General features: G+C 36.1%; 1 long non-coding RNA gene and 1 pseudogene across 1 annotated transcript; one reads left to right on the top strand and one right to left on the bottom strand.

The window, feature by feature from the left end:
* The first annotated feature begins 38292 nt into the window (after nucleotides 1-38292).
* Nucleotides 38293-115185, top strand: LOC124986268 (uncharacterized). The gene is made up of 4 exons (XR_007109003.1): nucleotides 38293-38414; nucleotides 49485-49567; nucleotides 53610-53651; nucleotides 113753-115185. It is a non-coding gene; the product is annotated as an uncharacterized LOC124986268 (long non-coding RNA).
* Nucleotides 48049-48386, bottom strand: LOC124986267 (eukaryotic translation initiation factor 1-like; annotated as a pseudogene).
* Nucleotides 115186-144179: the final 28994 nt, after the last annotated feature.

Raw genomic sequence — 144179 nt, 5'->3', positions numbered from 1 at the left:
ATAGAGATACTACCTTGTATTCTATCAGATCATAATGGATTGAAATTAGAAATAAATGACAATAAAAAACTACTACAACACCTGCAGATTAAATAATACGCTATTGTATGATGAATGGATAACAGAAGACATCAGGAGAGAAATAAAAAAATTCTTAGAGGTAAACGAGAACAAAGATACATCAGATCAAAATCTCTGGGACACTATGAAAGCAGTACTTAGAGAAAAATTTATTTCATGGAGCGCATTCAATAAAAGAAGAAAAAAATCAACAAATAAACAACCTAATACTATAGTTCAAAGTCCTAGAAAAAAAAGAACAGAGCAACACCAAAAGTAGTAGAAGACAGAAAATAGTTAAAATCAGAGCTGAAATAAATGAAATTGAAACAAAAGAAACAATTGAAAAAATTGACAAAATAAGTAGTTGGTTCTTTCTCTCTTTTTTTTTTTCTTTTGCGGTACTGGGGATCGAACTCAGGACCTTGTGCTTGCAAGGCAAGCACTCTACCAGCTGAGCTATCTTCCCAGCCCAATAGTTCGTTCTTTGAAAAAATAAACAAAATTGATGAACCCTTAGCCACACTAACAAAGAGAAGGAGAGAAAAATTACTAAAATTTGGAATGAACAAAGAAATATCAGACAGACACGAGTGAAATACAAAACATAATTAGAAGCTATTTTGAAAATCTATACTCCAACAAAATAGAAAATCTTGAAGACATCAACAGGTTTCTAGAGACATTTGAATTACCTAAACTGAACCAGGAGGACATATACAATTTAAATAGATCGATTTCAAGTAATGAAATAGAAGAGGTCATCAAAAGCCTACCAACAAAGAAAAGTCCGGGACCCGATGGGTTCTCAGCCGAGTTCTACAAAACCTTTAAAGAAGAGCTCATTCCAATACTCCTCAAAGTATTCCATGAAGTAGAAGAGGAGGGAACCCTCCCAAACTCATTCTATGAAGCCGATATCACCCTGATACCTAAACCAGACAGAGACACATGGAGGAAAGAAAATTTCAGACCTTTTTGTTTTTTATTACCTAATCAACTCACTGATCAAGTACAAGTTTGGGGCACTTGTATCATTGAAGGAAGTTGTTAAGCTACTAGATCTTCCAAAGGGCTTTAAAAGGCCAGCACCAAAAAAGCATGTTTGTCAAATGTGGTCATAGACAGTGATGCATTCCTGTGATCTAATTCCATCCCAAAGACCATGTGAATAAAGAGGTTTCAATTTATATTTTTAGAAAAAATTTTAAATGCATTTGTTGTTCTTAATAAAAATGAAACAATTTCAATAGTAGGAAAATAAGAATCTCCAAAATCATAGGAAAGCTTATAATATTCATGGATATACATAATCATAAACATTTTTACCTTTGTCCCCCAAAGGTGACATTTCTACCTGGTGTTTGAACTAGAAAAGTATTACTTAGGAAGATGTTATTTTGTATGTTTATGCTACAGATGGTGTTAATAGTATTCTCATTATAAGTCATGCTGTGGATTCATTTTCATGCTTTTTAAAAATAATTTTAGATTTTTTTCCTGCATGTGATTTTAGATTCTTCCAAACTGAGAAAGTTCTTTTTTTACAAATTTCTATTCAGCCATACACATGTAGACTAGATACAAATGTAATAAATTATTTTCTCAGGCAAGCATTTGATATTTTAAAATTGCATATTTTGTGAGACAGTATTATTTAGGGAAAATAAAAAAAATTGATCATTTAAAAGTTGTACTATGCACCAACATTCTAATCTGCTTTATTTTTCATTTTTCATTTTTTACTTATTTGTTTCCAACATTCTAATTTCAGCAAGTGCATTATTTTAAGTCAAATTGAATATGTTCAAATTATGATATTAGGTCTCTAAAACTAATCAGGAGGTAAGAATAAAAGGAAAGATTACACTTTTCAGTGGTTCATAAATATGACTAAAGCATTTTTTTCAAAGGAAGAAGAATCTTGATTCATAAATGTTTGCTCTCCAAAAGGTATTGTCATCAATTGCCTTCTGGTCCAGTTATCTCTATTGCTCCAAGACAACAACAACAAACATACTTGACAACTTAGTGACTTAAAACCACTGTTTTTTATGTCTTGATTTTGTGAACTAGTAATTCAGGTAGGATACGATTATGTGATTCATCTGCTCCAGATGGTATAGACAGATTACTCAGTGGTATTCAATTGGGCTGGGTTGGGCTGGAAAGTCCAAGGTGAGGACCCTACCTGGTAACTTTGTGGAGATGGTGGGAAGCGGGGCTTAGCCTCCCCTCCCAATCCATTTCTCAAAACCTTTTCCTGTTCTCACTCCAGTTAGGGGAATTGGGTGATACAGATCCCCCCAAGACACAGGTAGGAATCTGCCAGTTCTTTTAGAAATAGGGCTGAATTTGGCGTTGTACTAGAATGGTCAATGTAGTCAAAGACTAGCCTAGGTAAAAAGACCCAGAGAAACAGACCCCATCACTTACTAAAGAAGTTTCAGAGTTGGTACTCATCTTTAGTTACCCACACCTCAACACTGCTTTATAAGAAAACTGGGTGCATTCATACTATAAAATGGAAACCCCTTACTAAGAGGTATTTATGTATCTTTTAAAATGTTACTATATTAAACTGGTTTTTTTTTTTAGAACTTTTCAACTTCAAGAAAGTTCTTCTAGATAGTGTTTTCTATATTTATAAATATCTGCAAAGTATTGGTGGTCCTTTCTCCAAAAAATGAAACCACAGTTTTAGAATATAAATATTTTAATACCATAAATAAGGAATCATTGTACTCCTTAAAGATCTATTTGCTAATTATTATGAGCTTATTTTTTACCAGTTTTACTTGTATGCAGCTTGACCAGTTGAGCATAATTTGGCACTTGTATTTTTTTAAATATATTTTTTAAAGTGGGTGGACATAGTATCTTTATTTTTATTTACTTATTTTTATGTGGTGCTGAGAATCAAACCCAATGCCTTACACATGCTAGGCAAGTGCTGTACCAAGCTACAACCCCAGCCCTGGCACTTATATTTTAAAAAGCAAAAAAAGAATCGAAAATATTCTATTTTATTTGGTTAGTATATATTGTAATAACTGGTATACCCAAAAATGAAAGTAAATTTAAAATTAGCTTAACTCAGCAAAATATGCAGAATATTTGTAAAAGAATTTAAAATTTTAAGATAAACCCTTAATAATAGAATAGGTCTTCTGAAGTAAAGTATGTCCTACCCCAAGGTATTGGCTTCAAACCCTGAGATGAATGCCTATGTTTATCTATTTTAGTATTGTCTGCATTAAGCAACAGTGAAATGGTTCTCACACTGTTACTATTCACAAATTTAGAAATAAGCCTTTATCAAGGAAGTATCTTTTTTTTTTTTTTTTTTTTTTTTGGTGCTGGGGATTGAACCCAGGGCCTTGTGCATGCGAGGCAAGAATTCTACCAACTGAGCTTTATCCCCAGCCCCAAGGAAGTATCTTTTGATACTCTGACTCAGACAAAAAAGCGAGCTATGAACTTGAAACCACTGTTAACATTACCTGTTGAAAATTTTAGTTTCTCACTAACCCTAGTTTAAACAAAAGGTATCAACATTACTAAGAGAAAAAAACAGTGAAGTTCAGTGTTTTGGTTCTTTTATTATAATGTGTCTGTCTGCATGTTTGTTACAATGCAGATGGCATACCAAAGATGTACAATTAGGGAACTCAGTTCAAAATTTTAAATGAGCAAAGATTTTTCCCCCCAGTTTTCAATTTTAAGGTATGTTTCTTAAATTTTTATTTTGAAATATGTAACATAATTCAAAAGACAAGATTATACTGAGTTCAGTACAGACTGAGGGAACATTCTTCAAAGAATTCTTCAATGTGTTATAATTGTTTTACTATACATATGTGTGATGTGCACTAATAATAGGATGGTGGAAATACAGTTAATTCACTGCTTCTTATCTTATTACTCTAAATTTATTTAGCTTAAAGAAAACTAATGGTGAGCCTTCCAGATAGAATGTATTTTGGATGTGGCAAACTATTGACCTCATTGCAACAACAAATGGTGATTTCAGTTACCAAAAAGAAAAAAAGAACTTGAAACATAAGAGAAGCAAGAGGGACTAGATGAACAAAAGTATGTCAGGTCTTACCATTGCTCCGATTTGGAGAAGATAGAAATCAGACCTTTAGACAGCCCCTAAAAAGTCCAAACATTGGACACAGGCTTAGTTCTTCTTTTACTAGTTCCCTTCCTCCAGGGAGAGGCCACTGAGTTATACTGACTGACCCCTTGGCTGTGCTGCAGGTCCTCTGGAGCAGCAGCAAACCACCAGCTTTTGTTTTTGGCAGACTCTGGGCTTCTAGAATGTGCCAGGTCCTGTCAACTCTCCCAAGACTGAGACATAAACCTGTCCTTTATCATCCCTTGGCGAAGCTGGCACACTGGATACACACTTCAACTTTAGGGGTTTTTTCCTCTTCATTCTGGCTGAGCAAGGGAGAGGGACAACAGTAAGCACTGCAAACCATTGATTTATTTTGTGTCCCTGCTGCCTTCTGTTTTTTCTTAAGGCATCAAATCATTTTATTCTGTGTCTTTTCCCCAGGTCCTTCTACTAGCCAAAATGTTCTTAGTGGCAAAATAGAGTTTCTCACAAAAACTTTAAGAGGTAGGAAGAGCTCTCAATGACTAAATAATTAGGATGGAAAGTGAAGTGTACTTGTGTACACATATGAATACACAACCAGTCAAACCACATCATGTACAATCACAAAAATGGGATCCTAATTTAGAATAAGTTATACTCCATGTATGTGTAATATGTCAAAATACACTCCACTGTTATGTATCTAAAAACAAATTTTATAAAAGTGTAGGTCACATGCAGACAATAAAAACAAAATAATTTGTAGACGATTGGTCTGTAATTCTAGAGTCAACATTTGGAACATATTTCTGCTTTGGTAAATTTAGAAATCAGACCAAATGGCTATTTGCCTACAAATTTAGCCCCTACATAAAGCATCTCCAAAAAAGGGAAAAGCAGATCATGTATGTGTTAAAACCCGATTCTATGTAGTCCTCAGAAAATGCAGGCCAGCTATAGCTGAACAGTAAAATCCTTTAAGCACACAGAAACCAGGCCCCCATGACCACCACCTTCTGCCCAAAAGTTCTGCACATTGGTTGGATGTTGCAGTCTTGTCTTTTCCTCCCTAGAGAGAACCTGGGTGTTAGTTTTCTCCCAGTCACTCCTAAATGAGCAGTAGGGAGGGATGAGTGCATGCCACAAACTTTCCTGTCTGCTTCAGTGCAGCTGGTTTCCTGTTCACCTGGTTTGCAAAAGCCTCAACTGATTTCTGTTATTTCTTGTGGAGATCAGTGACTTGGATCATGATCTCTGACTGCCTCATGGCTGCATTTGCACTGGGAACTTCCTGTGCCAAGGTGCAGGTCAAGATGGACCAGTGGCTATGGTAATGCCTGGCCTGATAAATCTGCAAAGGCACGAAGTTCTATCAGTCTGGACCTTGAGCTCAGGCACCAGCTCCCTGGAATTGAGAATTCTGAGCATAACAAGACAACTAACGTCTCACCAGTGCAGTGTCCTTCGGATTGCTTTCTTTGCAGAGACTTTCCCACCAATAACCTTTTGATGATAAAACCTGTATAATAAACACGCTGTTCTAGCTCTGAATCATTGTTCCTCCATCAGAGGAGAGTATCCCACCTGGATCCAGTTTTCGTTCTCTATGTCTTTGTCTTTTCTTAATCCCTCATTACCCCTCACCAGTTTCTGAATTAAGGAATTAATGACCATGGCAGAGTAGGCCACGACAATTTCTCACATAGGGAATCAGTTGAGTGTTGTTAAGTTTATATGTCTGTGGGGGAGAGAGGGTCTGGGACTTCCTGTTCTGCTTTGAAGTTGGTGTCACTCCATTTTGAAATTACATCTAAATATGTTAAAAGAAAGTAACTGCCACCATAGAATTTTGTGCCCTTCAGTTGTAAGACTTTTTTTTTTAAAGAATTTATTGTTAACAGGTACATACTGAAATAGATAACAAAGGAGTTATGCAGGGTAAAGGAAAATAAGCCCAGATGAAAACATGGAAATGCAAAAGGGTACACAATAAATATGTGAGCAAAAAAAAAAACTGTACAAAAATGATAATTAAATGTCATGTTATTTTAAAAATCAGTAGGTCTAAAGTTCACATTAACAATGGAAAAGGAAGATGGGTAAACAATGTTAATATTTTTAGCAGTATTATGCAGTGAAAGTAATTTGTATTTGTGATAATAAAGGATATACATTATGTCTAAGATAATCAGTGAAAGAATCTAAAACAAGTAAATAGAAGAGGGAAATGGAATTATGTTAATTCAAAAGATGGAAAAATAAACATGAACCAAATCAGACAGTGTGAAATCAAATTGAGAATGTACTCATCAGTAATTAGATTAAACGTAAATGGACCAAATAACCCAAATAAAAGTATGTTTAGATTACTTAATGAAAACAAAAGTATGTAGCTATGTGTTGCTTTTAAGAGGCAAACGGAAAATAAAAAAGACATGAAAGGTTGTAAGTAAAATGATGAAAAAAAGGGTGAAACACTGAAAGAAAACTAGTTCGGTTATACTGTTAGAACAAAGTTACAGTAAGCCTGGAGAGAGAGATTTAATCATCTAGAAAGGTCATCCAACAGGAGCATATCACATCCTAAATTCATATGTACCCAAACTATCCTCCAAGAAGTGTGATAAAAATCTTAATAAATTAGAGAAAGCCATAATCATACTTAATTGTACAATTCAATAGTGGAAAGAACAGAGTTGTAAGACCAGAAATTCTGAACAATAAATTAATATGTATAGATCACTGCATCAAATAATGACATTCTCATTACTTTCAAAACTACTTGAAACTTTATCAACATGACCATATTCTGAGCCATTAAAGAGAAAGAAAAAATAAAAAGTTCAGTTGAATATTGAGGCATACAGGCAGCTATAATCTCAGCAACTCCAGAGGCTGAGACAGGAGGAGAGCAAATTCAAGTTCAGCCTTAGCAACTTAGCATGACCCTTTCTCAAAATAAAAAATAAAAAGGGCCAAGGATATAGCTCAGTGGTAAAGTATTCATGTTCATTCCTCAGTACTATAATAAATATTTTTTAACTCAAGAAATATAAAAATGTTGAAATCATTCATGTTTTCTGATCACAGTGGAATTAAGCTAGAAATTAGCAAAAAGACAAAGTATTTTCAACTGCCTTGAATTTAGGTATTATATTTCTATATAATTCATAGGTTAAAGAAACTAGGAAAGTATTTTGTATTGAAAGACAAAGAATATATGACATCAAATTTTGTTACTGCTTAATCTATGATTAGAAAAAGCCTTATAGCCTCAAATCAATATATTAGGAAAGGTTACAATGACTAATAATTTAATTTCCATTGAAGATACAAAAGTTCCAATCAAACCTATAAAAGGAGAATAAAAGGAATAATAAAGCAGAAACCAATAAAATACTACCCAAATATATAACACAGAATGTTAATAAAACTGAAAATTATTCTTCCAAAAGATGAATGCAAATTGATTAATGCATTTCCAAAACTGATTCAGGAAAAAAAATAAAACCAATATCAAACTTAAAAAATATTAAATGACTATAGGCCTATCTATAGACGTATGAAAGATGTTAAGAATACATCTATGGATGAATAAAAATTCCAGTTAAAAATTCCACTTACAGCCATGCACAAGCCTGTGGTCCCAGCTATTTGGGAAACTGAGACAGGAGAATTCACAAGTTCAAGTTCAGCCTGGGCAACTTATTAAGCCTCTGACTCAAAACTATTTTTCAAAAGGAACTGGTGATGTAACTCAGTGGTAGAGTGCTGGCCCAGCAGGCATGAGACTATTGAAATGTACCAAAAATTAAGATGGTTTACTAGAACTATGAGTGATAAGTTGATGACTATATACATAATAAAATAACATCAATAGTGGAATCTAATGGAAGGTACATGTGTGTTTATTGAAAATTCAACCTTAGAAGAATTTTTTTATTGAAGTATTTATAATAAAATGTTAAAACAATAAGAGTATATTGTGAACGACCCTATGTCAGTAAATTTGATAATTTAGGTGAAATGAACACATTTATTGAGAAAGGCAACGTAGCTGGGCTCAGTGGTGCACATTATAATCACAGCCACTCAGGTGCTTGAGGCAGGAGAATCTCAAGTTTGAGGCCAGCCTCAACAGCTTAGCAAGGCCCTGTTTCAGAATAAATAAAAAGGGCTGGGGATATAGTGCAGTGGTGGAGTACCCTCGGGGTCTAATCTCTAATACCATAAAAATAAATAAATAAATAGAAAAGCCTGCCTATCAAAACAAAAGAAGAAACAAAAGATCTTAATGGTCTGCTAGCTGTTGAAGAAAATGCACTACTAAAAACCTTCCTCAGAAAGAAAACTTCCAGTCCAGTTGGCCTCAACAGTAAATTTTGCCTAATAGTTGAGGAAGGAACAATGCCAATACCACTCACAAACTTTGAGAGAATAAAAGAATGACTCTTGCCTTACTCTTTTTATAAGGCAGAATGATGTTGACTTGAACCTGATAAAGATATATATAAAAAAAGAAATCCTGAAAATCAATCACTCACATGATTATAGATGTAAATATCTTTAGTAAAAATAGCAAATCAAAGGCTGCAGTTGTGGCTCAGGAGTAGAATGCTCGCCATGTACATGTGAAGCACTGTGTTCGAGCCTCAGCACCACATAAAAATAAAAATAAAAGGTATTGTGTACATCTATAACTAAAAAAATTTTTTTAAAAAGTACTAGCAAATCAAATTCAGTGATAAGTAAAATTGCATCACAGCCCAAAGGGAGTTTGACATTTGAAAGCCAATTAACAACTTATCAAATTAGGACACAAAAATATGAGGGGCTAAATCTTATAATTCAGGAAACATTTGAAAAAATGTAATAGCAATTTGTTATAAAGTCTAATAGAAAATTAGGAATAGAGAAAAGTGTCCTCAATTGAAGGAGAAATATCTGTCAAAATCTAACAGTGTACATCAATTGTAAAGTGTGTTATAAAAGACTTTATACTTGTGCAAAGAAATGAGACAAGGTTTCTGCTATGACCACTTTCATTCAAACTTTTCCTGGAGGTTCTGATTAGTAGAGTAAGGCAAGACCCGACCCCCATTGACACCCCCCAAAAGTATTGATTGGATAAGTTAGACTATATGAAAATTAAAAATCTCTTCACAAAAAATCAAAATGGTAAAATGACAACCTTCAAAATGTTATATATATTTGGAATATATATGTCTATATATATATATATAGACATATATATATATATTTGGATTCATGCCCCAAATCTGTGAAGTATCTTTCAATTTTACAGTTATGCTTGTGTATTTTAGAGAAACACCAGAAAACAGAAAAATGGCACTCTGCAAAAGAGGATATCCAAATGAAAACATGCACAACTTTATTAATCATCAGTAAAATTAAAATTTAAAGTATAATGTGATACAACCACAAATCAACAAAAACAAAAGGCTAAAATTTGAAGTGGAAAATGTCAAGCAATGGCAAGAAAGTATGAGAACTCTCATGTAATGCAAATGAGAATGTAAGTTGGTACAACCATTTTGAAAAATATCTCATTTCAGAGCACAAGTGAAAGTCTTCAATAACATGTTTTATGATTGATGTATGCTGTTAGATTTTGACACATATTCCTCTTTTGACACGTATTCTGCCTTCAACCAATGATGTTTCTCTTTATTTCTAATTTTCCATTAGTTTCTACTAAGGTTTAGCAAATATTTTCTTATGACAGTGATTTCAAAAGTAGGTAATAACCTTCAAAATTCCATGCATATGTTCATTAAAAGACATGCACCATACCATACATATAGCAGTCTAATAGTCCCAAGGTGAGAAATAGGCATATGTTCTTTAGCCTGAGAATGAATAAATAAATTGTGACACATTCATAACACATACTGTGCAACAGTAGGGATAAGTGACCCTAAAATGGATAAATTGTGGAGAATCACAATGAAACTTTGAATAACATTATGTAGTGTATGGCAATGGGAAAATGAGTAGTCTACACCTACATGCTACAAGGTGGATAAATTTCACAAATATTAAAACTAACAAAACTGCTTTGTTTTTTTTTTTTTGCAGTCCCATTTGTATGTGGTACTGAAGCAGACAAACCAAATATGCTGTTGGGAGTCTGCATGAAGTTATGACTGCAAAGTTGCTTAAAGGAGACATCCGAGGTGCTGCTTTATCTAGATGCAAACTAGAGGATTGTGTTCTATTTCTGTAAACTGGAGCTATACAATTACATGTTTTCTATATGACTATTACTCTTCAGAATAAAAGCTAAAAATGAATGATGGTACTGAAAAATATCTGATAAACTGTTTACATAGTCAGGTCCACCCCAATCCCAGGTCATTATTATGAAATTGTATGTGAAAATATTTTACTGCCAATATATCTTAAAATCTTAATTTTACCTCTATCCACTTCTAAAAGAAAAATCAAAGCTAATCTAATTGTTTAATATGAGTCTTCAAAGTGACAACAATTGAACTTTCAGTATTTGAAATCTCAATCACACTGTTTGGGATTACCAAATAGTTACCATGGAATGAAATTGTGAATATAAAAAATGATGTTTCAATGAGGATTTAAAGAATTCTTTGTTTTCAGCATTATTACTCAGTTTAAACTTTGAAATTTATGCTGCTTGGTCTTGAATGTGATAGACAATAACTTTGATTTTTTCAGAGATGCCACCTAAATCATAAATCAATAATCATGTATAACCTTTTAATTGGATGGCTACTTATATCTGTCCTCTAAAATATTATTTAACTTGGTTCTTTTTAATTCCTTATATATCATGGACCTAAAGCAATACCTTATAATGTTTCAAAGCATGGTATTCAATCCTTGACTGATTACTTGAATTAGGGGAATGTATAAGTTATTTTTAATAATAAAGAAGATAAATAGTTCCTTTTATTACTAATTCATTACATCCTAAACAACATTTTTATTAGGCTACCATTCACGCCAATATTTAGTTACAGAATCAGTTATTATTTGTCCTACATTTTTGGATCAGATATTTAATAATTTCAAGTTCATGTATTTGTTGTTACTATAAATAATATATATGTAAATGTGAAATATTTTGATCTATTATTGCTCTTGGAAAATTAAGAAATTTTAGTTGCTGTGTCTGACAATGTAGAAGTAGTCTGTTACTCTCTGTTGTGTTGCTATGCCTTAATCCTGAAACTTCCCTAATGGAGTCAGGAATTAGGAATAGCATGTAGGCTACTGCTACCTCTTCTTATGTACCATGATCTTACTACACATGATGACTCATTCGCTCCCTGGTCATGCATCTGTCTATGGAGTACATAAACTGAATATATATATAGCATAGCAATAAGGCACCCCTACATACCTATTAGAAGGGCTAAAATCCCCAAACCCAACCATATCATTCACTGGTAAGGATGTGAAGCAGGAACTGTCATTCACTACTGGTGGGAATGGAAAATGGTACAGTCACTTTGGAAGACAGTCGAGCACTTCCTTCCTTCCTTCCTTCCTTCCTTCCTTCCTTCCTTCCTTCATTCATTCCTTCCTTCTTTTGTTTTTGTTTTAATATGGTACTAGGAATTGAACCCAGGGATACTCTACCACTGAGTTACATCCCCAACTCTTTTTATTTTTGAGACAGGCTTTTGCTAAATTTTTGAGGTTGGCCTCAAACTTTTGATACTTCTGCATCAACCTCATGTGTCACTGAGATTACTGGCGAGATCCCCATACCTGGCATAATTCTTATGATTCTTTGACTTGAGATCCAAACTACAGCAAGTTCCAAATAATTTATATGGATGTTCCAATATCAAGGAGGGGAAGTATATCTCCCCAATCTTCAAATGTGGAAAATGTATAGACACTTCCTTATAATCTAGAGCAATCTAGAAAAGGGGGGAGAGGAGTAACTTTATAGTGGTCACACCTAAAAAACCTCACCTTAACTAAGCAATCAAGATTAACATCAATGATAAGTTATGATAATGATGAGTACCTTGACACATGGCATTGAGAGTGCCATTTGCCTCTGTGGTCCACCTCCCACACCCCATCATGCTAGTTTTCATGAGAAAAACATCAGATAATGCCAACTGAGGGCCAGTTTAGAAAATACCTGACCAGTGTGTCTCAGAACTTTTAAGAATCAAGAACCAAGGAAATTCACAGAAACACAGCCAAGAGAAGACTAAGAAGGCATGATGACTAAATATAGTGTGGTATCCTAGATGTGACCTTGGAACAGAACTAGAGGATATTAGGTAAAAATTAAGGGAATCTGAATGAAATACAGACTTTAGGTAGTAAAACTGTATCAGTGCAGTTGGGCGCCGTGGCCATGCCTGTAAAACCAGCGGCTGGGGAGACTGAGCCAGGAGGATCAAAGGAGGTTCGAAGCCAGCCTCAGCAACTTAGTGAGACCCTAAACAACTCAGTGAGACCCTGTTTCTAAATAAAATACAAAAAAGGGGCTGGGGATGTGGCTCTGTGGTTAACTGCCCCTGGGTTCAATACTTGGTACCAAAAGAAAAGTATCAGTGCAGTCATTAGGTGAGATAAATACACCATCCTAATATAAGATGTTACTAAAATAGGGACAACTGGGTTTGGAGCAAATGGAATTCTCTACTATCTTTACAATTTCTTGGCAATTATAAAATAAAAAGCTTATTTTGAAACATATATGGAATTTATCCAAATGTTCAGTAAAATTTTACATAAATAGTAGACTCCAGAAATGCAGAGTAAAAGCAGAGCTCACAGATTTCTAATTGTAATGGAGTGTTTTCTCTTCTATAACTAGATAAGGAGAAAAGAATAATAAACTTTTCATGAAGTTAAACTGATATAGTTTAAAGTACCATTCCTTGTTCTGAGATTGTTTCTAGACTCTGTGATGTTAATATTCCTTTTGCTATAAAATAATCTACTAGTAGATTTGATGTATAACTATACTACTACTATAAAAAGTGAATTAATGGTCCCTGAATATAGCATCAGATCCACATCATTTGGCAATGTAATTCTTGAAAACTTTTTCAGAAATTAGCTATTCCTGCCAGGTAGAACCAAAATACTACTGCTTCATGATGTTTTTCCTACACACAAATCTACATATATTCAAGAATCTGGATTGACAGGCTTTACTTCTGGCATCCTTGAGCAGAAGAAAAACAAGTAAAAGTAAAGATTTCCACAATTTCAACTAGGATCTAGTGATAGAAGGAAGTGCTAGATTCTCCTAAAGTCCAGAGCCCAAGAAAAAAACTCCTTTATCAACTCTTACCCACAAAAAAGAAAATGAAGACTCATTGAGTATGGCACCCCAGGGTTAGAGTGATGGATTCACAAGGCGAGGAATAGAAATATGTCCATAATGGAACCCAAGACGGTAGTAATTTTCAGGGTGTAGTGAGCTGGAAACTTTTCTTCCTAGATTACAAGAGTTGGCTGACTAACCTCTTGAGAAAATATTTTCTGAAAATAATTAAAGCCTCCATCAGTTTCTATGACTGTTATTGCTTTGCATGGACACTTAAATTTAAAAAGCAAGGCAAAGTTCCAAGTGTTCTCATTGATAGTCATACCTCTCTAAAGAACCTGTGTGTTTTAATGATGTCTGTCCTTCATTCAAATGTTCATTAGTTTGGCCAGCAAACACTTAGTGGTTACTGTTTGCCAGTATAATTTGTACTGTTCATGTAGATGTGAGCAAGAGCCTTGGCCCTGAAGTGGCTTATACTCTAGTTGAGAGACATAGTTGCCATACAGTAAGGTAACTGCTTCATTTAGGATTAATACAAATTTGATTTTTAGGGAAAGTTTCGTGAGAGACAATATCTTGAAAGTTGAAATTTGTTTTGTGAATGGCTGAATGTTAAGAAAAGACAGAATATGCAGGCAGAAACTACAAAGTTAACAGAACAATAGTGGAAGGAATAAACATAATGTTTAAATTATGTTTCATACAGAGTGGCAGTATGAAACATAATTTACAATACTATTTTAGAAGTCTGGGATTCTGAATTATCTGCTTTGGGCAGTATATCTTATCCATAAGATGAGAAAAAAAAAAAAAGAAAATAGTGTATCTCAAACTTACTTTCCTTAATCTTTTTATCCTTTTAGCTGTTCGTGAAATACAACATGCAGCAGTAAACGCTATGTATATAGAGCACATAATTATTCAGACATAAATCTAGAGAAGCTTTGAGGTGATGTTCAAATTAGAAAAAGTAGAGAATGTCTGAGTGGAGTCAGCCATCTTAAACAACTACGGAGAGGAGAGAGAAAAGCCTGCAGTGGTGTTTCCACATTTGATGCCATGGCAAAGACCACATGCCAGTCTCAGAAGAAGACAACATTTACTATGAGACAAAATGAATAAAAGGTTGTACCTGCTGTTTCCCTGGGTATCTTTCAATTTTAATGTTATCTCTTAACTTTATAGTTGTTTAAGTTGACTGACTCCACTCAGACATTTCTCCTGGTTACTGTGCTCCTGAGGTTGGGTCATGTTGGAATGTGTGATCATCCAGCCAAAGGGAAGTTGAATTGTGGTTACATGTCATTCAGGCTTAATGAAATATGTTTATGTGGTGTTCTACTGGCCATCTAAATATACTGATTCATTTAGTACTAATTTCTAGAATATTCCTAACTTTCTGTAGACTACTGATCCAACATTACATCATTAGATGCTGAGTCAGATGTGGGTTACCTAAAGACAGTATTATATTATCTTCCTGGATTTTGTGACATTTGTTTTATTTTAAATGTTTAATAATTGTGATTTGCTGTGATTCTCCCCTACCCCCAGGGATTGAACCCAGGTACACTTCACCACTGAGCCACATCCCCAACCCTTCTTTGCATTTTATTTAGAAAAAGGATCTTCTTGAGTTGTTTATTGCCTCCCTAAGTTGCTGAGGCTGACTTTGAACTTTCGACTCTCCTGCCTCAGCCTCCCGAATTGCTGGAATTACAGGCATGCACACAGTGCCCAGCTCTGCTGTGATCTTTAATTTTTAGTGCACATTCACCTTTTGACCTAATTGTTTTGTATACATAATTATATTTTTCTCACAGACAGTCCTCCAAGTTGTTTATGCTTTAGGCTTCACAAAACCTGAATCTGCCCAGGCTTAATTCCTCGAGTGGATTTAAACTCTTTCTCCCTCTTGCTCTAATAATCAGCCAAATAAGCAAACAACAATAATAAACTTGTCCATCTCCCTTCTGATGCATAGAAGTACAACAGAGTGAAAATTTTTAATTTCACGTTTAGACATACAAATCCAAAAAATGGGGTTGATCTAGTGTTTTCACCTTCCTGAATTTCAATTATTTATAACCAGTTATTCCAAAAGATCTCTGCGACTACACTATATTTCTTTGTTTAATACTGAGGGAGGATAAAATCCACAGAAACAGTCTATTGATGAGGATGCATTGCCACTGAGAAGTAAACAAGAAAGAAGGACATTGAGAACTTAAAAGTCAAGCCCAACAACATCTTAGTTTATTATCAGCCTAATAGTTACAACCAAAGCTCTGGACAAAGGAATCACTCCTTCCAGTGATTTTAGAAGCTACATTGGTTCTGTATTAGAGTTTGTTTCAGGAAACTGCCTCCAGAGACCAGGTAACAATACAAATTAGCTATTGAATAATGATTCTGGCCAGGCCTGGTGGCACACTCCTGTAATCCTAGTGGCTCTAGAGGATGAGACAGGAGAATTCAGAGTTCAAAGCCAGCATCAGCAAAATCAAGGCACTAAGCAACTCAGTGAGAACCTATCTCTAAATAAAATACAAAATAGGGCTGGGGATGTGGCTCAATGGTCCAGTGCCCCTGAGTTCAATCTCTGATACCAAATAATAATAATAATAATAATAATAATAATAATAATAATAATATTTCTGTGAGCATTCTGAGGCATTGGCAGCTTTCCTAGACTTTTTTTTTTTTTGTAATCAGATGGGTGGAAAAATGGTTAGATAATTTGGCACATGGAGGAAGCTGACTGAAGATAGGAAACCAAAGTCGTAAGACTCTAGGTTTAGGGAGAGGAGCTTTGAGGGCTACTTCGTTTATAAGAATGTGTGGGCCAAAGCATTTATGGGAGACTAGACACACTGACTCAAGTTCTAGCTATGCTATTTGATATGGCCTGGTTTCTTCCACTGTATCACGAGGACACCAGTACCTTCTACACAGGTTATCAAATAAAATTAGAGAATTCACGGTTGGTACACAGATCAGGGGGATGGTAACCTAGGGTACATTGAGAAAGGAAGTTACTCACCAAACTCCTTGAAATTTTAAGTAGTTATTTTTATATGTAAAAACTTGAAGATTAAAAGGTTCACACCTTTTACAAAATTCGCAAAGGGATATGTGACTGAAAATAAGAAGTAATGAAGTAGGAGTTTATTTATGTTTGAGAATGAATGGGAAAGGTCTGAAACTGTCTAGACTAGTCATTAAAAAATAAAAGACTAAGAAGAGAAATAGAGTGAGGTTACAGTGGGAAAATATTTAAGTTGGCATTGATCAGATGTAGTAATACGATATTTGTTCTGAGTACTCAGTAATGTTCTTGATTTGTAAGTTCTATTTTTGTATTTATGCTAAAAGAAATACAAAATATTTTCCTTTTCTTCATGTCATGAGTCTATGAACATGACTGATATGTTTTCAATTTAAGTAATTTTTAAAACATTACAATGGGATTTTAGAAATTATGAATGTAATCCAGGGTCTACACCTAAATAATTATGCAAATTTGTACAAGTCATTACTTCTGTTTCCCCAGGTATAAAATAGTAGTGATAAACCACTTCTCCTTGGTGTGTGTGTGAGTGTGGTGCTGGGGATGAAACCCAGGACCTCTCACATTTTAAGTAAGAACTCTATCACTGAGCCATACCTCCAGTCCCCTGCCCAGTTTTCCTTATTAATAATGTTTGAAAAATTCAACATCAAAATATGTTGAATTTCTTTTATTTTAAGGACTTATTTAAAATCAAGAAGTCATAGCATATTTTCCTTTCAAACTTTAATTTACTTTTTATCCCAAAATAATTCATTCTAATAACTTATTGAGAAGATTAAACTGTCTATTGAAATCCATACTTTAATGTCCTTTAGGATTGACAAAGGACATCATACACAATCAGTTTCTGTGTGTTTCTACCATTTTTTACACAGTTATTTCATTACCATCATTACCAGTGATTTCTTACTGCCAAAATCTCCCTGTCCCACCACACATAGACCCACACACTCATTCACCCTTTCCCAGATGAGCCTGTGCATCTTTGCATCTTACTAAAGATGACCTCTCAGGGTGGCTTTCTTGATCTCTACAGTTAAATAACTCTCTTGCACATATAATTACTTTTTCAGTTCTTATTTTCCCTGCAGACTATAATAACCAGGTGGTGAAAACTGAGGTTTGTTTTCCTCTATTACTATAGTTTTTAGTTCAGTAAACAGCCTGATTTATAATAAGACCAGAAAAAAAAGAGTATCATTCTCAGTTATTCTGAAATGATCTTAAACATACAGTAGAGTTACAACTTTAGTAAAAATGGCATTTTTTTTAAAGTCACTTGACTTATTACCTACAAGCTGCCACTTTAACCACTAATATATTAATGTGTTTTCCTGATAAACAAGAGCATCCCCCTATGTAATCACAATATAATCATCAGAATAAGGGATTTATATTAATACCTGATTTTCATGTAAACTTTAGGTCACAGTGAATTTTCACCAATTATCCAAATAATATCTGTCATGGTGATCTGGTGCAAAATTGAATTTAATTGTCATGTCTCTTTAGTCTAGAATAACTCCTTAATTTTTTCTGGCTTTCATGACTTTTATCATTTTGAAGACAATATGCCTATTATTCTGTAGGACAATCCTAAGTTTAGAACTGCCTGATGTTTTCTTATGTGGAATTCAAGCTTTCAACTTTGGAAGGACTATTACACAAGTCACAGTGTGCTTTTTCATTGTATCTTATTAGCAGGCACATAATTGCTGATGGTGTTCACCCTAATCTGTTGATGAAGGCAGTGTTGCTTCTGTAAAGATGTGCTTTATCCCTTTGTAATTAATAAGTATTTTGTAGAGAGGTAACTTGAAAAAATATAAGTACCTTGGTTCTTTAGATAAATAGGTTTATTTCTATCATGTGGACTCATGTTGATAATATGGGTTATTCTCTCTTACTATCGTTATTTATTTTGATGCTCAAATTATCCCAGATTTAGCTAGTGGATGTTTTTTCAAGTTGATGCCTACAACCTTTGACTTGTTCAACTTCTGGCTTGCATCATAGAGGTGCAGGGCATACCTGATGCTTTTAGAACTCTGTGATGTTCAGAAAGAGGAACAGGTCTAAGATTCCTGTTTAAAAATCTGAAGAAAAACTAGCATGTCTGATTTGTTTCAAGTTCCTTCTGCTAAATGTGTTATATATCTCTTTTTTTAGACTAATCTGTATTTCTCTTAGTATATGAGGGGGAGAATTCTGCCTCATCAGAGGAAGCACTTCATTACTTTTATTGTAAACATTTGAATTTGTTCAGCTTTGTATTTCTCAACTGGAGCACTGTGTGGTATTTTTGACAGAGATTCTTCATTGTAGGACTGTCCCAATATTAACATATTTTGTACCTCTGACTCCCCACTCACTATTGTTGTTATGGACCCTTCTGCCCGCACCTAAAAAAACTGTCATAACTAAAAAACAAAGACAACCATAAAGCACTCCTGCACAGTTCCAACTGCCTCTGAGGAAGGCAACTCTCCCTGAGTTGAGAAAACCCTAGGGTTTTTTGCAGTTTGTTTAATAGTGGTTTCCTAATACATTCTTGGGTTCACACCAATTCACAGGGAACTGCATGGAGCAGTTTACTACCAAACTTTTCTTCTACATCAAGCTTTTTAACTTGGTAAAATTAGTGCTCGCTTTTGATTAAGATATCACACATCCTTCTTGGCTTGGTGAACATTCCCTGTTGATCTTATTTGGGGTTCAGAGGTCCAAAACTAAAAGCTACTTTGTCAAGAGGTTTTCTTCTATTACTAAAATATCCATTAAATTAATTGAAGCATGCAGGCCTTAAATACAAAGCTGTCTGAAGCAACTGGATTATAAACATTTAAATTAAGGTCCTAATGCCACATATGGAATATAAGTATGCTATTGGATGATTAGCTATATATTTTCATAGGAATGGTAAGTTGTTTGTGTTTACACAAGGCAGATGCTAGTTCAGAGTCAGGTTGCATTCAGCATCCTCTCACATGAACAGCCTGAGCCTGTCACATCTGCTTATGTGCTGACACAATGCCACTCTTCCTTGCTGGACAAGGAAGACCATGTTCTCTCTGGGAACCACAGACTGTAGGAGCAATCTCATCTCCCTTCCTTGCCATGAGTGTGCACAACAGTCTCCCTGCAATGTGAAGAAGTCATAACTGCTAGAAATCTGTCTCTTTCCTACTAGGTCTTAAGAGAATGAGAACTGGCTTGTATTTTGCACTTATTGTGTGACTCTAAGTCCTCCTTTAGAGGAAAAAGATCTGTTCCTTATTTATTCCACAACTGAATATAGAAAGGAGAATTAACCATGCTATGTTTGGGGGGTTTTATATCTATATCTATATCTATATCTATATATATATATATATTTAATTATATAATATATATATAATTTCAGACCTTAGACCTAAAAAGAAGCTCTGTATGAACACATGGCATAATTTTTAAAAATCACTGTGGTGCATCAGCTGATTTGGGTATAACATGTGGCAGAGATATTTATTGCTTCCCAAATACACAGGGGTTCTCTCACACTTCCCAGTCATCTTGCAGTTAGGTTGGTAGAACCTTGTGAATGGTAGAGCCAATTAGTATGAGCTAGAGCTATGGACGGAAGTGATGTCTACATAGCCTCAAATTTGTAAAGATATGTTCATTTTTATGCATGCTTTCAGATTAATTTGAGTTATGCTAAAATTAGAATAGAATATTGGATATATCTCTATCAAGATAATTTCAGATGGGGCATGGTAATGCAGGCCTGTAATCTCAGATACTAAGGAGGTTGAGTCGGAGAATCACAAATTTGAAGCTGGCCCTGGCAACTTAGTGACACTATATCTCAAAATGAAAAATAAAAAGAACTGGGTTGTAGCTCAGTGGTAGAGTACTTGCCTAGCATGCATGAGGCCAGGCCCTGGATTTAATCCCCAATACCACAAAAGAAAGATGGAAGGAAAGATAGATCATTTCAGCCAGCCTAAGAAATGGAAGACATTATTGAATGAGTCTGGTGTGACACCTCATGGAGAAACCAGTGTTTGATTTTATTTGGTTTGGCTGTGAAGTTTGAACCAGAGTTGATATGAACCATTAGCTAGAAGGACCTTAACTGAATGAAATCCATTCAACAATTTAAAGACTAAAGAAAACTAGGAAAGTCTGTTAACATGATAGTGTTTCAATGCTCCCTGGTCAATGGTATAAGCTGTAGGAAATTTATTTAAACTTACAAAGAAACTTGGGCTCCTTTAATTGCATAATCCATTTTCTTCATCCCTTCTTTTACTTCCCCTGACAACATGACACATATTATTTCAAGGGCATTCTCCAAAACTTGCATCAGCAGAGTCTTCTTTATAGTTTTAAATGGTTTCTTTCAGTTCACTTAGGATCCTGGACAGATGTTTTATACACACACAAACACACACACACACACACACACACACACACACACACATATCTCTTAGGATATCTTACCTAAAATAAAATATTTAAAATATTCATCTAAGAAATTTTTAGAATTTGATTATTTGGCGCTATTGAAAAATGGAGATTTTGTGTATTGTGTCCTTATGACCATTTTTTTTTTTTTTTTGCTGTTGGTGAACAACAAAAACAAGAAGAAAAAAAAAAAATAGAACAATTTCATACCTAAAATTGAAGGAGTTGATTACTGTCATTTTGATGATGTGCCTTTTATACATTTGCAGTGGTTAAGAAAGACTTTATGGTTTGGAGCATGAGCACTTTAAAGTGATTCAAAATTATTGAAGAGCTACAAATTTTATAAAGTGCTTCAATTTGTTACTGACTAGAGCAGCAGTGGAACGATTCGGCAGAGCTTTTAGTACTATGTACAGCCTGCAAATGCTCTCATAATCTTCCCAGGTGTCTCTCCTTTACAAGTGGGGGCTCAGAATGTTCCTGCTCAGAGACTCTCCATCACTGACAGCAGCAGAGCTGTTCTGGAGGCCTGCATGCCACCAAAGCAGTTCTCCTACACCAGTATGGTTTTGGTAATGTTGTAAACTTCAAAACAAACTTCTATTGTTATTTGATTTTGCCAGAATAAAAAAAAATAACAATTGGTCTAAAAAACCTACTGGATGATTAAATACTTAGTTTGGTGTTAGATGGGCATAGGCATGTGGGAAGTGGAAAATAAGTGGGATAAGAATGGGAAAGGCTGGGTAGGCACTGCAAAATGAGCAAACGTCTTTTCAGTGCTATTAGGAAACACTACAGAATAACATTTAAAAAATTGAAGCTTTTGAGAGAGGTTGAAACTTTGTAAAGCAGGGTTTTTTGTTTCTGTACAGAGTATTGAACCCAGGGACACCTAAGCACTGAGCCATAGCCCTAGCCCTTTAATTTTTAAAAAATTTTTTGTTATTGTAGATGGACACAATACCTTTTTTAAAAATTTATTGTGGGTGCTGAGGATTGAACCCAGTGTTCCACGTACATTTGAGGCAAGTGCTGTGCCACTGAGCCACAAACCAATCTCATCCCTAGCCCTTGTTATTTTTTATTTTAAGACAGGGTCTCATTAAGTTATTGAGGGTCTCTCTCAGTTACTGAGGTTGGCTTTGAACTTGCGATCCTCCTGCCTCAGCCTCCTGGGATTATAGGCATATACCTCTGCCTGCCCAGCTTAAAAGCAGCTATTAAAAATTTCTTTCTGCTTTGCCATTGGTTTGCATTATATTTCTGGCCTTTGATTTACATGTTTTAGAGCAATAATAAGCCCTGATTCTGACAAGAAAAATAAGGCATACACTTTGAAATTTAAAATGACTAGGCAGTTTGGATATTGCCTTGTAATAGGGGGTTCCACTAGAGCATTTATATGGATTTACACAGCTGAGATGCATCCTGAATGGTATGTGGCTTCTCCATGTGACAGCTGTAAATGACACATTTTATTTCTTTAGGACTAGAGTTGTAGAACTAAGCTAGGTCATTAAATGAGAGGGCAATATTAAATTAGAACAAAGCCAAAAGGCATAAAAACTCAAAGGCATAACCAATTATGGGAGGGATTTACCAGGTCTCTATTATGTATCTGGCAACATGAAAGCTGTCTGGAAAACTCTGGTCTGTGTTGTTCCCACACAGATGATTCTTGCCAGACCACATTTCCAATGTGCTTTTTGCTACCATGATGTTGATGATTCATTCCACTAAAGGGCATGATGTACCATTTTAGGAGATGGCTTACCATGTTATAACTTATAAATCATTTGAAAGACAATGTAGCATCTTAGTTATATGCATTAGAAATATAGCATTTGCACTAATATTTTGAGTGTTCAACACCCAAACATTTAAAGGCCCGAAGCTTTTCTCCTCATCTAACTGCCCTTGTGGAATTTCCACTCCTTACCTCAGTGTACTCCTCTATTATTCCTAGTTGAAGCAAGACTGATTTCTGACTTCAGAGTCACAGATGGTAAAGCAGAGAGCCCAGTTCATCACATTTCCTCATAAACAATATAGGGAAGATGGTAGGTCATTTTAAGATCAGAACTTTCTAAGAAAATAAAATTTCCCCTTCTCTGCTTTCATTCTTCTGTTTTTGTTCTTGTAGGTAAATTAATGCATGAATCTAGAGTACTTGACCATTATTAACATTTATCTTTTTAAATATTATTTACTCCCTTTCTTTGCCTGCTTACGTTCCTTCTTCAAACAACTATGAATATCTCTGACATCATTTAGATGTTGTTTTCTCTTGTAAGAAAGATTGGAATTAATGGTGACTCCCATATCTCTGCTCTGAAGGAGGTCAAGGATAATACCATTGCAAGTGCCCACCTACCCAATCTGACCGAGGCATCTCAGTTAAGGAATTTCAGTCTAGTTAATTTACCTCTGCCTGATCTACTTCATTATTCATTTGATTTAAATGCAAACACCTGGATGTTTGTAAACAATACAAAAATATCCAGGTATTCTGTTTTCATTAAGAAAATCTAAGAACTATCAGTCAAAATTGCCAAAACAGTAAAATAATCAGTAATGAGAGGTATTTGTCCTGACTTCCAACAAAGACAATCAACCACAATAAAGAATTTTTGCATATTGAATTACTGTTAAATTTCAATTCAGTTCCAAAGTCAAGCAGATCTGATAAGAAACTTTTTGCCTTGCCACAATAATACAGTTATAAAACCACTATAATGATTATGTCTAAAATGTCTGTTCAGGATGCCTTCTATAGAGCTGATCTAAGAAAGCAAAACCTGATCTGCTTTCACTGGTTCCTTAGGAAACAATTATTCTTCAAACCTGTAATTTGGATTCTTGTTTTTAAGTTAAATATATTGACTTAAGTCAAAATAAGATCCAGCTTATAAAATATTTGCACTAAGTCCTTTATGCCATGTAAAGCTCTTCCCTTCTCATTTCTACCTATCAAAATCTTATCCCTTATTTTCTGCTGGATATTCCAATCATCTTGGCTTAAAGCAATCTTTCCCTCCTTTGAATGCCTATTATTGCACTCGCTTAGGGGACCCATATGACACTTATCACATGCTGCAGACCCTTATTCCTAATACATCCAAATACATCTAATTTCCCAAACCTGATTACCAAGTTCAAAACTCTGTTGGGACACATATTCACTCAACATTTACTAGATATATGTTTATCAACTGACCACAATATACAAAAGTTATGCTAGGCACTGGAAATGCAATGTTGAAAAATAGATGTGACCACTGGCCCTGTGGAGCTGATCTGTAATGTGAATCCATAAGTTAGGGTCAAAGAACATGCGTCATTTGTAGTATAAAGTATAATTCTTTGATCATTGTGAGGGCATTAAAGATACTTTTGAGGAAGGATGTAAGATTCTTTTTTTTTGATAAACATATAATGGAGCACTAATTGTTGGTGTGTATTCTTCTGCTAAAAATAAGATTTTCTAGTTTCTTCGTTATTTTTTTAAAAGATGTGTGGTATAAATAAATTTCAATAAAACCAAAGTTGCATTTGCTAGGCTTTTAACATTAAACATATGACCTCAGAAATAAATTTTTCACATTTTCACATTCATTTCACATTATGAAACATAAATTTATTAAAGAGTTATAGTAGGTCAGCCAAACAATCACTGACTATCTTAGAATGAAAGGAAACTTATACTTTATCCATAAGTTAAACTCAGGTTCATTACTGATGAAAAATTACCAAAAACAAAAAGCAGTTAATCAGTTTTAATATTAAATAAGTAAAGTAAAAGGAATATTAAAAGGTTTTTAAGTTTTTGGAACATAAGTGGTTCATTCAAAATAGCAGTCTGACTCCCCTAAAATATCAACAAACTATGGTAAGCCACATATAAAGGTATAAAACAAAAATTCAGAAAAAGAATAATAGCAAAAGAGAAATTTTGAAAAGTTCTATAAGTTGGAAAAGGGATGAAGGAGTGGCAACTGATGAACCAGGGGTGAAGCAGAAACTACTTAGAACATATGCAAAGGTGAATGCATCCAGAGGGGTCAACGTGCTTAATGGAAGCCTGGAGGGCTTGCAAGTCAGAAATGTCAGGGGTGAGGGAGTGTAGAAGTAACAAGCATCACTAAAATCAGGTATCAATTAGTTGCTTATGAAATTATCAGTGCCTCCATGCCAGTATATAGTGTGTAGGCAACTGTACCACTTCCCATGCAAATATAATGAAGATCCTTCCCTGGATTGTCAGAATGGGTACAGGGAAGCTGGCACTGATGCTCCAGAGTGAATATCTGATTCTCAATACATAACTAGCTTCCCAATCATACTTCATTAATTGAATTATCAGTAAATAAGACTTCATCCCTATTCAGAGAGTTACTAGTTAGCCATTTTACTAGTTTCCAATTATAAACAGAAATCAATTATCTCTAGTCATTTGAGGAATGTCAGAAATATGAATAGGAAAGGTCAAGAGCACAAATCATATAGAGAATCAGACTGAAAGATAGCAACCCCCTGGAGGAAACAGATAACTCAGGAATAACAACAATAATTACTACTGCAAAACTTTAAGTATATGCTAGTAAATGCTAGTTCATACTATAAAGAAGTAAGACAACAAAATGTGTCAACAAATCAAGGGCAGGATGCATATATATACATATATATATTTATATGCATATATGTGTATTTATATGCATATATGTATATTGGTATAAAATTTTAGACCAAGAAAATGCTCTTGGTATTTAAAAATGTGGTTATCAGACTTAAAAACATTAATTGAAAGGATGAGCAACAAGATTAGGTAAATTGAAAGAAGGTAAAAAAAATTTTAAAAAGGAAAATATGGAAATGCAAGAGAGAAAGAACATTAATTTTATAGTCCAACTTCAACTAATTGGAATTTCAGAAAGAGAGAAAGAAAAGATAGCTAACAAGAGAAATAAGATGAATAGAAATAGAGCTGAAGGATGTGTAATTAGATTGAAATTACCTATAGAATTTTCATAGCAATGAAAATATACAGACTCACATTAGGTATATTATTTGAAATTACAGAATGCTACAGATAATGAGAAGGACCTATAAACTTGCAGAGGTAATGAAAGCCTGAACTTTTACAAAGGAATGAGAATCAGAATGGATCAGTCTTCTCATCAAGTATTGTAAAATATAGTGGGTCCTATCTTTAAATATCCAGAGGAAAACTATTTTAAACGTAGAATTCTATACCCAGCCAAATTGTCAATAAAGTTTTAAGACTGAATAAAGAACATTTTTAGGCAAGAAAAAAATGAGAAAAATTGCCTCCTGCACACTCAACTTTGGAACAAAACAGGGGGAGAAATAAGGGGTGATCCAAGAAAGAATGATATGATTGAATACAGAAACATTGGCTATAACCCAAGAAAGTAAAGAAAGGATGCGTGGCCTATATGTTGTGTGGAAAGTTTGGAGAGAAGTATGTTAAGACTGAAGAAGAAAAGAAGGCTCATAAAGTGAGGAATTTAGATAAATAATAGATTTTGAGCATTCGATGTCATCCGAAGAATATGAAAAACTTATGGAGGCAAAAATGACATAATTCAAGAAAACAGAAAAGTAATAAGAAACTCCAGGAAAGACAAAACTCTTGCACAAGAGGAAATGTAATCATGGTCCTATAAAATTTACTTTGTCATCACAATTTTAAAACTTTATTTTCAGTTTTATATAGAACTTATAAAAAGCACAGAAAACAATTTTATGAATTAAAAAACAATGATATGTCACCAATTTTTATAAGGTAAATATAAAAAAATACTATTTGTGTTTCAAATGGGAGAAGAGTTAAAGTATGGAATCAACAGATATTATTTGGCCAGCCTGGGCAACATAATAGGACCGCATTGCAAAGAAGAGAGACAGAGAGATTACCTGTGCTTGATAGATCAAGAAATACCAATGAAAATGTATTATTTATAATTAAAAGCTGGACATGGTGGTACAGACCCATAATCCAAGCTACTCTGGAGGCTGAGGCAAGAGGGTCAGAAGTTTGAGGGCAGCCTGGACAATTTAGTGAGAACTTGTCCCAAAATAAGATTCAAAAAAAATTTTTTTTAGTTGTCAATGGACCTTTATTTAATTTATTTATTTATATGTGGTGCTGAGAATCAAACCCAGTGCCTCACTGAGTCACAACTCCAGGCCCCAAAATAAGATTTTAAAAGATCTGGGCTATAAGTCAGTGGTAGAGGTCTTGCCTAACATATGTGAGGACCTGGGTTCAAATCCCAGTACCTAAAAAAATACAAAAAATTTAAAAAATGAAAACAATATAGAAAGTAAAAATAATGGTGTAACTATATTGGGTAAAAGGTAGAAAGTGGTACAGGTAAGAGATAAATCTGCATTTTTTTAATTGCTAAACATACTATTTAGCAATATGGTGCCAAACACCAGAAGAAAAACATAAACAGATTAAACAAAGTAATTTTTTTTAATGAAGAGTGAGAGAAAGTTGAGACAAGAGACTTTATTTTTCTTCCCTCCCTTCACCCTTTTCCTCTTTGTTTTGTTTGAGACAGGATCTTGACCTCATGAGCTCAAGTGATCTTCCTACCTCAGCTGGGACGATAGGTGAGTACTACCACATCTGCTAAGAGACTTTAGCTTTTCATTGTAAGTCAGTCCATACTATTTTAAAAACCATTTATATACTTTACTTGATAAAAAGAGTAAAAATTAAATGTTAAATAAAGGGAAAGCATTATATAACTCCTCTTGCAGAAACACTAATAACTTGGTGAGTCTTTCTAGCCTCACTTCAAAATCCCTCATATGACTAGTGTTCTCTTATTCCAGGTCTTCTCCAGATGAGACTTTCTTAATTCCTCCGTGATAGTACTTTCTGTGAGAGCAGGAAGATCGTTCCTAAGTTTAGCTCTGTACAACAAAAAGAATGTAATTGATTTCATATTAAAAGTAATAGAAAATTCTCTGAAAATATCAGAATGGGAAAATTCGAAATGGGGTTGTTATAGAAGCAGCTAAGGAGAGCCTAAGCTAACTGAATATTGAACTTTCAATTTTCAAAATAGAATCATTTTGTCTCAAGTAGCACTTAGGATGCAATTTAGTGTTATAACCTATGTTCCATATAACAATAACTCATATTTTAATTTATTTATATGTCAATTACTTTACTTTGTATTCATTATATTTAAGAGTTATAATTCCATATAATTCCAATGTGTAAGAATTGAGGGTCAGAGAGGTCAGGTAACTTGCCTGAAGTCTCCCAGTCAGAAAGTGCAGAGTTAAGGATGTGAACCCAGCTCAACTGACTCCACAACCAAGTTACCTTTGTTTTTTTTTTTTTTTTCCTGTAGCCACTAGCAATACAAGTATACACTTTGGATTCTTGGAAGCACTTACTAATTTCCTGAATTATTCTTTTTTATTAGTCTAGTTTATTACAGTATAATTTATATATAATAAAATCTAACCTTTTTAGTATACAGATGGCTTAATTTGGCACTCCTAATTTTTTTACCTACATTCTTCCTTTAGAGTAAGATAATTAATTTCTTCAGTTCCCCTTAGTAATTTGGTACAGTTTCAAAAATTTTTGATTTCCTTTTAACTTGCAATTGCTTTGGAAGTTTTGAATGCTGTCAACATTGTTCTTATTAATTCTGAATCTTCTTTATGAAGTGGGGTTTGTTCATAGAGTGAGAAGTTAAGTCTGTGGTTAGAGTCAGAACTCATAGATTTTCTCCCATTAGATCTTTCCCATTAATATCCAAAACCAAATAAAATGTATTTTAAAAGTTATTTTCTTTATCTTTATCCAATTCACTTATAGAATGTTTAATACATATATTGTTATGTAGACATTAAAAATATACCTTCTTAAATGATAGCTGAATGCAATTCCAAATGTGATCACAGGGGAAAAGACAGGCCAGCAATTCAATTTTCCGGAACACACCTTTCTGCTAGACCTATGCAAATAATTTGTTAATTTCTTAATTGAACAAACATTTATTGAGCACCTACTATGTGAACTATTATGAAAATTTCCATTAAACATGTCCATCTAATAGATATTCTGATTGATTAATTTTATATGCAATGGGTAAAAAAAAGTCCCAGGGTGATATTCACTTTAATGAGAGTTGATGGCCAAGTTAATTAAATGTTGAAGTCACCAAAAGAGTAGAGAAGACTTTATGTTTTTTGCTTTCAGTAATAACTAGCAAGATAATATCTAACATACTTTTGAAGTTCAGTAACAATGAAATAACAATAATTAGGAGGACAAGACTTGAAGCCAAAAGTGGTTTTAAAACTTTACTTGTACTAGGTCAATCAGTGGGTCAGAATTTAGAGGACTAGTTTTCATCTGAATTATTCTTTAATTTCATATTCTTATACTTGCCACAAATTCATGGGCATAAATTTAATGCTGCTCTGTGTGAAGTACTACCTAATGGTGAAGAGCTCTGTTTCTGGAAACAAGCTGCCTCCATTTGAATCTTGCTTCCACCGTATACCAGTCATCAGCATCATACAATACTGAGCAAGGAATTGACCTCTCTGGGCATTGGTGCCTTTACCTGTAAAATGGTCATTATAGCCCACACCTCAGAAGGTTTTCCTGGGGTATTGAATGAAATAATAATCCATACAAAGCAATAAAAACAGCACCTGACACTTAACCTCCTGGCCTCCAAAGTAAGTTTGATTTTTATTTCCTCCAATTCCCTCAGTCAGAAGACTTTGAAAAAAAAGATTTTATAATAATGAGCTGCTTAGGAATTTTATTTCAGATTTGCTGCATGTTTTTAGTATTTTATCGTGCTTATTTTATGTTTTGTATTTAAGAGTATGTATTATAGGGAACCCATGCTAATACTCGCTAAAAAACTACCATTTCTCCCTCAGTTCCAAATAGTCAAATAGATGTTGAATACCTTGTATGTCTATTCATTCATTTGTTAATTCACTCATTTTATCAGCCATGTGCCAGGTATGCTTATTGGAATACAATGATGACCCACCAGTCTTCCAGTACATCTGCAAAAAGTAGGCAAAATATGGTGCCCAAATTGTTGTTTGATCTTTTTTCTTGTGTGACTGTTAGCTATGGTAGATATTAAGATAATGGCATCTGAAATTCTGAATGTGTCTCTGTTAAGTCACTTGTACTTTGCTAGCATTCAATAATTAAATGGGCTCAAAATCCTATCAATGAATGCAAGAGGATCTTAAGCAGCTTGCTGAAATAATAATAATAATAAAAGGTAAAGTTTTGAAACTGGTATTCAGCTTTCATTCTGTGATGGGAAGAAAAATGCTAGTGCTTTAATTGCAAACATGATTTCCTAAAGCATTCCAAGTTCTCCTTAGAGACTTTCGGGGCCAGGGATTGACTATCTTGTGCCTACTTGGATAGAAAAGGTCTTCATAAAAGTGCTATGTCTGCTGGCACAGTTTAATCACTTAATACCTTGTTCCAATTGAAAACATAACCCAACCCCATTCAGATGATGGAGCACCTACACTTGATCAGTCTATGGCTTGTGCAGTCACTGGTATTTCCAAGGGAAGTCTTGTGATTATTGAAATGGAAATTAATTTCGATAGATTTGGACTGAACTGAAAAAAGAAAATGTTCATTGTAATCTGCTGCTGATTGTAATCTACTACTGAAACTGTTGCTCAGAGTAAATAAGCTTAGGATCAGACTGGAAGAATGGGCCCTAGGTGAGGCCTGGGTATTGGGAATATAGTAGGTTGGTGGGTGTGAGGGGGTGAGAAAAGATTCTTTGTTATTGGAGAAAAAGACAACTTCAAGGACACTATCTGACCAAGTATTTTCTGCATAGTTCTTGAGTCTTAAAATTGCTGAAATGAACCAGCTGTCTTCAGAGAAAGTTATAAAATTACCGAAGGTATTAATTCACCAACTTCAATAGCTGCAGGAAAAATTTAAACTCTTTATAGGGGCATAAAATTCTTATAGATAACACCATTCCTGAGAAACCCATTTCTTACAACTAAAACCAGTGCTATGCTTTTGGCACTGGAGAAATTCATATAAGATTTGGTGCCCCTAATTTACTTGAAGAATCAACCTTTTTATCCATGCAAAGGAAAAACTATAGTAAGGTGCAAAAAAAGATCACAAAGAAGTGAAGCTGAGGTTTAGGATTCTTGCCTGAATTATGGGCTTTTGATGTTTGCTTTGAAAAAACACTAAATAAACACAGACCCAGTGGCACTGCACAGTATGCAAAACTTCATGGACTCCTAGGATCAGATGGACTTCCAGAGCTCAATTTCTTTATTGTATGAGTGAATTGAGGCCCAGAGAAATAAGGTATCTTTCTCAAAGTCACTAATTATTTAGGGGAAAACTCAGGATAAGAATCTCTTTACTTTCAGCTTAGTGATCTTTCAAATATTGTGCATGCCAAGGTATCTAGAAAAATTATTACTTTTATCCAAAGTGCAAGTGCATTGATGGCTGTGGTGGTAGTTGGGTTCTTTCTTGTGAATTTTTCAAATATAGAACAATGGTTCTTAAATGTTTTTAGTTGAGAATCTCATTGGGAATCTAGTGAAAGATAGGACCTCCTTCACATAAAAGGAGATGTGTACACAGAGGCATAATACTCTTTTTAATATTTAATGTATATTCATGGACTCAAAGTCTATTTGGGATGATGGGTCTGATTAGGGAATCCTTGTAGACAGCTAAAATACAGAATATTATTGTTGTTAATTATATAAAATAATACAAAAGTCTTTATTTTATATTATTATTGCCTTTTAATTTTTATGTAACTGCAAAATACATTGAAATAAAATGCTCCAAAAACTCTTTAACTTTGAACTATAGAATACTTAGTGCAAGTTCTTACATTGACAAAACTGAGACCTATGAAGGATAAAAAGCTTAAGTTTCCGTGGCCAATTAGTAACAAAGTGAAGACATATTATGTTATATGAATGTACATATGTATACTGAACTTTGGAACTTCTGCATGACAGATACAAATTTAAAGGACAAATTTAAATTTCAGAAGGGTACATAGCTTGTCAATATCTATTCTGATTTGTTTTCCATTGTACTAGGACATTATGAAATAAAAAAGATTAAATTCAGAAATGTTTATATTTATTAAATCAGAAAACCTCATTAAATATTCTTAATATATATTTCAAAATGTCACCTATTTCTAACTCAATTGTGTAAAAATAGAACATTTACTTTTTCAAAAAATTTTGGAAGCCAGTTTTTATGAAGCATTAAATTCAAGAAGATATTTCAATATTACAGGGAGGATTACTTAAAAATAGAAATATTTTTGAATTGATAAATTTGTTAATAACCAAATGGTTTTAGTTCATAAATCAGATACAAACAAGCAGAACACATGGGTAATAAATCAGGTGCTATGAAAAAGGATTTGAATCTTGCACTAGGAGAAACTTCGGTGAAGAGCACCTGGGGATGGAGTGGGCTCCCACACTCTTAGAAACACAGACACAGGTCCTTAACTTGTCCCGTTGAGGCACTGCTGCCTCCTCTGGAACCTCTTTTGTTTTAAAAGAGCAGTGGCACATCTTAGACACGTCCCCACTTCTTCACTCATCCTCGATCGTTAGAAGCTTTGGGAAGGGAATTTTATTTTGACCTTAAACTCCGTCAGGAAGACTGGGTTCTGGAAAAGGGTTACTGCCAAGTGATTAATTTCCACCCTGGAGCTTTTCAGCACCCATGAGACTGCAGGTTCGCTGGTGGAGCGCGGGGGCGGCTTCCTGCCTGCCTGGGTGCACTCTGCCACTCTGGGCCCAGAATTCGGCTCAGTTTACGACTCCTCTCCGCTCCGCAATCCCCAGCCAGGAATTTCAGGGTTCAGGGTATAGGCACTTGACTTTGAGCAAAACTTACACGCAGAGTACTTGGACCTACAGCCAAAGGGATCAAAGGCTCGGGACCCGGCTCCGGCTCCCGCTCCCGCGCCAGCAGAAAGCGCAGGCACTGGCCCTGCACTTCCGGAAGTTCTGCCAACTTCACTCGTGTTAGTTTCCCGACCCGCTCTCTTCAGCTCTCTTTGCGAGTTCAGGAGAATAAAATCGCCTCTCAAAACCTCAGTGCTGGGAGAGACCGGTGGTGTGAAGGAGAAAAGGAGATGAAGTTGGCTACTCTGCCACATGTCCGAGTCTCGACCCACCTGGAGATCACCTCGTGAGAAGGAAGAAAATGGGTGACAAGTGACATGCCCGAGTTCTGCATTCTCACTTCTGCTATACTCTGAGTCCATATTTTGTTTTGATTTGTACTTTCCCCATTCCGTTTGGAAACCTGTTCCTTCTTTTATTTACCCCCTTTCCCCAGTACATCCTCCTCGCTCTTTTTGTGCATCTCTAACCTCCCAAATGAACTCGTATGCCTGTAGTCATCCTGACTTGCCTGCGGGCCCCGGGGTCATACGACTGGATTCCAGTGATGGAGTCTCTCCCTCTCTGGGATCTACTCTTGGGACTTTAGTGTCTACTGCGAATGAAAGTCAGATAATCACTGTCAGGGACAGCGAGAAGCCGAGTTAAGGCTATCCCAAGTCCTACTCAAATCCTCATTTTTTGTTTTTTTGCCTCAGACTTCTTAACGACCTTAGTCCCTTTTTTAATGTGAGCTTTACACTTCTCTTCTATTATGAATTCCCAAAAGGCAGACAGGCAATAGGGGAAGAACCATGGAGAAAAAAAGAGCGAACAGGAGACTCTCATTATATATTTATTTTACATAAAGAAACGAAACGTATGTAATTTTAGATGTTCTTCCGAATTAGAGTTCTGAGGCTATAGAAAACCTATTTTTAACATTCCCTTCTCTCATACGGTCTTGATTGCCTAAATTGCTTCTAATTGGGTGGCACACATTACTGGAAACGAAGGACGCATGACAAGCAGCCTTCATTCTTCCGCAGTTTAGATAATGTCTCTGGATGAATACCATTTCTGATCAGGAAAAACTAGAAAACTCATAAACTGTCCTCAGTTTTCTTAGGAGGTTTGTACAATGGGAGGTGTGTGTGGGGGTGTCCTGACAATCATTCAGTCATACAAATGGATGGTATTTTAGAGAATACACCTCATAATAATCCAGCGCCAATGTTTTTCTCCCAGATCTACCAGGACACAAAAACTAAACATACTTTTTCTTTGGGCGTGGTGGGGGGGGCGGCTCTTTGTTTTGAAACTCACTTAGCCTTCTTCCTTCTCATATCTGGCAACTGTAAAAGTTTTCAGTAAACTTCCCTTAAAACATATCCATTACCTCCTTCCCCTAACCCTAAATTCGGGCGGCCCTTAGCTCCCCTGGTGAGCGATGCCAGCCTCTGACAGCAGCAATGAGCACAGGTCATCATCACGCAAACGGGTGTGTTACAGCAACTCCGAGGAGAGTCAGCGACTGGCAGATACGGTGAGGTCAGGACTCTTGGACTACTGAGAGATGCAACCCCAAATTGAGTTTGTTGAGGGCAAGCGTCCGAGGTGTGAACTGTTTCTTCAAGGTGCATTCTGTCTGCTCCAGGGCCGGGTACCTCAGAGAGTTTGAAAGTGAAGGCTGAAATATGTGAACGACTGAACTAATTGTCTTGTCAAACTACAGTTTCACTTTTTTTCCACTATCCAAAAATAAACCAACAAATGCATAAATATTATTTTAGGCCAGAAGAAACCTGCCAACTTTAAGGACATCAGATTTTTTTTTTTTTTTTTTTTTTTGTAATTCTTTCATTACAAAAAGAAAATTCCAGAGTGACATGGAAAGCCCCTTCAGGTCACTTTAAACTCTGTCAGAGCAGATTGAGTGACTTGGGAGTGCCCAAACCCACCCAGAGTAACTACCTTCAGGGTAGGGCATGGACAGTGTCTTTGGAGGTAGAGGGTCAACAGCACCTTTTGCAGTGCCTAGGCACTTTTATTTTCCCCTTTATGCATCAAATAAGGACACCTCAAGTCTTGAGAAATCTAACATTTCTGCTTGAGTAAAGGTCCATTGCTATAGAGCTTCATATTTTACACAAAATGCCACAAATATTTGGGCAGTAAGAAGTTCACAGTGATTGCATTCCAAATTGGTCCCTGTAATAGACATGTGCCTCACTGCTGGCCTTGGTTGGGTTGCCAAACACTGCTGAAACTCTCTTTGGAAGCTTCCATCCCATGAATTTGTTCCTCTACTAGTCCCTTGATGAGCAGGAGGTGCAATACAGATCACTTATTCGAGGGACTAGCAACTTCTAAAGGAAAATCCCTCTGCCTCAGTGGATGCTTTGCCGCAGCAGTTTAAAAACTGAGGAGGCAACACCAAATCTACTTTTAAAAAGTAGCTCTGGTGATTCAAACTCCATTCTTGAGTTGGGGTGGGGGGGAGGGGAAGCAATTGCCTGGAAACGAAATTGACATTCGAATGGAGCCAGGTAAAGCCCAACGCCCCTGGCCACATTTCGGATTCCAGAATGGCACTTCCCATCCCTACTGTTTTAGAAGGAGAAAGGAATCGGAGGGGAGAGAGGGCCAAAGGGGTGGGGGGAGAGGGGAGACCGCAAGAGAGAAGGAAAGAAGAGGGGGATATTTAGCAAGTTAAGAGGTTAAATATTTGAACAGATCTGTAAATATATAGACAGCCCTCCTTATTTGGGATGTGTAATAATGCCTTTTGTGGCCCTGTCTGGCTGGGAGGCTGCGAAGAGGTCTGCTTCCTGGCACCTTCTTCCCTGGGAAATCAACTGGAAAGCTTATGGATCCGCAAAACAAAAACAGTTATCCTCCTTTGGAGAAAGAGGAATTCTCCCTCTATTATGTCTTAAAATATGAGAAGGAAAGAAAAAAAGAAAAAGAAAAGATAGAAAAAGCAGAATAAATGAAAAGGTTTTCATTTTCTCAGGGGTTTCCCCCCCCCTCCCCAGGAGGGTCTCAGAAAGCTATCTTCAGGCTGAAGTAATTTCAAAGTATTGTTTAAGCTGATAACATATTCTAGCACTCAGTTAACTATTGTGCATCTGTTATTTCCTTGAACTCAGCTCTCTAACAACGGTGTGTGCGTGCTTGCGTGCGTGTGTGTGTGTGTGTGTGTGTGTTTAGAAAACCTGGGTTCTATAGCGTTGCTTTCATAGCTGAATAGGGTGCTTTTCTTTTCTTTTTTCTTCCCACCACATTACCGTTTTCTGGACAACCGTACTGAGCGCTGTTCTGAGCACTGTTGATGGCATCTGTCCTCAGCCTGTGCCCGTGGGCGGAGGACACAGGCTGTGGGTGTGTCCCGCCCGCAGGCGCGCGTGCGTGCGTGTATGCTGTATACACGCATTCTCTGGTGTGCCTCAAATGGAACCATTTTTTTTTGCCCGTGCGACGTCTTGCGCATATTAGTATTATGCAAATAGAATCATTCCGCTTGAATATTTTTGGAGGGGGAGGGGATGAATCATTTTAATTCTGCTCTAATATTTTCTCCGCACCCTTTTCATCGAGTGTGAATTCATTTGGATGCCTTTCTGAGGTCCTTGTGTATGTGTGTATGTATGTGTTGGCGGAGAGTGCGGGTCAGTGGGTGTGTGCCTCAGTGTGTGGGAGACGTGCATGGTCTGTGAGGACCTTGAGTGATATGTGTTCTCTTCAGGTGTCCCGTCTGTCTGCCCTTCGTGTTTTGTGTTCCCTGGGTGATTATGTGCGTATTTACGTATGTGTGCCTATTCTATTGCCTTCATGTGTTGTCTTTCTGCACAATCCACACATTTCATATATATTCTCTTATCTTTTGGCAAAGTGCCTTCTTTATTCCTCGAAGAATATTTATTGATGTGATAATCTGAAATGAAAAGTGGTCTCCCATGAAGGAGATAGAAGAAAAAGGAGTGTTCATCTTTCTTAATAGACGGGGCAGTGCCAGTTGACTGGATCACAGGGTTTCTCTGCACTTTCTGCGTGTGTGTCTGTGGGAGGGGATGTGGGGGCGGGGACAGAGGGGGGAAGAGAAAAGGAGCTTTTAACTAGAACAAAGATAGGGTATTGCGCCTCCTGGCGGCCAGATTTCATATTGCGCCGATCAGGCCCGTGCCCGCTTTCTTAAACCCAATGAATACTGTAATTTCCTTCGTTAAACCATTCAGAGACCGCCTCTCAGACCCAGCCTCCGGCCATCAGCCAATCACCAGGCTCCATGCAAATCACCTCTTCCTTTCTCCAAACCATACTCTGCTTTAGAGGCTGTTCTTGTTACCCCGCCCCCTCCCTATTTCCTCCCTTCCCCTCCTCCCTTCCTCCTCTGCCTCCACCCGAGCAGCTGCAGGGGAAGAGGGCAGTGCTGGGTTCCTCATGCATATGCAGACATATCCTCCTCCTCCCTCCACCTTCTCAGGCCCGCTCCTGCAGTCTTCTCCCCTCCCCCACCTGGTCGCCGCCGCAACCACCGCCTCGGGTTTCCCCGCGCGTCCGCGCGCCTCGACGTGCGGTTCCCCGAGCTCTGGTCCAGGGCAGCTATTTCCCAGAAGGCGGCCTACTAGCGCTCTAGGAGCGGGCTAGAGAAAGGGAGGAAGCCTGTCTCCTTGAAATCCTCTCGAAGGTCAAGTTTGAGGCTTGCTGTACAGGAGTGAAAGGCGTCGAAAATGCTGCTACAGGGTCTGCGGGAAGGTTCTACACGCAGACTGATTTTGTAATGGCTTTCTTTCCCTTAAACACTAGATTAATTTCTCTGAAACACACAATGTACTGGCCACGTCCAGAGGCAGGATGATGATAGATGGTTTTGTATGCCCAGAGCTACGGTGTGCATTTGTCTTCTACATCAAGGCTACAATAGTTCCTTAAGTCATAAAGCTTTGGGGAGGAGATCAGGCAGCGTTAGATCTACTTAGTGGTAGCAAAGAGAGTGAGAAGTGCGGACAAGGGGACAGGGGCGAGTGGTGGCGCAAGACCTGTTAAAGGTGGGCAGTTAAATGTCAGCTCCTCCAACCTACAGGTAAGCTAAGAGCAAGAAGGAGAATCCATGAAAAGAAAAACCGATTCCTTGAGAAAAAAAAAAAAATCAAGATCCGGGGATATTTTGTTACTGTTATTTACATTCAGAATTTGGGTTCTTGGCCCTTTACAGACAACAGTAAAACATACGCATGCTTTGAATACTGCTCTGAACTGCCCTTGAAGCACACTATGGGAAAAATGTCACAGGAGAAAATCGCGGTTTGTTTAGTGCTTTGAGATCCTCTAATGGGAAAGCAGGAGAATTGCGAAGTGACCTTGTTTCATAGATCTCTACTGTGACACTGGAACAGGACTTTCTACTGAGAATTGAGGAAATTCCCACTCAACACTTACACCATGAAGAAGTGAGTAGAGAGCAGAAAAATTTAAATAATATTTTGCCAACATTTATTAATTGAGCACATTTTTATGGAGTGCTTGTTATGTACCTGGTAGACAGCATCATATTCCATGCAAAGCAAGGTATGGGCATAGTGATTCTCAGGTGTGCTGGAAATTAGGGAAAGCAACAGGAATTCTAAATGGTTTCTTTCCTGGAATTGCTCATCATCTTGCCAGACAAAAAGATACAGATAAATGTAATACAGTGTAACATGGAGCATGAAAACAGCTTAAATATCTGTTAGGAGTGCATTCCAACAGTGAATATTCTACAGTAATTAATAATGAATAGACCGGCTTGAAAACAATATTGGATGAAAAAGCAAATTGCAAAAGAATACATGTGATGTTAATATAATATTTTTTTATCTGCTAATATAAATACCAAAAAAAAAAAAAGTTGTTGGGCATATATCCTTGTAGTAAAAGTATAAGAACGTGGTGAGGAAGGATGCATGTCAATTCCAGAATGGAAGTTTTCCCTGGAAAAGAGGAATTTTTCAACCATATGAGTTTTAGCTATGTAAGTAATGTTTATTTCCTAAAAGAAGAGAAATGAAAAGAAAAATGAGGAAAAAGAAGTTTGGGATGGCTTTGTAGGAAAGCTGACATTGAAGCTAAGGCTAAGCTCTTGAAAATGATAAACAGGAGTTTAGTATGAGTATTCAAAAGATAGTTTTCCTGAGAAAGAAAAGTATGTACAGTGTGAAATGTTTACACTTTTTAATTTAACTTTTAATTTGTGTACAGTAATATTCACTTTTTAAAGGGGTATACAATTCTTTGAGTTTTATAAATGCATGGGGTCAAGAAACAACTGCCACAAGCAGGAAACAGAATAGTTCCCTCATCACTCTAAATTCCTTTATATTCCTTTGTAGTCAATCCTTTTCCATACCCTTATACCTGAGACCACTGATCTCTTATCCATCCCTGCACTTTTGCCTTTATCAGAAGTCATATAAATGGAATCAGGCTGTATACTGTCACCCTGCCCACCTCTGACTTCTTTCACTTAGCATAATAAATTTGATCTTCATCTGTGTTGTAGATGCTTTGATAATTTGTTCCTTTTGATTGTTGTATAGTATTTCATTGTTCACATACACCACAGATTATTTATCCTTTTACCAACTGAAGGCCATTTGAGTTGTTTCTGATATATAGCTTCTTGAATCCAGGGACTGGTTAATTGTTGTTCAAGGTATTATCATGCATAATGTGAATCTTCTGTGACATGGCTATTGTATTATATAGGATAAATATGTTCAGTTATTTCTCCCCAGAGTCTAAATCTATAATCTGTTGTGAAATACTATGTAGTGTTGAACTACAACTATGTACAGTCAAACAATGGAAGAACACAGATTTATAGTCTTTTGGAAATTGTCCCTCACCTAACTTAGTTGCAGTGAGTTCAATGGTTGATGATCTTCATGCTTGGACTTTCACATATGTGGCTGAGGATATTTGGGTATCCATCATTTCCTTGTGTAAGATTGTGCCTTTGTTTCCAAATATTTCCTAAATCCTTATTGAAAGCTTGATGTTTGCTTTTTAAACTCCCAAGTGAACTTCATTAGCAGACAGAGCTTTCACACATTTGATACTGGATGACAACTTTCCATCACCAGTGCAGGGTTCTAAATACTTGGAATGATTCACTGAAATTCTAGATACTGGTCTATACCTTCAACTCTTGTTTCCTCTTTTACGTTTCTCACCGTACCTTGAGAAGCTGACAGCTGGGCTGTACAGATTGGGTGCTGAGTTTGGGCACAAAGTAAGTCCATGGCTATATAAGTATTTTTTAATATAGCCATCAGAATTTCAAAATCAGATATCAACTGCTTATGAACTACTTGCTATGTAGAGCCTTTATTTACTTAAAAATCACTAGTTGTCTCATGACTATTTGAAAGTTCTGTTTGTTAAAGGCAGCTGTCCCAGTAATAACATGCAAGATGGCAATAAAAGAAGTAAACAAATTTTCACAGACAGATTACCTTCTGGGTGGTTCAGAGTGGAGAAGCTGTAAAGAGTGATAACACTGAGATCAAAGGAGTGTTGTTGTCTAATCCTAGTTCTCTTTCTAGAACAGGCTGGTTTTTTTTTTTTAAATTTAAAATTGTATCCTTTTCCTGTACATGAGTTTTGACTATCATTCCTATTTTTTGTTCTAATAATCAACATCGTCCTCTAGCAAATAACTATAGAAACAGAGACATTTAGTCATTCCTTTAGTTCAACTAAAGGAATAGTTAGTAAAAGGAGCACTAGAAATTTACTTTGGATAAATTCTTAGGTAGAAGTTATAAAGGTTTTAAATCAAGGGTTATAAATGCTACATTTCAACTTAGTTAAGATTCTGTGCCATCCTAGAAAAAAAGTCTACTTTATGTGTACTACAATTTTAGTATTTACGAGAGGACAGAGGAGTAAATATGTTGCTATTTATGATTTTAAGATCCCCCCTGAAAAAATACTTTGTAAACCTTGGGCTTTGCTGTTACAGACTTTATCTGTTAATCATGCCAAACTGAGTATTGATTGAGTCATTTACCATTTACCTAGTAAATTACAACATACCCAAGCTTCTTGTTTCCCAGTGAACTTTGAAGATTTTGAGAAAATGGTAATTTCCCACAAGCTAATTTATAACTCTTTATTCAAGTAAAATAATTTAGAAGCATGCACTTTTAACTTTTGTCATTGTGGCTGCAATTGTATTTAGTAAACATGTCCAAGCTAAGAAGTGTCAGCCAGTTAGGTAACTTACTGGTAGTTCTTCCATTAAGATCACCTGCACACTCTATGTTTCAAATAATTGTGCTGTCTTAGTGCCAATCAGTGATTTCTAATGAAAGTGAAAGTACTGATGGTAAAGAAAAGAAACATGTTTCAAAGGACCACCAATTCCATGATCATGGAGTAATTCAGTAAAACCTTTTCTTTTCTAGGCACTATCTTTTAAAATGAGATTCTGCTCAAGAGTGTTACAGTAGCATAATATAAATTGGTGCTCTGGCTTTTTAAACTCTGATTCTTTCCCTGTAAAGCAGCATAAGCGAGTGCCTTATCATAACTTTGGAATAATGACATCTCAAGGCCTGTGCACTGCATTCACAAGCAAGGAAAGTCCCAGAATGGGGTTGACTCAGCAGTACCTGACCAGGCTGCTTGATGCACTGAATACCATTGCCCCTAGGAATTAATATAGAGGTGCCTGGAGCTTGTGTAAAGTTCTCTGTGCCATTTGAAAAAGGAACTCGGAGGAAAGATAGGCTGATTTTTAATTTTAATGTTTTACTCATCGGTTTAAGTACATTTATGGTTTGCTTTGCAAAATGTCAACAGACATCCCAAGTGGATAACATTTAAAAAAGATTGAATTTCCTGTATTTACTCTAGTATCATCTAAAAAATGTGGTCATCAAGGCCCATAGGTTCATTGGCTAAGAAAACTCATTCAAATAATTATTAAAAAGGACTAACTATACTTTTAGTTATTTCCGTCATTGTCCCAAATTCTCATTGATTAGAACTCCAGCAAGACAAAGCTAAAGGTTTCACTGTGGTTTTGGTACATTTAGGAAGGACTAAATGTAAATGTAGTTCCCATCTACAAGATGGCTAAAGGACCTCTGAGAAGGAATTGTCTGTCATCTACTGGTATAAGTGTTCATTTATGTATTATAAACAACAGTACATATTAGTATATTATATACTCAACAATCGACTTTCACATAAATTATTTCATGTAGCTTATCTCACAACAATTTTATAAGATACAGTGGTGATGACAATTACTATCCTCATTTTGTAGTGAAGGATACTGATGTTCAGAAATATTTCAAATATCTAACATTTTATGGACTGTTTATTTAGTGCCAGGCAGTGTTTTAAGACTTGACATGTTCTGATTCATTTGGTCTATATAGCACATGTAGGAAATGGATGCTATTATTGTCCTCATCATTTTATTAATTAAATCTTGGAGATGTAGAGAAGTAAAGTTATCTGTCCAATGCTAACAGTGAGCAAATGGTGGAATCAGGTGAGAATCCTCTTTCTAGTTCCAGATAAGTACCAGGAAACTTGGGTAAGTGTTGGGTTGTAAATTAGAACCATCGAAGTGCTTTTCCCTTACATATTTGCTTGTAACTTCTCTCATTGGTTTTTTACTTTATTCCACACCATATTTTACTATATTGTATACTTCTCATCTTTCCCCTAATAGAATGTGAATGTGAATATCCTTAGCACAGGAGAGATTGCATGATTCCTTCTATACAGAGATTATACCCTACTATCTCTGGACATTCTCCTATGGTAAGAGGAAGCTATTAAAATACATTGAATCAAAATTGCAGAACTCTGCAGTTTTTGTAAACCTAAAGACTTACAACTGGAAATTTTGGTGAATTTTGGTAGAAATAGTTGGCAAAGTAAAGGAGACAATGATTAAGCCAAAAGGGAAAAGAATTGATAAAATAGGAAAGAACAAGATAACAAAACAGTAACGTTTATATTGCCCTTTCCACTTGCCAGACCATTTTTCATGGGTCATGTCATTATTATTATCTTCATTTTATGAATGGGCAGACTGGGAGTCAGTTATATGACCTTCCTATAGATACATATGTTTATAGATACATATGTTTATAGATGCATGTATACAAAAGAGGAAGAAAGACAGTGACCTCCCAACCTGAGGATCCTCTGTGGCTTTCTCAGGATGTGTATTGCTTTATTTTCATCAGCTATTTCCTGTTCTATACACCCTGTCCTACTAACTTGTCTATTCCCAGTTCAGTCCAGTATGGTACCACCAAAAATCTTTCTAAAATCCTGCTCCTATGCTATATTTCAGTGTCCCTTAAGGGCAAAATGACATGATACCTGAAAAGTGTCTGGCAAATAGAAAGGGCTATAACTTTCATGTGTTGGAATTTAATCCCCATTGTGAGGTACTGGGAGGTGGAAACTTAATATGACTATGTTATTTAGAAATGTGGCCTTTGGGACCTGATTAGGATTAGGTAAGTTCATTACAATGGAGTCCCCATGACTGCCTCTTGGTGACTTTATAAGAAGAGAAACCAGAAGACACACACACACATACACACACACACACACACACTCACTCTGTTTTTTGCCATGCTATGTCCTGGGTCACCTAAGCACTTGTCCACAAAAAGGCCATTACCAGATGAAGCCCACAACCTTGCACCTCTGGAACTCTAAGCCAAAGTAAATTTTTTTCTTCATAAAGTAGTCTTCCTCAGGAATTTTGACATAGCGACAAAAGGACTATTATATCCTCTTTGGTTTAAAACATTCGATCATTCCTCATTGCTTATAGGTTATGTGGCCGGCTACACCCACAGCCCTGCTTTACATTTTCATCTTCATTTCAGCCACCTTCTCCAGATCTTTCAACATGATTGTTTTTACATTCCTTTCATTCCAAGATGAAATACTAACTCTTTTGTGACTTTATCCATGATGTTCTGTCTGCCTGGGATGTTATACTTTTCTTTTCTTTTCTTTTTTACCTGGAGAATTACACTCATCTTGTAGGACAAAATTCAAATGTATTCCTTGCTGAAGGTTTTTATGGCCCTATGGGTGAAATTACTATATCACCTCATTAATATTTACTTCAATTTTAACAACAGCAGCTGCTAGCATCTACTGAATGCTTAAGTGCTCCAATTCTATTGCTTCTGAAGAGATTAGATTCAGTGATGTTTTAGTCAGCTTCTTTTTGTTGTTGTTGTTGTTGCTGTTATAAAAAGATCAGAAAAGAACAATTTTAGAGGAGGAAAAGTTTATTTGGTGCTAACAGTTTTAGAGATCTAAGTCCATAGATAGCCAGCTTGATTCCTCAGGGTTCAAGGTAAGACAGAACATCATGGTGGAAGAGTGTGGTGGAGGAAAGCAGCTTGTGGTTACTAAGAAGGAGTGGGGGGGAGCGCTCTTCTCACAACGGACAAAATTTAAACCCCAAAGTCATGGCCCCTCCGACTCACCTCCTCTCAACATTACCCTACCTTGCCTACGGTTATTACACTATTAATCCCTATCAGCAGATTAATACACTGATTAGGTTAAAGCTCTCATAGCCCAATCATTTCACCTCTAAACGTTATTGCATTGTCTCACACATGAGCTTTTGGGGGATACTTCATAACTAAACCCTAATAAGGGACTTCATGTAACTTCTCAAGATGACTTGGGTGGCAAATTTTCAGACAGATCTACTACCCAAGCCATAAACTTAATCACTTTCTTTGTTTATTCCTCTGATACCACATATTAGATTGCATGTTTATTTATCTCTTACTTCATTAGTAAGAATTTCAGAAAAGTAGTTATTGGTTTGCTTTTGTATTCTTTATGCAAATGGAGCCGAAAGAGCTCTTTATGCATGGTTCAGAAGGAGTTCTAAACACAGTTAAAAGACATTGGATAGGATGCATTTCCCATTCCTTGGGCTACATTTCCCTCACTTGGACCATTTTATTTCAGGCCACAGATCAGTATTGTACTACTTCACTCTGTTCTCCCACTTTATTTATTTCTGAAGTCACTATTCATAAAATTGACCAGCTTGACAACTGTTTACCTATGTATATTTTGAACTGAATCAGAAATGGCTTGAATCTTTTTTTTTTTTTTGATAGGCACAAACTTCAATATCACATTGTCAGAACGTTCCCCTCCCTTTTTGAATTATCCAAGAATTCTGCAGATTTTCAGAGTCCTCAAAGAAGTCACCTGACTACTGTTTACATGTAAGAACTTGGTTTCTTGTGTCTTCTGAGGCCTCGTGACATTGTTTTCTATTAGCATGTTCCACTGCACAGAACTCTAGGCCAGGATGATCCTTTGAATGAGGGTGATCTCACCATAACTCAGATTTTGACACCCGTCCTTTAATACCATACACCACCCAAGGATCCCCTGCAGATATGCCTTACTGGAAGGTGCCCTCCATCTCAGAATCCAGTGTCCCACATTTGACCCCTGGGGATTCACTCACAGGGGCCAGCAATCTTCCTTTTCCCTGACCCCACACAAAGGACCCATTTTCCTCCTTCCTGTGACAATAGAGCTTGTTTGTTATTAAATGGTTGAGACCAAAAAAAAAAAAAAAAATGCAGTGTCTGCTTACTTCCATGTTCTGATGAGGGAAACGTCTCCTTTCCTTTGTAAAGATTTGTATTCTGAAGGACAGAATAGGAAAATACATGGCATTTTCTTGCTAAAGCGTCAATAGCAAAGCACCACTTAAGTCTTCAACAGGCATCCTGCTTATTGGTTAAGTCTTCTGGGGGACACCCTGTTTAAAAAACAAAAACTCCAGAACTTGCTTGTGTGTAAAAGTGAGAGTTTTTCTCTTTAAAGGAGCCACTTTCTATATTACAATTATACTGCCATTGTTCAAACATTTTTCAAATTCTTCTTTAGTTATTTTTTAGCACCTACAGCCCAATCTTTTTATTACTCCCAAAGAGAGCAAATATTTATACTTGAAAATGGATTTGATTTTGGAAAGAATCCAAAGTTATTTGGCTTAGTGTTCTAAGTAAAATCAGTGTGAAAAACTGTTTTTGGTTCAAAAGGAGGCAAAACTATAAAGTAATGACACTGATTTGTGAGTCTTACCAAATCCAAAAGGGGATTTCCAAATATAGCATCAGTGATGGAGTATTAGGGTAGTAAGTATGTCACTCCCAAATGTGACTACACTAGCAATGACACAAATTTGAATACAAATATCATGATATTTTGTGAATAACCAGTCTTGCTCCTATCTGTGAAGGCACAGCTTACAATCATGTCCCAAATTCTGACTGAATTTAGTCCATTAGTCCATTTAATGCTTCTCAAATTCATTGTAAGAGTGAAGCTCCTGAGGTTGTTGTTAAAATCAGATTCAGAAACACTGGCATAGTCCTGAGAACTTAATGTATCAATGCCCTGGACTCCCCAGCCCTGTTAAGCAAGTTACATCTTTGTTTAAACGTGGGTATTGCTACTCACATTAATCTACACATGGGTTAATTTGTTCCTTAGCAAAATATCTGTGCTTGTGTACATATGAACTTTGCCTCAGAACAGAGAATTTTCTGTGTACTTTATTGATGTAGAAGCAGAAAAGACCCTATGCCATTTTTTCTTACATTGTATGTTTTCTTTATTCAGAATGTAACAGAAATTTCTATTGGAAAAATAGTAAAGCAATTTAAATATTTAGCCTAACTAATTATTACATGGCAGATATCATCACGTATGAAAAAACCAAAGTACATTTTGATATATTTAAAGCTGCTATTTTGGATATGACAATTTTTGAAACTGATGTAACAGAAGTTTTGCTAGCTAGCTAAAAACAAAACCCTATTTCACAGCTAAAATGTAAACAGCTAAGATGTAATCAGAAGAACAAATTTCACAGCTACAAAAACACAGCTGTGAAACATAACTTTGGAGTGTAAAAAAGCCAAGTATCTTTGCATGCTAATAATGGATATTACAAATGAAGATGAGAATGACTTTGCTAGAAGTGTTTAGTGTTTAAATACCTTCACTACTGTTGTTTGATGGAGAATATCCTCAAGATATTTGCTGTATATGCATTTTTTGAATGTCTACTCTGCGTATCTTACTAGAAACTAGAGATACAGAGATGAATGTGCTATTAAATAATTTCTTCAAGAACTTTTTCAAAAAATATCTTCTGTATCAGGGAAATTAAGAATTAATTCTTTTTGGATTAAAACTAAGAGATGCAAAAATTCTAGAGAATGTACTAGAAAACACTAGAAATTTGATAGAAATTATAGAAAATCTCAAAAAGTAAAATATGCATTGTTAAAAATATGTGCATTTTAAATTTTCATTGACCTAATTCTAAGTATTATTATTTGTGACATTTGATACACTTTAACTGTGGAATAACTCTCGCTGGTCAATGTCAAGATATATTTTGGTTGAATTTTTATATCTATGTTGGCCTGGGCTGAATTTTGGAAGCCCGCAATGAGTGAAGACCCTTTTATAAAAGTCCCATTATAATGCAATAAGAAACTTGCAAAAGTAACTGGAATTCCACCTAACTTTGTAGATATTATAACTAATAGTGTTTATATCCTCATAATTACTAATGTGCATGTTATGTTTTACTTTGTCAGTTTTGTGATAAAACTTTTGAGTGGTGACACTTTTGCATTGGGAGTCAGTGGACATGATTCTTTATTAAGATTTCCTGCACATTTTTATCATCTATAAAATAAGTTATGCAAACTACATTTTTTAAATGCTTTCCTAAGTTTTGAAATTCTATTTTTAAGTTCACGTTTTATAAGTAGATAGATCTATCCTAGCTACCTTCATATTCTTTTTTTTTTTTAAATGGCTCTTTTCAGTTTATTGCATGAAGGAGTTACACTAGTCCAAGTCAAAAGCAGACCCCAAATGGTTACATTATACAAGCCATGACGTTTTTAAACTTGTGACAAGGGAAAGAAAGGCAATTCTACTCATTGCAAGGAAATCCTCACTTAAGCTTCAGTGAGCCACAAGCACTTAAAACCCATGAACCTTAGGCTGATGGTCCTTAGCCAGTCCAACCTCTACCAGGAACTGGCATATGTTTTTGCACTCGTCACCCTGTAGTTGAATTACTTCTCCATATTCTGGATGCTCGATTTACTATTGCAGGCAAATTTCTTTTTAAACGTCTTCACTAGTTTCTTTTTGCCATAATCATCAGCGATCACTTGGACAGTAGTAAAGGCCTTCCTGTGGTTTCTCTGGTGAATTCTTGTATGGATATAATCCTCAGGGCCAGCAGGAAGCAGGTCATCACCCTTACTTTCATCAGCAAGGGATTGAAAGAGTGGAGGGTTTTGTATAGTGGACATACCATAGGCTTTCTTTTCCTCGATGGAAATGGCCTGCAGAGGGCGGCTATGAGAGAATGGGTGGTGTGTTGTGAGGTGCAGGGTGGTGGGGTGGGGAGTTGGGCTTTGGGAAATAAGGGGATCCCAAGGGAGACTGCTGAGTCTTCTGTGGTGGCTCAGTGACTGGAGGCCTTCATATTCTTTTGATGGTCGTTCTTGAATCAATGCAAATCTAAAGTCTTTTAAAATTTAGAATCTAGAATAATTATCTAGAGCAAAGTTTAACAAACTATAGCCTGTAGGTCAAATTCAGCCCACTGTCTGTTTTTGTAAATAAAGTTTTATTTGAACACAGCCACATTTGTTCATTTATATATTGTTTATGGATACTCTCAAGATAAAATCAGAAGACTGAGTAGTTGTGACAGATGGTTTGTATTAGTAAGTTTTTTGTCACTATAACCAAAATAACTGACAAGAACAACTTAGAGATAGAAAAGATTATTTTGGTTTATGACTTCGAAGATTCAGTTCATGGTTGGTCAACTTCATTCCTATGGGCCCAAGATAAGGCTGAATATCATGGCAGTGGAAGAAAGTTGCTTACCTCATGACACTGGGAAGGAGAGAAAGAGAGAGGAGCTAGGGGGACAAGAGGAGCTAGGGAGAGAAAGAGACAATCCCTCAGGGCAGAACTCCAGTGACCTCCTTCAACCATGTCCCACTTGCCCACAGTGACCACGTAACACAGTAGTTCTTTCAAATTATTAATCCAACCAATGGATTAACCCACTAATTACATTACAGATCTCATCATTTAATTGTGAGTTTTTGGAGGACACTTCATATCCTAACCATAATGCTATTTTATCTAAAGCATTGTAGAAAAAATTTGTTAACCTCTGCTCTAGATTAATAATCTTTTGGATCAATATACATGCCTTTCTTCAGGAACTTAGAGGATTATGAAGTCAGTAGAATATCATATTAGCAGTGTAACAGGAGCTATAGCTATGGAAGGTGTGCCTGGAACATATAAACCAGCTTCTGTTTCTTTTTTTTTTTTTTTTCTGTATTTTGGGTTATCCTAAATAGAACTTACTTCGGTTTGATTTACAGAAGTCAGCAAGATCTGCATCAGGAAAAACTCACATCTGTTGTCATGGGAAAAACAAGGATGTCAAAATGACACTCTGAGCCTGGTAAGATTCATCCTGAATGACTCAACCAATACGTGGACCTTCTGTAATAAAAGCAGACCAAGAAAACTGTGAACCTTTAATGCCAGAATTTTTGAGGTATTATTTCACAAGGAATAGGTGTCAAAGCTATGTTAATAGTTGATACACACTCATGAAGATTAGGTAGGGCCTTGCTCTGAAGAACAGACTGTGTTGTCTTTGAAAGAAAATAAACCCTCTCTGGGGATAAGGGGTGCAAACCTTCAAGTATTTGAAAGATGTGTTATGACATTGTGGGTGAAGAGTGTTCTGATTGACCTATAATGCCCACTCGGCATGGTCCACTGACTCAGAGGAAGGTTAAACAGAGAGAGTTTTCTTTGAATTCCCAACCAAGTTTGAGGTGGCAGGGTTTGCAAAACAGAGGAAACCAGGTCTGAGTCTCAGGTCTTGTGACAGAAAGATAGGTATATCTTGGGTGGAGAGTAGCCTAAAGAAAAGATGATTGGAGCCTGATGTGGTGGTGCATGTCTGTAATCTCAGTAGCTCTGGAGGCTGAGCCAGGAGGATCATGAGTTCAAAGCCAGCCTCAGCAAAAGTGAGCACTAAGCAACTCAGTGAGACCCTGTCTCTAAATAAAATACAATATAGGGCTGGGGATGTGGCTCAGTGGTTGAGTGCCCCTGAGTTCAATCCCTGGTACCCCCCCAGAAAAGAAAAGGTGACTTAAGGGAACCCAATAACAACTGGGAGAAAGGTGAGGGAAAGGAGAGAGTATGCACAAAGAACACCTTTCTAAGGCCTGCATGGGTAACTCTTGCTTCCCTCAGGTATGACCAAAGTAGTAAGTATAGAGTTTAATGATCACAAAGTATTATACTTTATGCTGCTTTGGAAAACCCCTTGAACATGTGGTAAAAGAAAGCTAAAATGCACATCTGAATGTAGTTAGTATCATTCTGGTAAAAAGATTCTGGAATGATTATCAGTCTGAATCTGCAAGAGTACCAGGTGGGGCCCTTTTGTAAACCATCAGGAAAGGGCAGCCCAGTCTGAGAGGTTATGTGTCCTTGTTCTCTGTTTACCCCTGGGACAGAAGTTAGATGCATCCTCTACTGGATGGAGAAGATTCCTGCTCCCTATCCAGATTACCTAACACTATCAATTTGAGGAGACATTATCAGGCATTTGAGATGACTAGAACTGAATTGAAATTTTCTTTCTGTAGTGATTATAAGATTTAAAATATTATTGAAAATAATTTTGTTTTTGAAAGAAAACAAAGTACCTTCTATCAGCAGTAAATTAGCTTCTATCCCCTTTCAACTTTTTTTCTTGCTGGTATGGATATCAATAACTATGATGCTATCAAGCAAAATAGAAGTATAACAAACCCTTTTCACTTAGAAATATTTAAAATTATTTTCTGAGTTTCACATGGTTTGAGATCCAGGCATCTGGGTTCCATTATTCTTTTGACCTTCTCCCCACCTGTTGGCCAATGTGACTAAGATGACAGCTCAAGTATAGGCACTGATTACAAACTTGTGGGATCAATGTTGTAGGCAGAAGGTATTGAAATGTCTATGAGAGGTGTTCCAGATGCTAATGGGTTCTGATAATTCATATGTTTTATATCTAGGTAGAGTTAACCCTTAAACAACAGATAATTAAAAAATCAATTTAATAAAAGTTAGCCAAATAAATTATAATAGTATATGTTACTAAGAAGAAAATATTAGGTCATAGAATTGAAAATATTTACATATCTGGAACTGAGAAAATGCAATTTTGTATATTTTAAGCTAATAAATAACTGGCCTCAAACTTCTTTTTTTCCTGTTTCTCTTTATCCTATAGCAGTCTTACCAAAGGAGAAAAAAATGAAAATATTCTTTTTCCCACTTTTGGAAGAATATTCGTAGTATAAATATTCATAATACTTCTAAAAATCTTAGCTATTTTTACTGGTTTTCTCTTACCAAGTTTTCTGTTTTTGTTTCTTAGATTAACTAATGACCAAGAGGATGGATGAACAGAAGCAGTTATTTTGAGCTAAGTTTAAGATGGGAAGAGCAGATTTTCCTAGCCCTAGAGGGAACTTTCTCAGAATATAAAGAAAGATCACAGGTGGCATTAAGTAGAGGTGGGCAGACATGGGCCACCCTCTCATTCAGGGCCTTGTGAAGGGTCAGGGCCTCTCAGGCACTGGGGAGAGAGTGCAGGTCCTTGAATCTTGCAGGAGAAAGATGTCATGCTGAAGCTTTGGAAGCTGCTTTAGAATGGATGATACGGGCTTGGTAATCATCGGCATAGTCAAGGGTAGTTGTTCTTCCTCAGATTTTTGGGCAAATACTATTATATGTTTATATGAGTTTGGGAGGGAGTCCTAAATAGGACTGAACTTGAAGTTTCTCCTGAACTTCATCAAGTGAGGGTAGAGCCAGCTTATTCTTATTACACGTACATGCACACACCTCCCAGTATCATAGAGGGAATTTATACTTTTTACCTGAATTTGGTACAACTCAGATCAGAAAACTGGATTTTCTACTTTTCTAGTGGCTACCTTGCATCATGGAGATACAACTTATATTTTATTAGGTGGGCATCTCATAATATTTCATTTATGATATTCTTCCCATTCCTTTCATTTACCTTAACAAGTGCAGAGTAAAAAAGAGGTGGAAATACAACTTGACACAATGATGAGCATTCTGTAAGAAGTCAATAAAAAAACTGAATGAGTGATAAAGGGGAAAGGATCTGATTGTAGTTTGTTAGGACACAAAACTCACCCATTCTGCCATTTATTTTTATTTTTTTATTTTTTGGTATGGGATTGATCCCAGGGGCACTTAACTACTGAGGCACATCCTCAGTCCTTTATTTTATTTTTATTTTGAGGCCTGGTCTTGCTAAGTTGCTAAGGGCCTTGCTAAATTGCTGAGGCTGGCTTGAATTTGCAATCCTCCTGCCTCAACCTCCCATGCCTCTGGAATTACAGGCATGCTCCACCACACCTGGCTCATTTTGCCATTTAAAAATGTATTGCTTTCTAGCTTTCCACCTGTTTGGAATCATTTTAGCATACTATCTTTGGAATGATTTTAATTTGCTCTTAAAAATTGAATTTTCTTTTTGGTTTAATTCTTTTGCTTCAGATACCAACTTCTAAAACTCCTCATAATGTCGTTTAGTCAAGCTACCAATTTATCTTTTCTATCAGGCTATTAGTAAATGTTATCCTGGGTATGTACTGAGTGTCATAGTGAAATGTATTCCTAACACACAGTACTTCCTCGTTTAGGTTCTTGGTTTGTGATTCTCCATTCAGTTTTGAATTTTTGTAATTAAGCATTCTTTATTATAATTGACCTTAATAATTCAAGATAGACCTAGTAAACATCTGAAGTTTACATGTATTGTATTGTAGTTGTTATTCAGGTAGAATTTTAGTTCATGATTAGGCTGCATGTCTACCTTGAGTAAAATATAGGACCATGACATGGTTGACTGAGTTTTTCACTGGTTTTCTTAACTATTGTTTCTGTTGTGGCTCATATGTGGTGAGTTTTTCTTAAGTTCTTACTGGAATACCTATAATAGATAATCTTTTTATTCCAGGTATAAGAAGTAGTCCAGGCGGCTCAGGAGACTGAAACAGGAGAATTATGAGTTCAAAGCCAGCCTCAGCAAATTAGTGAGGCCCTAAGAAACTCCGTGAGACCCTGTCTCTAAATAAAATTCAAAAAGGAAAGAAAGAAAAAGGGCTGAGGATGTGGCTCAATGGTTAAGTGCCTCTGGTATGCACCCCTGACCCCCCAAAATAGTCTGGGAAAATGGCTACCACACTGAAATTTCCTGGGCACTTAAACTTTTTTTTTTTCTTTTTTACAACAATGGACAAAATATTTATTATTGGATGTTCTAGGAAATCCAAGAATTATGGTAGTCATAATCATGTTGACTCAATTTTTCTGTCTGGTTCTCTCTGAATGTGTTGTACAGACATAGCTTGTATTAACCCTGTTTCATTTTTCAAACTTGTGTATTTTTGCAGGAATGAAGTTCTTCTTTACTGACACAAAAGGTGGTTACATAGGTGGGTATGATTTATGGGGTATCCTGAAGTACCTTGACAAAGATGGTACTCTACTGTTTCCTTAAACTAAAAATGTGGGCTGGGGATGTAGCTAAATGGTAGAGCATTTTCAAAGCATTCATGAGAACTTGGTTCCAGCACCCTACAAACACACACAAATTATGATAAAAATCATTTACAAGGGAGGCATGAATTAATGATGGGACATTATTTTCCTGCTATCATATGGACTCTATTAGTGGAGTTTAAAGAGAGCTTTTCTTTGACAGTGCAGATGTGGGCCACATTTGGTGTGAAATAACTATAGACTATCAATGACTTGAAGGTGCATAGGTGCATCTTTCAATATTAACATAATGAATATATTCAGAGAATTCTCTTGTATTATACTTTTTTATTTTTATTTTTTTAGGTGTTGATGGACCTTTATTTTATTTATTTATATGTGGTGCTGAGACTCAAACCCATAGCCCTCACACATGCTAAGAAAGCACTCTACCACTGCACTACAACCCCAGCCCCTTATATTATTCTTTTATTATCAAACTCTTCTAACATTATGTTGTTGTTTATTGAACTATTTTCTAATTTCTCTGTTTGCTGTAGTTGGCTATAGTGTAGCTCAGTGATAGAGCACCTGCTTAGTAGCATGTACAAGGCCCCAAGATTTGATTCCTAACACAACCAAAAAAAAAAAAAAAAGTCTGAATTCTTATTCTTAACTTTAAAAGTTGTAAGTGGATGCATTATAATAAGAAAATACCACTATATTCACTAAGGATTAATTCAGAATGTAGTATAGAGATGCCAAGCATTTTTTTCTTATATAATTTTTTTTGTATTAGTCTGGTGGGAAATATACCAAAAGATTTCAGTTTTCTGCAAAGGAAGAATCTAATTTAGCATCTCATTAATATTGATCCCAATCAGAAATCTCAAATTTCCCGGGATCAAATAGAATACTTCTTTTTTCTTTTTTACATGTTGAAATGTGTTACTGGAAATATACTTTATGCTGTAAACTCTAGAGTTTTCTGTGAGCAGTGTGGTAACTGACATTCTCCCTGTGACACTGTGAACCCCTCTGGAGGAAGAATGATGTTTCGCCCAACTTCCTGTCTCCAGAGCCTAGCAGCATGTCCAGCACACTTCAGGGGCATTCCCTGTGATGTGCTGAATCAGTAAACTAGTGATGATCAATGGGAGAAAATAAGCATGATTAGGTAAATACCAACTGCAGGGGGGAAAACAAGCACTCCATGAAAACTTAGTGATTCTATCCATATTTTAGACTATTCTCAAGACAAAACTGCATGAGAAAATAATAGAGATTTGAACATGTTTGCTTAGAAAAGCATAATATTAAAATCATTTGGCCTTCAGTGACTCATTTAGGGAGAACAACTTAAAGCCAGAGTGGTACGTTGGGAAGATAATTGTTTATAAAAAGGTATCCGACTTGAATCCATTTTTCCTCTGGTATTTTTAGTTTCATATGTACATACATATTATTCTTTCAACTGGATTGTAAATGTGTTGAGGACATATGGGTTCTTAGAAGCTTTCACTCCTCAGATGTGGTAAAGGGTCAATAACATTTGTTTATTTTTGGGTTCATGACTCACTGAGTAGTGTATGAGACCTTCTGCATGTTTCCATAAATGTAAAATTGGGAGAGTAATACCTTTTCTGTGCTATTCAAAAAGTTTGTATTCACATTTTGAATCTTGTAAAATGGACTTTATAAAGATAGAAATTAAAATAAAGATATGAATTTTAGCAGTTTTACAACTGTTTTAACATGTGTACTCAAACTAAGCTGCAAAATCTTCTGGTTTTGATTGACATTAAACCCTGGTTGTGCCATTGTACTTTGAGAATGATATGTAGTTGTCTGAACCTCTATTTGTTCTCTTATAAATGAAATTTGCCATTTTTTTCTCATGATATTGTTGTGAGGTTAAATGTGATGGCATGTGGAACCCAACACCCTGTAGATATTAAACATCTTTCTTTTCTCTCTTTTTTCCATAGTACTAGGGATTTATCCTAGGTGTGCTCTACACTGAGTTGCAACCCAAACCTTTTTTTTTTTTTAATTTTGAGGCAGCTGCTTGGGGTCTAAGTTACCCAGGATGGCCTTGAACTTGCAGTCCTCCTGCCTCAGGCTCCATAGTCGCTGGGATTACAGGCATGTTCAACCATGCTTGGCTTTCATGGTGGTCTGACCAATTTCACAGCCTCAAATAAAATGGGTCTCTTTAATTAGTATATCTCCATGAGCACCTGGACTGTTTCCAGTCACCTTCCGGAGATCCACACGTTTGTACCCTCACTTGCCTCTAATACTTGACATCAGCTAACCTGAACTGAACTTCTTAACCCATTCCTCCTTCCAGATTCCTTTACATGTTACTGAAATCACCATTCTGTAATAACTAGCCCAAATGCTATGGGCTGTTTTACGACTTATTTCTCTTGTTCTCTGCATTTGTTTTGTTGAATTTGGGAGAACTGACTTATGTATTAAAGTAGGACAGCTCTCTCTCTCCTAACCTGGCAAAATGCCTTGCTGTGGCTGCTTGCTGAGATCAATGTCTTTAAGTTTGGTCCTAGATTTTTCCTAATGATACTTGGTAACAAGAATTTTCCAGGCTTGCCACCTGCATCAACATTCTGTGTGAGACTTGGTTTCTCCTTTGTCTCCTAAACCACATGATTGCATGCACTTATTTCACTTGCCAAGATTAAAAACAAAATTCACTTCTTATGAGCTGATGATTCCTAGTTTACTTTTAGGGAACTTACACACAGTAGAGCCAGTCTGTCCATGGTATGCTATTTATTTTTTCTCATGTATTTATCTTGCATACATCCCATTATTCCCTGATCCATTGGCATTCTCCTAAAAGTTATTACCTCTCACCAGCCTCATGGTGGCAGCCTCTGGTATCAGACTCTGTTTGGCTGAAACTAACAGAAAAAGAAACTAAAAGTAGCTTAAATTACAATGACTCAATTTTCCTTCTTTACCAAGATTGTAAGTAGGAGTTTCCATGACTGCTTCAGTAGTTCTGCAGTGTCAATGCTCTGAACTGGCTTCCTATGACTTTCTTGATCTTCCCCTCCTGGTCACAAAATAGCTGTGGCAACTCCAAACAGTAGGTCCTCACAGGAGAGCATTTAATAGCAGAAAGTGAGGGGAAGAATTGCTCCTCATTTTTTTTTTTTTAATCAAATAAAAATGACTTTCTCAGATTACCCTCAGGGGTGGGTCACTTACCTGTGTCTTAGTGCAAGTGTAAACATGATGTGAGTATCTGCTATTTCTGGTCCCTGTATTTGTAAGAAAGAGAAGATTGAGAAAGCTCTCAGGTAGGTATTTAAATCCATCTTGCTTTTCTACCTTCCTTGAGTACATTTCTGAAAGAAATGTCACTACCCTGGTCTGATCTTAGACCAGTAACTTTTATTGCTAGCGAATGCAGTTAAATGTAGCTCACTTTCCTCTTTAGCTTATTTCCTGCTGTACTCTCCCATGGGCTATTGAGAGAATCCAAAATGGCCCATCCCTGTATCCATGCCTCTGCTCATGAGACTTCCACCTCTGGAGTCTCTTAACCACCATCTCCCATGAATGCCACCTAGGACACCAGTGCTCAGCCCAAAGTCTGCCTTCTTCAGGAAGACTTCCTCTTGTCCTCTATCACCTGTGATTTCTTTTTTCTTTCAACTTCTGTAGCACTTTCTGTGCTTCATGAATCTGATCACTCATGGATTTAGTATTTGAAATTTGTTTATTCACAAGATCCCATGGAAGTACAATTCAAAGGCATTTTCAACATTACTGAGGTGCGATGCAAATCTCTTCTGCTGCAAATCTGCATGGAAGAGTGAATTTTCTAACTGGAAGGTGAGTCATTCCCTGCCTAGGATGTATTACTCCATGAGGCTTCACTGTTTTTTCTTTGTTGTAATATAGGCAGTATGTTCTGTGAACTCATTAAAAGCTGTGCTCCACTGTGAAATGTGGCTGTTAATCGAGAGATAAAACTTCAGATGGATGTTGAATAGGTAGTTAACTTTCTGTCTGAAGAGAGGCACAGAAAAAGGGTCATTCTCCAGAAAACAATGTATCCAGTAGCCAGGAGCCTGGGAAGACACTTGTACATTTTGAAGATGATGGTATACTATTTATTGTAATTATGTATTACAGTTATTTGTACACAAGACCCCTTGAAGACAATAATATTTCAGAAGGCAGGTATAAAAATCATGTCATGTGAGGTGGTGGCTTTCAAAGACAGAGGAGTTGAGATTAAGTTATAACTCTGCCTGTTTTCCATGACTATGTGACCTTGAGTAAGATACTTGATAATGTGGACCTTTTGTTTCCCTCCCATAGAGTGATGGTAACAATACCTACCTCATAGGGTATTTAGAGCTATTAAGTGGAATAATACTTGGGAAAATGCTTTATAAACTGTTAATACCATACCTGATAAAGTGATTACCATTATTTATATCCCTGCAACATCTAGCATGAGAGCAGGTCCTCAAAAAAGATTTATTTAATGAATGATTCGATGAATGAATGAAGGAAAAGCTACATTAATAACCTACTTATAAGAAAAAATACTTTTCTTTCCATAAGAGTGTCTCTGAGGTTCTGAGGCATTTATTTCTGTGCATTACTAAAATATGAAAATCAATAAAAATCATTACTAAGAATTAAATATCAGTAGATTATATCAACTTTGATATGAAGCTGAATTTCTTCTCTGAATATATTGGCTATTCATAAACCACTGGGCCTACACTTTCAGTGTTTATGGCATTAGTGGAACCCTTCATGTGCATCACAGCTTTGTAGTTCCTCTGGGACTATCTATTATTTCATGGATCCATTATCATCTATAATTCTCTTTAAAAACCTAATAAAATTTACTGTATGATGCCTGTGCTGTGTATTGTCTTCAAACATAACCTTTCCCACATCGTTCTTGAGTGTTGGCGTTTCAGAAGGTGTGGTATTACTGAAATGTTAGCTCACTTGTGCTGCAGATTTACACCTCTCCAAGGTAAGGAACAAGGCACTGCTCTGCTGGTGAGAAAGGGATTTGAGAACCATGGGAATCTGTGAATAACTTCACACTACTGCTGGGTCAACCAAATCTAATATGCATCAATGCTATGAACCAGACTCAGTGTGCATTAAGTCATTTAGTTTCAACTATGTCCAACTGTAGAAAAGAAGGATTTTCCTCTTTCTGGAGAAAATGCATTGTTAGAGTTAAAGAATTTGCAGATATTTAGATCAAACAAAGTCTATTATATCATTGAAATCTTGGAACTGCACATGCCAGGTTTTTTCACATAATTTTACTGCCACTCAAAATTGATTTCATCTTTGGGCGTTATTCCTATGTTGTTACCTTTCTTTAGTTGAAGTTGACTATTGTTTTTCAAAAGGTCAATGTTATAAATTGGTGGGGTCACTAACTATTGTTCCTGCTTAGGGGTCTTAAACTTGTCCTGTTCTGTGTTCTTTGCTGCCTGCCAAATACATGGGTGTAGCATTCCCTCTACCATTATGTGTCCCAGTTTTCTATATTTGGAACTGAGTGTCCTAGAGCACTGTGTTTATTTTAGGGTGACCACAGTGGGGTGATGGATATTTGAGGAACCAAACAGGCTTTTGATACAGGCAGACATCACTTTAGCTGTGCTGTGGTTGGGTGAGGTAGGGCATAAGAAGAGAGTGTGTGTGTGTTTTTTTTTTTTTTTTTTCAGACACCAGAGAATGGATCAACCACATAGATCATGTCATATGCTAAATAATGTCTTTTCAAAGACTGTTAGAACATGCAAACATTGCTTTATATGGCAAAAGAATTGGGATATTGTGATAAAAAGATTATCCTGAATTATTCCAGGTGGACCTTAAATGTAATCATGAGGATCTTTGTACTAGGGAGAGCAGAAGGTCAAAGGTGAATGGCAAGATGATAACCGAAGGAAGGAGAGAAAGATGGTGCAATTTGGGGACTTGAGGCAAGGAATGACAGCCTCTAGAAGATAGAAAAGGCAAGGAATGAATTTTCCTTAAAGCTTCGTAGCTCAACAGGACTTACTTTAGACTCCTGACATCCAGAGAATCTATTTGTGTTATTTTAAGTTGCAACGTTTGTGATGATTTGTTATAGCAAATACAGGTTGTTCTGGCCTACATGGACTGAGTTGCTCTGGTGTTTGGGGGTGAGACTTTTCTCACTTCTCAATCAGTCATCTTAGTAGGGCTGTAGGCAGAAGCTCCCCTTTCATTCTCCTAACTGACTCCTCTTGGGCAGCAACTGGTCCTCTCCCTCAGGCTAACTTCTTGGATTAGGCCCCAGGTGTCAGGAGGCTCTCTGGTGAACCTGACCCTTCAGGGTCTCTTGCTTCTTGTCTCTGTCCCTTCACTCTATAAAGAGATTATTATTTTCTTCATTTTCTATCTCAGTAGACTTTGATGGCCTGTAAACCTTAGAACCATAATCAGCAATAGGAGTTATTTCCCTTTCTCAAAATCATGGAAGGCTTAATTTTCAAATGATCCTTGGCAAAGACTGGAAATGTTTACAGTCTAGCCATCCAATGCAAACTCCTCTTGTTGCATGGGATGGCTGGACTATCTGCATGCAAACAAATAGAACCCTTGTGCCCTTCCAATACGTGTGTTCTAGAATCCCTGAGTGCCCTTGCTCACTTGTTGGTATGGTAGAACTGGAATCACTGTTTGAATTGCACATCCAAACTCCTACTGGTATATGTTTTGAACTGATAATAAAGATGACTCCATACTGTGGGCAGAGCTCTTATAAATAATTGTGCTCTGTAATTTCTTATGTGGGCAAAACTTAACCACAGTCCAAGTTTTATACTAAAAATTGTGTAAAACAAGTGATTACAAGTCAACAGTAAGCATTATGTGAGAGTTGGAAAAAATCTTATATATCCAAAGCCATAATTTCCAAATAAAACTCCTTTCTGAGTTGGCAGCACATATGTCTAATTTAGGCCTATTTTGAATAAAAGTGGCTGAGTTATCAAAACTCCATTAACCTAATTTGTTTAAATGGAAGTAGTACCTTATGCTTGGCTTAAACAGAATTTAAATGAAAAGGGAGAAGAAATATCACTCTATGTAATTAAGGTGGCAGACCCTACTCATTTATAAAAAGAGAAGATGTAAAGTCAACAAAAGAAACCCTGTGGTATAGTGATTGGCTTTGAAAATGCTAAATAAATGGAAAATAGTCTAATGGTAACAATAATAGATATGTGATGCTTATTCAGAATCTTCAAAATGCAAAAATGTCTCCCTATCTACCTCTTTTTTTTCTCTCACTGATGCACATCTCACTAAAATGCATAAATGAGTTTATTTTATCTTCTAGACTGTGGCCTATAGTGTTAACTCCTGAGAGCCTTTAGTGTAACCTAAAGAAAACTCTATCAATAACAAACATATATCTAAATGCTGCCAATTTGAAGCCTATTACTAGAAGGTATATGCTGTGGGATTATCCTTGTCAGATCTAAGAAAGCAGCCAACTTTCCCAGCAGTCTCTTTTGCATGTCTGAACTTCTGTATTATTGCATTTCTAGGGCTGGTAGTAATGGTGTGACAATTGCATGGTGCTCCCTCCTCTCTTCAGTTCTGTTTGTAAGGGTCGGGATGACCTACAGTGTGACAAAATAAGCTAGTCATTCAGTTGGGCCAGGTGTCCTTTGAGAAGCTAAGAAAAGGAATAATGGTGTCACATAGTTTTTAGTGTACTATATATTATATGCCATAAATGACAGCTCTGAGTGAGGCTACTCTGGGAGTCTGCCCCTTCCTGCTGGAATCACCCCATAGCACACAGGAACCGACACATCATCAAATATCTATGTTTGTTAGATGAACAACAGTCCACTGGCTTAGAAATTAGACTAGGTCTAAGAAAGTTAATTAACAACAGGAAAAAAGAATGGAACAAATAAAAAAAGATACATAGATATCTAAAATGATATATAGATATCTATCTGATATAGATATATATCAATCAGGACACAAGATTCTGTATCAGTATTGTCATCACTGCCAGGCTATTTTTAAAAACTAAAATGTTGCGAACTGATGAAAATTTCTATGGATGTTGGCAAATATAACTAGAACCATGATGGGTCATTAAATCCTGCTTACCATCTCCCAGTATGGGGAAAGCCAATAAATGTAAAAGCAAACAAAATACTCAAAACAAATAGCAGTTTACCCACCCATGTTGGAGTTGGTTGACCCTATCAGCTCTCAAAATTGCTAGTCACTGGATTTCTGATCAACGCTAAGTCAACAAATATTTGTTAGATAAGGTCCAGTTGACTTTCTCAGTCTGAGATTCTCTGTCTAGTGAACATCTGTCCCATTTTCTAGATGCATACTCCTCTGTTCTCTGCACACTCTACAGGCACAAATTGTTCTGTCTGCTCTCTCTTTCATCCAGGTCAGATCTAATATTTTTGCCAGAGTGATGGAGCCCTCTCACCTGTGTTCTCCCTGGAGTCTGTGACGTAAGCTTAATGATGCTAATAGATTGGTGTAGGGGTAAGGATTGGGGAAGGAGGAAGAAGGTCACAGGTATTTTTGCTACTGGTACTAAATCATCAATGAGCACTAGGTTATCCTACTCTTCTTAAACTCTCAGTTCTTTGTACCTGGAGATAATTTTGTGATTTAAAAAAAAATTGTGATTTAAAAAAAATTGTTAAATAAGTAATTATGAGTAGGGCATAAATTCAAATGCTTTCTAAAGAAAGTTTCTCTGTTCCAGTTACATGAGTGACCTATCAATCAAATAGGTTAGGCTATAGTAACAACCCTCCCCTTGTCCCTCAAATTTGAATGGTTCAAATCAACAAAGATTTATTTGCTATTCATACAAAATGTGTGTCATGGATTGGCAAGGGGGTGCTGCTCTTCAGAGTCACTCAGGGACTCAGGTGACCAAAGTTCCATTATAGTACGTTTTTCTAGATTGCCTTGGGACAAGATATGTGGTAAGTCATGCGTCAGATTGCAGAGATTCCACTGGGAGTGACACATATCACTTGATCATATTTAATTGACCAAAGCAAGTTCATGCTTTTGTCTGCTTTGCGAATCAGTATTTGTGAATAATCCTAATGAATCCTATAGGGGATCTTTGCCTTTTTGGGTTCCCAGGTCCTATGGTTATGCTCTTTCTTGTCTTCCATGTCTTTCTCACAAATGCTTTTTGTAAGTGAACATTATTTTCTTATAAATGACGTTACTTCACATGAAATATTCCCACTACAGCATTCTCCTCTTCCTTCCTTTAACACTAACACAGAGACAAACAAAAGAGGTCAATGTCCTTTATTCTCCATTGACCTTTGTGGATTATTATTCTGGCTGTGGAAATTCAGCAATCTCTCTTCTTTCTATTTGTCTCTTTCCATCCTTCTTCTACCCCAATTAAACTCTGTAGTACCTTTCTCCTACTCAATGAATTTAACTTATCCCTTATTATCATGTTGGTGACTACGTTTCTTTTCCTCCCTGACATCAATGATTCCCAGTTTCACTCCATCTTAGATTTATTTCAGCAGCCTCTTATTCTGAGTCTCTTGTCTTTCCATGATCTCTTTAATGTCATTTGTTCTACATTCCTCACATCTACCCTGATCTTCATTCTCATTATAAACTTGATGATGTTCTTTTTTCTGATAACTTTCTTCTCATTTATTTCTTCCTTCTCTATCCTACTTTTCATGGTCAGCTAGTTCAGCTGTGCTTTGCTTAGTCCCTAAAATTCCCCACTGACCTTGAACTTCCAATTGCTTCCTTGCGGGGCTGCAGAGTGCTGCCAGAGAAAGCAGTACTGATTGAGTCTGCCACAAATTCATGCTCGTTCACCTTAACAGAGCCGTCATTTCTGCTCAGCACTTCTTTTATTCATCTCTTGCTGACTCACTGCTCATCCCACACAGCAGTTTCACCAAACATTTTTAACTTTCTTTAAGATTCAAGCTCTGCTCCAGATATGGCCCTAAAATACCTTTCCAGTTTCATCTCTTACTTCTTCCCCAAAACTCTCTGCTTTGTGCTTTTCCAAACTTCCCATGTTTGTTCACTTTTGCATACATTCCTATGAAAATACCACCTAATTTACACAGGCTTTTCTCTTCTAAAAGAAACATCTATTTGTTGTAAACATCCATGTGCTTTTTACTACCTTTTATTGGACTTAGAAAATACTTCATTACTCTAGGTCCTTGTACACATATGCCATCTCTCCAGTTTCACTTATGCCCTGCAAAATGAATGTCTTGATGGTTTATATACATAGAGTTTTTGTAGATAGTGCCTTGACTTTAGTCAGGTGATCAGTTGATTTAGTGACTGGTTGCAGAAGTAAATATTAGTCAATTGTCTGGAGAATAGTGTTTTTCGTCCTAAAACTAAAATTAAAGGTAAGGATTTTTTTTTCATTCATTTTTATTATTTAAATTGTAATGTAACAGTTGCAGTTTTGGATACTAATACTGATAGGTATAACATATCTTGGGAGCACTTAAGAGAATTTTGTGCAAGAGCCCTATTTCATGGAATATTCTTGAATATTCTTGAATTCTATAGTTTTTTGTGGATGCTGGTTAAGATCTGACCTTTCTCTTATTTTATCCATGCATTTAATATCTGAGTCAATTAAGACAATAACTTATGTATAATAATTTCTTATAGAAAGCTGCTTTAAATCTTCTTATTTACTCTGTGTGTGTGTGTGTGTGTGTATAATTATTATTATTATTCTTATTTTTTTTAGGTACTGGGGATTGAATCCTGGGCCTTGCACATCTTAAGCAGGCACTCTATCACTAAGCTACATCTTGAGCTCTTTTTTAAAATTTTTATTTTGAGAAAGCATTTCACTAAATTTCTCAGGCTGACCTTGAACTTGAACTTGTCATCTTCCTACCTCAGTCTCCCAGGTAGTGAGATTACAGGTTACTTACTATATTTGACATATATTGTCTTTGATGGAGTTGCTTAACACAACATGACAGGCCGGGTGGTCTATAAACAACAGAAATTTATTTTTGACAGTTGTGGAAGGTGTAAGTCCAAGATCAAGGTACTGGTAGATTTGGTGTTTGGTGGATCCTGTTTCCTGGTTCATAGATAGAGACTTTTAACTGTATCCTCATGTGGGGCAAGGCAGCTCTATGATGTCTCTTTTATAAGGGTGCTAATCCCTTTCATTATGTCTCTGTCCTTATAACCTAACCTAACCAAGTTCCAAAGGACCTATCTCCTAAAATCATCACCTTGGGGATTAGGGTTTCAGCATATAAATTTGGGAGGGGGGGATACAATTTTTCATACTACAGTGTGTATTTATATATAATAATTTATTTCAGCCCCATTAATTGATCATCCCAGTTAATTAAACAACAAGTAGGTTGAGGGAAAGACCTGGTCTCATAGTTCAGTTAACTGACAACTTGTTTCCTGAATATACTATTGCTTCAACTATACTTTTATTTTTAATTGCATTAAAAAACAATGTGAAATTTATGATTTCAACCATTTCAAGTACACAATTTAGTAACATTAATTAGATTCATATTGTGTGTAACAAATCTCCAGAACATTTTCATCTTACAAAACTAACTCTATGCTTACTAAACAACATTCCCTATTTCTCCCTCTCCCATCCTTGGTAAGTACCAGTATATTTGCTGTTCCTATGAGTTTTACCATATCAGGTATCTCATGTAAATAGAATCATAGTATTTGTCTTTCTGTGACAGCTTATTTCAGTTAGCACAACATCCTCAAGCTTTCATCATGCTATAGCATATAATAGCATTTCCTTCCTTTTTAAGGCTGAATTCCATTGTAGTTACATACTATATATGGTTTACCCATCCATCTATCAATTGACATTTGGATTGCATTTACCTCTGGGATATTGTGAATAATGCCACTATGAACCTAGGTATGCAAATATCCCTTTGAGATCTTGTTTTTAATTCTTTGGGATATGTACCCAGAAGTGGAATTTCTGTATCATATAGTAGTTTTATTTTTAATTTTTTAAGGAGCTGCCCTACAGTTTTTCATAGTGCCATTTTACAATCCTATCAGTAATGCACAAAGGGTTCCATTTTCTCCACGTCTTTGCCAACACTTGTTATTTCTGTTAGTATTATTTTTATAGTAGCCACCCTCTTGGGTTTAGGTTTTACTTTAATCCTTGTTTAATTAATTGTATTCCCTTTTGGATTCTAGTACCTGGTTTTTACCCTTCTCTACTCTTCTTTAATATATTGATATATATTTAGTATATTTTCTACTCTTCTGTGATATATTGATGCATAGATTATTTCCCCATATTTATTAGGTGTCCCACTGTCTGTCCATAGTCTAAATCCTGATAGTTTGTTCATTCCCTCATTTCTTCCCCAACAATATATTTGATCTCATTGAGGCTTTAAGTGTCTGAAACTTTCTTCCAATTACTCTCATCCCGTTGGTTCCTCGGTGTTTCATATTCTGTAGCATGCATGCATTCTGTGCTCAATAATCTTTGAGGGAAATCACTCTTAACCTAATCTCAGTCTTATGGATTAGGTGGGACTGATCTCACTACCTGGATTTAGGAATGAACATGTGACTGTTGCTGGGCCAATCATGATATTGTATTTTTTTAGTCACAGTGACTGATTCAGGAGGGGCCATGTCAGTCTGAATTTAATTAGCCTTACTGGGGAATAAGCACGCATGCACTTTCTTTTGCTGTTCAAAACTGGTGAAAACTAAGCCTATTCCCGCTGCTGGTTTATTTGGTTACCGCTTAGGGAGAACATGTCAGAGAGCAGGGCCCACACAGAGAAAAAAACAGGGCTGAGAGAGTTACGTTCAAGAAAGTAAGACCAGATGTACATAAAGGGACATTTATAATTTTCATTTTAGTGAACCAAAATATGTCTTGTATTTTCTTTTTTTCCAGAGGCAAGTTGAGTCAGGGTCCTAATATACATTTCTTTTAATCTAGCCGGGAGATTATTAAATTAAATGCTAATTTGGCTTTTTTAAAAAATTTTTTTTAGTTGTTGATGGACCTTCATTTTACTTATTTATACGTGGTGCTGAGAATAAAGCCCAGTCCCTCACACATGCTAAGCAGGTGCTCTACCATTGAGCCACAATCCCAGCCCCCTTTTTTCTCCTATCACTTTGACTTATCTTACACAGATATTTTGCCACCTTGTGTGCTTTGAATCAGTCAAACCTGCCTTGTTCATGTTTAAATTGTTGAATACTGTCAGAGAACATGAGGAAAAGAAAGAAGGCAAATAAGTACATGATATAACTTCAAGTAGTGATAAATATTATGAAGAAAAAAATACAGGGTATAGAGCTAGAGAGTAACATAGGGGGTGGAGGTTATTTCATATGGGGTGACTAGAAGAGTTGTTTTTGAGATCCTGTCTCATAGAGACTTGGATGAAGTGAGGGAATCAGCTGTGCAAAGGGAGGGAATAAGAAGCCCAGTGGACCTGAAGCAGGAATAGACTTGGAGTCCCAGGAACAGTGGAAGGGCAGCATTAGCATGCCCAGAATACAGATGAAACAGGAGAATTGAGGTACAACAGAGAGGTGAGTCATGACCAGTTCACATAGAGTCAGTTTTCTGCTGGGGTCTTTATGTGGGGATGATGTTACCACATTACATAGAACATGGCTAAAATCAAACTGCTTTTACCCACCAAAGCATGTGCTTCTCTACTTATTTCCTATTTTCCCTATAGATGCTACCACTATCTAGGTAGGCACCAAAGCCAGAACTATCATGGTTGTCCTCATCTGCTTCCTATATGGGAAATAGGAAATAAGGAGAGAAGTGCATGCTTTGGTGGGTAAAAGCAGTTCAATTCCATATACTAAATAGAGTTTGCCCTCTAACCTTTCAGACTCTGCCTCAAAACTGACCCTTTCCACTGTGCTCTTCACACTTGGCTCCCAGATAATGCATAACTACTTACAAGTCTCAACTAAGATTTCCCTCTTTTTCACTCCTGTAGAATTCCACATATAGCCACGCTCTAGAAGTTTTCACATTGTTGTGCAATTGCTCATGTTTTCGTCTCTTGATTGTAAACTCCTTGACAGCAAATGATTACTTTTAGTCACTTCTTTTCTCCTCTAGTGCCTGGCATAGTATTGGGCACATTATGGTTTCTTAATGATTATGAACAAAGAATGAAATTTTAATTTTCTTGAAATTTTGCCCTTAGAAACACCTTATAATTCAACTAGTTCAAAAATATAATGCCTTTTTTTAAAATAAAAAACTAATTTAGATCTTATCTTACCTATATAAAAAAATTTGAATGCATTTTAAAGATACACACAGGCACTAAAGCACCTATATCCATATATTTCTTGGAAGTCCTTCTATAACCTAGTTGTCTAACTTATTTAGGGCATTGTTTTCAAATTTATTTTTTCAATTAATAAAATTCTCCCCTTTATAGTTATTACACCATGGGGTGCAAGTGCAAAATTTAAAACTTCAATTAAAATACATAAAACAAAACAGCAGCAGTTAAAATAAAATATTTGAAAAATCTTGGCTTAAAATGATTCCCCAATGGGGAAGGGCAATTTAAAAAGATATATTCACACAGAAGCAGTTATGAAGAAGAAAATGTTGATGATTTAAAAATAATCTTTGATCATGGTAAATTAATGCAGATTTTTTGCTTTGCTCTTTTAAATAGTCTTTCTTATTTTGAGTGCATTACCTCACTCCTAGTTACAGAAGAAGTCAGTATTCATACCACTATTAAGGCAATCATTGAGAGATTAGGTGCAGATCTTTGAAATATTTTTGATGGCAGGAACATTCCAGTCACAACACAAGGCACCAACAGAATCCTGAGGATGAAGAGTAAGATACCACATAGAGAACTGCCTCTCCCTCTTACAGTGTAGAATTCTACTTACCCTGAAATTCTGACTGGGTTTGTCTTCAATGTTTTGAAACATTAAAGAGATCTTTTACCTCATTTTCGTTTTATGTTACCTCATATTTCATTGTAAATAAGGTTGTTTTGGACTTTTGGTTAAAATATGAAGGTCAAGTGAAAAACATCCAGTTAATGAAAAAAAAGTTTCAACAAAGGGATGAGGAAATATAAAGGCTGATCTACACAGTTCCAGGGATTGGTGACAGAAGATTTCTATCTAAACATTTTATTCTTTAAAAAAATGTTATTCAATGCTTTGAAAGGAAGTAGGTTTTGTGAGCTTCTGGATAGAATTTCAGGTAGTTTTCCAACTCTCAGAAATAGAAGACACTTGTTATCATTGAAGACAGGAATAAGGCATGGAATTGAAAATAGGAGCAACTAGTTGGAAATTTCCATGGCAAGCAAATAGAACTCCTTGATTCTCTTTTCCTCCCCAATATTATTAAGAAACATGGGTTTATATTATGAAAAATATTGAACTGGAGAGGCTAAAGTGAATGGTGGGAGGGAGGACACTGTGTTGAAAACAGGAAGACTATAGGAGAGTCTTCATACTCACTGGTAAGATGCCTTGCCCTCCTTGAACTGCCTCTCTGAAAGAATATTCAGTCAGGCTTCTGTCCCCACCAGTGGAATGGAGAACTTCTCTGGAAGTACTGAACTGTCATAGGCTGTCTGTCCATCTCTGACTATTGAGAATGATATCTGGAGTCACCTATCTGAAGGACCATGTCTCTAGCCAGCAATGAAACCTGCCAATCAACAAATTCCATCTCTATACATGCTTTACAAACAGACATTTAATGTTTCACTCTTAAGTGTGAATGAGTAAAAAAATCACCAGATATCTAATGAAAACCTCTAACAGGAAAGAAGAGGAAGAGAGAGAGAGAGAGAGAGAGAGAGAGAGAGAGAGAGAGAAAGACCTTACAGGAAACTACAAATAAGGCAGGAAACAGAAGAAATGTATACTTCTATATTGAATCATTGATATAGAATCCTTAGAGAGCTGAGATAAAGAACATCCTTTACTGTGACATAAGAATAGGTTGCTATCAGTATGGAGGTTCCTCAAAAAGCAACAGCAGAACTACCATATGATCCAACTACACCACTTCTTAGTATTCAAAAGAATTAAAGTCAGCACACTTTAGAGATATACATATACCCATGTTTATCACAGCAATACACAATAGCCAAGTTATGAAATCAGCCTAGGTGTCCATCAACAGATGAATGGATAAAGAAAATGTGGTATACATATGTACATATTGGAGTTTTATTCAGTCATAAAGAACAAAATTATGCCATTTTGTTGGAAAATGGATGGAAAAAAAGACCATAATTTTGAGCAAAATAAGTCAGACTCAGAAAGAAAAGTATCATATGCTTACTCTCATATGTAGAAGCTAGAGGAAAAAACAGGAAAAAGAAAAGAAATGATGCCATAAAAATAGAAGAGAGACCACGAGGGTAAAGAAAAGGGATCTGGGGAGGGATCAGAGGGTTATTGGAGGAAGGAAAGGTCAAATTATGCTTTCATGTTTATATGAATATACCATAATGAGACCCAACATTCTGTATAATTAACATTCACACACACAAAAAAACAGGATGCCATTAAAAATAACACAGAAAACAAAACAAAAAGAAGTGTTGGGAATTAAATTAAGATAACCAACATAACAAAAACAAACAATAGAACGTTCAGAAGTTAAGGTTATTTTCCAGAAAAGAGACGAAAAGGGCAAAGAAGTGAACAATAGCCAAGGAAAGGTAAGAACATTAAAAGATCAGTTCAGAAAGATCCATATCTGACTCCTAAAATCTCCAGAAAGAATGGGAAAAAACCGATGAACAAATCATATAAGAAAATACTCTGAAACTTAAGGACATTTCCACACTGAAAGAGCCAACTGAGAGCCCAGCATGGAGACTGATAAAGGATCCATAGCAAAATGCCTTGCAAGGAAATTTCAGGGCAACAGGATATAAAGATTTCTTTAAGTGCAGCAGAGTAAAAAGCAGCTCACTAACAAAAGATCAAGAATTTTAATGGCATCAAACTTCTCTGTAGCAACAATGGAAACTTAGGATTCTGTATTTGTTGAAAATGTAAGTACGCAGGAAAATCAAGCATTTAGTATAGAGAATTTAGAAAATTTGCCTCCATTGCACTAATATGCAGAAGCCACTTGAGACTTGCTTTAACAAAATGAAGGCATAACTAAAATAGACAATGGCATGGAGCTAGGACACAGGGTTGCACCTAGGAAATAAGAGGAGGAAAGAACTGGGATGACAACCGTGCTTAAGACTGTGGTACAGATGTCTAGAATGAGCAGGGTGAGAATGTTGCAAAGAGCTGGGGCGAGACACTACTGTTTTCATTCAAAGGGGCACGACCAATTGACTTATTTTCTTTATTTTCATTAAAATACAGTTAAAATAAATGTTTTTAAAAAGATGCTATGAGCTAACAAATAGGTTTACAAATATAGTGTTTTGGATATTGAAAAGTAGAGAATGATTCTGCTTAGAAGGCAGCTTTCAGGGAGGAAGATACATTTCAAAGGACGAGTAAGGCAGAGACTATCGGTGTTTAACAAACATGTCTGTACTCTTGCTTATTTTGAAGATTCTCTTGTGGTGACATGAGGCCCATGTGAATGGAATGTGGCCAATGGGATGTGAGTGGAAGAAATGGAAGTTACTGGTGGGCCTGGTCCTCAAAACAGTCCTGCAAAATCCTGTGGCCATGTCTTTCTCTGCAGCTGTAGCCATAGGCACTGGATTCCAGATGGTGAGAAAAGTGCCTGATAGATATCTGAATTTGTATATGTCAGACATAAATTTCTTTGGGTTAAACCACTGAGATTGGGGGCTTCTTTGTTAGCATAGCACACCTTCGACTTATGCTACATAGGCAGCATAGTGTAGTGAGTGAAGGCAGGGATTCTGGAATCAGGCTGATTGAGTTCAAAATCTGGTGCTGGCACTTACTACCTGTGGAATCTTTGGCAAGTGAATTTTAATTTCTCAGAGTTTCATTCTCCTATCTTTAAAATTGGGGCAGCAATAGTATCTATCTCATAGGGTTTCTGTGAGGATTGTAAATATTAATATTTAAAGCACTTAGAACAATTTCTAGAACATGTAAGTTCTACATATGTGTTGGTTATTATTATCCCAAAAGTAGGTGAAAGAAAGGAATTGCCTCCTAGGGGGAGAAGCAATAGAATGAAATGGAATAGTAAGTTCTCTTTGAGGGATGATATGTGAAATAAGGAGTGGGATATAGAGAATGTTAAGTATCAATTTAGTTAAGGCTGCTATAAAAAAGGATCATAGACTGGGTGGCTTTTAACAATAGAAATTGGTTTCTCACAGTTCTGGAGGCTGGAAGTCTGAGTCAGGATGCCAGCATGGCTGAGTCTAGTGAGGACCCTCTTCTGGGTTGAGTGCCAACTGATTTATTGTGGTCTTACATGGTGAGATGCATTTTGAAAGCTCTCTGAGACACTTTTAGGACATTAATTCCACTCATAAGTACTCCACCCTCAAGACCTAATTATCTCCCAAATGCCCCCCTTCTTAATACTGGAATTTTAACAGGAATTTGGAGAAGCACAAATGTTCAGTCCATTGCAGGTATATAGGTTAGTGTCTTCATTAGAGTGCAATCAGGGAGGGAGACAGAGTAAGAGTGGTGATGCAAAGCAAGGGATTTAATATAGAGGTTACACCACACACAGTGGTATGAGCTGAGGAAGGAATCTATGGAAGGTTGTTTCTCCTGCTTCTGGGGATGAGCTGGAAGGTCAGCAGGAAGAGAAGCTGGATGTAAAGAGGAAGAGAGAAGACAAAGAGAAACCCATGAGGAAAAACTGCAATTTGCATTTATCTCTACCTCCAAACTTCACATGAATGTTCTGCAGAAGATGGAGAAGGAGACCCAGTGGAACAGCATCTGACTCTGTGAGTGGCAGTGGAGTCTGGCACCAATTACTGACAAACCTTCAGAATGAAATAGTTCCTTCTTCTTTTTGGCTTCCTTGGGAAGGTCCTTGGGAACTTTCTCTTGTGGCCAACTAACTCAGACTCACACAGTGAATCGACTTGGGGATGTATTAGGTTAGAGAAAGGCCAAATTGTGGAGGGACCCTAGATGCTATGCTGATGACTTTGGGCTTTCTTGTGATGGGTATAGAGGTTTGTTGAAGGTTGACAGATTGATAGATTCAGAACTGAAAGAAATAGGACCCTCAGCTAAGTTGCTTTTGAGAATGTTGATGTGTTGTTAAAGTTGATTTTATTCACTATTTATTGCACACCTACTGTGTATTTATAAAGCAGGTCTGCCTTATTTCATTATCTGAGAAGCCTCATTGCACTTGTGTTTTTTCTGTTCATAAAGTATAATCTTTATCACCAGTACATGTTGATCATTCCAGGGACAGAGTGTTAGACATAGTGGATACAATTCAGTGTCATTGCCAGTAAAATAGTAATAATATCATCTGTTTTTAAAGTGCTTTAGGGCCTTTGGAGGAAAGGTGTTACTGGATGTAGGTATAAAGTTAAAAAGGAAATTCAAGATGAATGATGCTTATATGGTGATGGCTTAATAATGTGTTTCCGAGGGCCAGGTGAATTGCAGTGTATGAGAAAAACGAATGTTGCTACTTAATGGCTCAAGCTGTCCAAGTTTAATCATTTTAAAGAGTAGTTCTCCTTTTTAGCAGTGCTGAAAAAGGCATAGTGACTCTCCAAATAGGAAAAATGGCTCACAACATGATTTTTATGGCACTGGATCTGCTCTTCTCTTATTTGAAACTATCATCCTTCAAGGTCCACATTGCCATGCCACCTTCTCTGATGCGTCATGCAGAGGGCATCTTTCCTTGATTTTTGTAGTACTTTATATATATATATATATTTTTTTTTTTTTTTTTTTTCCACGTAAGAGGGTATATTAGGCAAACAGTGTTTCTCCCTGCAGGGTAAGAGAGAAAATGAGAGGAAAAGAAAGAGAGCGAACGCAGGAGAGAGTGTGAAAAGCGAGGAGGAGAGAGAAAGAATGAATGTGAGGAGAAGAAAGAGAGAGAAAAATGGTGGGGAGCTATCCTTAAGCAGTTGAATTCCCCAGGCTAATGGGACCAATAACGGAGAAGGATGCTTGCAAGCTGACTGATGAACCAATAGCTAGCTAGGATGTTCACAGACTGACAAGAAGTTGAGAGGTGGGGAAATGACTGCAGCGTAAAGGGGGGGGGAGCAGCTTTATATTACCTTGTTTTATATTGGTTTTTGACATTTTTTTGCCATTATATATTGTTATCTCTACACTGGCATGAACAGTAGGAGAAAGAGTCCAAAAGATTTAGGTTAGAATCTTGATTCTCTGCTTGATGTGTGAACTTGGGCGAGAAACTTAACAACTCTTAGATTCTATTTCACTTTTTAAAGTTTTATGAAATTAAATTGCAGTCCCTACCATCTAGTAATAAAATAATTGCCAGTCCCCTCTGTCTGCCTTTTCTCTCTTTAAATTTATTACATCATCACTAATTGGTTTTATTCACTTTAAAAATAAGAACAGTATTATCCTACTCATTATTGACTTCTCAGCATTTAGGACAATGTCTATAGGCATCCAATTTAATGCCATGATGAATAAATTAAGGAACAAGGAACGTACCTATTCTAGCTTGGGTTTCTGCAGAAAAATGGTGCTGGGAATGGGGTAGATTCTTTATTGGGAGTTTGGCTTTATACCTTCCAATGTGGCTCTTGTTTCATCAGAGAATTGAGGCTGCACATCTCAAAGGAGCTTCAATGATGACATTCACTGCAGAAGGTTAAACAAAATCAAAAGTACTCTTGGAAAGAACAGAAAGGAGCTTTTGAGGTTTCCCCATCCCTAGTTTTCACAGGGCCCAGGGGATGCTTTCAGAAGCAGAACATGATGGAGTGTTGACTCCCAGAAGTCCACCTTCTTGTCCTGAGCAGAATATCAAAGTGACGGCAGCCTTTCTGAGAGAGCGTCCTCCCATGCTGGGCCCCACTGAAAGACCATTATTAACCCCACCAATTCATGTCCAAGTGGCATCAATCATTTGGGTCACACAACGCCTGACTGTAAATTATGACATTATCTCTACGTAGGAAGGTGATAATAATAATAATCATAAAAAAAAAAAAGCTCCCGGCATGGCCCCGGCTGGCTGAGGACCTTAGCCGGATCTGTCATATTTGTTCTGAACATGAAAGGCTTGGCTGTTCCCTTGCAGGCCCATACATCACCGGACCTGTCATGGGTTTCTGTAGGACCAGTTGACATAGCTCAGAACAGCAGCTGCTGGATGGCTTTGGGGAGCCTGACTCAAGACACAGTTGCTGGGGTACAGGGACCACAAGCATTCTGCCAGAGACTGACATCCTGTTGTGCTGTCCTGCCACTGCCCTCAGTAAGTCACGACGAGGAGTAAACTGCTGTCACTGAGATGAAAGGCCCCCTTCCTCTGATCTCTCCACTACAAAATTACTTCAGTGCCACACTGTATTTTATGTCAATACCTATTTTATTTTTCAAAATTGAAAAAGATATAAGTACATTGTTCCCTGAATTCCTGATGCTCTGGGTAACCTAGCAACTGAGTATGCCACATAGCACACAACAGAACATTATCATGCACTCCGTTCAACTAACAAACAAGCAGCACAGATTTCCCTTGCAGATGATTTAGGCTAAATTAATGGTTAATAGTTGCTATTAATATTAAAAATAATAATAACCTCCCTTTTTCATTTCTTAGAACTAGATTTGTAGGAAATAATGCTTGGTTCTAATTGTACATGTGGGAGGGTATTTTTCACTGAGCCTACATCTTGCAAGCGATTTGCATGGGATTTAGGTAGCCAGCAGCATGCTGCAAAGTGATAATCACATGAAACAGGAGAATACATTCAGGACATTTGGAAACCATGTACAATTTTCAAGTTCAAAATTGACTCACGCTTTCTACCTCTGTGAAGATGCTGTCAATAAGGGACTTGAGTGCACGGATCAGATTGTTTAGTCAGGCTGACCTTGTCCTCAGTCCTCAGAGAAGCCTGCGAGGAAGCCCTCTGGCAATCAGCTCTGGGACAAGAATGGAGCTATACAAGAGTCAGGGTCAGGGAGAAGTTCAAGGAGCTCTGACCTGAAAGGACACGGGCAAGGTCATGGCACAGAGCAAGAAGAGCCTGCTGAAGAATGGAAGAGGTTACAAGGAAGGGAAGAAAGAGTGAAAACAGAGCCTGGACAGAACAAAGGAAGAAAAAAAGACATCTTTGGGAACAAGGAGGAAGAGTGTGAAACACAGATAGCATCATGAAACAGGAGGTGGGTGGGCTGTTTTTTTGTAACAGACAGGAAGGTCAAGGGTTGGTAGATAGGTTTCTAAAATGGACTTTTATATCACTGATCTTTCACTTTAGAATTCCTTTAAAGTTGACCCACCTACTTCTGTTTTGTGAAAGTCAGCAACTTAGTTAACACACACACACACACACACACACACACACACACAACACATACATTTTCATTAATGGGACCTTGTGAATAATTCACTGTTCACTCTCTCTCTTCCCCTCCCTTGAAAGGCAATCAGTTTAATTTGGTAGTTTCTTTCTTGAACCACCAGAACTTTAAGAAGCCTTTGCAACTTTCTTAGAACTCAGACCTCAAAAAGAACCCTTGAAAAGTCCTGCTGTTTCTCTCCTTAACTAGTCACCTCAATCTGAAGAACTAAGGGCCTTTCATTTTGAGTACGTCCTGCTGCTTTTTAATAATCTACGAGTGAATTAGGCATTTTCGCCTTCAGGTTACAGCTGTTGCAAATAATGTTTCCTTCTAAACATGAAGAAAATATTTTAATACTTTCTGAGACTCTGAGCAACCTGTTATGTGAAAAATAGGCTCAGTTCCTCATCCAGATTGAATTAACTTTATTTGCAGATGTCAACATAAAGCTGGTTTTTGGAATATTGCTTTATTTTTACATTAGAACAAAAAATTTAGGTATGCATTTTGCTTATTGTTAGATTTAGCAATTTGACCAAATTAGAATATATTTTGATATTGTGGTCAGGAACAACTCTTCCCATGTCTAGTTTCTAAAGTGCTCACAGTTTGTGCAGATTAAGTAGCAAACCATTTGGTTGCACTCCTTGCCACCAGGGAACTGACAGGACACTAAATATCATTGCAGTGCAGCAAAGCATGGAGATGCTCGAAGGACAGCAGAGCTGAAAACATGAATACAATGCATAACATTTTGACTGAATGGCAGAAGGGTGATGGAAATCTGGGAATCAACAACAATCTGAAATTGTGTAATATTTGGATTTGGTAGATTTTATGAACAGTATTTTAGAAAGCAGAGAACTGGTATGATGATTTGTTTTTCCATGGATTTGTTTAGAAGGCTCAGCTGCTTTTAAAAAAGTCACATCAAGGTGTTTGTGTCCAAACACTTGTAAAAGCCAGACCACCCATGGGGAATGCGTTCTTGTCAAAGCCACAGTGGAGTGACCTGTGCATCCAAGGGTTTCTGTTGCTGAGGTGATGGGATGGGAGACTGGGAGAGATGGCTGCCTACTGAATTTGCAAGAGCACCTCAGGGCAGTGGCACAGAAATGATGTACCCTTCAGTGCATTAGGATTGATTTATTAATTGTTTCAGGTATGGGTTTTTTGTGTGGATGTGACTTTAAGGTTTGCTCCAAAAGAAGTTAACTTTTCTCTATTCTAAAATGCTTTTTGTTAAAAGGTGTTGATAAAATGGAAAAATGTAAAGAGTAAAACTTAGAAATCCTAGGACAGACTATGAAGATAACAGACTAAAATGTCTGTGGTTTTAATGCCTTATAACTAAGAATCAGAAGTTGGGAAAGTAACTGTATGTGAATAGACCACGGGGCCCTTGTTTTCATCTGCAAACAACCCAACAGATAGGATCTGTTTAAAGAATGAGTGACTTTAAAAACTCAATTTGAACTTCATGAGATTTAGACTGTAAAAAATCTAAAATAAAATTTAAAACATCCTTCAGTGTTAAGTGTAGACCGAGAAAATGCTCCTCACTAGTTTACAGCAGGATACTGAAGATAAATGAACACGCCCCTTCACCCATGACCAAGCATCCCCTCCATCAACCTGGGGTGGAGGGTGTCCCTGGCCACATAGCAGTTTTACACAGACAACTCGGGAATATCTCTAATGCATAGGGGTGAAGTGGGTATCCTTAGCTCTCAAATACTTTTCAAGGTTGGGTCCTTCTTCCTTCTGCAGATCCCTCCCATTTCAAGCAAGCAGTACCCTCAGGCCTCTCAGAACATTTAGGTGTTAGAGATTTCACAAGACTTCTCTACTGAGTATCTGTGTATTAAAAGCAGAAACTTGGAGTCAAAGTAATTTCTTTGGGTGTCATTTAACCCAAATAAATGCAATATTAATGACAGAATTATGGCCATTCCCAGTGAAGATTTATTTTGAAGAGGGACAATCCCAGTATCCCTCAAATTATTTTATACCAATTACCTGCCCAGAATCATAACCACACTGTCTTTCAGCTGAGAGTCAATGGACTTTCACATTAAATCCTAAAAACTTTTTACTGAAACATTCAACTTAGCAAAAATGTCTTGTCCTATATTTAGAATTTTGTCTGTTTACAGGCCTTGTAACATGCTAATCGTGCACTATCACTGAGCTACATCCCAGCCTAAATATTCTTGTTTACAAATACAATTAGGGTTTGATTCATATAAGAACCAACAACTAACCAAAAATCAAGTCCCCTTTGTAATTTGATTATGTAAAAACACAGTGGTCCTGGCTGTGGGTATAACTCAGTAGTAAAGTGCCTGTCTAATCTGTGAAAGGCCCTGAATTTAATCCCTACAAAACACACACACACATACATACATATACACGCACCTCCCCCCAACAAAGTAACAACTAACAAAAATCCCTTAAGCAATAGTTACAACAAAGCAATAGTCCTGATTTTCTTTTACCCACTCCCCGATCCTCCTCCTGTTTTGGTTCTTCCTCTCTCTACCCCTATGTTGGAATTTGTCAGTATTCTGGTAAAACAAAACAGCTATTGCAATGCTTCTACTGGAGCCTGGAGTGGGCAGAGCTGGACAAGCTGCAGGGCATTAGGCTTAGATGCCATCGCAAGTGCCTGCTGACATGGGGTATATGCATCCTGATCATGGATGAGAACTGTGCTTGCCACTTCATAACAAATTCTATTATCTTTTGGTATCCTCGTAGCAAATAAAGATACATGGCAAATCAAGACCGGATAGTCATGAGAACCCAGAGCAATGAGAGGGCATGTTAGCTGGGGGATGCTCCATGCCATTTTTTAGGAACTCCAATGCCTGGCAAAGAGAGATGGCTGTTTTCCTTTGTTCCTAAATAATTCAGTGCACTTCCACAGAGTCCTTATTTCTTTTCATGCATGCAGTAGACATCAAAAACCTTGCTAAAGGCTTAAAATTCTTTCCCTTTTCAAAATAAACTTTCTAGAATGATGTTTATTTTTCAAACTAGATGAAGAAAAAAAAGTTGAATGATGAAGTTTGAAATTATATTGTATTGAAGTATTAAAAACATACAAAAAAAATTAGGAAAATTTGAAGCATTTTTGTTTCACAAAAAGAAAATGCCAACCTCTGGATCAAAACATGAACTTTAATCACTATTTTTAAATGCATTTTGAATTATAATTATAAAAATGCTAACTGTGAATTAATTGGCTGGTACCAAGAATTGATTAATTCACACTTTATTAATGTTTCTGTTTCATTCTTTCAAGGAACCACCAAGCAACACGCAAACACTGGCCCAAACAGAGATCAGACTTCCAAGTAGGGAGGATATTTCTGGCCTTGCTCTTTTACCCTGAGAGCTGAAAAGTAGTGCACTGTGTTTGTTGTGTGTTTATGTAGCTTCTATTAAGAGATTTTTGTTAATATGTTAAAGTTTATGACTACTTAACTACTTTACAATATCACAATATGTACTTACCTTAGCAATCTGTTTATTTTTCCAGGAATTGCAGATACAAGCATAACTTTATTTTAAGGTGGATTTATTTAAAGTAATGACAAAGAGAGAGAAAGAGAAAGAGAGAGAGAGAGAGAGAGAGAGAGAGAGAGAGATAGAGAGAAAACAATAATGATAACAAATAACAACGACCACTCCACTACCAAACACACAAGAACATGCACAGGCATAAATACATATGCAAAACCTTTAAGTCCATTAGTTCTAGTTGCAAATTGCAGACAACTAGTTTTGTCTGTTATCTTCAGATATCAGAAGAATATTCTGCTCTGGTCATCTCCCCACAGGGTCATTTGCTTGGCAGTAGGACAATGCTAGACACATGCTAACGGGGTTAATTGCAGTCACATGTAGGTTTTCTTTTTGGATGACAGGACACTGCCTTAAAATTGATCCACACGTGGTTGGGGGACTAATTCTGGGCTTTCTTTCAGTTCCATCCTCATCCTGTAACAGACTGCTGCTACCTACAGGCCTTCAGACACACTTGCCTGGGTTTATACGAAGTGTGGGAACAGGCACAGAGCTGGGTCAGAGGGCATGAAGCCAATGTTGCTACACGCATGTCTCTGCTTTTGTATTGGCCCTGGCTTCGTCCTACTTTATGCAGATTTCACCTCTGCAAGATCCAGATTGTGCCATATGGGATTCCTGTGTATGACTAGCGGGGACACATGCCTGTGGGAACTATTCTAATGAAGGACCAACTCAGGCCCTGCTGCCTGGGCAGTTGCTTTTCCCAGGAGATGGTTGCACACAGAGGAGAATTTTTGTAAGGGGGGGGTTAGGGGTTTTGTCTGAGGGCAAAGACATTCTCAATGTCTGGGAAAAGAGTTGTGTGTCTGGTTCTTTAGAGTGTGTGTATGGAAATGGAAAGTTTTAGGATAGAATTTTCTGAATAAAAAAAATTTACTTTGTTTTCTTTTTATTTCTTTCCTCTTTATTCTCCCCCTTTCTGTTCATTGTTCTTTTATTATTGTTTTTTTTGTTGTTCATGGTCTTGTGATTCTGCATTTATTACTTGTGACATTTGCTTTCCTTCTATCCAATTATGTTTAATTTTCATATATCATGCTTAGATTTTTCTCTTTGATATTTCTGTTGCTTACCTGTATCTTCAAGTTACATTTTCTGTGCTGATTCTGCATTACTTTATCAACCCTTCTGTATTTTGAAGCTTTATTTCTTCCTTTCTTCTTCCTATGAGTTAGAATTTTGTACATTTTTATTCCTTAGCATTGATATTGTTTGTGATTCTTTCTTTGTCACATGGTTTCATTTAATTACTTTTGATAGAAATGTTATTTTATAGTTAGTAAATAAAAATAAAAACAACCAACATTCTATCTCATGTTTTCTATTCAACCTTCTCTATGTTATTACCCTATTTCCAATCATTTCATGTTTTTATTCATCTTTCTAATCTTATAAGTAATTCTTTCTATTTAATTAACAATTTATCTCTAAATCCCAATTACCTTCTATCCCTTCTTTCTAATAAGTAGATTTTTCTCATTCTAGTTTAAAGGAGTTCTTTCATTGATTATAGATTTTATTTTGTTTTCTTTAGTAGGTATTATTCAGAGTTACACTTCTCTGTGTAAAGCTACTGCTTTTCAGAGCTTGAGTTATGGCCTTGCCAACAGAAGAACATAAAACCTGGAATCAGATATTCTGGGTTGATCAGCCTCAGATCTGTCCCTGAGAGTATGCTTACTCATGTTCATTTAACTTGCTTATTCATTAGTTACTGAATTTAATTAACATGCCTCAAAGTCTACTCTTGGCCTCCATGGTCCTAGGAATGTTGTAACGGTGGCTAGCCTGATCTTAGAATTCTTCATTTGAAATAATATTCCTCTGGATCGGGTGATGCGGTTAGGGCATTCATGGGCAGGGAGCAGCCTTTCTTTCACAAGGACAGTTATGTACCACGACTATTTTTCTAGTGAAAACTTTGCAAGCTGTCAATAGAAAAAAATGCAGAGACCTGAGACCTACGAGGTTCCTCTGGATATATTTTACAACTTCAGTTGAATTGGTCAATGTCTTTTTCCAAATAAGCTTGGTCTTTCATAAAGACATATCTCTGAAGTTAGTCTAAGTTATATTTAGAGGTAAACTACTTAGTAGGGCTTTCCTTCACGTGCATTGTAGGCTTTCATAGGTATTAGGGAGCCTTTTGGTTTCCCCAAATACTTGTGCTGCTTGTACCTGACATTCTGCTGTTGCAAATTCTTTCCTTCAGCTTGAGACGTAGTTTTGTGTTAAAATACAAATATTACTGGGAGGATAACATATTCAGTCATTAATGCCTCTTGAATATTTTTTTAACCCTAAGTGATACATTTTTTTTGGTAGTTAGAAGCCAACTTTAGGGGGAAACTTAGAAATTGCAGGGAAGTTTGGTAGTAGTAAAGACACAAGAAGTTTGTTTATTATCTGTGTACTAAAAAAAAGCAATTATTTGCCCATTCAATGAGAACTTTCATCAACTTTTGTTGTCATAGTGTTTAAAGGTCCTTTTTACACACGGTGACCAAACCAGGACAATTTTTAATCGGGTCTCCTTTCACTTTTGAAATTACCACAGTTTGATAAAATATGTGTTCAACTTACTTTTAGGTAGGTAGAGGAGATAAAGGAGAGGAATGTAAGATACAATGCCATATTTACTGCTTTTTAAATTATTTTATTTTACTCTATTATTTTTATTATTGCCATTTTCATTTATTGCATAGGTATTATTATATTCTCTATTTTTTCATTTGGTTTCTGATTTGTTTACACATCACCACCACTTCATGGTATAATTTGTTTCACTTCAGGCACCACTTCCTATTTTCACTTGAGAACAGACATATTTCTTGAGTTTTCTGACCTGATGTTCTGTGAAGGGCTGGTCTCTGGCCTGTTACAGATATTAGGCACAAAGTGGGTGAAACCTTTATTCTGGAAGTTCTCACATAAATTCAAGAGCACAATGAGGTCAGTTCCTAAATATTTGCACCTGCTGCTTATAGGTTATACTATTCCCTGAGTCTCAGTCTCCTTTTCTGTAAAGTACTCTGGGATATGGTAGATATTAAATGAAATAATTTACATGAATGCCTGGTACAGAGAAACAGAAGGAAAATATTTGATCCTTTCCTCTTGTATGATTTTACTTTTTAAGGCAAGTCATCTTTTTAAGTAGTTACTCTCTAAAAAGTGTTGTTTGTGTATTTCATTTTATAAGTGCCATTATTCAGTTCTTTAGATGTTTGTGTTCTGAGACTGGTTTACTTCTGATTCTCTTCTTCCAGAATAAAGTCTGTGTTCCAGAAATTGCCTTAGAATATTCAGAAGATGTGAAGAACTTCTTTTAGATTTCCACCTGGAAGTAGTGGTACTGAAAGTCATTTCTGTCCAAAAGCATAGATTTATTTTTCAAGATTTTCAGAGAAATGTTATGTGCACAGAAAGAACAGGTATCATTTTCATTTTGTTAAAAATAATAGGAAATGGACTTGAATCCCAAACAACCTTCCTGGATTTTTGTGAGAGCCTTTCTGGGCTTTCTTCCATTTGCAGTGCTCATGGTGGACTTTCAAACCAATGACACACTAATACCTTTGCTCTCTCTACTATTACCTTGGTTGCACATTGCTCCAGTCATTATTTCATCAGGGATTTGAAGGGAATACAATCAGTCTTTGTTTCCTGTTTTCTTTTTTTCGAATAATTAACTAGTATTTAATATGGAAAATGTTTTAAAATTTTCATTTGGTTTCAAAATCCATGCCAATATCACTATGTGGCTATATGGTTTAGGTTCAATTTAGATTAAAAAATATTACAGAATTTAAAACGTTCCTTCTGTAGTCCCATTTGTTTGCTTTCGTCCTTTATTCATGCATGCACATGTGGGACATTATTTTTTGAGGGCTTTTAAAAAGTTATGCTTAGGGTAGTTCCAGGTCATACCATGAGTTTATAAGAAAACTATGATTCAACATAGATTGAGTAACATTTGAAGGGGTTTGGGTAGGACTCCTTCCTGTTCCTTGACAAAAGAAAGAGAATTTGCAGTGTACAAATGGGATTGCTCCTTCCTCCTTTCACTTGCATTTCTAAAAGACACGGTTAGTGTCTTTCAGACACTTTTAGTCTGCATGCAACAGGACATTTCCTTGACTGATCTGGTGGTGGTTATCAGGTTAGATCCTGTAGTTTCAATTTAGCTGAAAGCCAGAGTAAAGTCATTTTTTATCCCAGGAGCTTTCATGAAGGAGTATAGAGGGTTAAGAGACTCCTCATACACACCAGGCAGTACCAGTATGCTAAAGTTGCACCATACAGATGATATTTGTGTTCATCCTTTCAAAAGAGGATTCTAAGCCCTGACTTTCTATTGTCAGAGGTGATAAGCTACTATAGAGACGCAACACGGAGAGCCACTAATCCCCATAAAAGGCCGGCAAATGAGGAAGACAGGTTAAGGTCATTGACTAGATGCTACACTGTTCTTTACTGATAGAGGGGATGTTGGCTAAAGAAAGTTCTTTTATTTTCAGAACTACTCTACCAAGGGAGAAAAGCATGAACTTGCCACTGCAAAAAAATAACCTTGTTTGAAACACAACTAAGCCAATTAAATAGATAGCTTCATTTTTTTTTTTTTTTTGAGGGTTCCCAGAAGAATGAAGCATTTTTTGTGCAAAAGAAATAATGGTTATGTGTCCAAGATTTCCATGGTCATTTCCTTTTTCATCTAGGTTTTGTTGAGCTGCCACGTGTATGCATGTGCTTGCCATGTGTTTATGCATAAGAGATACTTCTCTGCTCTAAAGAGTAGGTCAGCTTTACCCACTGAGAGCTGCATGATAGCTTATGTATATTGGCTTTTGCATTTTTTCATATAGGAGGACTGAAATCATTTGACCAAGATGAAACCTTAAAAATACCTTTATTCTCTGAACAGAAATGAAACTGTTCTACTGTCCTGGTGTATTGTTCCTTACTTCTAAAATGTAACAGAGAGAGCCTTCCTGAATAGTAGCTTTTGTCAATCACATGTTTGGAGAGATTGAATAAGTCATTGATATGTCATTATTCCAGAAACATATTTTACATTAAATGTGACTTGTAGTTCCCAGAATTTGTTCTACAAATTGCATTGGAGGGTGAGGAAAACCATGGTAGGGTTCAACATGTGGAATAAGAGATAGCTTCAAAACATTTACTACTAAAGCCCTGAGTAGTTATTGAACATTTAGAGACTAAAAAGATTTTCTCAAATGTTGCTTTTTTAAATATATATATATTAAAAATATATATATATCAAAAAAATATATATATAGTTGTAGGTGGACACAACACCTTTTATTTTTATGTGGTGTTGAGGATCAAACCCAGGGCCTCACACATGCCAGGCAAGCCCTCTACCACTAAGCCATAACCCCAACCCCCATCAAATGTTGCTTTTTATTATTAAAGGTATGTAGATACCTTTGACAAAAACTGTACTGGCAATATAGATTCCTGAACCCCTTCTGGCCTAATATAATTTATCTCACTGAAAATACTCTATATTGCTTTTGATAGTGATTCTTGATATACTCAATTCTGACCAGTAAGGCAAGTCAGTTATCTGTGGATTTAAGTCACATTAGTACCTTTAAATAGGGGATAAAATGAATTATAAGAGTCAAGTTGCATTTCAAATGTGTTAATTTTCCATTGGGTGTAACAAATTACGACAAACATAATGGTTTAAAATAACACTTATTTTTTAGCACACAGTTCTATATATTACCAAGTTGGCATAAAAAGATGAGGTTCTCCATTCAAATCTGACTAGGCTGAAATCAAGGTGTTAGTGAGCTGAATTCTTCCAAAGTCCCATGGGACAGCAGGATTGTGGTTACAAGACTGAAGGTTCCATTTCTTTCCTCTTGGCTGGGGCTGCTCCCAGCTCCTAGAGGTCACCTGTGCCTTGTCATGTGGCTTTCTCTTCAGACAAGCAATGGAGAATTTTCCTCTTGTTGAATTCTGGTCATGTTTTGAATCTTTTTCTCTAAGGAGAACCCTACTCCATTTAAGGACTCTCCTGATTAAGTCAGTTTCACCCAATATAATCTCTTTTACTTAGAGTCAACTGATTTGGGGTCAAAACACTTTGGAGCAGCACCTAGGGTGGTGTTTGAACAATTGTAGCAAGTATGTGTCCCAAGGGTGGAATTTTGAGAAGCTATCACAGAATTCTCCTGCCTCACCAAGAATATTATTCATTCAAATCTCAGTGGAATTAATTTAACTCTTTTTAAACTATATAAATAGTTTAAAAATAACAAAAGAATTTGGCTTATTTCTTGATGACAAAAGAATCTAATTTTATACAGGTGGTGGCCCTGCACCCAAATAATGCCAGTTTGTTTCAGTGTTTCAATTGATGTAAAAATAAACTGATGTAAAATAAATGAATATATAAATATATGTGAATATAGAGATATACTTTTTATATTTGGGGGGGACAAATCTAAAATACTGTGTAAACTGAAATAAAAAAAATAGAATGATCTACCTAACTCAACTATTTATCATTCATTTAGGATGTACTGACTTACAAGTTCTATTCTCAATAATGAGACAGAAATGGGGTATTATACTTCATGTTATTATCTAAATATTAGATTTTAATAAAAACATCAAAGGCATCTTAGGGCCATTCAATTTATATACAAGGATAAGCAAATAATAGTAGCTTATTTAAAACATTAACAGGCATCAAATATTATTATTAATAATAATATTAATATTAATAATAATATTTGATAATAATATATTATTAAATAAATAATATTTAATAATTTGATGAGACTAAAATTACTACATAGTGGGTCAGCAAAGAAATAAATGTAAATCAATGGAACATAACTGAAAATTCAGAAACTCCTTTATGTGACTTAGACACATTTTAATATAGAATCAAGTTGGTATTTGAAATTGCTGATGTTATGCTATAAATACTACAAACTATTTGGGAAAAAGTGGAGCTAGATTCCTTTTTATTATATAAAAATAAATTCCAGATGATAAAAAATGTAAAGGTTAACAGTGAGAACAGAAAATTATGTGAGAATATTAGGTGAACTTTATATTATCTGGAAGCAAGAAAAACCTTCTTAAGCATAATTCCTAAAGCAGAAGCTAATACAAGAGGTTGATAGATTTAATTCCATAGGAAACAAACTCTTCTGCAGATCAGAAAATGCCTTAAATAAAATAAAAAGTCAGGAAAAAAATGTTTCCACATACATTGTAGGCAAGGAAAGGGTTAATATTATTGCATGATGAGCATTGACAAACCAATAAATAAAAAAATTCAAACAAGAAAAAAGCAAGAGGAATAAATAAGAAATCCACAACAAAGAAATTTAAATGTTGCCTCTAAAAGAAAACGAAAAGAAAAATGCTCACAGTAACTAATATAGGAATTCAAACGGAAACAGTGAAATGTCATTTTCACCTGAAAAACTGACAAAGAATTTTTTTTTAGAATTTAGCATATTGTATCAGAGAGAATACAGGGAAATGAGCATGCAGACTTTGTTGAAATCAATCAATTTGTTGAAAACTTCTGAAAGTATTTATACCTTTTAACCCAGAATCTGGTTTCTATTAATATAGCTTTTAAAATAGCTAAGAACAAATGCAAAGATTTAACCACAACATTTATTGTGATATTGCTTGTAAAAATTAGGTATGCTTTAAATGACCAACAATAAATCAGGCTATACTGATAGCCTGATATACATATTATAGACTATTATTACTATTTTGATTTAATTTGTAAAATAATTTTTCATTCCCTGATAGGTTTTAGTTGTGTGTGTGTGTGTGTGTGTGTGTGTGTGTGTGTCTGTATAATTTAAAAAAATTCTTTCCACACTAAATCTTCCAAAAGTTAGTAATTAAATGTCTCTGGGTTATGGGATTATAAGTAATCTAAATTTTATTTTTATTTTTTTGCCAATTTTTATTTTTTAAAGTTTCTACTATAAACATGCTATTTTTAATGAACCATCAACCATAGTTAGAGATATTGTTGTTATGAATAAGAAACTGGCAATAGGGACGTAGTAGAAAGAACAGATTTTGGAGTCCCAGTGGACCTGCCTCTGCATCCTGGCTCATAGGTGACTGGCTATTCTATGCCCTGGTTGTACTTTGGTCAGGGCTTGTCCGATCCAATTGTCAGTGGCAGAGGAAGCAGGCTCACATGTTCAAAACATGGCTGCCAAAGGGTTACCTGTCTGCAGATGTTGTTGTGTTGTAGCTAGTCTCTGGGTTATGGCAGACTGTACAATGAACTATTATAGAGTAGTAAGTTCTAGGCATCTGGATTGAATAGTGCTATGGAATCATGAAGAGAACCAAAAAAAGGCTTCTGAGAAAATATCATTGTAAAGGTGAAACTGGGCTGGACTTTTCAAGATGGTATAATTACCAGTTGAAGTAAGGAGATGTAATTAAAAGCAGAAGAGTCATAATGAAAGAGGACACAGAGACATAAAAAAAACCTTGTGTATTTGGAGGATAGTGGGATATTTGGTCATGGGTAGGAAAATTAGGTGTCAAAATGAAAAGGTTAGAATGGTAGGTAAGAGCTGGATCCTCACTCTGAATATTTAGGGCAACCACATTCCCATGTGCTTTGTGATTTCTGCAAATGATGACATTTTGATTTAAAGAGTGCTCTTTCATAATTCGGGGATTCTCAGATCTGGCAAACTGTAGAATTACTTGGGATCATTTAGAAAACAAAGAAGCAGGAGGTCCCAACCTGGTTCTAAAACCCAAGCTTCTGGGGTTAGGCTTGAGTATATACTGAAAGATTCCTAGGTGACTGAAATGGCAGTCAAGGGCGAGTCACTGTGTTATGAACTGGGTTGTTAGACCTGTCTGTCTCCTATTTTTGGTATAGTCTCTAACTTACTTTTTTGCATTTGGGCTATTTAAAACTATACACTAGGCTCCACAGGCATTACTAGCTAGTAGATTACCCTTGGGCTACAGTCTTCTAAGACTTTTAAAGCTTGATAACATATCTCTGCCTTTAATAGTTTCAGCACATTCCAGTTTCTTTATGATTTGCAACTGTCAGGATAAACTCACCAAGAAGTCTCTACCACTATTAAACCTTTGTCTCAGGGCTATCCTGCTATGACCTGTCTAAATGTTGTCTGTACCAGGTGTTATTTCCTACTTGCTTTTACATTCAATCTTGCAGCCCTTTTCTGCCTTTCTTGACTTCTGATCAGTCATTAGTGGACTCTTCCCTTTGGTATTTTTACCTGTCAAATGATTTTTTTCACGAAGTCGGTCTAACTTTTAAAAATATCTTTTTGTAAAGCAAATACTTTAATATTATTATTTACTCTTACAACATTTATTTTTTTTATGTAGTACCCTATTGTTAATATCTCATTTTTCAGTTTTATTTTTAAACTGACAACTCAGGGTACTTTTTATCACCATATTTTTTCTGTATGTGGAAAGTACAGAAAAATTCAAACTCTTAAGCACTGATACTTTTTTAAAGAGGACACTGGTAGGACACAGATTATTTCAGCTATGGTGAGGGTTAGCCAGACTGCATAGATTTTTCTCACCTCTAATACCTTAGAAGTGAATCAAGGGATTCATTAACATAAAAGGCACCAACCATGGCCCCATAGTCCTAGAACTAATGAACACATAATAAATCCTATTTCTCTCTAGCAAACTCCAAATGACACAGGCTAAAGAAACATGGACTTTCAATCCATCAATTTCTATCTTACCTTGATAGCAGTCACGAATATCTTCCAATGCCAAAGTAGGGCAGAGTTATAATTCAAAAAGAATAAGATTCTCAAACCTTGAAAAACCACTTTGGATTTATGGGCTAGAATCAAAATTTTATTCCTTCTCCCAAGTGTGAAACTCCCAAGTGGGAATTTGGGAGTTCGCCTGTCCCTACCTTCACAAGAATGCAACAGACTGTAATGTTCTTTTATGGGACTCAGATGCATCAACCCAAACCTTTTTGCCTTTGAGACTCACAATCTATAAATATTCAAGAATTGCTGTTATCTTAATTTGCCTAAACTTGAGTGCACTATGCTGGCTGTTGGTTGGGTGGATAATAAGAATCATACTTCTCACCTGGTTAATTACTCTTTGCTGTGCTGGTGTGATCTGCTTCTTTAAAGTTTATCTATGCTTTCTGAAGTCTTCATGATGTCTTTGGCTTTTGGGATTTACACAGCTCTCATTTCTTTTGTAATTTAATGTGTCTTCTGAAAAATAGGGTATCTCTGAGAATCTAAATGCTGTCTTTTGGATAGCAAGAAACCTACAGTTAAAGGGCTGTTTTTCATTGTCCTACCTGCTGGAGGTGTGTTCCTAATTTTCTATACAAGCATGATTAGATGATCATCTTATAACTTAACCACGAATAAATTGTATAATCTACTCTTAAAGATTGTAGCAAAACAAACATATTTTTTCTTTTCTTTTTTTCCCAAGGTGAGGGGGAACTAAAAATGCCCACTGCTAGAATTAAAAAGTTTTCCTATATATATAAAAATGGTAAACCAGTATATATTGGCATTGGAACCTATTTTGCTGGAGTAGGCGATCAATTTAGAAGATCAATAGCTTTTTAAAAACATTCTTATCCACCAAAGACTTTTGTTCACATTGAAAGGGCGATTAATTTAAAGAAGCAATTAAAATTTAACATCATATTTTTGATTATAGAAGTTATCTAAATAAAAGAAAAACATGTATTAAAGTATCATTGTAGGATAAATGTGATGCCAGAGTATTGAGGGACCACCTAAGTAAGCCCTTCTATTTCCCAAGGGGAGGGACAAGACCATGAGGGATTTGTTCGATGTTCCACAGGAAGTCTCTGAAGTTGTCTATTACCTAAATATTTGAGGTGAAAATGAAATGTGACTTCTGTTCCACCTCTCCATTGGTAAATGTTGAGTTCTTTACAAGTTATTTATTTATTTTTTTAGACATAAGATAAACCCATAGATAACCCTTTGTATTATAAGTATATGAGAAAGCAACTTCTAGTTTAGACATAATTATCACTAGCTCTGCTTTCTGAGGTGATTTTCACTGATGGTGTAGGAGTCTTTGAAATATTTTACTTTAATAAAAGCCACAATTTATTTACGTGATTTTGATAAAAAAGACAACATATGGTGGGGTTATGTCTATATGAGTGTTCAGATTGGTGTTTTCATGTTGTGTTCACTGAGATGGGAGTGATGTTCTGTGAAAAAGGGGTTCCAAGGTGAAATAAGCTTGGAAAATCTGTTTTAAAGACAGCTTAGTGAAATTCTTTCCTGTAGGAATACTTAGAACTGTAATAATCTAAGGAGTACTGTGAATTTCCATATTGGGTTAGTCTATGTAATATTTTCCAAATATATTTGCCCATGGTACTTTTTTTTTTTGCTAAGTAACTATTAATGTTCCACCAGGATGCTCATATCTTGAGAAATATAATTCCTAAACGTGTAACTCTAAATCTTCTTTTACAGTCTTTCTATGTCTCAGTTTTTCATGTAATTTAAGGGTCCCAAAGTAGAGTTTTCCAGAATAGCATTGCAAGAATCCATGCATTCCCAGAGAAAACAGAGCTCCCATTACTTTCTGTAAAATCATTTTTTTTTTTTTACTTTTCTTTAAAAAAGTTTTCTTTTAACTGTTAAAACTGTTGAATACATTTTTGAGGTTTAATGTTTAAGAGATTCACCTTCTTTTCTTTTTAAACTTTTTTAGTTTTAGATGGACACATACCTTTATTTTATTTATTTATTTTTGTGTGGTGCTGAGGATTGACCTTAGTGCCTCACACGTGCTAGGCAAGTGTCCTACCAATGAGCCATAACCCAGCCCTGAAATTCACTTATATATAAATTTTTTGCCCTCACATCTTTATTATTATTATTAAGACTAATTTTCAAGACTTTATCAACACCATCTTTTGGTATTTTCTATAAAATAACTTTTATAATATTTAAAATTAAAAATTTATACTTATAAATGGTATAAGTAGTGAAATATTTACATCCAGCATGTGTCTGCATCATTTTAATGTCTGCAATGTTTAATAGATGGATAATTTCTTTTGTAGTATTTTAGTAATTACTATAATGCTCAACAAATTTTTGAAGCCCTTTTGCACATAATATCTCATTTGATATGATAAATTTGCAACATTTTCCATAGTGTCAGTTATTAATTCTCCAAACAGCCATTCAAAGTACATTATACCAGCATTGTCCCTTTCTAAGTAGAATCAACTCCACAGATGAAGAAGAAACTGAGTAAGAAAGAGAACACGTAATTAATCTCGTCATGAAGTGGCACTATGTAAAGTACTTAGCTGTTTTGGGATTACTAAACATTTATTCATTGTGTTTCTTATGTAAAGTTTGTAGATTTCTTTTTCTACTGGATAAGCACTTATTGTAAAGAACCTTGTGAATTGCTTTTGGTCATTTTATATGAGAAGTTCTTTGTTCTTAGAGAAATAATAATTTATGCTTTACTAACCTCATAGGCCTAGAGAAGAAGGGCTTTCTCATCGGAGTTTTGGTTTTGAATTCCTAGCACTTGGATATTCATTTGCAGAGATTGTTCAAACTGCTTAAGCTACAGGGTTGTAACTATTCTAATGTCACATGAGGTCAGACTTCTTGCAAATAATGCTTTGTCATTGGTGGTGTCTTAAACTTTCTTAGCCTACAGCCCAGTCCCAATTCTTCAGTGTCTTGAAATTGACTGCAGGAACAGCAGGTAAGAATTGAACTCATAAATTAGAGTTGGAAATTTTCCCTAATACTATAAGTCTATTCTTCATCAACAAATATTCATACATATAGCAGGCAAAGAAGATTGTGGTATGATTCACTTTCACTGGGGATTAAAAATAGCCAGCAAATAGTCAGCATATAGTGTATTGAATTTAACCATTCTGGTTCTTTTTGTCCTTTACACCCAGCTACAGTTTCAAATACAACATCTTTTTTATCTAGACATTTTTTTTTTTTTTTTTTTGCTACTGACCCTAATGGGAGAGGTAAATAAGAGAGTTGATACAATTCAATCTGAAATTGGAATATCAAATTGCTACTGGACACACAAATATGGACATCAGTAAGTAGAGACAGCTATTTATTTTCATTTATAAAAACAAGTAAATATAAAAGAAATAAAAATGAACCATATGGAAAGATTCCTTTTCAGAGCAAATAAACTCTCCATTAATAGCCAATAAGGGTCTTACTGCATAATAATTGAGTTTATTAAGATGACTCCAAGTCATCATCAGTAAGATGATGATTGCATCAGTATAATCAACTTGAGAAGGCAAGAGCATGTGGAGTACGTTTAAAGGAAGTTGTATACAAAGGGCTGAAGCCAACAAAATGAAGTTTTAATACCAAATTTGACTTGGGAGGAAAACGTATCCCTGGTCCATGCTGGGTAAAGGAGAGATCATCGTGCTTGCAAAGTAGCCAGGGGTTTGAAATTCTCCACTGACACTTAGGTTTTTCTTAAAAAAACGTGAAGGGCCCAAATTTGGAGCCTTTATTTTCTGAATGATACCATGAAAGGCCATAATAGCTATCTCCTTTTTAATCATTTGACTTTTCATTTGTTTTGCTTTATTTTATTTTTCATGAAAATTTTGATGTCTCTTGTCTCCTTGCCCTCTTCTCTTCAGAGAGCCATTTAATGTCTGTCAAATGTCATGTTACATGTTATAATAACACCACATGGTTATACATAACGCCATAAAATATATGTATGTGACAGCCAGTCATAACCATGCCAATGATGATAATCAGATTCTATTATACATTTTAAAATGTCTGTATGACATTTACATCATAGGCTACCCCTGTGCTCATCTTTGTGGTGGCAATTTTTTAAATCGTTTTTCTTTTTTCCCTTTTCTTTCAAATTAACCATTGCATGGAGAATGAGATGATGCAAAGTAAAAGCTATGTATGATGGCCTTAAATATACATTTTTTAAAAATCTCATACACTTTATATTAATCACTTATGGTTAATGCATGAATACTAGTTCATCCGAAACAAATTATCTGTGAGTATAAAATGCTCCCCAAGTATGCGATTTTAGAAAATTTCTAAGAAAGAATTTATAAAACGTGCAAACATTGCACTGTTATTTTACAGGGGATAATACAAGAGTAAGAGTATGCATGTTAGAGCTGAGCAAAATGAAAAGTGATGAAGTAAGAAGAAAAAAATGCATCTGGAAAAAAATCAAAAAGTAAAAGAATTTTTAAAAAACTTTCCACTTTAGTGACCTGATAATATGGGAGAAAGTGAAGTCATGTGCAATTTGAATTGCTGAGGTCCCATAATAAACACCGAGTCTCTCAACTTCTGTATTTGAATCTTGAAATGTAAGTAAATGCTGTGCAAAGAGCATGATGTGGACATTTCCAGAAGTCCCCTGTTTCTTCTGAATACTTGTGTCATAAATTTAACAACTTTTTTTTTTTCAGATGTTCCATAACAAAAAAAAAAAAAAATCACAAAAAAGATTTTACCCAATTGTAGCAGAAAGTCTTTAGACAATTGAAGTACCTCAATCATTTTCTTTTGATGTTTTCTTGGAAATAAGTTGAATTCAAGCCTCTTCATAATGTTACACTATGAGAGCTTAAAATGGCGGAGACAGAACATTTAATATTCCAGGCATGACCCAAACACACAATGCAAAGAGATCTGAGAGAAAAAACTTGCTGAACTCCTATAAAGAGATATAATTGAGAAGGAAAATCCACCAGAAATAACCAATAAATAAAGTAAAATTTAAAAACCAAAGCCTCAAACCAAGCAACCACACAAAAACTCAGGGTTACCTAACTTAAACTTTGTGTCATTTTGTTTCATGCTAAGGGAATGACTAACTAATTACGGTTTTTGAATAAAACTGTGTGACCCGTCCCTCCTTTTTTTTTTTTTTTAACTCTGCATCCTCTTAGTCAGGTATCTGCAAATACTATTCGTGCCAATTGTCTCAGAGAAAAATATAGGCTAATTAAAATGCTAATCTTTAGTAAACACATAAGTACTTGCATGAAAATTAAACACTTGGGCTGCTAATTCATGAATACGTGCTCAGACATCAGGAACACTGCAAATAGTATGGACTTCACAGTCTTAGGCTTAACAGCCTCGTCTACATGTCAAATCCACTTCAGGGCTGAGAGTATCTACCATTGAAATCACCCAGTGTGCCTTCTCTCAAGAGTATCTAAGGAGAAAAGAAAAGTGATGTGCACTTTGAGAAGATTATTTAAAGCCTGCAGATTCATTAGGGGAGAACTTAATTGTGATCGAATCTATAATCCTTTCAGTTCATCCCATAAATAATAACAGTCTGAACTCTATTGAATCACATGGCCTCTTTTGCACAAACCTATAGAAGAGAGTCCTCAAAATTGAATAGATGGAATTGAATGGACCTGGGAAGTGGGAACTGGAATTTGATGGACAGCCTTTCACCTCTAGGTTATTGGTTTGTATCTGACCCAGGTGATGAAAAGTCGTTGCTCTACAATGGCTGTTTAGTAGTTTTCTGTGTAATGAGCTGTTGGCTCAAGTCCATTCCTCAGTGGACAGGTGTCTGCTCGCATTCCCAAATCACTACTCCACTTGTCAGTCACATTTGAGGTCAAGGGCTAAATAGGAACTGGGGCCGAAATACTTTCTCATTCTGGTGAGGACAGGGCTTCCTTTGTTGGTTGACTTGGTTGAAAATGAAAATTGCCATAGTCACTATTGGTGCTCCGCCTATTTCTATATAAGAAGATTTTATTCTTTAGGACTTCAATCATAATGAAAAAATTATTAAGTCTTCAAATGTACATGTTTTCATTATTACATATCATGAAAAGAGAGATGCCTAAATACACTCCTAGCCCCAAAGGACATTAAAATTTAAATTTATTTGTGTATCTGTAATGGGGCTATATCATACTGAGAAAGCATTTGCATCTGGCTTTAATTCATTGACACAAGAGAATCACGATATAGGCTCTGGATCCTTAGGGAGAAAACTGGTAGTTAGAAGACAGCCAGCGGCAGAGCATTATATGATATTTTTGACTGGAGGAACAGCTCTTTTAGAGGTGGGAGATAGAAGAAGAGATATAGGAAAGTCTTTATTTAATGCTTCCTGAGATTTATAAAATGGACTTATAAAGCTGCTTAATACACTTGGTTTAAATACTTTTGTTTCTATATTTTCCAAATATAGCTTTATATTTATTAGCATTTCTGGAAAAGTTTGTGGCTTAGAGTGACTGGTCAATGTCAGAAACAAGAGAACACAGACGTGTCTGTAAATCTCATCTCTATGACTTAAGAATGATTATATCAACTTAGGTTATCTTACTTTCTATCCTGATAGAGTTAATTGCAAAACACATTTATAACTTTTATTAAAAGGGACAGGACTGACAAATTTTAAGTCAACCTTAATCATCATGTGCCTCCCAGCTCATTTTTAAGTCTTAATCTCTCTGTGATTAAAAATTGCTAGCTAGTTGATTATACCATTTCACTCAGAGATTTGATAGCAAGCTTTCTACATCTATCATTTGGGAAAAAATGATAAAATACTAGAAAACCTGAGATCTGATATCAAACCAATGGTTCTACAATTTCTTGAGAGATACATTTTGTATTCTTGCGAGTTTTCTTGTCTTACTTTTACATTTGTTTCTCTTAGGCACATTGAAGAAATCATGTATTTTTTTATGTCTGTGTTAGCAAAAACAAGTGGCTCAATTTCCATGGGAAAATATGTAGACAAACATTAATTGGTATTTTTCTTATGTTCTCATGATACAGTAAGAGATTAGTAAAAATGAAGGATAAAAATTTGGCTGATTATGTGGTTAATTTTTCCTTCCATGGAAAATAAGTTTTATTAATGTAAATAATACTAAACACTTTGAAACATCAGCAATACTTTAACAAGTGAGGACAAGTGTCTAAGGAAAAATTATGATAAAATTTATTCTAACAGGTAATCAGGTTTATTTGTATTATATTACCTGTTTTTAGTGAGTACTTAAGAATAGATTAAGTATACCTTTGCATTGGGGGAGAGTTTCTTGGCATAATAATAGACTATTTCATCTTTAGTAATTTCTAAAAACCCTGGAGAATTGGATCATGCTATGTCATCCATGCTTAACCTCTTTATTCTTATTGTTCTTGTTGGTTTATTGGTTAACGCCTACCTGATTTAGAAAGGTTTAATTCTTAGTGCTTTTTCCAAGACTTAAATGATGCTTACTCTGTTGACACAGCCCACAAATGCAGGATGCTTACAAGAGAGTGTGTTAAGGGATGCTGCCCAAATTTTAGTCATCCATTATTAATATTTTGTCTCCATATCCTATACTAGCTCCTGAGGAGATTAACCTTCAGAAAAGCAAACAAAATGAAGTCCACATTCCTCCAGTTTTAGTTAAAAATCATGTCCATCCAGCGATACAAAGCAAAAGAGTGAAGGGGAAGTTTTAGGCAGGTGGTAGAGGCAGTTGTGGAAGCACCCCAACCAAATGCTGCTTATTTAGTACACATCGGACTTGTGTTTGCGTTGGGGCCCACTCCATTGTCAAAGGTGTGGCATGTGTTGTGCTTGTGTGCATGCATGTGTGAGTGTGTGTATGTGTGTGCGTACATGTGTGTGGTGATTTAAACACAAATGTATTCAGTGAATCACCCTGGTGGGAAACAAGTCTTGCTGTCACATTGGTAGGAGGTTTGCAGCAAGTTATTCAGTCTGGCAATTATTGCAAATTAGAACTTTATTCAGGAAAGGATATCAATTTGAGAGTAGATGGAACACATTAACTATGGTTAATTCAAACCTTCTTTGAATGGGGTACATTTTCTTAGAAGAAGCCATAGAGATAAATGCATCACTTGAACCTCGGAACCGAACTGCTGAATGAAGATATTGGAGGACTGGAGCTATTCATTTCCATTTACAGATTCCAAATTGCTGAAAAGTCATGGGAAGGCAGGAAAGAGACTTGTTGTTTTTTAGAATGCTCCCTGGCATTTGTCTGCCTGCGTCATCTGATGCAGTATCTCATTCTGCTGCCACCCGGAGTCCCATTCACGGGTTTGTTTAACCTCAAAGTGGGAAAGTAACTAACACAAATACATTCATTGTCCATGCTCTAATAGAATTAAGATTCCCAATACACTGCCTGCATTTGAATGAGGTTTGTTACACGCTAGCTTTTATGGTCACACCCTTGTCCCTTGATGGTTCTTAAGAATGGCCGAAGCAGGAGACCAGAAATTTTGTAAGCTCATAAATATGAAGCACACAGTCTTTAAATAATGCCAGGATGGTGATACAAATGGACCAATGCCAGGAAGCTCAAAGTTAAAGCTAACAATTCATCCTTACATCACTATGAATAAGAAGGGAGGAGAAAGGGGCACTGTGCTAGCCAGAGTGGTGCTGCCAGCAGACCAGGATGGCTCTAATGGGCCAGTGTGGCACAGAGCTTTGAATTGCACACTGTTTACCCAGAAGACAGGAAGTAGGTCTATTCTGCTCCAGAAAGGCCAGTTCCAGAAATTGAGAAATTACGTAATATTGTTTATTTCACACAGAACATTAGGAACTTGTGTAACTGTAAGCATTTTGAATAAACCCATATCTAGTACCTTGCCAGTCAGTGGCAAAGACTAGTACAGGACATTTGATGTGGAAGCAGTTACTATGTGACTGTGTGGGTAGAAGCAGTGCAGGTTTTCACCAGTTCTTCTTCCTACTCTGCAACTTAGCTGCTGTGTCTTCTACTTTTTTCACTTGCAATCAGAGCCTGAGCATAGTCTTGGGAATACTTCAGTGAAGATGGTCCCAGGATGAGGGTCTTTGTCATTCAGAGGTGGACTTACTACTCTGAAAGAGTGCTGTGTTTCAAATCCCCCCACCTCCCAGTTTTTTTCTTCAGTATCCTGGAGTTTGCCTTTTGGTTGTTTGGTCACTCTCTTAAGGAATCTGAAAGCTGGCAGTGTGCTTTTGATGGTTAATACACATCACTTCTGGTGGTGGAGAAGAAAATACTTGCCTTTTTTTAACATTAAGGGAAAAGGAAGATAGACTTCTTTTAATTAACAATTCTTAAAGAAGTATTTTTCTAAAATACAAACCTTTAAAAAATAAAATGAAAAATTACATGCCATTTTCTGCTTAATTTGTTTGCTTATTCTTAATATATGCATTTTATTTTTGTAATCTTTAACTTCATATTCATATGAACTAAATTTCTTGTAACTACACATTGAATGCGCTCTGCTTTACCTCACTTTTTTTCCAGTGGATTTTAGTAATGGCAGATTTTTCAGTGCCTGAGATGACCTTGGTTTTAGGCAATGGTTCTTTGCAGTTGCATTTGTTCTTTTGAGCACTAGATTCTTTTCAGAACTGATTAAACCTGAGGGTTGCTTGAGTCTTTGAATACCCTCTGCTCTAGACTCATGACACTAAAGGCAGTAAACATAAGGGTATACCATTGGAGGTATATTTTTATTTTAGCAGATTTCAAAATACAACAATGATGATGAAGACATTACTACTACTGCTACCATAATTACTAACAGTTTTCTGTTTTCCCTATATGCCTACCGCAATGCCAAAAGCTCTTTGTGAATTATTTTACTTTACCGTAATGAACAAGTTGGTTGAGTAGGTACTGTTACTAATCTTATTCACCACTTAGAAATGCTTATAACTGAGGGTAGCTGAGAACCCAACTTATAATAGCTAAAAATAGGTGTTTACTTTTCCTATATGATAGTTCTGTGGCTCAGTGATATCAGGGACAGTGTTTGGGGGATTTTTCCAGGCCTTTCCCTAGAGTTACAAGATGGTTGCCACCATTTAGGGAATCTTTGCATTTAAAGCAAGAAGATAAAGGAAAAAGTAGAGCCAGCTACCTCTGTTTCTTTTACAGGAAAACAAATCTTTTCTTAGTGCTTCTTACAGACTCAATTATATCTCACTATCCAGAGTGACTACTGTGGGACTACTAGTTGTAAGGGAGCTTGGAAAGCAAGTAGTTAGCTGTTTCACCTTCTCTGGGTAAAGGAGAAGGGTGTTAGGAATGGCATTGGGTTAGCCAGACTAAGTGTCTGCTACTCTTAGACACTGAGAAAGCAAGGCTCAGAGGGACTAACCACCTGGTATTAAGGAGCTAGTAAGTGGCACTGCCCAGGTTTGAACTCAGGCTGTTGTGTCCAAAGCTAATATTCTTAGTCATGATACCACATTGCCTTTTATATTTCTTTAGTTCATTTTTTTTCCCTTATGGAGGCTTGGTGACCAGAAATGATGCTTAAATAAAATTATTCTTTTCTCATTCAAATTTTAGACTGTAGAACTGTTTCAACATTAGTTTAATTTATACAGCCCTCATTTGCCACCATATTTCCAAAGATGGAAACCTCTGAAGCATATTATCTAACTGTATTTAAACAGGCTATCATCTTGTCACTTTCCTGTGTTGTTGAAGAATCTCACCACTTATGGACAAATACTGTTATTTTAAGAGCTTTAATTCCTTTTATTTTATCCTTCTGCAAACTGAGCATGCCCAAGTATGCATTGTAACCTGTAATTAAGATACAGGCTGTCTATTACCAAGTAATTTTTTCTTCTTCTCACCATAAACTCAGTAACTGCTTTCTATTGCAACTAATTGTCAGAGAGATCAATATATTTTTCCTAAATGAAAAAAACATCAGAACTTCCTCTCACTCTTAAGGTCACTTGGTTATAAATTTATTTATTAGTTTTGTTATTTGACCAGTAGCTATAATGTAATTATAGACATTTTGGGGATATATGCATATCTTTCAAAAATGTAAGAAAGCCAGAAGATGCACAGGAATTCATTTGCTAAAAAATAAAGAAACAGGGAATGGCTTTCTCCAGTTCTAACTGCCACTCTTTTCCCTCGCAGTTGCTAGTGAATAGAGCAGGTATAATACCTAGCAATACCACATATATTATACACTGGTTTTATTTGGTTCATAATAAAGGTGATGCATTCCAATTCCAAAATGGATGAGACTTACATAAAGTCTAAAAAAAAAAAAAATCCAACAACTTTACACTGCGAAGGTCCTAGAATATGTAAACATAAAATATGTAATCTATCTTTGATTTGCGCCATAATGCTCCTTTGCTTTGAAATCATGGCTGTATTACCAAACTGACAGTTTTAATGGAAAAAGTGGCTTTCAAAAGCTGCTGTTGAAAACACACTGCATAATTCTCTAAGTCGTGAATATTTTACTACCAACATATGCAGGGATGCAGTGAAAACACACTGGCATTTTATTCCCTGCAAGCTGGGATGGAGGAAATTCACTGGTGTTAAAACTGCATACTTGTAATATGATGCAAATTCATAAATACCTATGAATGCACACTGTTGTTATTGGTAGGCAACACCACTTCATAGAGTCGTTTGGAAATGATAAATGGGTATGCTTCCACTTGTAATTTGCTCATTCAGCAAACTTCAATCAAGGGCCCACTATATTTCAGGTACTGTACCAGTGCAATACAAAGATGAACAGAGAAAACTCTCAACAGTTCCTATAAATGACTTCAGTCTAGTGGAGGTGTGTTATGCAGAAGGCTCTGACTGAATGCTGTGGAATCACATGGGGTAAACCAAAACTCATGGGTCAGGGCAAGGACAGAGTTCCTTGAGTCTTTAGCATCATGTGGAGTATATGTTTGGTCAGGGCATAGTTGACAGCCCCCTTTGACTGTGTACTAGGAGGCAGACCCTGCCCTTCCATGGTTTTCATTTTTTATGGGGAGAACACCAGAGTTGCCTAGATAGTGTTAGTTGGGGACTGAAAGATAATTATCTTCAGATTGGGTGCCAAGAAGTCTGAGCATCTGTGCTGATTGTTTATAGGAGTGATGACACCTTCTTATACTTGAAGACCTGAGGCCCTGGTTCCCTAGAAAACCAAGTTTGGGCGCTGGGAATGTAGCTCGGTTCATAGAGCGCTTACCTGTACCTGTTAAGCACAAGGCCCTGGGTTCAATTCCCAGGACCACAAAAAAAAAAAAAAAAAAAAAAAAAAAAAGGTAGAAAACCAAGTTTGGGTATAACCCTTCTTTCTGAAAGAAAGAAGAGGACCTGGACCTGATTCCTGCTAGCTCACTGTCAGATTGGAACTCATTGGCTCCTGGGCAAAAGTTTGGAAAAAAAAAAAAAAAAAAAAGGAAGCTGCTATCAAGGACATTTTGAAGATGGAGATATTTGAATATGGACTCTATTTTAGATGACATTGTTAATATAATTTTAAATTTCTTAGATGTAATAATTGTGGTGTATAGGAGAGTGAAATACTTAGGAGTAAGATGTCATGATATAGGCAACCGATTATCAAGTGGGCGTGTGCGTCTGTGCATAGATATGTATGCTTGTTTTGGAGAAAGAAATGGAGCAAATTTAGAAAACTGATAGTAAATTGATGAATTAAGGTGGAAGAAAAATGACTGTTTACTATAATAATATTTTAAAGAAAAATTTAAAATTTCATTTTCAAAATGAAAAAAATTTGGGAATAAAAGGTATAGAAAGTGACTTTTATCACATTTCCTTTGCCTGGTTCAACACTCCTCAGTTGGGAATGCTTCCCTGACTTCTCAGATCAGGCTAGGTACCTGGTGCCCACCCTGTCAGTGTTCACCACCCCTGTGTAGTTGCTTGTCTAGTCTGCACACTTCCCCAGGGTTCAAGTTTTCTGAGCAAAGAGACTGTCAGGGATTATGAAGATTCATGCACTGCTGTATCCAAGCTTATGGCACAGAGTCCTCATTCAGTAAATATTTGTTAAATGATGAAATCCATAGATGATGACAGTAGATATGCACTAATTAGGAAAGTTCACACTGAATGAGGTGGTTAACCTTGGTTCACTGTTGGAAAGGACTGAGTTGTGAAATTCAAAAGTGTTTGTGAAATTAAAAAAACTATATATAATTTTTAAAATTATGTCACCGTCTCTTAGTTAAATAAATAGTTATCAAAGAAAGTACATGATGAAGGTGATTAATGAATGCATTGTCTAATTATTCTTTCAAGCTAGGCATATTGGCCAGTTCTCTGACATTTGAGTTTTAGAAATAACTGCAGAAATAGACAAATACATAGAAAAGAAGATAATAAATTGGGTTTGGAAAAAGTCCCTCTCCTACTATCACCCAACCCCCATGACTAACTTTTTGGGAATGCCTCTTATTTTACTGTACAATCTGTGTGAATTAATCAGGAAGATTATATCATGGATTTATGTTTTACATTTCCTGTCATCTATTTTGGTGATTATTGTCTTTTTGATAATGGAGCAGAAGGGGGAATAATGAAGAGTATTACAAACTGATTATGCTCCCTGTCCTGAATTCATAGGTTGAGATCCTGACCTCCGACATCTGACAGTATGACTATATTTGAAGATAGAGCCTTTAAAGGGTGGTTAGTGTTTAATGGATGGGGATATAATCAAGTATGACTAGGGTCTTTGAAAGAAGAGGAGTAGGAACTAGATAGGAACACACACAGAGGAAAGACCAAGTAAACACAGGAAGAAGGTGGTGTGAGTCAAGGAGAGAGGTGTCAGGAACCACTAAATCTGCTAAATTAAGACCACTTGCTCTTGAACTTCTAGTCTCTAGAACTGTGACAAAATAAATTTCTCTTGTTTGAGCCCCCCATTTTGTGGTATTTTGTTACAGCAGCTCATGAAAACTAATACAAGGAGAAAAGACTGGAATGAATTGGCAGTTTGTTGATAAGTAAATATTTGTAAAATTTAGGCTGGAGGATGAGTGTAAGTATGATAGCTTTTTGGATGCTTAATAGTTCTTTCTTATCTGTAGTTTAACGTTTTGTGATTTACTAGGATCTTGGCAGTGACTTTGCCCAAACCTATAAAGAGTCTTAGACTCCAGTTTGGCATTCCTAGCAGGTGGGCATTGAGAGCTTTTGCTGGCAACCTGTCTAGTGCTGGGAACATTCTCAAGGATTCTTAAGAAACCTTGCCATTCTGGACTATTTGTCAGTTAGAAAAAGAAATTTCATATATTGACTTAGTATCTGTGTGACAGGGACAGCTGTTTGTACCACAATATCTGTTCTCCTTCTCCTTTCTAAGTGATAGAATTCTGATTATTATCCAGACACCTGGATTCCTGAAATAAGACATGTTTTCCAGATTTCCTTTTAGCTGAAAACGGACATATTACTAAGTTCTGACTAGTGGAATATGAGTGGCAAGTTGTTTGTATCATCCAGAAAATGCTCTTAAACAGAGGGATGAACCTCTTTTTCACCTTTTTTCTTTCCTGCTGGCTGGAATGGTATATTGACTAGAACTCAAGCAGTCATCCTAGATCATGAGACAGAAGACACAGAATGAGCTGTCAAGAGCTTGGATCTCTGATTAGGGAGACTTCCAAAGGGAGTGGGTTGTTTATTTTTAGATTTTGCTTACTTTAGAGAAACAAAATCTTCTCTTTTCTTAGGTAGTTATATTTTGGATTCTATGATACTAATGGCTAAACCTATTTCTAATTGTTTAGCTACCTGCTTCTATGTAACTTTCACCCATATATCCTCAATCTAATCTTCTGAATTACATAGTATAGAAGAGGTCTCATTCCATTTCTACATTAAAAACATGATAGTTGAAAACTGCTATCCTATCTTCCTTTTGTCTATAAACGAAGTAAAACTGATACCTCAACTGTTCTCGTAAGATAAGATTTCAAGCTCTCTGACCATTTTTATCACTCTCCTGAGGCCTTGATTTACTCAAGCATTCTTTATTTCCATAAATTGAGAGTTGGTTGAATTGTATGTATTTCATAGACCTAGAAATGATACAACTCAGAAAATAATAACAGTCTTGGGTACAGTAAAAGGAAATATTTGGAAGAGAATGACCTGAAATGGATTTAGAAATAATTTCTATAAGATAACAGATTTTTCAATTTATTCTTATTCTTTAAATCATAGATCTCAGTTGTACTAATAGATGAATCAGTTTTTGTAGTTTCTTACCAAATAACATTTATCAATATCTGACAATTGGAATTACCAAAGAAGAGAGAAAATCTTCCATGATTGTTGGGCAGAAGTAGGTATGTTAATAGGTAATTTGTTTCTGACAATTCTGCAGCTGGTCTTCTAGTTAACAGGGAGAAATGTAAGCTGAATGGTCAACTTGAGCAATTTACTACAATATGCAATGTAGAGAACATTTTTCATAAGCTGTCTTTTAATAAAAGTCATCCCAACAGATGTAAGGTGATATCTCATTGTGGTCTTGATTTGCATTTCTCTGATGATTAGTGATGTTGAACATCTTTTTATATACCTCTTGGCTATTTTTATGTCTTTTTAAAGACAAATGTCTTTTCAAATTCCTAGTGCATTTAAATCAATTTATTTATTTCTTTGCTATTGCATTGTAAGAGTCCTTTTTGGAAGTTAACCCTTTATCTTTTAAGTGACTTGCAAATAGTTTCTCCCATTCTTTAGGTGACTCTTTTACCCTTTTTGATTATCTCCTTTGCTGTATATAATATTTAGTTTGATTTTGTCCTATTTGTTATTTTTGCTTTGCTGCCCATACTTTTGTAAGTATATTTATGAAAACAAAAAGACCACAAGTGTTGGCAAGGATGTAGAGAAATTGGAACCCTCATACACTGTTGGTGGGAATGTAAAAACGGTGCAACAAATATGGAAAATAGTGTGGCAATATATCAAAAACTTAAAAGTAGTACTGTCATGTGCTCTGGCAATCCCACTTGCAGGCATTTATACCAAAGAATAGAAATTAGTGTTTCCAAAAGATATTAGCACTCCAATGTCCATTGCAGACTTCACACAATAGAGAAGGTGTAGAACAACTTAAATATCCATTTTCAGATTAGTGGATAAAAAAATGTGGTACATACATACTATGGGTATCATTCAGATTTTTAAAAAAAGGAGCTTCACCATAAGTACAGTTGTACCTACTGACTACAGTTTCAGTTTCCTTCTCTTGTTTCCCTGGCTGGAAATTTCCTTGCACCTTGGTGCCACAGGCTAAGTGGGCAATCCTGGGTAAAAACAAATATTTGAAGAGGTTAAATGAATCCTGAAGTTCTACTTGCAGATCACAGTGGGGGCAGATGCCATTTATTGCCTTGCAGCCTTGGTCTGGCAGGACATAGGGGCAGCTTCCAGTCTGAGATGGCACAGGCAGACTTCTCTGAAGATGAGACTTTGATAGATGGTGGCATGAACCTCAATGTGAAGCAGAGCATGGGAAAGCACTCTAAGGATGTGCTCCCACTGACAGACACTGTGCAGGTGCTTAGCTGCTTCTTCCTCTACATTTGGTCCTCCTGGTTTCTGACTCCAGGGCAGGCCCATTACCCATTTGGGTAAATTTGCTGGGTCCCTGGTTCATGGCAAACAGAGGTGTCCCAGCACCAGAGCACAATGAGAAATATTTCTGCTAGCAGAAGTGGTGCCAGATGAACTGGCTATAGCCTTTGGCATTGTAGCCACAGGCTGCTGGGTGCTGAGTATCTCTATAAGCTGTGTGGCCTACATGCCTGGAGCAATGAGGACCTAGTCCAGGGACTAAAGTCAATCTGGGGTAAATGACTGTTAAATAAATGACAGAGAATATGAGCAAAACAGAAGGAAATGTTGTAATATGGGATGACATGGACAGACCTTGAGGAGACTATGTTATGTGAAATAAGCCAGGCACCGAAGGACAAATACTGCATAATTCCAGTTATATAAGGCCTCTAAAATAATCAAACTCATAAGATCAGAGAGTAGAATTGTGGTTGCCAGGAATTTGGGGAAGGGAGAAATGAGGAGTTGCTAATCAATAGGCATAAAATCTAATTATTCAAGGTGAATAAATTCTAGAGATCTGTTGTACATTTTCCCTCTGCTTAATACTGTACTGCTCACTTAGAACTATTAAAAGGGTAGAATTTATATTAAGTGTTTTTATCACAATAAAATAATTAAAAAAAAAACCTGTCTTTTACTTTTGTAGGTTCAAATTCTCAAGGACTTGAACAAAAATGCCTTTGCAATGTGCTCATCTTGAGTCTGAGTCAGTCAACTAAGCATTTATTGAGTATTGAAGTTGTATGCATAACCTACTCTATTGGATTTAGAGATGTGGGGGAAAAAAAAAGGAAGTAGAGCTAGAATTCTTGGTCTTGAGATGTTTGTGTGTGATTATAGACTCTGAATTATTTTCTGAGAGTTTCTTTAAAAAATTCAAAAATAACTGAATAATTTCAGTGATAGAAAAGAAACTTATAACACGACAAGGATGAGTAAAAGGTTTATTTTGCTTATTAATTATTACCAAGCACAGTGCCCACCAAGTTTTTATACCCTTGGTTTATATTGTGTTTGTTTTGTGCATTTGAATGAGTCAGAGATTTAAAGTACACTCTCCTGATTCAGTGCCAAGTGCAATAAATAGTACTAAATGGATACCCATCTTGATCGGTGACTTTGTAATCTAAGGTGGAAATGGAGAACTAGCATTATTTAGTTGATCTAATTAACCTGGTGAAGTAGTCTAAATTTTTATTGATGTATCTGACAAACTGAACAGATATAAATGAGCACATATTAAAACTTCATCTGTCTGAATTTTGTGTATGTAAAGGCACAAATACACTTTGAATGGCTTTAGCACTGTCTACTACTAAAAGGAATTACTTACAGGTATGTATTTTAAAATTTCTGTTTTAAGGTCATCTTAGACTTTTGAAATACTGCAAAAAGATGGTACAAAAAGTTTCTTATATACCCTATGCCCAGTTCTCCCTAATTTTAAATATTATATAACAGAACAGAGTACTATTCACTAAACAAGAGACTCTTTTGGATTTTAACAACTTTTCACCCAACATTCCTTTTCTTCCAGGCTCTAACCTAGACTCCTACATTGCATTTATTTGTCCCGTCACCTTATTCTCCTCCAATCCATGACAGTTCCTTCCTCAGTCTTTGAATTTTATGACTTAAAATATTAGTCAGGTATTTTTTAGAAGGTCCCTCAATTTGGGTTTGTCTGATGTTTTCTCATGACTACACTGAGAATATACCTTAGTAGGAAAGATACCAGAGGTAATGTGTCCTCCTGAGCCTCAATACAAGGATATATTATGTAGATAAGTTTTAACTTTAGTCACTTGGTTAAGACAGTGTGTGCCAGGTTTATACATTGTAGAGTTACTGTTTTTCTCTTTACGATTAACAAATATTTGGGGGAGGAACTTAGCACCCAGCAATGGATCTTACCTACAGCAGTTATTCCTATGGTATTCTAATGGCTATTTTCTAGTTTCCTTAGTCCTCATACATTTATTCATAGGAAATAAATAGGTAAGTAGAGTTATCTATTTTGATTTCTTTATTTATACATAAATAAGCATTTTAGATAAATACAAATTTTAAATCAAGGGGTATTTGCTTTTCTCTTTGCACTGCAGTCCAACATTATTGGTATTTATTTTGTTGCCCAAATTGTAGAATTGACCATTTGGTATATTTTTGAGATGATACATTCCCCTATCCTTTTTCCTTTTTTTTTTTTTTTTGAGTACTTCCTTATTTTCTAGCACCATGAGATGCACCTAGCTCAGTTTGTATTTTCCCTGTCTCAGCCCAGGAATAAATCACTTTTTCAAGAAACCTTGGTTCTTTTAATTAGAGAATAGTTCTTAGAAATCAAAATGTGTATACCAAGTGTGCTCATTCCTCAAGATGTCATTGTGTGTATTCTCTAGCAGCAGATAGAGCTCTGAAACCTATGTATGTAGTTAACCATAATATACACAACAATATTTATTTTTTGTACTTCTCTGTGTATGTATGTCTGTGTATGTACATATATGACTTTATTCTAAAGTCTTTTCTCCTTATGCATAACTTCTATTTTTGACAGTGAGAAACCCAGCTCATAACACCTACATTTCCTTACTTTATTGTTCATATAAAAATGACTGATCCATACTCCTGGGAGCACAAAGAAAAATGCTTCAACTGCATTGCAGAAGTAATGTTTGTGTACAATTCTCTGTCTTTAATTTACCATATCTAGTGAAAAAAAACATTTTCCAAAGTTTCATTGTTAGCTCTTTTCTTCTCTGTCCCATTCACTATGGTTATATATTTTATTTAAAAATACTTTACAGGCTGGGGAGATAGCTCAGTTGGTAGAGTGCTTGCCTTGCATGCACAAGGCTCTGGGTTCAATCCCTAGCACTGCCAAAAAAAAAAAAAAAAAAAAAAAAAAACTTTACATTCACTTGTTGCAATCTGTATTCTCTGGGTTCCCCACACATCTTAGTTGATTTTTTTGATTGGGTACAGAAAAATTTCACTTTGTGGTGTACAGTTCTAGGGGTTTTGACAACTGCATGGAGTCACGTGTGATACCACAGTTCTTTATGTAACAACTCCTTAACTCTCCAAATTACTTATGCTGTTCCTTTGTACTCCACCCCCAAAAGTCTACTTTTATTACTAGAAAATGAACTTTTTGAGATCACCCCTTTCGGCTCCCATTTTTGCATTCTAAGTGCATATAGTGCTAAGTTGATGCTTAATAAATGCTTGTTGAATATTCTGTGCCCTAACAGCTAATAAGTAACTGATACTAAACAAAAGTTAAGTGACTGAATAAATGAATGACTCAATGGGTATATTCTTTGACAAAGGTGACATGAAATGGCATTTCATTTGGAAGTTGAATCACTTAACTGTTGCTGTTAACTAACTACATCAAAACTCAGTGGTGTAAAACAATAAGCATGTGGGCTGACTGGATAGGTGTTTTTTTGGCTGGATTAGGCTTAATGGGTCTTGGTAGTACTTGCTATCAAGTACTTGCTTGTATATGGGTGGTCAACTGGGTGGTCAATTGGAGTTTAACTGGTCTAGGATGGCTTCACTCACCTGTTTGTTTAGGGTAGGTGGGACATATGGTATTGTTCCATATGGTAGTGGCAGAATTCCAACACAGTTAGCAAGAAGAATTTTGGAAGGCCATTAGAGTCTGAGATTCATAACCAGGAGCATCACTGACTATATTCTAATGGCAAAACCAAGTCACAGACTAGCCCAGACTTAAGATGTAGGGGAAATAATAATATACTTTTAGACAGGAAAACTTTCAATGTTAAATTGCAAAGGACATGGATAGAGCAATCCATCTATCACAGAGCCTATGTAAGCACACTTGGAGGCCTCATAAATACTCTTAATGTGAATATTAAAATCATCATGTTCCCCTGCTGGCAATACTCTTGTGTGTTTATTTTTCTTACTGCTTTCCAATGTACTCTAATATACCTTTTAGTAAAATCTGTTTCAGAAAAGCTGATGTGAAACTCAGATATTAAAACTTGGTTCTTGGGCTGGGGTTGTAGCTCAGGGGTAGAGCACTTGCCTAGCATATTGAAGGATCTACCTTCAATACCCAATACCACACATGCACATGTGCACTAGTGCATGCACACATGTGTACACACACACACACACACACACACACACACACACAGAGGCTCTTCAAAGGGGTTCAGAAAGATTAGTAAAAAGAATCCCATTTGTTAGTGGTGATTCTTCCCTTTGCCTACCCTATTTCTATCCCTTTTGTAGTAGTCAAGTTTTTCAAATTAAAATTCACAAATGCATTGAAGGGAGTAAGTGAAATGATCACTGCACATTCATTCATGTGTGGTAACAGGTAACTAACTTCAGAAATTGGGATCCTGGAACTGAATTTAAAGAAGAATTTAAAGGTTTGATCTCATGTCCTCTTTGATTGAGTCTTCGTGATTTGGTTTCATTACTTGTACACATTACTTGTATAGATTATGCTGCATAATACCATTTATGGTATTTCAACTGTTTGTGGGATAGTCATTGCCATCCTATGAGAGATTTTCATAAATTTACTTGCACTGTTTTCCTTCCATGACCCTCACACTATTTCCAGTGCAGCTTTCTTTAGAGTGCAGTCAGTTTTGCTTTAATAGTTATCCTAAGCAGTGAATAGTGATGGTGAATACACCAGGGCTGACGTGTTCCATCAATCTAGGATACTTGAAAAGGAATGGTTAAATTGATGCCCCAAAGTTTGATTTTTGCTTCAACACTTTTTGTTGGTTTAAGCAAACTGCTGGGTACAGATGTCTCAAAGTCCTTAGATGGCTTCTGGGAAATTCAGCACATCTTAAACAATGTGTTGGAGAAAAGAAAATGATACCCAGAGTCCAAACAGGTGCATCAGGAAATACATTTAACACAGTTGCTAAATTTTGTTCAAAACAAGGTTTCAGTAGAGGGGGGAAAGCCCAGGAAAGATGATAATTTTGTGATTTGCAACAATTGTAATATGTATGTATTGCTGTTTTTAGGGAACGATGAATTATTCTAACAAATCCTACATCTATAGTGGAGGAAGAAATCCTCTTTAACTATATTTAATAGTGTTAGTTTAGAGGCAAATGATATTAAAATGACTGAACATTTGGGAATAGAAACAAAATAGCCTACACTTAAAATCTTTTAGTCATTTGCTAAAAAGGTTATTCTTATCATAAAACACTCGGGAGTTTTACCTTTAGGATTAGAAGGGAGAAAAGCAATTGAAGCAGCATGGTAGTCAACTGTACTAGAGCAGTGACTTTTTAAAATGGGTTGGATGGTCCCCTTGGGTGTCATGTCTCAGGAGTTGCCATATGGGATTCAAGCTGGTGAGGATCTTGTCTGCTATCCCTATTCCTACCTATCTTCTACCTCAACCAATCTTTGAAACAAACTCTAATTAAATTCGTTTTGACATAATAGTTTTTGAAAAAAGTTCTACAAAAAAGGTAAACTAATATTCTGATTTATAATGAAAGAAAAGGGAGCTGACATCACTGTGGATGGTTAATTTACTATTTGTAATTATTCCAGTATCATAAAGGTCAGAACTGTGGGACAATGTCAGGCAAATGTAAACAAGAGCATGGCAGGGATGAGCATATGTTTGAAACCTTTTACTCATATTTCCTCAAATGGAAGTCAATCAAAATTCAGTAGCACTGTTTCAAGGATGTTTAAGGAAAGCAGGCATGTTGCACATGAGACTATGTATCTTAGAATCATACAAAGTATTGAGCAACCAAGAAGAAATCTTCTTGAATCAGTCTTTTTTTTTTTTTTTTTTTTTTTTTTTTTTTTTTTTTTGCGGTGTTGGGGATTGAACCCAGGGTCTTGTGCATGCTAAGCAAGCACTCTACCAACTGAGCTATATCCCCAGCCCTTGAATCAGTCATTCTTCAACAAATTGCAGCAGCAATTGAAGTTGCCTATCTATATATATAGTCGGTCATTAAGGCAAGAGTTCCCAGAGCGTCAAACTTCCTGAATAGTGAAACTTTAAAATATTCTGAGGAACATCATTAAAAAAGATAGATCAATTTATCCCTTTTTTTGAGATATTTAGTAACAAAAATGTAACTATGCCAACTAATATCATCATTTCATAAAAGAAAGTATATTTTAACACCAAAACTCTGGAAAGGTTGAAGTCTCACATAAAACAGTACCTGGTAGCATTCTGTCTGTCTTGCTGCCTGTGTTTGTGTGTGTCTCCTCAATCAGACTAGTCCAAACTGTTCAATGGTTCAGTGGTAGAGATCCAAGTTGTTTGTAGCCTTTCCTATGGATAAGGCAGTAGAAGCATTTCCAAAACATTTTGGCAAGGTAATTCACTAGGGCACAAAATAATCATGGCCTAGAAATGTAGATAATACTGATCAGTTTCATTTTGTATCCTAGGAGGTGATGATGAGAAATGCTCCCTAAAATGTATTGTCCACTCCTCAGACCTATCCAGGTTTCTGTGACTTGATCCACATACTTATATTTAGGTGATTTTATGTAAAACACAAAGTGACCTAGTCACAGAGCAGATGTCAGATCTCTTTCTGTTGAAGGCTCTGTGAGGTTGGCAAGCTAAGAGCATTGATTGGTTGCATGATACATTTCAGGTAAGACAGGAAGATTTTTACATGTGTATGCCGCTCAGTTCTTGAATGATCCTTATTTGTAGTTATTATTACTTTCCATTTTCTGATGGGAAATTAAGACTTAGATAACATAATAACTTAAATAACTTGCACAAGAGAGAGTGAGAGAGGGTAAGATCAGGCAGCCTGCTCTTGAGGTGGCAAGACTATGAGTAGGTGTGAGCAAAATATTTAAAACTCTACTCTTGGCTTTTCCCTCTATTGGGCAATACTGCACCACTGCAGCTCCAGGAATCAGTGGCAATGGCCCTTGTGTGGATGCAATAGTCTGCTGGGTGGTAATACTGTAGGGCAGGGTCTCAGGTTTGCTGTGGTGAGGGGTGGATGAAGGCAGGTGGCTCTTGACCATCATCAAGCATTCCCCTTTATCCCTTCTGTCCACCAAGCACCTGGTGTTCAGCAGTTCCCCAGGAGACGTTGTCTGATGGAGAAACTGGTCTACCTAAGGGAACATGAGCTTACAAGTGAAAAGTATTAGCTGCCCGAGGAGTACAACTCCAAAAGGAAAAACACCTGCTGTGGCTACTGTTAGGTTTCTACAGAATTCTTCTCCCTTTCTTGCTGAGTTTGACTACATTTCCATTTTTCTACATTTCTGTTTCAGCTGACTGCGGCTGCATGATTAAGTGTACATCAATGGAACTTAAGCAGAAATGATGTCTGTGCTTTCTGTCCTTGAGTCCTGAGGTAGTGGGTGTACCTCTTCCATGATTTCTTCCCCTTATCTACTGGCTGGACCCAGACTTGGTGGCAATCCATCCTCAACCATGTAGATGATTCCTTGACCTGGGGATGACTGAGCAGCTGGACAGGAGGGACTTTGCATGAGGAGTGATCACAAAGGTCAGAGCACTCCCCTGACCATTGCTTTCCCCAGCTTGTCACATGAGAGAGAAAGAAAGTCTATTATCTTCATTAAGTCACTGCATGTTGGGATCTTTCTGTAATAGTATTTAACCTTATTCTAATCAATGTAAAAACAAATTGGACAATGTGTGTATCTCATATGATCTAAACTAGATTATTGAAGCAGAATTAGCAAGTGAGAGAAAGCATAAAAAATGTACTTGAGGTTAGGGAAGAGTAACAAAATGAAATGAGAAAGAACTATAACAATAGTGGAAACATTAGATTCAAACTGACACGATTTTCCACCTTCTGACTTTCTCCACATTTAAAGGGAAGGCTCAGGTGCTTCTGATAGATCTTATTGTTTGGATTGTGTATACTTCCTACATGTTAACATTTCCCATAGTCAATTTTGCTTTTAAAAAATGGGAAATTTATAAATATCTGTTCAAAATTAAGGGAAAGCTAAGTAAATTATAGTGTCTACATATTGGAATACTGTGTAGTCATTAGACATGATGTTAATAAAGGGTTTTTAATGATGAGAAGATATTTCTGTTATAATGTTAATTTTAGATTCAAACAAAATTGTACATATATTGTGTATCTTAAGTATGTGTACTATAAAACTTGTACAGAAAAAGATCAGGAGGAAAATCTGACAAAATGTTTTGCTATGTTTAGGGATCAAGATTACCTTTTCTCATATTTTCTGAATCTTCTTCAAATGTTTGTTACTCTTCTAAATAAACAAAAATCAATTATTTTTCATTGAATTTATTCATAGCTTTCACCCACATTTTATTGATGCATTATAATTATACATAATGGTGAAATTCATTGTTACATACTTGTGGATGCACAAGCTATAGCAATAAAATTTGGCCAATATCCTTCCCTAATATTTCCCTTTTCCCATCTCCCCTCCCTCCCCTTGGTCCCTTTCCTTTACCTTGCTGATCTCCCTTCTATTTTCGTTAGATCCTTCCCACCTTTCTTTTTCTTTATATTATAGCTTTTTACCAGATCTTCTTTCACGATTAAAAATTTGTGCCTAAATCATATGTTTTTCTTTGACCTTGTAGCGTATCTGTTGATCTATGACACATAGCAGAGTTGGCAAACTACAGCCTGCAGGCCAAATGTGACTTGCTCCTGTTTTTGTAAATAAAGTTTCATTGGAACACAGCCATGTTCATTCATTTATGTGTTGTCCGTGGCTGCCTCCATGCTACAATAGCAGAGCTGAGTAGTTGTGACAGAGACCATCTGGCCTGCAAAGCCTAAAATATTTACTATCTGGCCCTTTTCAGAAAAACTTCACTGGCTGCTGGTGTACAGGAAGAATTGCTTGTCATATCCTACACATAAAGTACACATGCCTCTATTACAAAGAATCTTGCTAGATGTCTTCTAGGATAAACTGATCTGAATCTCACAATACTATAAAGGTTTATTTTTAATTACTGCTAATTTGAAAACATTTCATTTTAAATTACTTCAGCAAATAATTAGAGAGGCCCTACAGTGAAGCTAGACATTAAACTGGACTTGATGGTGGATGGGGACATAGTGTAATAAAACATAAATAAATATTTCTCAGTCATAAAATTTTCATAGTCTAATTCTGGGAGTATTGATATTATCTTTTTAGCCTCCCAAAAAATTGACTCCTAAGTGATTTGTTTTCTTTAGTAATGGAAAGAGTGGTTTTAAATATTGGACATGAATTCCTGGTCTGATGGAACTTTTGCCTATGCATAGAAGAATCCTACTTTCTCCAAATAATTCTCCTAATAACCTTGTAAGGGTTTCTACTTTCAAACTGAAAGTTACCATCTATGGATAATTCAAATTGGCTGGAGCATTGATCTTGAACTTCCCAGTGGAGAAAATATCAATTATTGTCTTTGTACTTTTTATTAAGAAATTATTGTAATATTTATGCCAATATAATGTCTTTATTATCAAATAAAAGTTATCATGAGTAAAGGGTAATTCATGGTGATTATTTTAAATTCCATATTGCTAATAAAGACAAATAAAATTGAACTCAATTTATTCAAGTTAACAGACATCTTAAAATATCTGACATGAAATGCATACTGATATGCCATGTTCAGAGATGCAACTGTAGAGATGATCTCAGAGACCTTCTAATATCTTGGCTTATTTCCGTAGGAAAAAGTTCAAGTTATCAGTTTCCAGAATAAGCATAGAACTGTGTTTTTACAAAATGTCATTCCAACTCATCTTTTAGCAGGACTGCAAACATAATCACCACTTTAGGGAAATGGTTTTCTTACTCTGATTTCAAAGGAAGTGGCTTGCTTTATATCCACCATGCACAGTCTAATCTAGAACTACTGTGTCTCAGCTGAGGTTCCTTAACTTGCTTTGGATGAACTATACTGACTGTTCTCACTTTGTAGCTTGCCTTGAGTACTTCTGAAAGAGCCCAAACCTCAACTCATACCTGAAGGGGAGGGGGGTCACGAAATTACAAAGTAAGTTTTCCCAAGTAAATAGTAAAGACTTTTAGAACCTAAAGAGATTGTAGAAATTAGCTTTTTCAAGTCACTCCTAGTAGTGGAGTTCTGATAGGAAATTACCCAGGTTGGGTATGATTCAAGTTTATAAACCCTTGATAACTTCTGTATGCCAGATACTTTTATGTGCCATTATTCCACTGTTTTTTTTTTTTTTTTTTTTTTTTGTGCATTCAATGACAGAAAACTCATAGCTTCATAAAATAGCCTACTTCACTCTCTGGAAGCTCTAATTATTAAAACATTTTATTCTCTAGTTGTATATTTACAAATGCCTTCCCCAAAATCTCCATCATTAATCCTCATTTCAGTAAACTGAATTCATCTGCTAGATGGCAGATATGCATACAGTAGAAGACAGGTATCAAGTCCCCTTTGAATGTGGAACAACCCCAAGTTCTGGGGCACCATAGAACAATTCAAAACAGAGTGTGGAATGCATCTATTCAATTTCACATTCTCATTTTTTTCGATATATTAAAGGAATGCATTTATTTATTTATTTATTTGCAAAAGCCTTGAAGATTTTAAGTGAAAAGACATCTGCGATATTTTGAAAACAATGCCATTATCAAATGTTCTGCCATTTTAAGGATCTGTAAGCAGTTTCAGTAGCACATAAACCAGGCATTACATCATTTATGTCAAATTCTACTTCATGGCTTTCTCTTGTATTATTCCTCTGTGAAATCTATGATAGGTCTTGATGTGTCACTGACCCAAATGTGCTTCTCCTTTTTTTCTGTTTTTCTACTGGAAATCAGTGAGATCAAGTTTTTCCATCTTTATAGATACAAAGAATGATAGATTCTGATCACATTTAACTTCAGGAACAGAATCTTCAAAGGATATTAAGTAGGGCACATAATTCTGCTTATTCTTCTAGTCCATGAATATCAGGTTTGGGCTTGCTGTTCCAAAGTGGTTGCTCCTGGGAATTTGGAAGATAATAAAAGAAAAACCCCTTTAATCCTGTGGACCACAGTATGCCCTTAACTCTCCTGGTGTGATCATCTATTCCCCCTGATTATAACTTTAGTATTTAAATAGACATATTTTTCAAACAATTTGACTCCTAAACATAAATACCATCATCTGGTAATTACATGAGGAAATGATCACTAGAGCTCTTGCAAGAAGAAAAGGTACCTGTGTTAGACTCACTGAACAATGTCACTAAACTCTACTTTGTGGTTAATTTGTAGGATTTTGGAGGGGGTATAATTGTGACTTTATTACCTTTTTTACTTTGACTTTAAAATTTACCAATAATCAGATAAGATTTAACCTAAAGGGTAAAATTTTTTTTCATTCTTTAATTAAATTCTTAGGGAAGCATTTGCTAAAACATTTTATTGGGGACAATAAAAAGAATGTAGAGATTCTAGGAAAGGATGTGACAATCACTGCATGGGTTGCTGAATAATTATTAACTAGAACAAGAAGTGTAAACACATGTAATAGAAGCCCAATCAAATGAAAGGAAGAGGTATTGACTTCAAGTTTGTCATATTTATAAAACTACCTGGAAAACTCTACAAAGGTACAAAAATATATGGATGGTTGGAAATGGCAGTGTGTTCCTCAGGAAGTTGCTTCTCCTGGCCTGGTGCTGGCAGATAGAATCTTCAAGAAGCAATATGCCAAAGTGGTTGCTCCTGGGAACTTGGAAGATAATAAAAGAAAAACCCCTTAATCCTTTAATGTCATTTTCTTTTGCGATTTGTGTGTTTCCTAGAAACTCTGAGTGCCTCTCTGAGTGGGAAATGGAGAGATGTGGTAGTCACTTTAGTTGTCATTTACAGTTCTTTGCTTATAGGAATTTGAGACATGTGAGTGACAAGGTGAATATGTAAGAGAAGAGACATGTGGAATGATGAGAACTGGATTGAGTGAATGTTACTGTTCAACTTCATATGTGCTAACGGAGTGATTTTTAAATAAAAATACCTTGGTTCCTATTAGTCTTCTACTTAAACAATAGGTAGAGATTTTAAAGCAAAATGGATTTTTTTTGTTTTAAATATATCTATGAAGGTAATAGAAGACTACTGACATTCTTATTCATTTTCATTTTTATATAGCAAATATTTAAACAGTGCTTACTAAATGCCAGATATTGTTCTAATCACTTTATGGATACTAATTCATTTAATTTCCATAACAACCTCATGGGGCAGGTACTAACATTATGTATATTTTACAAATGAGGAACAGATATAAGAGGTTAAGTAATTTGGTTAATCAGTGGCAAAACCAAGCTTAATCTGATTTTTAAATGCCTACACTGATAAAAACATTGTTGAGAAGTACTGTTAGAGAACAAAAACAAAATATAAGCTAAATTTCTTACTACTATAAACAACTAAAAATACAACCAACATCCATTTAAATGCATGGCTGAGCTCACAGGAGAGTAAGAAATGAACCTGCTTGAGCCCAGTAGCTGTACCTGGACTGAGGGAGGGTGATAGATTGGGTAGTAGAGGTCACAAGTCTCAGTAACCTAAGGATTTCATTTCTGTTGCTCAATGAAGATAGCAGATTAGGATCTGGATCTATCCAAAGAGGCACACTGAAACTGAAACCTCCATACAATGTTAAGATTCTCAAAACATTTTAACTTCAGTGAACATAGGAAAAGAAAAAAAAAAAATCCGCCATTTTCTTTTGCCCTGGATTCTGATCAGAAGAGTTCTTAGCATGTATAATCATGAACTCTGATTCATTCAAGGATGGAGGTTAACCCCTAGCTGAGAAATTAACAAATAATTAGTGACACTCTTGCTAGTGACACTCAAAAGAAAAATGAAATGAGAGACATTTCAGGTTCTGGACTTCGATTCCCCAAAATCTTTATAAAGATGAACTCATAGTCTAAATAGAAGTAACCACGGTAGAAAATAATTGAATAAGAATGAGCAACAATGAAACAACAAACTGTGGGTAATATCCTAAGATTTTTACATAATGGAACATCTGGACATTTGAAAATAACTATGTTCAAAAATAATAAAAGAAGGAATATAAAATGAAGCCAAAAAAGGCACAATAAACCCCAAACATATCTGAGATATAATCTTGTAGACTTTCTGGAAGAAAAAAATGAAGCCATTGAAATTAAAACCTTGATAGAAGACTTAAGTAATACATAGCTAAGATGACTAATGGACCTTATGCAGGTCTGAGGAAATTATCCATAAAGCAGCAGAGAATAAAAGAGTGAGGCATGGAGGGAAAAATGAGAAGATTCAACCTATGTCTAGTAAGATCATGAGAAGGAAAAATAATGGGGTGGGGGAATTTTCTAGTAACACAGTGAGGCCCAAAAGTGATAAATAAAAATGATCTCATATCTAGATATATTACAGCAACACTGCAAAACACCAAGTACCAATTTTAAAAGCAATGACAGAGACAAGAAAGATCATTTATAAAATGATTCGGACTTAACAGTAGACTTCTCAACAACAAGGGCCTGAGATAATGGAAAATCTTTAAAATGATAAAAGAAATTAACTGTAGATTAGAAATATGAATTTCACTAAACTATTACTTAGGAGGTACAGAAAAAATATTTTTGAACAGACAAACAAGCAAGCAAAAAGGAAAGAAATTTAACCTTGGGAGAATATCTTGTATGTGAACAAAAAGATAGTGACTATAAATAAATAAAATAAATATTGAATAATTTAAAGAAATTAGCTAAATTGGAAATAACATACTTGTATAAACAACATAAAGGCAAGAAGGAGCAGAGTGATGTTCCCCTGCAGGGCTTCCCTACTTGCCTTTCAAGTATTCTTTTCAGTTATGTGTCTGCTTAAGTCTTTACCCCATTTAAAAATGTGTTCTGATTTTCAAAGTTCTTCATACAGTCTGGGTACAAGTCCTTTTTCAGATATGTTGTTTTAAATCTTTCTTCACAGTCTGTAGGTTGTCTTTTCTTTCTTGTAACTGTTTTTTGAAGAGCAAAAATTTTAAATTTTGGTGAAGTCCACTTATCATTTTTTTTTCTTTTTTGAGTTGAAATTTGGTGTCATATCTAAGGACATTTTTTTCTAATGTTAGATCACAAAAAAATTTCCCCTGTTTTCTTCTGAAAGTTTTATAATTTCAAATTCAACATTTAGATCTGTGATTCATCTTGAGTTAATTTTTGTATAAGGTATGTCATTTAGGTTGAAATGGATCTCTTTGGTATTTGGTTATCCAATTATTCCAACACCACTTGTTGACAAGACTGCTGCTTTTCATTGAATTGTCTTTACATAATTTTTTCAAAACTCATTTGGAAAAACATGAATGGGCCTATTTCTGTATTTTCTGTTCTTAGTTTCATTGATCTGTGTAACTATCCCATCAACAATACAATCCTGTCTTGTTGTAGTTTTATGGTGTTGAAGTTTGATTTCTTTGACTTTCTTCTTTTTTCAAAATTGTTTTGGCTATTCTCATTCTTTTGCATTTTCATGTAAATTTTATGATATACTTCTCTATATATACAAATATTTCTGCTGAGATTTTGAATGGAGCTGTGTTAAACATATAGCTCAATTTGGGAAAATCTAACATCTTTGTGTTGTCTTCCAGTCCATGAACACAGTCTACTCTCCATTTGTATAGATTTCTTTGATCAGTGCCTTGTAGTTATATGTCTTCCTTGCTCTGTAAATACAAATGCTGAAATTCTAACTCTTAGTACCTCAGAATGTGATATTATTTGGAGGTAAGGTTCATATAGAGGTAATCAAGTTAAAATGAGGTAATTAAGATGGATTCTAATCCAATGTGGTTGTGGCCCTCATAAAAGGGAAATTTGGAGACAGGCATGTGCATGACAAACCGTCCTGTGAAGTAGAAAGTAGAGTTTGGGGAGATGCAGAAGCCCAGGAACATGCATGATTGTATCCTCCCTCACAGTTTGCAGAAGGACCAAACCTAGCTATCACTTTCATCTTGAACTTTAAGCCTCTAGAACTATAAGGAAGTACAGTTTCTATTGTTTGAATTACTCATCTTATGGCATTCTATTGCAGTGGCCCTAGAAAACTAATATAAACACCAAATTTTATTAGATTTATGTCTATTTATTTCAGTTTTTGAACTATCCATTTATAAAGATCTAATACCTCCCTGTAAATGCTGAGTATTTCATTTGCATGGTATTAAGGCAAGAATTTCTCAAATTGATCAATATTTGTGATATTTCAACTGAAAGTGTTATAATTCAAAAGCACATTACAAATTTCAACGTATGCCTACTAAGACCTTCAGAAGAAAAGAATAGAGATAATGATGTGGGAGAGTTTCTGGGCACTTACCACTACTTATTTTTTCACTTTTAGTAGCTTTATAATTCATCCAGTTAACTATGATTGCATAATTGTAAAGATATACTTTAAATTAAATTGTGTATTATATTCCATATTTTATACTCTGTGTATTTCTTCCTTTGTGTGTGTGTGTGTGTGTGTGTGTGTGTGTGTTGTGTGTGTGGTGCAAAGGATAAAACCCAGAGCCTTGCATATGCTAGGCAAGTGCCTTACCACTGAACTATATCTCCAGTCTTAAACTCTGTATATTTCTTTTTTTTAATTATTATTTTTGATTTTTAATGCATTGTAGATATACATAATAGTGGGGTTCATTTGACACATTCATAAATGCATATAACATAGTTTCCTCCATTTAATCTGTATATTTATTTAAGGTTAAAACAAATCCTTCAATGATAAAATAAAAAATAGAAGCTACTTTAACGCATGGAGACTAAATGGATAATTGAATGACAAATGGATAATAAAAGGAATAAAGGATGAAATGAAAAAATTCTTACTGGTAAATGAGAATACCAATACAATTTACCAAAATCTCTGGAACACTATGAAGGCAGTACTAACAGGAAAGTTCATTGCATTGAACTCATTTATTAAAAGAACAAAAAGTGGAAAAATAAATGACCTAATACTACATCTCAAAGCTCTAGAAAAAGAAGAACAGATCAACACTAAAAACAGTAGAAGACAGAAATAACTAAAATCAGAGCTGAACTCAATGAAATTGAAATAAAAGAAACAATTGAAAAATTGAGGAGGAGGAGCTGCGTGGCGAGCTGTTTAGACCCAGAACAACCGCTTCTGAACACCGGGGGGCTGCCCGGAGGAAGAGGAGAAGCGCAGCAGGTTGCTTGGTCTAGGAGTGACTGCATCAGAGCCACAGGCGGTTGCCAGAGGAGGAGCTGCGTGGCGAACTGTTTGAACTCAGAACCACCGCTCCTGAACACCGGTGGCCTGCCTGGAGGAGGAGCACGGCGGGTCACTTGGTCTAGGAGTGACTGCATCAGAGCCACGGGCAGTTGCCAGAGGAGGAGCTGTGTGGTGATCTGTTTGAACTCAGAACGACCACTCCTGAACACCGGGGGGGTTGCCCGGAGGAAGAGGAGAAGTGTGGCGGGTCGCTTGGTCTAGGAATGACTGCATCAGAGCCACAGGCAGTTGCCAGAGGAGGAGGCGAGTGGTGAGTTGATTGGACTAAAAGCAACCGCTCCTGAACACCGGTGGCCTGCCTGGAAGAAGAGCGTGGTGTGTCACTTGGTCTCGGAGCCACCGCTCCTGAACACCCGGGGGGCTACCCCAAGGAGGAGGAGGAGGAACAGGGCAGGTCACTTGGACTTGGAATGACTGCCTAGGGCTACGGGTGGTTGGTGGGAGGAGGAGACGTGAAGTGAATTGCTTGGGCTCCTAGTGACTGCGTCGGAAACCCGGCCGCTGTCCGGAGGAGGAGGTGTGTGGTGGGTCTCTGGGTATCGGAGCTATTGTACGGGGCTCCAGGTGGCGGCTCAGAGGAGGGGCCGCATAGCCAGGCGATTAGGTGCAGAGCAGGGTCCCAGGAGCTAGGTGGCTTCATGCTGGAAGAGCTGCACAGAGACACACCTAGGGGTGGAGTGAAGTTTCCAGGACTGCGGGCAGAGTCTCTGGGAGAGGCAGCCTAAGGAGACTCGCCTGCGAAGGGTGAGGCTCCCAGGCCCAGGAGGTAGGTCCGGGCCCCTGGGAACGTTGCAGAGGAAGACAGCCGAGCCCAGGTGGTAGTTGTAGATTGAGGGGAACCTCTAGGAGGGGAACTGATCAGCAAGACATCCCCACTGAGTGAGTCTTCCCTGCCGGGTGAGGTTTTCCCACAGGGACAGTAAAACCAGAGACACAGGCACAAACAGGACTTGCCTCAGACCGCAGCCTAGTTCCCTGTTGGATGACCATTGGTCAACAAGTAGAGGCACCTCTGCCCACTAGCAGGGAATATACACCACCTGAGGGTCACCACCCCTAGAGAGGCAGCTTCTTCGTGGAGCTCCGCATTATCAACTTCCTCCAAGACTTCAGGCTACTGAAGGATAAGAGGGGATATACTAGCAATCTTCAGGGACATTATAAGTCGATAGAGGAAATCTGCAATATCTTAATGACCCACTGATTCCTGAACAATATGAGAAAACAAGGGAAGAAAATGCCCCAAACAAATCTAGATGTTTCATCAATAAAATCCAACGACAGCATGGCAGAAGAAATGACAGAAAGGGAGTTCAGAATGTACATAATTAAAATGATTAGGGAAGCAAACAAAGAGATGAAAGAGCAAATGCAGGCATTGAATGATGAGATGGAAGAGCAAATGCAGGCATTGAATGATGAGATGAAAGAGCAAATGCAGGCATTGAATGATAGCACCAATCGACAGTTAAAAGAGCAAATACAGGAAGCAAAAGATCATTTCAATAAAGAGAGATATTGAAAAAAAAACAAACAGAAATCCTTGAAATGAAGGAAACAATAAACCAAATTAAGAACTCCATAGAAAGCATAAGCAATAGGATAGAACACCTGGAAGACAGAACTTCAGATACTGAAGAAAAAATATTTAACCTCGAAAGCAAAGTTGAACAAACAGAGAAGATGGTAAGAAATCATGAACAGAATCTCCAAGAACTATGGGATATCATGAAAAGGCCAAATTTGAGAATTATTGGGATTGAGGAAGGCTTAGAGAAACAAACCAAAGGAATGAATAATCTATTCAATGAAATCATATCAGAAAATTTCCCAAATCTGAAGAATGAAATGGAAAATCAAGTCCAAGAGACTTATAGGACTCCAAATACACAAAATTACAAGAGACCCACACCAAGGCACATTATAATGAAAATACCTAACATACAAAATAAAGACAGAATTTTAAAGGCTGTGAGAGAAAAGAACCAAATTACATTCAGGGGGAAACCAATACGGATATCAGCAGATTTTTCAATCCAGACCCTAAAAGCTAGAAGGGCCTGGAACAACATTTTTCAAGCTCTGAAAGAAAATGGATGCCAACCAAGAATCTTATATCCAGCAAAACTTACCTTCAAATTGGACGATGAAATAAAATCATTCCATGATAAACAAAAGCTAAAAGAATTTACAAAAAGAAAGCCAGCATTACAGAACATTCTCAGCAAAATATTTCATGAGGAAGAGATAAAAAACAAAGAAGCATATCAGCAAAGGGAGGAATTACCCTAAAGGAACTGTCAAATAAAGGAGGAACCAAGATGTGTCAAAAAATAAATAAATAAATAAATAAAATTTTAAATATGAACCAAATGACGGAGAATACAAATCATATCTCAATAATAACCCTGAATGTTAATGGCCTGAATTCATCAATCAAAAGACATAGACTGGCAGGTTGGATTAAAAACAAAGATCCAACAATATGTTGCCTGCAAGAGACTCACCTCATAGAAAGAGATACCCATAGACTAAAGGTGAAAGGATGGGGAAAAACATACCATGCACATGGACTCAGCAAAAAAGCTGGAGTATCCATCCTCATTTCAGATAATGTGGACTTCAAGCCAATGTGAGTCAGAAGGGATAAAGAAGGACATTTCATACTGCTTAAGGGAAGCATAAATCAGCAAGATATAACAATCATAAACATGTATGCCCCAAACAGTGGCTCATCCATGTAGGTTAAACAAATTCTTCTCAATTTTAGAAACCAAATAGACCATAACACAATAATACTAGGTGATTTTAACATGCCTCTCTCACCACTGGACAGATCTTCCAAACAAAAATTGAACAAAGAAACCATAGATCTCAATAACACAATCAATAATTTAGACCTAACAGACATTTATAGAATATACCATCCAACCAGGAGCGAATACACTTTCTTCTCAGCAGCACATGGATCCTTCTCTAAAATAGACCATATATTATGCCACAAAGCTAATGTCAGCAAATACAAGAAGATAGAAACACTACCTTGTATTCTATCAGATCATAATGGATTGAAGTTAGAAATAAATGAAAGAGTAAAAAACAGAAACAACTCCAACACCTGGAGATTAAACAATATGCTATTATATGATGAATGGATAACAGAAGATATTAGGAAGGAAATTAAAAATTCTTAGAGGTAAACAAGAACAAAGAAACATCATATCAAAATCTCTGGGACACTATGAAAGCAATACTTACAGGAAGATTTATTTCATGGAGCGCATTTAATAAAAGAAGTAAAACTCAAAAAATAAACGACCTAACACTACAGCTCAAAGCCCTAGAAAAAGAAGAACAGACCAACACCAAAAGTAGAAGACAGGAAATAGTCAAACTCAGAGCTGAAATCAACGAAATTGAAACAAAAGAAACAATACAAAAAATTGACAAAATAAATAGTTGGTTCTTCGAAAAAATAAACAAAATTGATAAACCTTTAGCTACACTAACAAAGAGAAGATGAGAGAAAACCCAAATCACTAAAATTCGGAATAAACAAGGAAATATCACAACAGACACGACTGAAATACAAAACATAATTAGAAGCTATTTTGAAAACCTATACTCCAACAAAATAGAAAATTTCGAAGACATCAACAGGTTTCTAGAGACATATGAATTGCCTAAACTGAACGAGGAGGACATACACAATTTAAATAGACCAATTTCAAGTAATGAAATAGAAGAAGTCATCAAAAGCCTTCCAACAAAGAAAAGTCCAGGACCAGATAGGTTCTCAGCCGAGTTCTACAAAACCTTTAAAGAAGAGCTCATTCCAATACTTCTCAAAGTATTCCAGAAAATAGAAGAGGAGGGAACTCTCCCAAACTCATTCTATGAAGCCAATATTACCCTGATTCCTAAACCAGACAGAGACACATCAAGGAAAGAAAATTTCAGACCAATATCCTTAATGAACATCGACGCAAAAATTCTAAACAAAATTTTAGCAAATCGCATACAAAAACATATTAAAAAGATAGTGCACCATGATCAAGTGGGTTTCATCCCAGGGATGCAAGGTTGGTTCAACATCAGGAAATCAATAAATGTCATTCACCATATCAATAGACTTAAAGTCAAGAATCACATGATTATTTTGATAGATGCAGAAAAAGCATTTGATAAAATACAGCACCCCTTCATGCTCAAAACACTAGAAAAAAAAGGGATAGTGGGAACATTCCTTAACATTGTAAAGGCCATCTACGCTAAACCTATGGCTAATATCATTCTAAATGGTGAAAAACTGAAAGCATTCCCTCTAAAAACTGGAACAAGGCAGGGATGCCCTCTTTCACCACTTCTATTCAATATTGTCCTTGAAACTCTAGCCAGAGCAATTAGAGAGACCAAAGAAATTAAAGGGATACGAATAGGAAAAGAAGAACTCAAACTATCCCTATTTGCTGATGATATGATGGTATACTTAGAGGAACCAGGAAATTCCACCAGAAAACTTTTAGATCTCATAAGTGAATTCAGTAAAGTAGCGGGATATAAGATCAATGCACATAAATCTAAGGCATTTTTATACATAAGTGATGAATCTTCAGAAAGAGAAATCAGGAAAACTACACCATTCACAATAGTTTCGAAAAAAATAAAATACTTGGGAATCAATCTCACAAAAGAGGTGAAAGAACTCTACAATGAGAACTACAGATCACTAAAGAAAGAAATTAAAGAAATCTTAGAAGATGGAAAGATCTCCCATGTACTTGGATAGGAAGAATTAATATTGTCAAAATGGCCATACTACCAAAAGTGCTATACAGATTCAATGCAATTCCAATTAAAATCCCAATGATGTACCTTACAGAAATAGAGCAAGCAATTATGAAATTCATCTGGAAGAATAAAAAACTCAGAATAGCTAAAGCAATCCTTGGCAGAAAGAGTGAAGCAGGGGGTATCACAATACCAGATCTTCAACTCTACTACAAAGCAATAGTAACAAAAATGGCATGGTATTGGTACCAAAATAGAAAGGTGGATCAATGGTACAGAATAGAGGACACGGACACAAACCCAAATAAATACAATTTTCTCATACTAGACAAAGGGGCCAAAAATATGCAATGGAGAAAAGATAGCCTCTTCAACAAATGGTGCTGGGAGAATTGGAAATCCATATGCAACAGAATGAAACTAAACCCATATCTCTCACCATGCATGAAACTAAACTCAAAATGGATTAAGGATCTCGGAATCAGACCAGAGACCTTGCATCTTATAGAAGAAAAAGTAGGTCCAGAGCTTCAACATGTCGGCTTAGGACCAGACTTCCTCAACAGGACTCCCATAGCACAAGAAATAAAAGCAAGAATTAATAACTGGGATAGATTCAAACTAAAAAGCCAGCAAAGGAAACTATCAGCAATGCAAAAAAAGAGCCTACAGAGTGGGAGAAAATCTTTGCCAATCATACTTCAGATAGAGCGCTAATCTCCAGAATCTATAAAGAACTCAAAAAACTCTACACCAAGAATGCAAATAATCCAATTGAGAAATGGGCTAAGGAAATGAATAGACACTTCACAGAAGAAGATCTACAAGCAATCAACAAACATATGGAAAAATCTTCAACATCTCTAGTAATAAGAGAAATGCAAATCAAAACCACCCTAAGATTCCATCTCACCCCAATTAGAATGGCGATTATCAAGAATACAAGCAACAACAGGTGTTGGCGAGGATGTGGGGAGAAAGGTCCACTCTTACATTGCTGGTGGGGCTGCAAATTAGTGCAGCCACTCTGGAAAGCAGTGTGGAGATTCCTTAGAAAACTTGGAATGGAACCACCATTTGACCCAGCTATCCCACTCCTTGGCCTATACCCAAAGGACTTAAAATCAGCATATTACAGAGATACAGCCACATCAATGTTCATAGCTGCTCAGTTCACAATAGCCAGATTGTGGAACCAACCTAGATGTCCTTCAATTGATGAATGGATAAAGAAACTGTGGTATATATATACAATAGAATATTACTCAGCCATAAAGAATGATAAAATTATGGCATTTGCAGGCAAATTGATGAAACTGGAGAATATCATGCTAAGTGAGATAAGCCAATCTCAAAAAACCAATGGACGAATGATATCGCTAATAAGTGGATGATGACACATAATGGGGGGTGGGAGGGGTTAGTGTTAGGGTTAGAGTTAAGGTTAGGGAGGGGGGCAAGAATGGAGGAAGGAAGGACTGTATAGTGGGAAAAGAGGGGTGGGAGGGGTGGGGGGAAGGGGAAAAAAATAACAGAATGAATCAAACATTACCCTATGTAAATTTATGATTACACAAATGGTATGCCTTAACGCCATGTACAAACAGAGAAACAACATGTATCCCATTTGTTTACAATAAAAAACAAAACAAAACTGTCTAACCCAAAAAAAAAAGAAAAATTGATAAAATGAAAAGTTGGTTCTTTAAAAAAAATCAATAAATTGTTAAACTCTTAACCACACTAAGCAAGAGAAAAAGAGACAAAACCCCAAATTACTAAAATACGTGGTAAAAAAGGAAAGATCACAACAAGCTGAAATACAGAAAACAATTAGAAACTACTTTGAAAATTTATATACTCCAATAAAATAGAAAATACTGAAGACATCAACAAATTTCTAGAGACATATGACCTACCTAAAATGAATTAGGAAGTCATATACTATTTAAACAGAACAATTTCAAGTAATGAAATAGAAAACACCATCAAAATCTACCAATTAAGAAAAACCCAGGACCAGACGAATCTTAGCCGAGTTCTATAAGACCTTCAAAGAAGAATTAACATTAATATTCTCAAATTATTCCATGAAATAGAAAAGAGGGAACTCTTCCAAACTCTCTATGAGGCTAATATCACCCTGATACCAAAAGCAGACAAAGACACATTGAGGAAAGAAGACTTCAAATCAATATCCCTGATGAACATAGATGCAAAAATTCTTAATAAAATTCTGGCAAATCGCATACAAAAATATATTAAAGAGATAGTGCACAATGATCAAGTGGGGTTCATCCGAAGGATACAGGGTTGGTTCAACATACAGAAATCAATAAATGTAATTCATCACATCAATAGAATTAAAAACAAGAAACATATGATCATATCAATAGATGCAGAAAAAGCATTTGACAAAGCACAGCACCCTTTCATGTTCAAAACACTAGAAAAAATAGGGATAGTAGGAAGATAATTCAACACTGTAGAAGCTATCTATGCTAGGCCCATGACCAACATCATTCTAAATGGAAAAAAATTGAAAACATTCCCCCTAAAAACTGGAACAAGACAGGGATGCCCTCTTCCACCACTTCTATTCAACATTGTCCATGAAACACTAGCCAGAGCAATTAGACAGATGAAAGAAATTAAAGGGATATGAATAGGAAAAAAAGAACTCAAACTATCGCTATTTGCCAATGACATGATTGTATATTTAGAGGAGCCAAAAATTCCACCAGAAAATTTCTAGAACTCATAAATGAATTCAGTAAAGTGGCAGGAAATAAAATCAATACCCATAAATCAAATGCATTTTTATACATAAGTGATGAATCCACTGCAAAAGAAATTAGGAAAACTACCCCATTCACAATAGCCTCAACAAAAATAAAATACTTGGGAATCAATCTAACAAAAGAGGCGAAAGACCTCTACAATGAAAACTACAGAACACTAAAGAAAGAAATTGAAGAAGACCTTAGAACATGGAAAGATCTCCCATGCTCCTGAATAGGCAGAATTAATATTGTCAAAATGGCCATACTACCAAAAGTGTTATACAAATTTAATGCAATTCCTATTAAAATGCCAATGACATTCTTCATAGAACTAGAAAAAGCAATAATGAAATTTATTTGGAGAAACGAGACCCAGAATAGCAAAGCAATCCTTAGCAAGAAAAGCGAAGCAGGAGGCATCACAGTACCAGATCTTAAACTATACTACAGAGCTACAGTAATAATAACATCATGGTATTGGCACCAAAACAGACATGTAAATCAATGGTACAGAACAGAAGACACAGAGAAAATTCCACATAAATACAGGTATCTCATACTAGACAAAGGTGCCAAAAACATTCACTGGAGAAAAGATAGCCTATTCAACAAATGATGCTGGGAAAAATGGAAAGCCACAGGTAACAAAATGAAGTTAAACCTCTATCTCTCACCCTGTAAAAACCTCAACTCAAAGTAGATCAGAGACTTAGGCACTAGAACCGAGATCCTGCACCTACAAGAAGTAAAGTAGGCCAAAATCTTCACCATGTTGGTCAAGGATCTGACATCCTTAACAAGACCCTAAAGCACGAGAAGTTAAATCAAGAATCAATAAATGGGTTGGGTTAAAACTAAAAAGCTTCTTCTCAGCAAAAGAAACAATCTATAATGTGAAGAGATAGCCAACAGAGTGGAAGAAAATCTTTACCACATGCACTTAAGATAAAGCATTAATCTCTATGATATAAAAAAACTAAAAAAACTAAACAATAAAAAACAACCCAATCAATAAATGGGCTAAGGAACTAAACACACACTTCACAGAAGGAGATATATAATCAATCAACAAATATATGAAAAAATGTTCAATATCTCTAGCAATTAGAGAAATGCAAATCAAAACTATTCTAAGATTTCATCTCTCTCCAATCAGAATGGCAATTATCAAGAATACAAGCAACAATAAATGTTGACGAAGATGTAGAGAAAAAGGTACACTCATACATTGCTGGTGGGAATGCAAAATGGTGCAACCATTATGGGAAGCAGTATGGAGATTCCTCAGAAAACTTGGAACGGAACCACGATTTGACCCAGCTGTCCCATTCCTTGGTTTATTACCAAAGGACTTAAAATCAGCATACTACAGTGATGCAGCCACATCAATGTTTATAGCAACTCAACTCACAATTGCTGAATGACGGAACCAACCCAGATGCGCTTCAACAAATGAATGAATAAAGAAAATGTGGTGTGTGTGTACACACACACACACACACACACACACATATACACACACACATGATGGAATGTTACTCAGCTTTAAAGAAGAATGAAATTATGGAATTTGCAGGTAAATAAATGGAGTTGGAGAATATTATGCTAAGTGAAATAAGCCAAACCTCAAAAGCCAAAAGCCAAATGTTTTCTCTGATATGTGGGTAGATGAAAATTCAAATAAGGAGGGAAGCAGTTAGGGAAGAATAGAGTTACTTTATATTAGATAGAGGGGAGTGAAGGGAGGGGAGGGGGTATAGGGGTAAGAAGGATAGTAGAGTGAAACAGAAATTATTACCTCATGTACATACATGACTGTGTGACTGCTGTGATCTTACAATATGTACATCAGAAAAATGAGAAATTACACTCTATTTATGTATGGTTTATCAAAACATAAAAATGCATTCTACTGTCATGTGCAACGAATAGGAACAAATAAAAAAAATTTTAAAAACCCCGAACCCTTACTTAATTTCTCCAGATACACCATCATTCACCAGAAAAATAGGTTACATGTTCTCTAAATTAACTGTTATGTTTTTATTAAATTCATTTATTTCTCAAAAGAAGACATTTCAAAGAAATCTAAGTTTTATTTAACTTCAACCTCTTTTCTCTCTAGCTCCCTCACAATCCCCACAATATGAAGCTAAAACTGGCCTTGTATGACATTGCATTATCAGATGGGTTTTCTCCACATGTCCCTAGTGGAAGCACAGGTCTCTGTCAACAGAATGTCTTCCTCGGTTATTGTGTGACTCTTCCTGGTGGAGCAGGTCTCTTGGTGCTGTATTCCCTTGGGAATGTCTTTATTCCTGTGTTTCATGAAATGTTTGAATGGATTTTGTGGTTCTCCTCTGTGTCATTATAAGTTCCAAATGGCCAAGGCACAGTCTGCTTGCTTCTGTGGGCACCCTCAGTGAATGCTAGTCACTGTGCACTTAGAATCAGTGTATAGCAGCAGGCACTTCATGTATATGCATTTAAGAAAGAATAATAATAATAAAGCAGTAACTGAGGGGCAAGAATGGAGGAAGGAAGGACTGTATACAGGGAAAAGAGGGGTGGGAGGGGTAGGGGGAAGGGAAAAATAACAGAATGAATCAAACAACATTACCCTATGTAAATTTATGATTACACAAATGGTATGCCTTTACGCCATGTACAAACAGAGAAACAACATGTATCCCATTTGTTTACAATAAAAAAAAATAAAGCAGTAACTGAGTTGAAAAATTGCCCCACAAAATTTCAATTCTTTAAAAGACAATTATTTAATGCAGACAATTATCTATTTTACCGGAAGGCTAAGAAATCCAAAGTATTCAAATAATGGACATAACCTTAGTTATTCATACCTCACCAGTCAAATTTGCTTTCAACATTTCATTCCGTTTTCATAATTCTGGTCTCAGTGTTGGCATCTAATATTTAAAAAAACAAACAAACAAGCAAACAAAAAACATAAGCAGCCTGAACTTTTTAGTGAATTTAAACTTGAGCATGTCAGGAGTTGCAAGATCTAAGATACTGTTTTTTTTTTTTTTTTTTTCCTTTCAGGATGCCCAATTACTAGTAAGTAAACTGAAGCTTGAGAAAGAACTGTATTTTCCTGAATTGAATCTACTGTGTTATGTCTGGGTATTTTCATGAATTGGTAAAAGCCTTTAAAGTGGATAAGCATCAGATTAGATAAATAGTAACAATGAGGATTATAACGTATAGATGGGAAGGAAGTATTCCTGTAAGCAAAAGATAGTTTAAGACAGTGGATAAAATGTTGCCTTAAGGGTCCATCAAGTGGTCCCTATTCTTGATTTCTTCATTTCAGCAAATCATTGTTTTCCTCTTCTTTCATTTTCTTCTTTATAAATTGGTCTAATGGTAGCCACTTTGGAGGGTGGGAATTAATTGCAAAGTTCCAGGAAATCATTAGAAGAGGGAAATACATTTACCCAGAAATGGTTTTTGTATACAACTAAATGAAATAAAATCCAAGTCAAGTTAATTCTATACTTATTTCTAAGGACATGAACAATTAGAAAGTAAGGACTCTAACTGGGTACAGTGGGCTTGCCTTCTTTCAACTGTTACTCCACAACTGAGTTCTTCTGTTTTACCTGGATATTTGAAATTGGTTAAACATAGTCTGTGAATGTTCAGGAAATGCTGACTTAAATTATTATTATGAATGAGTCATTCATCATCACATATTCCTGCAAGATAAGTAAAATGCTGTCATCCTCACCTGCCCATTCTTATTTGATAAATGCTAATTGATATTATCTGACTTTCAAATGAATTGTAAGAAGGTGGGGTTGTTACATCCCTTCTTATTAATTTTGGTTGAGTAGTTCTGACTTTTACCTAACTCTAATTAATAGTTAGTACCTGATTGTCTTGTGTTTGTTTTACACCTCAGTACTGTTGAGAATAATATAAAAGAAAGCTACCTCTCCTAAACTGAAAAAGCACAAAAAACCCAAGGGAGTCAGTAGAAAAAAATAAATAAATAAAAGAAGAAAGAATATAGTGACAATACAGAGACTCATAGGATCTTGGATATTTTAATAACCTTCTGGAAATGAAAGTCTTTTCCAAATAGGAACTGAAGATTCTAAATACTTTCTATTCAAAATAAAGATTAATGGAGCTGGGGTTGTGGATCAGTGAGGCACTGGGTTCGATCCCCAGTATCACATAAAACAAAATAAAGGTATCATGTCTAAAATGAAGATTAATGAAAAATTTCAGTGTAGCATTTAACTTTGATTATCACATTAGAAGATTATGCACAAACATATAAGACAAAGCAATCTTTCTTTATATGTGTATGCATTCCTCACCTTAATGATTAATAGACTAATATGTTTTAGGGAAAATTTTTCTTCTAATGTTTTCCAGTATGTCAATCATTTAATGTAAAGATAGTTATTGGATTTAAAGATTCAAAACTGTGCTTTTTAGAGTAAATAATTTTTATTCCTATAGGGATTGTGTGGCCTTCATCCTTCAAACATTTTTCCTGTTTTAACAGTGAAACAATTGAAAAGAGAGAGCATTGACAGTACAGAACCAATTCACTATAAATATTTGTGATGAAGAAATTAACCTTAATCTAGGCTATACACTCATTTTCTTGTGACCCATGCTCAGGGATGCTGATCACAGAAGAAAATGAAATTTGTTTTTGCCTTATGTTTCTTAGTTTTACTGAAGTCTTAGCATTGTCAGTGGCTATGTTCCATAAAAGGCAGGATGGGGAGGGGAAGGCATGTGGCCAGAGGAGAAAGTTGCAGAGTACCTGAAGCTCACTTTACAGTATAATTTGGGAATTCAGATGGCTGGAAGACTTGGTTATGGAATTCAAGTTGGAAGAAATACTCAAAAGGCACTGGGCTGTCAACTGTTCTTTCCCAAGCATATAGCATTGGTCTATAGGAGTTGTAGAGGTGCATCTTAAATTTCTATCAAAGATAAGTCAGTGACTTTCAAAAAGTTCATGATGACAACATCACTAGAATAAAACTATCCTACAGAGGAAGGTGAAAGAGTCAAAGCTGTGGGGCAATGCAAGCCGGAGAGAAGAGGTCACTACACTCCCATTTCCTACAGCATCCTGAACTGTGATAAGTACCTTATCACAGCTGTCTCAATTTCTAGCCTCTGAGCCAAGTTAGTACCACCTGGTGTGATTTGAAATGACCCCAAAAGAGCTGTGATACCTCATGTACAATTGTGAAAGCCATTCTATTTAGCAGATATTATTCCTCTCCGAGTCAAAAAGGTTATTTTTTTTTTCCCAGTCCATTCTGCCACCTTCATTTCTGATATTAACTCAGAACATCTTTGTTCATCAGAGGATTTGCTTTTGCTTCTTTATTCCAGCTTTGGCCTTTAGCTGGGGATGTAATGATCAAGCTTCATTCTCACAAAGGAGATAGGGCCAATACACTATGGATTATTCAGCCAATTGCTTTTTCAGGTGGACGGAGTGCTGTGGAAACACTGCCATCGGAGTGTTATTTCTAAGACTTTTGTCTTATGTCTGACCACAGTTATATTTCCAATCCAAATCTTGGATTTTCAATGGACAAGTGAAGGGAAGTAAAGAGCAGAGAGGGCAAGTTATTGATAGAAGTTTCTATTACACTCCTTCCTCAATTCTAACCAAGGATAATAAAATTTCAAGAGATACCAAAAGCCACAGAATGGCATTTGATTCTGTGAACCAGTTTGTTGATGAGTATGTGCTGATTGGCTATGGTCCAGAAAGATGCCCTCCTTGATCCATGCCTAATTACATGCCAATCAATAGGTATAGGTTGATACTGGAGAACTCCACCCTACACCTTCCACCCACACCCCAAAAAGGCTTAGACAAGCATCAAGGAAACTGGTTTGGCAATGTCAAGTCACTTTGAGTCTGGGCTCAGCTGATTACCCTTATGTGTGCATAATAACACTAGGAAAGATGATATTTTAAAAGGCGATTGTAATCCAGTGAAGGCTCAGATGCCTTCTAAAGGAATATTTAAAAATGTCCCAATTCAACTGGTACCTGCCAAATGGGTAAGAAGATGGAACAGTCTAGTTTCTTAGCACTTCTGAAAAGAGGAAATTGCATAAACTTTTAAGGGAAGACTGAGAACCTTTTGTGTCCACTGCAGTCTGTTCCAAGTGGGTAGTAGTCTTTTATGATGCCTCACTATACTTCTATTGGGAATTCGATCATGGGAAAAAAATTACATGCAAACTCTTTTCATGCTACCTTAAGGCTTTTCCATGTTTGTTTTCACCAAACACTATAGTGAGGCCATGAAAGGTAACTGGACATCACCTGGACTACCCCAGTCACTTCAGGAAATGATACATGAAAGAATGAAGAGAAATGAAGAGTTACCAGAAAGGAATAAACATTGACTTATTGTTCTAATCTATTATTTCATAAAATAATCTAAGCCTTTTTTCCCTGGTCAATTTTCCCATTCTTTATAATGAGGTGCCATTTCCTATTCAAACTCTGTATAAGAACAGTGTTATATTTAATCAATTGCTAATGAGGAAATATAATGAAAAATATAACATAAAGTAACACTTACTCTGTATGTATTTTTAAGTAAGAGTATTTTCTTTTTGTTAATCAAAAAATGGTTTTACAGAACACATGGAGTCCAGACCAACTTCCAGAGTAAGCTAAGCCTGAGTTATTTTTTCAGAATGCCTGTTGCTTTGTACTGGTAATAATTATGGGAAAAGTCCTTTTGATAATTAGTTTAGAGAGACTCTGTAAGTTGTAGTCCTGTATTGCAAAGTTGAAATTTAATGATTTTAACCCATCTGTCTTCATTGCCAATATAAACCAGATTATATCTAATCAGTAAAATGGGTTTAACATACTGTCTTCAGATTATGGAAAAATCTTTGTAATATTTGTAAGCATATTATTGAAATTCTTGACATTCTACAATTTACAATATTTCTATCTTGTATATTGCCTAGAGGAAGAGGAATTGAAAAGAAAAAAGGCATGTTTGTTTGGGTTAATACTTCCTATTTTGCAATGTAACTTGGATGTAATAAAGAAGAATAAAACACAGAAAACAAGTAGTATGGAATATATTAACAAAGAAGTTTTTCTTTTTCTTTTCATCCTCCCTCCTCCAAAGGCTAACTTCCAAACAAAATCTTAGCCTGCAGTTTTAAACTGTCTGCTACAAACAGTTGCCACTTTCCAAGTAGAGACTGCCAAGTGCACAAAGAGCAAAGTTTAGTCAAAGTTCATTTTCAGGTCATCCACCCTGGAACCATCAATCTGGACAACCTCTGAGTAACCTCTGCCAAGCTTGCAGACTGGAGCGGGATCCTTTGCAGTTTCATTAGAGCATGCAACAATTAATTTGTCTTAAATAGGAAATTAAACAGTCATGTACAGTGTAGAGAGAGGTCAGAAGGTGGATCTTGAGGTGCATTCACAATCTCTGTTTGGGAGTCCTCCCCAGGCCTGTGGGAAGGTGGGGCAAACTCAGAAGAGAAATAATTGTGTAGGACAAACACAACAAAACCTCCATGACAAAACACATACATAAACAGAAGAAAAATTTAACCTGAGAACAAATGGTCCGGGTTTTTAATAGTGCTCAGCGTGCTTTCCTTTCAGAAGACGTAGGTGAGAACTCGGGCAAAGATAACTTCACAAATCCAGTGTGTATTAACCCAGAAAACTCAGTGCTGTTGTCCTTGAACTTACTTCTGAATGTATCCTAGACTTGTATTCATGAGCTCGAGATTCTGTCCTGAGAAAATGAGAGAAAAAGGTCTGATGTGGAGTTCTATTGAGTCAATGCTGTTTGTGAAGTGGTAGTGAATTGGACCATTGTCTTTTGAGATACCATTTTGACATAATTAGAGAACAGAATGGTTAGCATTAGCAGTGCACACAGGAAATTAAAAAAAAAAGATAAAATGCTATTTATTTCTCAGCAATAGAAGAATGTAAAGTTCTCCACCACTGTCTTATCCAAAAGCTGCGATATCTATCTATCTTTCTATCTATCTACCATAGTTTTACTTTAGTAAATTTCATTATTTGAAAGTTAATCTTTACATAATAGGCATTAAAATCATGACATATCTTATATGGGAGGGTGATAAGATTTATAAAACCCCTTTTATCTATTTATAATAATAAATTATAGATTTATTAAATAAAATAGTATGCCATGTATGTGGTAAGAAATAAAACTTAACGAAATAAAGATATAGACAGAATTGAATGAGAAGTTACTCAAAGTAACAAGAGTGAAAATTTCTAAAAAATTAAATTATACTAGATAAGAAAACACAGCATGAAGAGAAAAAAAATGAAATTATCTGTCAGTTCACTGAATACTTGCCATAGGTGTAAAAAAAAACCACATCTTTGAACATTAAAAAATCCAATCATTAGATTACTATTTAATATTAACTATTTAGGTTATGCTTGTTTCACATGGTACTTATTTTTAATGCTTGCACTTCAGTCCTGTCAGGTAATTGATTTAATTTCTTTTCCTGAAACTAAGCAATAATATTGCAATCTAGCTTTTTTTCATCATCAGGTTCATTAAAATATAACTTAAATTCAGTAAAATTCACCCTGTTAGCTATATAGTTCCATGAGTTCTATATGTATATGTTTATATGCAAGCATACAATCACATAATCAGATTATTGGACATTTATATCATCCCATAAAATTCTTTCATGCTTCTTTGTAGTCAGTCTCCTCTCCCTACTCCATGGCTACCACTGGTATGATTTATGATTACATTCCTTTCAATTTTGCCTGTTTAGAATATCATGTCAACAAAATCATTCATCTGATTGTTTCTGTTTATTTTACATAGTATGAAGGATATATGTTGTATTCACCAGTTTATTTCTTTTCATTGCTGAATAATATTCCATTATACAGTGGAGGTATAACTTATCTGTTTACTGGCTGAGGGATATTTGGGTTGCTTTCAGTTTGGGTGATTAGGCATGAATCTCATAAACATTCATGTCATTGTGTTAACATAAATTTGAATATCTCTTGGATAAATACTTAAGAGTGAGATTGACTGGGTCATGTGGTAAATGTGTTTCACTTTGTAAGACTATAAGAAAAACTGCCAAATTGTTTCCCAAAGTGGCTGTACCATTTAGCATTCCATTAGCAATGTATGAGAGTTTCAGTTGTTACCTATATTTATCAACACTTGACATCATCAGTTTTTGAATTTTAGTAATTTTAATATAGGCATAGTAGTATCTCATTGTGATTTTAATTTGCATTTTCCTAATGGCTAATGATGTTGAACATTTCTCATGTGTTCATTTGCTGCCCTTGGAAAAGCCAAAAAATTATCAAGTTCTGAACAAGTGCCAATAGCTGCCCACCTTCAAATTACTTGTTCAATGAGAAAAATGAAATCTTATTTGTGTTAAGCCACTGGTAACATGTTCTTTGTTGCATGAAGCTGAAAGTATTCCCAAAGTATGGGGTATTCTTTTCAAATCAAGACTAGGGTTTCACATTTCTACGAAACCTCTTTTAGTTAATGGCGTCATCATCCGGCATCAACTAAGCCAGAAAATTAACCAATTTAAAATTTGTATGGCCCTTTCATCTCCAAAGATAACATCCCTCACCTCCACTGTGGCGATAGTTCTTCACTGGTGTCCATGCCACCATTTTTTCCTATTGATATCAACATTGCCACTTGAAAAATGAAAATGAAATGCTGAAATCTTCTGTTAAACTTTGATGGTTTGCCACTGCCTGCAGTGAAAGATCGAAAGGTCTTAGCATAGCAGAACAGCCTTTCACGACCTTTCCTCCAGGTGCAGTCTCTGCTTCACCATCTGCCTCGTTCTTCCCTTCCCTTCCTCACTTGTATCCTGTGCTTCCATGGAACAGAACCACTCACCCTCCCCTTCATAACCCAGAACCTTGAGTTGTTTTGCTCTGTTGACTTTCAAAAGGCCTCTCCCCCTTTTCCTCATCTGGACAACCCTATATATATTTCCAGGCCAAGATCATATGTTATTTCTATAAAATACTCCCTAATCCTTTAAAAAAGAGTTATACATTTTCTTCCCTCTGCTTCCATGGAACTTTATTCTTTCCTTCATTCTTGTACTTCCTTACATTACATTTTTATGTGATCATTGTCTCTTACAGTTTTCTTGAGAAGGTGATGCTATAAATAATATTTTGAGATCTCTGAAACAACTTCACTGTGCTATAAAAAAATCTGTGATTTTTAAAAATGGTTACAGTTTGGCAGTTACTGTAATATTACTATAATTTACTGTGTATCTTTATAATTGAGGAGAATTCTGAACCTGAGTTACTAGAAAAAGACTTCATTTTTTTCCTATTCCCATCTGCTTTGTTAAGAATTCCTGTTATAGAGTGTGAGGAAGAGAAGTAGGTGAGGATAGAACAGGTGGTGTTTTAACATTTCAGGTTGAGAAGCAGTGATGCAAAGGAGGCCAAGATGGTCAGAGAGGGAGAAAAGGGAGTCAGGAAACTGATGTGTTAATTAAGCCAAGGAGTGGAAGCACCCAAGTTCAGGGGAAGAGGCTAAGAAAAATTAATGTTAAAAAGAGTAGAGAATTTGATCAATAGAAGCCTTTGCTTGAATGATTTCTGACTTTTATGGTGGCCATTAGCCTTATATAGGTTTGGGAGGAGTAAGTTATTTTTTTCCTCTGACTTTTCAGACCATCAAGTTTTGGATTTGTACAGCTTAAAGACCAAATCCTATAACACAAAAGATAACCTTGAGGCCTTTTCCGGTCATAAAAATACCAGTCTCATAAAATGATTAAAAGTGATAATGTTCAGTCTATAAATTAATCAGAGGAAATGGGGACATAAATTTTGGCAACTTTGTGTCATTATGAGTTTGTGTAAAGGGTTTTGTTAGAAGAAATGGAGACTTGAGGCCACGTGACATGCGAACTACGTTTCCAGATAAGGAGATGGCTGAACAAATGACTCCTTGTTTAATCACCTGTTCTATTTTTTATGATTTAATATATGAATCTCTTTTATATGATTGCATTTTAGATTTGATTGATTTTGGTTTTTAATTGTTAAATATGGAATTGATGAGACTTAGTTTTATGGGAATATAATTGGATGTAAATTAGGCTTTGGTCAAATTTAAATTGAAAATATATTAGGCAAATTCCTTAGACTTTTTTTTCCCCTTGACTCAGTTTCTTCATTTGTAAAATTCAAGTGTTAAATTACATGACCTTGAAGGTCCTTATGAGGTCTAATAGTTGAAGACTACAGTTTTATAAAGCAGAAATAACTGTGTAGTTAATCAAATCCTTCATTTTTCAAGTGATTATTTTGGCTTCTGGAAGCCTATGAAATATTCCTTAATTTACAACTATTTGTATCCATTAACTAGACATTGTCTTCACAGAGATGGGATACTAGTAATTATATCAGTCCTAACACAGAGAATGATATACCTCTGTCCAGGAGCCAAATTTGAAGCATGGTAGGCTTTAAGCAACAAGTGTTATCTGTCGGAATCATCTATTTTTAATTATTGTAAAACCATATCGGTTTTAAAAATTGCTCCAAATCTTGAGCAGGTGAAACTATTTGAGCCTATAATGAGTCACACAGCCTAACAGGAATAGCTGCTTCCCCTGCAGCATGCAAGGCAGAGGGTGTAGTTACCACAGCCCTGGGACAAGACCAAATGTATGTTTGTCCACCTTAGTAAATACGAACTGCTTCTGATCCTCTTTTTAGGTAGGAGTGTAGATCACGTTTGCATGTTAGTGACTGTACAGCTGGTACCTCAGTCTGCATCATTCTGTTTTGGTAAATTTGCCACATCAGGCCAGCAGCTGCAATCGTTCAAGTTCATGGTAGTCAAATGTTTTGTTCAGAATGCCTCTGACTTTGTGGACTGTGTTAGGTCTATGGTGAATTTAAATGGGGATGTGATGGTGATCACTAGCCCTGCCTCCTTTAGGCCTATAATGGTGACATTTAACCTCTGCCATTACCACCAGGATGAAATATTATTTGGTGATGTGAGAATGAAATTTGAGAGATTTCCGTTTGGCTTTCTCTACTGTGAAAGATTTACCCTATCTGCCAGAAACCAAATGTGGAAGTCCTACAGACCACCAAGTTCATCCAGTCCATTTATACATGCAGAGACCAAAGCAGGTTCACTGTGGAAATTAGTTATAAGCCAGGTCTGGCCCAAGACTCAATTGAATGCCTGGTTCCCACACATCTTCACTCTAACATATGGCCATGATGATTCTTTTTGCCTCAGTTTACCAATGTTAATTAGGACCTTTAATCCAATAGTCCTAAAAAAATATAGATATTCCTCTCTCTCTAGTTTTTAGTCCTTTTAAGGAGAATGGCCATATACATAGTTCTCTGACATTTTAAGTTCCTTTCTTTTAGGCATCAGAGTCTTTTTCACTCATTAAATTTTTGGTCTGAGAACTGACTCAGGTCTATAAACAGAGCTTTTTTTTTTTTTTAAATTTTTTTAGTTGTTGATGGACCTTTATTTTATTCATTTATTTATATGTGGTACTAAGGATTGAACCCAGTGCCCCTCACACATGCAAGGCAAATGCTCCCACTGAACCACAACCCCAGCCCTAAACTGAACTTTTTATTGGGACAGTTGCTCTCAGCCTCTGGGGTATCCTTCACCGATTTAGTTTGGTTGTATAAATCAAGAAATATAGTTGTTGGCCATCCATGTCTTTTCCCAAAGAATACCATGTTCTTTGAGCCATCTCCATAACTCCTTGTAATAACCCACTCATAATGATAATAGTCTTCACCTTCTTCTGATGTTTCACATCTCATCTGGCCTCTATTATTTCTAGACTTTATCATTTCTAATGCTATCAGGGAAAGAAGCTCGGGAAGCATCTCCTACCATTAGCCATGGCTTAGAGCGGAAAGTCACCACTGACCTTCCTGATGATTCTGGTGCTCCTCTTCCTAGCACATTCCTCTAATATTCTCTAAACCGTCCCATGGAATGTTGTTCACTGGTGGATTTTCCAGCCTGGTATATACTGTCCTCTCTGGAATTCCAATTTCTTCAAGCCAAATCCCTCTGTCCACGTCTGCCATGGCATCCCTGATATTTCTGCTTCATTTAGTGTGAATAATAAGCTTTTTTAGCTTCTAAGAGTCATCTAAGAATATGTTTGCATTGTTATCAAGCTCCTTGCCAGGGTGTTAAGTCCTGCATGATGAGAGAATTCTTCTATATCAATGAACTCTCCCTTATCTAAATTTTTGTGTCCTACCTCCTTGATCTAGTTCTACTCTCTTGTCCCCCATTGGTGTGTTTTTCTGGATCCTGAAGCTTCTAACTTTCCTTAACTCCCTCCAAAGGTCCAAAACTTCTTGGTCAGCTTACTCTATGATTTGACCCTAACAGTTGGTTTGGTAACCAGAGAAGAAAGTGGGTTCAATTCTGAGAATGGCAGGATTGTCTTTCAAGTCAGAGTCCTTTACAGCATCTGCAAGGAAGGGTCGAAAACTAGCCCTTAACAGGAATGAAGAAACAACTTCTGCAGAGCTGGAGGGCTGAGGAAAATCTGAGGATTCTAGATTTTCAAAGCATTAACTTACATGTTTCCATGCCATGTTTCATTATCCTATTCTATATCCATGAGGACCCTGACCTTGGAACAGCAGACTTCTTGAGGCTGAGAATTCAGCATTTTCTATAAATATGCTC

The sequence above is a fragment of the Sciurus carolinensis genome, chromosome 6, assembly GCF_902686445.1.
Source record: "Sciurus carolinensis chromosome 6, mSciCar1.2, whole genome shotgun sequence".
NCBI lineage: Eukaryota > Metazoa > Chordata > Mammalia > Rodentia > Sciuridae > Sciurus > Sciurus carolinensis.
This window is presented reverse-complemented; position numbering and strand designations above follow the sequence as displayed.